Genomic DNA, 144,179 nt, shown 5'->3' with positions numbered 1-144,179 from the left:
TCGCGCCACTAAAACCACCCCCTTTCTTTTCCCAACTGATGGGGGAGGTTGCAATGGCACAATGGCAACAGGAAGCTGGGCAGGAGTAGGCTTGGTCTCTTGTACGTTCTCCTCGCTGCTACTGTAGTTCTCTTGCAAAGCTTCCAGTTAGCTTTTCCATTAGGATCAGATCATTTGACTGTTGTAGGTGGGTTTGACTCTCAATCTGCCTCCTCCCTATTACAGCAGCACGCCCTGGTGCCATGTGAAGACTTCTTTTCTACCACAAGTTAGGCTTGGCTGCCTACCTCAGGGCGGGGAAGGCAACCATGCCGTGGTGCTAGGTCAGCCCTCACCAGTGGAGTGAAAATCGCTGTCCACACGTGGACTATCCCTGCGTGCCGGCCCACAGGCACTCCCCGGCTCTTGTTCAGGCTTGCAGAATTGTGCCCGGCCCAATCCGCAACCTGCGGGGCTGCGGCCGGGACTTGTTCTCTGTGTGAAAGCGGGTCTCTTACAGAGGAGACTGTATCGCTAGGTAGTCTGCCCTGCTGCTGTGCGACACAACTCACCCCGGAGCGAAACGTGGCGCGCCTGTGCTCGTGTGACACAACCCAGGGGGAGACAAAAACAATCCACCCCATTGTTTCCGTGGACAGATACAAGGGTGTATCCGAAATGCCCCTGCGGACACGCCGAGATGGAGATCCATCGGCTGGGACCCTTTTGATCACAATCCTGACAGAACCGCTCCCCTTCCTGGGGGGTTTCTCGTCGCTCTCCAGCTCTGGCTCCGCCTCTAACGCAGGAGAATCAGCGTCTGCTACGGATCACAGTATGTCTGCTGGGACGGACCCGGTACCAGAGCAATGGGGTTGAAGCTAACAAACGAGGAGATATTTTTAGTACCCTTGAAGGAGTCAAGGCGGGGTTTGGTTTACACCTCGGAGTACTGAGAACGATCCATTTTCAGTGTGCAGAGAAGGGGCTGCTTTGAGGAACACCGGAGTTTGACCTGACAAAGGGAAAGCATTGCGGGCCATCCTTTCCCTCCACCAGGAAAATCCTCCTGCAATCCTCTGTTGTCCCATTCAAAAGCGGGGCTGCAGCCTCTTTTCAGAAGCGCCCTGTTTCCCTTTCCCCTCTCGTTTATCCAGTGTCTACAAGGGGCGGGGGAAGAGAGAGAGAGAGAGAGAGAGGCAATGAGACGCGGCCCGCCCCGTTATGCGATTGTTTCCATTTTCCTTGAGTGGAGGTTTCCACCTGCTTGCAGAAGCTTTGGGCGCCAGCGATAACAAGATAAAAGGGACAGAGCTGGTGTCTGGCTGCTGATTGGGTAACATGGCAGCAGACTGTTTAATGTGATCAAATAGCTTTGGTTAAGTGAAACAACAACACTTAAACACTCATATCAATTTTATCCATGCTCAGCAGAAGAAAAATAAATTAACGCAGAAAAGAACCCAGAGACTATAAGAATATGAGCCCGGATTGTTCAACTTTTAACACATTTCAGGACTAATGCCAAAACCCGGCAGTATTCCTGATCAAATTATTCCCCAGGAAATACTTCTGCACCTTCCTTTTATTAAGATTTCTTTACCTGCCAGAAATGAAATATGAGATATATCAGATAGAAAGTAGAGGAGGGCCAAGTCAAACTATTTCGTCTTTTTTTTGGGGGGGGGGGGTGCGTGGGAGAAGAGCGCGAGAAAGGGGAAGAGAAGGAGAAGGGGGAGAAAGGATGGAGCCAAGGAAATTACAAGTTATCTCGCCAGGTTACTTACAATATGAAATCATAACCCTGGTCTTAAATTATTGGTCTTTTTCTGAGAGATCCCAGTGACATTTGGACTTTTAACTATAATCATTTGAATCCTATCCTTTCACTTAGAAGCTGAAGCTGACTCTGGTACATCTATGAAGAGGCGTTTTCTATTCAGCAGATTCAGAGGTCAAATTAACTACTACTTCTTTGTTTAGGCGCAACTGTCCACGTTTGTCTAGGGCAGTGGTTCCCAAACTTTAACAACCTGTGAACCCCTTTCACTAAAATGTCAAGTCTCACGAACCCCCTCCTAAAAATGAATATTTCCAGGGACTTTCCCCTTTACCTGGGTATAAATTATAAAAGCAGTGATCTTGGAAATATAAAATTTGTTTTTATGACATGCTTATTACACCCTATTTATTATTAATTATTATTTATCATTGACAGTGTTTTTATTACATTATGAAAATGGCAACACTCTTCCAAGATCTCACTCATAGCTTGTATCACTTTGAATAAGCCTGTTATAAGACAAGGCGCCTATGGTTCATGAAGGAGCATCAGATGTGAAACAGCATGAAGGTATTTAAGAAGCCAACTCAAAGAGTTCCTCCTACTCAAGCATTCAGGTCTTAAACAGTCCAGGCACACAACGCATGTTACAACAAAGCTTAAACTTGTTCTTCATAATAATTTTAAAGACAATATTAGCTGCCTTTTTAATTTTAAATACAGCAAAAAATATCCACCTCCTTTTCCATTTCTTAGAAAGAGTCTTGAAGTTTAAGTCTCAGTGTGATAGATATGCTTGCTTTGATCTGCTTAGCTCTTGGAAGTCCAGGGGTCCGGGCTGCTGGCCCTGTGCTGCCCGGGGTCCCCAGGGACAGCTCTGTCCACCATTAGGGAATTTTTCCCAAGAACCGCCTGTAACATTTCATGAACCCCAGGGGTTCATGAACCTCAGTATGGGAACCACTGGTGTAGGGTGACACAATTATCCCAATAACTGGACTTTGACATACATGTGTGCTGTTTAGGACAATCCTCCTTCAAACCTCAAAGTGTACATTCTTGACAAACGGTGGCCAGTAAAGGTGATTGCATGTATACTGGTGGCATAAAGGAGCCATTCCTTTCATTAGAAAATTGGACATTTGGCTATTTTGGAATAGAGAAAAGCCTAAGTTTCCAGCAAGAAGGTGTCTATGAACAGTGTATAAAAATAATTTAAATATCCCAAATTGCCACATACTCGGTAGTGATGCAACATTATGAACAGGTAAGGAGTAAGAAGCATCAAATCTATACACATTTTAAAGGAGAATTGGCTTTAACAGAAATCAATTAACATCGCAGAGACATCCATGCCATTCTATAGACAAGGGCTAGAGCATTTTAAGCAGAGTTGTATCTAATCTTTAAGGCTAAAGTTATGTTTAATTCATTAGTCAAAAATCTAAGTAACACAAATCATCTCTTTTAAAACTGCTAGTAAAATTGTTCTTGTTACACAAAGATCTGACCAGCTACTTGATAAGTTTATTGAGGGGATGGTATGATGGGACTGCTTACAATAGCACAAAGCTGATCTGCCACTGCTAGAAGGAAATATTTCCAATGGCCGGTGATGGGACACTAGATGGGGAGGGCTCTGATTCACTACAAAGAATTCTTTCCCAGGTATCTGGCTAGTGGGTCTTGACCACGTGCTCAGGATCCAACTGATCACCATAATTAGGGTTGGGAAGGAATTTTCCTCTTAGTCAAATTAGCAGAAACCCTTGCCTTCCTCTGAAGCAAGGGACATGGGTAACTTGCTGGTTTAAATTAGTGTAAATGGTGGATTCTATGTAACTTGAAGTCTTTAAATCATGATTTGAGGACTTCAGTAACTGAGCTAGAGGTTAGTTGCCTATTACAGAGTTAGAGTTAGAGTTAGTATTACTGAGCTAGAGGTTAATTGCCTATTACAGGAGTGGGTGAGTGTGGCCTGCAATGTGCAGACTAGGTCATCATGATGGTCCCTTCTGACCTGAGAGTCTATGAGTATCAAACAACATTTAGAAAATCCTGCTTAGAATTTCTTGTTTAATCCTTTTGTTTCCTCATTGATGGGATGAAGTACACTATATAAGAACATGAGTAAGCCTATATGTTTACTTATCTAAACTGAAAAGCTTAAAAATAGTCCACATACATTTTCCTGAAATCTATCGACCTTTTATTGACTTTCTCAGGAGAAATTCTCAGTGTTTCTTACTAACTGGGCTTGATCTTGCCCCCACTGAAGTCAGTGATAAAGCTCCCATTAACTTCAGAAACTTTTAAAGGAAAACTGTTCTTATGAGATTTCCAGCTCAGTTTTATAGACTCCAGGTGTTGAGAAATAGGGCCTATGGGTCTGATCCAACCCACATTGATGTGAGTAGGAATCCTTCCATTGACTTCAAGGGGTCCTAATTCTGCAGTTCTTAGCCAGTGAAGTCAAAAGAAGTTTTGAGTGCTCAAGAAGTGCAGCACTGGGTCTGTTTGAAGTTTGAGACACACATACTTTGTGGTGTTTATCCAAACCTTCCAACCTTTGGAGCCTCATCCTTCATTCATCACAATATCTTCCAACAGAAGCAGTCCAGGATCAAATGTAATAAATATATATTACATAGCCTTTTCATTACCAGACCATTTTAGTCACTGTGATTAGTATATTGTGAAGAATAAAGAATATGGGTCTGAAATTGCAGAGTACAAACAGCTCATCTATCCCATGTATGACCTAAATATTCAACGTGTGGCTAGATAATATTTGTTCTTCGTTCTTAGAAGCCACATATAGTTTAGCAATCCAAAATATATAGTCCGATAATATAGAATAGCTGACCAATATTTACCAAAACATTTTGTATAAGCAATTTTCACTCTCGCTCATCTTCTCAAATCAAGGACCATTGTTACATAACTATTTTTTAATTCAAAATCTTATATTAGTATATTCACCTTACTGTATTTAAAAAAACAATTGTAATGGTATTATCTTCTGAAACAGACTAAAACTTTAATGACAAAGAAATTTCAACAAGATTATATGGGTCACAGATTAAAATACTGGGTGAAATCCTGGCCCCATTAAATCAATTACTAAACTCCTATTGACGTCAATGGGACTAGGGTTTCACCCATTGCCTATCATAGAATCATAGAATCATAGAATATCAGGGTTGGAAGGGACCCCAGAAGGTCATCTAGTCCAACCCCCTGCTCAAAGCAGGACCAATCCCCAGTTAAATCATCCCAGCCAGGGCTTTGTCAAGCCTGACCTTAAAAACCTCTAAGGAAGGAGATTCTACCACCTCCCTAGGTAACGCATTCCAGTGTTTCACCACCCTCTTAGTGAAAAAGTTTTTCCTAATATCCAATCTAAACCTCCCCCACTGCAACTTGAGACCATTACTCCTCGTTCTGTCATCTGCTACCATTGAGAACAGCCTAGAGCCATCCTCTTTGGAACCCCCTTTCAGGTAGTTGAAAGCAGCTATCAAATCCCCCCTCATTCTTCTCTTCTGCAGGCTAAACAATCCCAGCTCCCTCAGCCTCTCCTCATAACTCATGTGTTCCAGTCCCCTAATCATTTTTGTTGCCCTTCACTGGACTCTCTCCAATTTATCCACATCCTTCTTGAAGTGTGGCCCAAAACTGGACACAGTACTCCAGATGAGGCCTCACCAATGTCGAATAGAGGGGAACGATCACGTCCCTCGATCTGCTCGCTATGCCCCTACTTATACATCCCAAAATGCCATTGGCCTTCTTGGCAACAAGGGCACACTGCTGACTCATATCCAGCTTCTCGTCCACTGTCACCCCTAGGTCCTTTTCCGCAGAACTGCTGCCTAGCCATTCGGTCCCTAGTCTGTAGCTGTGCATTGGGTTCTTCCGTCCTAAGTGCAGGACCCTGCACTTATCCTTATTGAACCTCATCAGATTTCTTTTGGCCCAATCCTCCAATTTGTCTAGGTCTTTCTGTATCCTATCCCTCCCCTCCAGCGTATCTACCACTCCTCCCAGTTTAGTATCATCCGCAAATTTGCTGAGAGTGCAATCCACACCATCCTCCAGATCATTTATGAAGATATTGAACAAAACCGGCCCCAGGACCGACCCTTGGGGTACTCCACTTGATACCGGCTGCCAACTAGATATGGAGCCATTGATCACTACCCGTTGAGCCCGACAATCTAGCCAGCTTTCTACCCACCTTGTAGTGCATTCATCCAGCTCATACTTCCTTAACTTGCTGACAAGAATACTGTGGGAGACCGTGTCAAAAGCTTTGCTAAAGTCAAGAAACAATACATCCACTGCTTTCCCTTCATCCACAGAACCAGTAATCTCATCATAAAAGGCGATTAGATTAGTCAGGCATGACCTTCCCTTGGTGAATCCATGCTGGCTGTTCCTGATCACTTTCCTCTCATGCAAGTGCTTCAGGATTGATTCTTTGAGGACCTGCTCCATGATTTTTCCAGGGACTGAAGTGAGGCTGACTGGCCTGTAGTTCCCAGGATCCTCCTTCTTCCCTTTTTTAAAGATTGGCACTACATTAGCCTTTTTCCAGTCATCCGGGACTTCCCCGGTTCGCCATGAGTTTTCAAAGATAATGGCCAATGGCTCTGCAATCACAGCCGCCAACTCCTTCAGCACTCTCGGATGCAACTCGTCCGGCCCCATGGACTTGTGCACGTCCAGCCTTTCTAAATAGTCCCTAACCACCTCTATCTCCACAGAGGGCTGGCCATCTCTTCCCCATTTTGTGATGCCCAGCGCAGCAGTCTGGGAGCTGACCTTGTTAGTGAAAACAGAGGCAAAAAAAGCATTGAGTACATTAGCTTTCTCCACATCCTCTGTCACTAGGTTGCCTCCCTCATTCAGTAAGGGGCCCACACATTCCTTGGCTTTCTTCTTGTTGCCAACATACCTGAAGAAACCCTTCTTGTTACTCTTGACATCTCTGGCTAGCTGCAGCTCCAGGTGCGATTTGGCCCTCCTGATAACATTCCTACATGCCCGAGCAATATTTTTATACTCTTCCCTGGTCATATGTCCAACCTTCCACTTCTTGTAAGCTTCTTTTTTATGTTTAAGATCCGCTAGGATTTCACCATTAAGCCAAGCTGGTCGCCTGCCATATTTACTATTCTTTCGACTCATTGGGATGGCTTGTCCCTGTAACCTCAACAGGGATTCCTTGAAATACAGCCAGCTCTCCTGGACTCCTTTCCCCTTCAAGTTAGTCCCCCTTGGAATGGAATGGATGGAATGGAATGGAATGGATCCTGGCCATCCGTTCCCTGAGGGAGTCGAAGTCTGCTTTCCTGAAGTCCAGGGTCTGTATCCTGCTGCTTACCTTTCTTCCCTGCGTCAGGATCCTGAACTCAACCAACTCATGGTCACTGCCTCTCAGATTCCCATCCACGTTTGCTTCCCCCACTAATTCTACCCGGTTTGTGAGCAACAGGTCAAGAAAAGCGCCCCCCCTAGTTGGCTCCTCTAGCACTTGCGCTAGGAAATTGTCCCCTACGCTTTCCAAAAACTTCCTGGATTGTCTATGCACCGCTGTATTGCTCTCCGAGCAGATATCAGGAAAATTAAAGTCACCCATGAGAATCAGGGCATGCGATCTAGTAGCTTCTGTGAGCTGCCGGAAGAAAGCCTCATCTACCTCATCCCCCTGGTCCGGTGGTCTATAGCAGACTCCCACCACTACATCACTCTTGTTGCACACACTTCTAAACTTAATCCAGAGACACTCAGGTTTTTCTGCAGTTTCGTACCGGAGCTCTGAGCAGTCATACTGCTCCCTTACATACAGTGCTACTCCCCCACCTTTTCTGCCCTGCCTGTCCTTCCTGAACAGTTTATAACCATCCATGACAGTACTCCAGTCATGTGAGTTATCCCACCAAGTCTCTGTTATTCCGATCACGTCATAGTTCCTTGACATCACCAGGACCTCCAGTTCTCCCTGCTTGTTTCTAAGGCTTTGTGCATTTGTATATAAGCACTTGAGATAACCTGTTGATCGCCCCTCATTCCCAGTATGAGGCAGGAGCCCTCCCCTCACAGACATTCCTGCCTGTGTTTCCTCCCGGTATCCCGCTTTCCCACTTACCTCAGGGCTTTGGTCTTCTTCCCCCGGTGAACGTAGTTTAAAGCCCTCCTCACTAGGTTAGCCAGCCTGCTGGCAAAGATGCTCTTCCCGCTCTTCATAAGATGGAGCCCGTCTCTGCCCAGCACTCCTCCTTCATGGAACACCATCCCATAGTCAAAGAAACCAAAGCCTTCTCTCCGACACCACCTGCGTAGCCATTCGTTGACTTCCACGATTCGACGCTCCCTACCTAGGCCTTTTCCTTCCACGGGGAGGATGGACGAGAACACCACTTGCGCCTCCAACTCCTTTATCCTTCTTCCTAGAGCCACATAGTCCGCAGTGATCCGCTCAAGGTCATTCTTGGCAGTATCATTGGTGCCCACGTGGAGAAGCAGGAAGGGGTAGCGATCCGAGGGCTTGATGAGTCTCGGCAGTCTCTCCGTCACATCGCGAATCTTAGCCCCGGCAAGCAGCAGACTTCTTGGTTTTCCCGGTCAGGGCGGCAGATAGATGACTCAGTCCCCCGGAGGAGAGAGTCCCCGACCACCACCACCCACCTTCTCCTCTTGGGAGTGGTGGTCGTGGAACTCCCAACCTCAGGACATAGCATCTCATGCCTTCCAACCAGCGGAGTCTCCTTCTGCTTTCTCGCCCCAGACATATCATCTGGTCCACTCTCTGCAACGATACCTGTGGAGAGAACATGAAAGCAGTTAGTTACCTGTGTCTGTGTTACTGGAACCCGGACATTCCGCTTACCTCTTCTGGAGGTCACATGTTGCCAAGCTTCTTCACTGGCCTCTTGGCTCCTCTGTGCAACCTGCTCTATATCTGTAGAGCTTTGTGCCCCTAGAAGCCTAACCTGAGTTTTGTCCAGAAAATCCTCAGTTTCCCGTATGCAACGCAGGGTTGTTATCTGTTGCTCCAGACCTTCAATCTTCTCTTCCAATATGGAGACCAGCTTGCACTTTGTACAGACAAAGTTGCTTCTGTCCTGTGGAAGAAAGACAAACATGGCACATCCAGTGCAGATCACAACAGCTGAACACCCCCCTTCCATATTACCTTCCTACTACGAGCTTCCTCAGAGCAGTTTGCAAGACGTAAGCCTCACTGGGCTGACTCCAGGCGAACTCCCTATATGTAGCATTACAATAAATTAACTAGTTTATGGGCTCCAAATCTACAAGGAGTGTCATAAATCCTTTTGAAAACATGATATCTCTGAATGCTTGATGTTGTGTCTGGATCTCTCTCAGTTATGTGAAAGAAATTTAAAAACAAATGTACCCAGTCAGCTCCCTATTGTCTACAGAACTAAAAGGTTGAAAGAGCATTTGATGATGCAAAAATTAGTATTTATTTAGGCCTAATAAATTAGCTTTTTCAGATGAGAGAAAATGACACATTGATTAGTCTACACACTTTTTGTCAACCAGTGCAACCTTCAGGGATAAATCATCACAAAAGTGAAAACCATGTGGTCTCACACTGTCGCAGGGAAAGTACAAAAATACTTGTATTTACTTATACAGCATGAGCTTTTAAAAAGTCAGCCTGACTGACTACATTCGGCTCTACTCTGTGCTATTATGGGACCATGGATTTACTTATTGGAAATGTTAGCCTTAGAACAGTCACGACCACAAAGATTAAAACATATTTAAAGTTTTTCACTCTTTTCCTCATTATTTTTCTTTTTTTTATTGATCTTAAATTTTAAAAATCATTTGTATGAAAAATGAAGAAAATATGCTCAATGACCCCCCGAGTGAGCAGAAACAAGTATTTCGCTTTCAGCGTCTGCCCTTGGTGCAGGTCTTGTGCTTTTGAAGTATCCAGGTATTATGTTACGAATTTTTTGGGGCAGGGACCATCTTCTGATTATGTGTTTGCCCAGTGACTAGCACAGTGGTGCCTAGATCCCTGGTCCGTAGGCACTGCCTCAATACAAATAATAAATCCCTGTCTGAGGATGAATTTGCCCTCAGCAGAAAAAAGACCACTGTTTTTTAAAAATAGATTTTAATTTTTAATTCCTGGTGGTGGCTGCCTTTCTGTAGACTTACAGTCTATTTTTTAAAAAAACTCATCTATTAAAAATGACTTACTTATGACCAACTACAAAGTGCTAAACACAGATTAGGTCACGTCATCCTGCCTTACCAAAGGAATATACCCAGACCACTCTACTGACAAATGTCATAGATACAGAGATGCTGACATATATATAAAGCTCTGCAGTAGCTGAAAATTTGTGAGGCCTGGCGGTTCCTACTAGAAGCAGAAATGATACAGATGTATGCGTTAGTCTCCCCCACAATAAAACCCTCACCGTATGTGACACTGCAGCCCATATTCTTCACAGTGATATTATTGTATGTGTGGCATAATGATGATGTATTTTATGCAAGATAAGTCATGTGAGGTGTCATTGGAAAAGTTACGATTTGCTGAATATGATTATCCTATTTGTACGCATATATCATTTTTGTATCTGGAGTTATGAATATTGACAATGTATCTGTATTTCAAATGTAGTAACACCTGGGTAAAGCCCACTAGACAAGATGCTTTCGGTCTAGATAGTGGGTGGGGAAGGGCCATTAGGAAAAAACAATAGGCCTTAGGACAGGGGTCCCCAACAAGGCCCGTGGGTGCCTTGGCGCCCACCGGGGCATTTTTGTGCACCCACAGGACACCCCGCCGCCAAAATGCCGCCAAGAAAGCATTGCCATTTCTAGGTGGCATTTCGGCAGCGATGCTTCTTCCCGCTGCTGCTTCTCTGCGGCAGCATTTCAGTGGCAGGGTGTTTGGCGCCCACCACAGTCTTCTAGGAATAGCAATATGCTATTCCCACAAGAAAGGTTGGGGACCACTGCCTAGGAGAAGCTGATCTCCCACCTGGTGATGAGCCTTCCTGTAAACGCTACAGACAGCCTCCCAGTAATGGCTGCTATGACTCTATAAGGTCATGTGATAAGACCACATGTCTCTAGACTCCATCTTGGGATGTCAGTATTTTTCCACAGACCAGTCTGGGAACCAAGAGTATGTCTACACTTGCAGAGTTTTTGCGCTGTAAGTTTCACCGGTGATAGGGAACCGGTGAAAATAAAGCGCTGGTTTGTGTACTCATTTAATTCCTCAGGCGTCAGAAAGTGTTTACATTAGCAGCACTTATATTGCGGATGAGAGCAGTGCTCTACGGCAGCTATCCCACAGTGCAGCTCTCTCCAGTTTGATGATGGGTCTTGTGGGAAGGGGGCGGGGAATGATCGTGGGGCATCTTGGGTCCCTGCACAGCCTCCTCTCCCCAAGCACTGATAAGCTCCACTAGCACAGCATTGCTCCAAGGACCGGATTGTTTGCTCCCTGGAGAAGCACTGGCCAGATAAGTGAGCACTTGCCAAGAAAACAGGAAGGGGAGTTTCAAAGTTCCTGGGGGCTTTACAGGGGGAGGGGTGAATGTCTGTTCACCTGGCAACAGAGCAGCAGAGCTGCCGGCTAGAGTGGTCACCTAGGCATTGTGGAATATCCTCCAGAAGCTAAAAGCTGTGTAAACAGGAAGAACGTGTCTTCACTTGCACATCACTGCAAAAGCATCACCAGTAAGAGCTGTATGCCTCTCGTGGAGGTGGTTTTCATTTTGCGGTGAAACTTCTGAGTTTCACTGCAAAAAGTCATTGGCAAGTGTAGATGCTCCCATGGTTTTTGAGCAAAAAAGGGACTTTTCCCGCTTTAAATGGCAAGTGTAGACATGGCCCAAGCTTTGAAACAAAGGGTTCCTGCTATATGCAAAAACTACATAAGGCAGGGAGTGACATCATCTGGTATCTTCACTCGCTACACAAGAAGACTCTTGGAAACACCTGCAGAAAAAGTCTGAAAGAGGGGAAGTGCTGAACTGAGGCTAAAGGGATTTCAAGCCTGTGAATGAAACACCTGGGGATTCCAAGCTATAAAGCAAGTGCAGCTTGTTCCTTAAGAATGTTCAGCCTGCTTGTATCATCTCTTAGGGTGAGAATCTGCTATTCATATACAATCTATTTAGTATATTAAGCTTAGTTTGAGTTTTTTGTTTATTTGCTATGTAATCTGCTTTGATCTGTTTGCTATCACTTAAAATCTATCTTTTGTAGTTAATAAACTTGTTTTTGCTTTATCTAAACCAGTGAGTTGGAGCGAATTGTGTGGGAATCATAACTCAGGGGGCAAAGACTGTTGCATATTCCTCTCTACATTGAATGAGGGGGCAAATTTTATGAGCTTATGTGTACAGGTTGCTGTGCAGCAGAAGACGGTATAATTTTGGGTTTATACTCCAGAGGGGGCGCGCGCCTGGGGAGTGGGAGTTGCCTTAACTGTAGCCTTCCTATGCAGGGGCTTGTCAGAGACCTACATGTAACTGCAGCTGCGTGTGGCCCTATCTGTATGAAGGGTGGTGAAAGTACAGGCTGGAGGGCTTTGCAGTGTGTCACAGCAATACAGTGTGAGAGGGAGCCTAGACTGGTGGGTCTTGGTACCCCAATTCCAGGTGGCACCCCAGGTGGAACCTGTCACAGTAGCTGGCAGTTCCTACTAGAAGCAGAAATGATACAGATGTATGCTTTAGTCTCCCCCACAATAAAACCTCCACCTGGACTGCAAAATCTGTTCCACCCAATAGCTCACTCCTGTTGTTCTCTTCATTCATTGCACGCACAATCTATAGCTGGTCTCTGGAGTTCTTTTCTTTCAGTCCATCCCAGACTCTTTTTCAGTCTGGCTTCTACCCTCTACACTTCACTGAAACTGCTCTCACCAAATTTTCTAATTACATCTTCCTGGCCATATCTCAGGGCCTGGACTTCATCCCCATCCTCATCCTCTCAGCTGCCTTTGACACCATCACCTATGCTTTTTGAAATCTTGTTCTCCCTTGGCTTTTGGGATCCTGTCCTTCCCAGGCTCTCTTCCTTTTACCGTGCAGTGATTCATTCAGTGGGTCCTCCCCCTTCCCTTGCCCCTTTTAATAAAGTCCAACAGAGACCCACCCACCCCTTTTCTCTTTTTACATCCTATCGCCAGGTGATCATATTTAAAAACATGGCTTCACCTATCATCTCTATGCTGACAACTCACAGACCCTATCTCGGTGCTTCAGACTCCTTTAGCCCAGACTAAAACCTTGGCCTATCTTTCTGATAGTGCCTTGTGCATGTCCAAAGCTCAATTTAAGATCAACATGGCCACAACTGAACTCTTAATCTTTTCACAAAGCTTTTCCATGCTTTAAAGCCCTGTAGATAACACTATCTATCTCCCAGCCAGTCGCTCAAGCCTGTAATCTAGGTGTCATCTCTCATTTATGCCCTTCTCTACACCTACATTTCCAGCCTGTGTCTATAACTCATTGCTTCTTCTTACTCAGCATCTCTAATATCTGGCCTTTCCTCTCTTGCTACCTGACCAAAACTGTATTCAAACCTCTTATCATATTGCTTTATTTACTGCAAAGTCCTTTCTGGCCTTGACAAATGTAATCTTTCCCTCCTCCAGTCCAGTCATACCTCTGCTGCTAAAATTACCTCCTGGGATCATCCCTTATGATGTCACCTTCTTCTTTGCATTCCACCACTGATTCCCTTTTCTCTACCACATCAAACACAAGATACATGTCTTTGCTTTTAAGACACTTCTAATCTTAGCTCTGTCCTATGTATCAACTCTAATGTACTATTGATACATCAACTTCTGCCTTTGCTCTGCCAGTGATGACAGCCTTCAGTGCCCATGGACCAGTTTTCCCTCAACCCCCATGCTTTCTCCTGTGCTGTCACTTATGCATGGCAGGAGCTCTCTGTAAAGCCAGCCGTTCATTTGTAATGCTAGTAATATATTGTCCTCCTTCAAATCCTTCCTTAAAACTCACCTCTGCCATGATACCTACAAAACACTCAACAGTGGCTAGGCAGCCGCTTTTCTTGACTGCTCCTTATGATAATAACCATGATGATTTTATTCTTACCTCATCATGTTTGTCTTTTGTATCCTCCTATTGTCTTGCATCATAGATGAGGACTGTAAACTCTCTGGGACGGCAAATGTTTTTTTATTCCATGTGTGTCCAGTTCCTAATACAATGGGGCATTGAACCCTGATTGGCACTACTGCATTATAATGATGATGATGATGACATAATGGAGCATATGTGAAGGCTTCAGGAAGCCTGCTCCACTGCCAAGTAAAGCAGCTTACTCAGAATTGGTGACCCTGAGCCTCCCTCACCCTCCCAGGGAAAGTAGGAGTTTGACACACCAATGCTCCTCGAGCAAGAGTGCTTCCCTCATTTTGAAACACTAAAGCTGCTCACAAAATCTTCTCAGTTTCCATTTTGTGGCTTGAAGGTCTCACCAGCAAAAAATAACTTCCTTGCTTTGTGCCACCATGGCTCCCATTGCAAAGGGGAGCTCTCCCAATATGCAGTGTTAAAGCCCCCAAGCAGACCCTCTCCCTGACTAGGAGACACCAAACCCTCCCATAAATGGCAGCTTCCCCTAATCTGAGAAAAGAGAAGCCTTCTTATGAAAAACACGAAGGCCTTGCATTTTTAAACCAAAGCTTCACCCACAAAGAGCAGCTCCCCCTTTTTCAGAAACAAAGCCACCTCACCAAAGAGTGCCCCCTTGAAACTTCAAAGCACTCCCCTGAAGGAGCAGCGCGCCCTTCTGCGCCACACATGCTCCCCTAATCCCATACTTCTTCCTTCGGCCTCTCCCTGTGCTTTCCTTCTCATCTGGAAGGTCGTCACAGAGCAGCCCTTGGGGTCCTCCACTGATGGACAGGCCTTGTCACTCTCTCAGGATGCCAGGCCTCTTTTGGTATTGAAAACAAACGTTTAAGAAAAAATATACTTGTTGTACCTAAGCGCACAGTTTTAATTCTGTCTCTTAACTGCAGAACTGATTGTGTAAACAAGTTAAGAAAATGGCATGACTTTTATTTTGCTTAATTTTTAAAAAAAGGCCTGCTTTCCTGGAATGGCTGGGGGAACACCAAGGCCTTGCTCACCTGAAGGACACCTTATCGAACCATTTGATACCATCAGTGTAGGGGCTTATTCCAGCGCTGCATAAGGCTGGCCCTGAGGCACGCCCTAAGATGCACCAGTGTAAGTGCTGCTGTGATCTGGTGTAGCGTGTCTATATTAAGGCTTGGCACCAATGTAAACAATATTAGTGTAGTTACACTGGTGTGAAGGTCCTGAATATAAACAAAGCCCAAATTAGAGGGGAGTGCTTACTTCTAGAATATACAAATACCAATATCTCTGCTCCTGGTATTGTAGAGCAGTGCCACCAACACCTACAAAAGGCTGAAGCATCTTCCAATAGTGTGAGTTAAATGAATGCGTCCTGTATCTTTATAATCTGGTATTAATCATTTCACACGTATACACAAAGTAAATCAACATCATTCTGACTGACAGCTTGTCACCATTCCAAGCTGTCAGTACCTGAGGCCATGTCTACACTACACTGTAGTTTTGCTGATGCAAGTTATGTTAGCATCCAGCTGCTGAAGTTAGTATATTGCTTGTGTGCATGTGTACTTGGCTCTTTGTGTCGGCACTGCACGTACTCACCAGGAGTGCTTGTGTTGATGTTCAGTGCAGTGCATCCTGGGTAGGTGTCCCAGCGTGCAACCCACCACTGTTCAGCACACTGTCTTTTGGGTTGTTTTGGCAATGCAAGATGGGGTAGAAATGACTTGTGCAGGAGTGACTGTGAAAAAGGGTGCCAACTTCCCATAATGCAATGCCATAATATCATCTCTAGCCCATGATTTTTGTACCTACCTTCAATTTCGCACAAACCCATGCAGCACTTGTCACTGTCCACCATCTCTGACAGAAACATGGAGTCTGCAGAGCTCTGCATTATTGTCATGAACATTGCAAGCACCAGGATGCACCACCTTCTGGTATTTGCAGAGCCGCAAGAAGAACTGCAGGGAACATGACGATTTCCTTGTGTTTGCTGTGGGACACAGTGAGAATCAATTCAAGGCAGTTGGTGGCGTTCACAGAGCAGGTGCAAATGGTTGAGCACCACTTCTGCGTCTGAGAAACAAGCACTGAATGGTAGAATCGTATTGCCATGAAGATTTGGAATGCAGAGCAGTGGCTGCAGACCTCTCAGATGCACAAGGCCACATTCCTGGATATCTGTGGCAAACTCTCCTCAGCCATCCAACACATGGACACCAAACAGAGCTACACTGACAGTACAGAAGCGAGTGGTGATCACTCTATGGAAACTTGCAAGCCCAGACCACTGTGGTCACTGGGAAGTCATTTTGGAGTAGGAAAATCCACAGTGGGGGGGCCATTATCTTACAAACGTGCAGGGCCATTGATTGTCTCCTGCCACGCAGGACTGTGACTCTCGCCAATGTGAAGGACATAGTGGAATGCTGTGCAGCAGTGGGGTTCCCAAACTGCAGTGGAGCAATAGATGGCATACACATCCCTATTACGGCCCCAGAGCACCTGGATGCAGAGTACAGCAACAGAAAGAGCTACTTTTCCATGGTTATGTTAGTGCTGGTGGATCACTGGGGCCGCTTCACTGACATCATTGTTGGCTGGTCAGGGAAGGTGCATGACGCGTACGTCTTTAAGGACACAGGACTGTTCAGAAAGCTACACGCAGGGGCCTTCTTTCCCGACCGGTGGATTACCATTGGCAATGTTGAAATGCCAGTAGTGATCCTGGGGGATCCAACCTAACTCCTGTCTCATCTACACCAGGCACCTTGACAGCATCAAAGAAAGATTCAGCTGCAGGCTCAGCAGGTGCAGAATGAGAGTTGAATGAGCTTTTGCTAGATTGAAAGGGCGCAGACATTAGTAACTCGCCAGGTTGGATCTCAGGCCAAAAAATATCCCAGTGGCTATAGCTGTGTTGTGTCCCACATAATATTAATGAAGCAAAGGGGAAAAACTTACTGCAGGGGTGGAGGAAGGAGGCAGAGGCCGTGTTTGCTGAGTTTGAACAGCCAGATACCAGGGCTATCGGATGAGCTCAACGAGGAGTTATACAGCTTAGGGACATTTTGAAAGAGCACTTTGCTAGCGAGCCACAGACGCGTGCTGTGGTGTGCTGTGCTCAACCTGGCGCTGCAGTTTGGGGACCTATTAGGAATTGTACAAATATCACTGACAGGGCACCCATTAATGTGAGGGTGCTGGCTGTACATTTAGGATGACTACACTGTTTGCCAGTGAGCCTATTGGTTGTGGGTGTACAAGACCACTACTTTCACTGCCCGCAGGCATGGTGCACCATGTGCCGTAAACCAATAAAGATGAAAAGCTTTCAAAACAAAAGAGTTTTATTCACTTACAAAATCAACTACAAAAAAAAAAATCCAAAGAACTCAAAAGTAAACAAGGGGAAGGACATTGATCTCCATTGTAGCTATATGTACATCAGCTGTGGCTCTCACAGGTCAGTGTCTTTGGAGCTGAGGTTGTCCAGGCTTTCACCTAGTGTGCAGTGGTAGGAGTAGGTGTGCAGGCCCTGAGGCCAGGTGGAATGCTGAGGGAAGGGGGATGGAGGGAGGTTCTCTGCTGCAGTTCTCCACCAACTGCAATGGGAGACAAGCCCAGGTTTGTTGACCCTGAAGATCCACAAGAGTCTGCAGCATCTGAGTTTGCTGACTGAGAAGGCTCATTATGTCCTGGTGCATCTCCCTCTGCTTTTCCTGTACGTTTCTCCTCTCCATTCTTTCTTGCTCCTGACAGTCTGCAGTATTGACCCTCCAAGCCCTCTGTTCAAGGTCTGATGCAGCACTGGCTTGAAGGATCTCACAGAACATGCCCTCCCATGTCCTCCCTTTTTCTCCTCCTTAACCCTCAGCCTTCCTCATCCCTCAAGGCCGCAACAGCTGCAGCTACAGATAAAACACACAAATGTACCATTGTCAGGATAATAGGAATGGAAAGTGAAACTTAAGATTCAGTACTGCCCCCTTCCCTTGCTCCCCCAAAGTGTTAAACAACACAAGCTTATTGACACTTCTTCTTTGGCGTGGTTGTGCGTGGTGCTACTCTCAGCTCAAGCCATGGTGAGTAGGACCCACCGGGGTGAGGGAAACAGGACGGGAATTGATCAGTTGCATGAAACTATGAGTGTGGGGCACTGGCACTGAATACTGGCACTTATGTGTCACAGGTGGTGGTGGTTTTCGCTGATATCTCATGCCTAAGGGTAACAAAGGCACACAACAATCACAGCAGCTGGTGGTGTCCTGAAGTCTCCCAGGCCTGTATGCCAGTAATCTGTTTACTGCAATGATGCCTGCCAAAGTTATTGCTGACTGACATGGGAAAGTGTCCTTCCATGGAGGAAGAAATAAGGCTGCCCTCCCTAAAAACCTTCGGCAGAGCATAACAGTGTACCTCTATGGAAGTTCATTAAGATCTCTCAGGAGGATTCAAGGGTCATCCCTGCGCACATAAACAAACTCCTCCATATGGCCCCACCTGCCTAACTCTACAGAGGAATGAAAAGCAGATAGCAACTCTACCTCTCTTTGTTGTATCATGACCTCTTCTATTCAAATATATTAATGAAAAGTTGATAGCTGTGTCTGTCCCTTACCTTTACTAAAAATATCCATGACAAAAACTTGAGAGCCTACAAGTCCACTCAGTCCTTTGACCAGCATTCTGCATATATTTCATGTTATAGCAGGCTCGGATGACAACCCAGCACATGTTCGTTTTAAGAACACTTTCACAGCAGATTTGACAAATTGCAAAGAAGGTACCAATGTGAGATTTCTAAAAATAGCTACAGCACTTGACCCAGTATTTAAGAATCTGAAGTGCCGTCTAAAATCTGAGAGGGATGAGGTGTGGAGCATGCTTTTAGAAGTCTTAAAAGAGCAACACTCAGATGTGGAAACTACAGAACCCAAACCACCAAAAAAGAAAATGAACCTTCTGCTGGTGGCATCTGAGTCAGATGATGAAAATGAACATGCATCAGTCCGCTCTGCTCTGGATCATTATCAAGCAGAATCTGTCATCAGCATGGACGCATGTCCTCTGGAATGGTGGTTGAAGCATGAAGGGACACATGAATCTTTAGCACATCTGGCAAGTAAATATCTTGCAATGCTGGCTACAACAGTGCCATGTGAAAACCTGTTCTCACTTTCAGGTGACATTGTAAACAAGAAGTGGGCAGCATTATCTCATGCAGATTGTTACCAAGTTTGTTTGTCTGAGTGATTGGCTGACATAGGACTGAATGGACTTGTAGGCTCTAAAGTTTTACATTGTTTTATTTTTCACTGCAGTTATTTTTTGTACATAATTCTACATTTGTAAATTCAACTTTCATGATAAAGAGATTGCACTACAGTACTTGTATGAGGTGAATTGAAAAAATACTATTTCTTTTGTTTTTTTACAGTGCAAATATTTGTATTAAAAATAAATATAAAGTGAGCACTGTGCACTTTGTATTCTATGTTGTAATTGAAATCAATATATTTGAAAATGTAAAAAATATTTAAATAAATGGTATTCCATTATTGTTTAACAACACGATTAATCACGTAATTACTTTTTTTAATCGCTTGACAGCCCTAATGTGTATATACATATATATATATAAATTTTATTATCACAATATTGTATCATTAAGATTTGGTGAATCATCACCTTGATAATATTACTTGGTTATTGTACTTTTCTCCCACTGTTTTTTGTCATGTACATTATTATTAATGATTACCATAGTGCCTAGAAGCTCAGGCCATGTGCCAGGTGCTGTACAAATACAGAACAAAAACATGGACCCTTCTCCAAACAGCTTACATTTTAAGGCCTTTGGAGAGGACTATGGCTTCTTTTATTGTATAGAACCTAGTGCAATATAAGTGCCAATTGTTAACAAACAATAACAATAATAATCACTCAGTACTGCTTCATATTTTTATTTTCTTCCAGTTCCTGCTTTGAATGGTGATATTCTGCCTAGGGTTCCACTCATGAGTCATAAGAGACACCTCTATCGAATCCATGCAGACATCATGGCAGAAGGTCAATGGAAACCTTGCAAATTGTTGCCTTATAGAGTCTGGAGGCTATTTTGATGAACGCTGTCTTGCTCTCTTTCTGTATATTCTATCTGCTCACTAACAATTGTTGTTTTACTCTTTTTGTGCCCCAAAAATCTATAAATATTTTCAAAGTAAACTTTGGTTGAAAGTAGGTTTGTATCCCGCATTATTCTCCTAGGTGTCGGTATGCTGGGGAGGCAGAGCTGAAACAGCTAAGTATATGGTTTCAGGTCAACCCCCAGTTTTGGGAGGTTAGCCTGCCAGCCCCGCTTCTTCCACCTGATGCCCCACCCCCTGCAGGCCAGAGCCCCCGAAACTCACCCCCCAAAACAGGAGGAGCCCTGAGACCCCCTCCCCCCGAGACCGGAGGAGCTCCAGCTTGCCCACCCCAGCCCTCCCTGGCCAGCCCCCCCAAGCCCCAGCGCCGGGCTGAGCTGCTCCCCCCAAGATGAGCCACCTCATTCCCCCACCAGACCCCTACGGCCACCACTTCCTCGCAGTGTCCCTCCTCACTCCCCTGCCACCGAGGAGAAGCGATGTGCCAAGCAGCGGGGACCTGGGGTGGGAGGAGGTGGAGTACAGGTAGGTAGGTGGCAGCAGGTGGTAGGTGGGGGCCTCGGGGAAGGGGTGGGGCCACCGCAGCCCAGGTGTCTGTCAGGGGCACCTGCACCGGGGAAGGCTTAGCTTTCCCTGGCCTGTTATACCCGCTGCCCATGGCTAAGTACATCAGCTGCTCTGAGGCCTGTGTGGATCTCAGGGAGGGGGGTGGTGAATCAAGGAGAGAGAAAAATGACCATCCGCCATCCGATCTGTTCTCCGGCCTATGTGAAACTTGTGAGTGTGCGTGATGGTGGTGTTGGGTCTCAGGCTTGCCCGGAACAAGTTTATAGACGTGTGCCTGAGGTATGTCTGACAGGTGACAGAATGACTGATCTGAGCTGTTGCCACCTAAAAGAAAGAGCAGGAGAGCCGTAGGGTTGTGGTGGGAGGACTAACTGAGTCAGTACAGTACTTGTGCTTTCTAGCCCTACTAACACTGCACCTATGCAAGTGGAATCAGTGAGAATGGACATGTTGACAAGGCTTCCGAAGATCCAGTCCAACCCTGCTGGTAATGGGAGGACAGCCTAACATCTGTGAAATATTCGAAACACCGTTTTGTCTGGGCATAAAGCGTTCCAAGTGGTTGAGCTGTGGATGTAAAATCAAAGGCTAGATTTCTTAGCTGTGCTCATTTTCTGCTGGACACTTTGGGGGGAGTAGGGGATGTGGGAGTGTGCTCTGACCCCAGCATATTTTAGAGCAATCTCAGGGCTGATCTAAAATACTGTAGCTGGCTGTAGCCCCCGCGGTCAGTCCACCAGCCGAGACTAGCTGGAGCACAGTAGTTCTCAAATCAAGTCTAAATTATTCCTTCCATAGTAGGGTGGTATAGGAAGTGGTTATGCTGGCTCTCAACCATTTGAGGACTCTCCCATACATTCTTAAGTCAAAGAACAGATTTAAAATTTTTATTAAAGTTAATGTTGAAAAATTATATAGTACGCAGCTTAAAAAAAGAGTGTCTGTACCTCTGGGTATAGTGCTTAGATTATCCACAAATAGACAGTTTGTTTTAAAAGTCATAAGATACATATAATGCATAATCAGCAATCACCCAAATTTAGATGAATAAATTTAACAATACAGTTCAGATATTAGCATCCAAGTAAGAACACCCAATGTGAGAAAAGGTCAGTTTCACAGGCCCTGACTCTATATTGCACTGTAGTCACTTGTGGCCCAATCCAACTCCTATTAAAGTCCATGGAAAGATTCCCATTGACTTACAGGGGAGTGGTGTCTAGCCCTTTTATCTCTGCAAAATGAGTGTGAATTCGGTAAGAAGAGCTGTAAATGGCGTGAGTGGAGAATACTGCTTTGGTAGCATTGTTAGACCCACTTCACGCAGGTGTAAATGTATGTACAATGTGCAGGGCGGTAGAGAATCAGGCCCATCTTTTTTCTACTGTTAATTTGATTTTGAGAGCCTTTGATTCCCTGCTGTATGTAAAGCTGGAGAAACACAATGCTTGCGATTATTTCAGATTGGAAAATCTTCTGGGCGGAGAACATGTGTTATTCTCGGTTTATACAGTGTACGGCACAGAATAGGGTGATTTTTAATCATTGTTCCTCTTTCATCCCAGTCCTGATACATCACTGCATAGTCTGTATTATCTCTTCCAGGTCTGACACTGTTTCTGACTCCAGACCTGTGCATTTTAAAATGAGAATTCAAATAGGCAAGGAAGAGAATTAAGAGATTATCAGACGTCAGATGGTAGATAACTTGGGTTTATGCTTAAACGCTATAGTATCTCCATTTAAACACAGTATCAAAAGGTGTATTTCAATGTGGTTTGAAATGTGATTTGAAAAAAATGACCCTAATCTCGTGAGAGACTGTCCTGACACATGTATTTCACTAGCTTGTCCTTTTTTTCCTTCTGAGGAATTAAAGTAGATATGCTAAAATGTCGCCTAGCACAGACTCCCCTACAGAAAGTGTTAAACTGTAGCTGGAGATGGAAAGGGCTGATAAGGCCATACAGGATATGCCACTGACTTTGTGTGTGGCTGCTATTTTGACATGTCTGATGCTGGAATAAGGAGGACTGCCTGTAACCAAACCTGCCAGTGAGGAAGTTATATGGTCAGAGAGGTTTGGAATGTAATGAACAGCCTTATCGTCACTGGTATCTTTACAACTGCTTAGATGACTTTTTAATTGTAGCTTAATGCATTTAATTATGACAACTTTTCTCCATTCTCAAGTATGATGTATTAATATTACAGATCATTAACATTGTTAAATTACTCTAATGACACAGAGTCCTCCATGTCCCAGTTAGACAGAGAGAGACTCGCTCTCTCATTTGGCTCTTTTGTTATTTGCCTTATAGGAAATTCATGCATGATTCTTGAGTCTTTAAAGCATGTAGAAAGGCTGCTTCGGCTGCACCCTCCCTATTAAATTACTGATAGAGAAAATCCCCCATGTAAAGCTTCCCCATCTTGAGACTGCATGGCAGCTAATATTGCCTTTCTAATATCCACTTGATCAATATAAAAGTTAGAAAGCTAGGGCTCTTGAGCAGTTTTTTTTACAAAATATATAATTAGAGCAGACTGTATTTAACATCTGCAAAATACTCATGCTTACAAGGTATGAGAAATGTGAGATGTTCCATTCTGTTTGCAATGGTTAGACCATTTTAATCTCTTAACTTCAATATATGTCCTCTAGCAGGCTATCCTTGGATTTCATTTTTAGATCCTTAAGGCTGCATATATCTGTCAAACAGACATAATGAATTTAAAGTGCTAATGCCTAGAAGACCAGAAAAAACATTGAAATATATCCTTGGTTGATTAAATTACCACCTCTAGCTACTTTACCTCCTTATGTCCAAACAGATTTCCCTTTTTACTTACCAAGTACCGGATCTGGAAGATGTGGAAGATGTAATTTCATGGTAAAAAACATGCACAAGTCTTTAGACAAGTACATATTCTTTAAACATCTTTTCAAATATGTGCCTCTATGATAGGACTTGCAACTGACTAGAGATACTTTCAATTACACCCAACCTGCAGGTTAACCTTAGGGTGTAGCAAGTGACTTTTGTGTACCATTCTCAAAATATAATTAGTGTTAAAATCTGTGGCATTAAATTAAAGGGTTTTTTTTAGGATAGCTCCACGTTAAAATTTGAAGCTGCACAGCCTTTAAAAAGGGAACCAGGATGTAAGCAACATAGGAAACCTTGGTGCTTTGGGTATTCTGAGCTAATTTGTTGATATTTGGACATGCCTATGGACAAGGGGACAATCCAAGGTGTCCAGTCAGTGCTGTGCGCTTCAGGGAAATGGTGTCCTTGGGTCCCAGAATGGCCCTTGTTGACCTGTCCAGCCTTGACCATTGTCTTTTCCATATGCAAATAAGTCCCATAGGATAGAAAGCGGGATACAAAAGTGTATCTGAAATAGGGTCACACCGAGTGTTTTGGGCTGTAATGTCCTCCAATGTTGATACAGGCACCGGACTTGATCTTTTATGGGATTTTGAATCGGAACGCCATGGCAGGGCTGAATTAGGGGCTTAGAAGACACACATGCAAATATGCAAAGACAGACAGAGGCACAGTCAATCATCAAAGAGACAAAGAAGCAGCAGATGTTGCTGTCACACTGGAAGGATTGTTCCATGTCAAGTGGCTCCTTGAAAACTGGAGATTGAACTAAAATTTAATGTGGATGGTCCACCAATGGAGCCCACTTGGTACCTTTCAATTACCAAAGGAAGTTCCCAGCCATTCAAACCCAAGGCAAAGCTGGAGGACCGTTAGTTGGGTCTAAGTGCCAGGCCGCTTGGTTTTTGGGAGGCTAAAACTACAGAATGCAATGAATTTGAAATGAAATGACAAGTATCGGAAGAAACAGGAGCAGGAACCAAATGAAGGAGAGCAGATTTGTAGTGCTTTGAAATGAAACGTTATAATCCCCCCAACAATCCTGTTGACTGGGAGCTATAGCACTAGGAGTACAACACAGGGGGAAGAAAGATACATTGTTGGATAAACAGCTTCTTATAGGTAAAAAATGAATGGCCCAAATAGATGAATAAGTCAACACAATGGGGTGGGGGGAGGAGGGATGATTCAGTGGCAGTATAAGAAAAAGGTAAAAGTGAACAGAAGAGAGAAAAGGGGAGAAAAGAAAAAAATGTAAATGAGTGAGACAAAAAAGCAAAGAGAAAAAGAAAAGAGAACAAGAGGGGGAAAGAAGTAATATTTTCCTTGATAAAAATGCACAAAAGGGAAGATGAACTTTGTTCTTTTTCTCTTTCTACTCTCCTCTCTCTTTCTGCTTTTCGCCTCGCAGCACGCCAGCCTAAGCTGAGAGCTGTAATGTCATTAAATTGCAAATGCTTTTTCATTTCCGACACACACTGTTTACTTATCTGGCAAAAACATATGTTGGAAGGAATCCGTTAAATTCTGCCCATTGCCTTGGGTAAAAGTGCAATGGAAACGGACCCACTGAGCTTCTTCTTTCTTCTTCTTTTAGCACTTCCCTTATCTACAAGACTGCTTCGCAGAAAACTGGCTAGTTCAATGAAAAATGAAGATACAGCAGGAGATTAGAGAAGAACACTGCGCAAAAAATTCCTGGAGAGAGGGTCACTCCATTGCAAATGATTTCACTCCTCTAGATCTGCATAAATTACTATTTTTAAGGCATCTCCAAAGTCTGTATATTTTTCTCACTCTGTCAAACATTTAATTTCACGCCCCGTGTTCTGAATATGCTAAAATGCATATCTCTGATGCACCTTTAAGCCAGAAAAACGAATGCAAAATTGAAGATAAAATGATGTGATTTGCACTACAAGCCTATTACTTGAGGTATTTACATATAGTTTACCTCTGCAGTTCTGAGAATGATTTATTAAAAAAAAATCTGGATTAAGCTCATATAAATATGTATAAATCTTTGTTTAGAAAATAGATTTTGCAGCTGTTGTGTCAAAAAGTTCTTTAAGATTCTGTGAAGAATTTTCCTTTTAGCGTGCTTAAAAAAAAATAAAAATAAAAGGACAGTATTTGACATTCTGCTTTGGCAGGAGAAAAACCCACCACACACATTCTGTCATCCAGGATTTTTCTACTCATTTTATTCTACACTTCTCTTCCTAAAACTACCCACTCGTTCATTTCATTTGCTGTAATGCCAAATAAAGTGGGCACTGGATTTCCCTAAACTCCACTGAAATAGTGGTTCAGATTTATTAAAACAATTGTGTGTATGGGGGGAGGGAGAATGCCAGTCGGTATGGCAAACAACCGTGAATTTATCCTGGTTAAGGTCCCCACCAAAATGTTCAGGCTGCACTGACATTAGCGCCCAATGTTTGGAGAGAGATGTAGGAAGCGAGATATTCAGATTGTTTTAGGAATCCTTTTACATCCTAGGAGCGGCTCATTCAAACTGCCCAGTAAGTATTATCTATTTCCCTTTAAAAAAACAAAACAAAACCCTGATACTCCTAAAACTGCATCTGTCAGAACAATAACATGTCACCGCTTTGGCCTCTTCTTGCAACTCCTCCCCACTATAATAATCCTTGCAAAGAAAATGCTCAGATTTCCCCCCCACCCCACCAATTTATTTTAAGGATGTGGTTAAAGATTTCAAAGTTGACTAAACAAGAGCTGAGAATGAACTCTGCCCATGTGCTGGAGTCTAAATGTTAAGATCAGGACAATGCTTCTAGGTTGTGCTTGTAGTGGTATTGTGAGAACAACGGTCTCTGAAAGCAGGTACGGGGGGGGGGGGAAGAGCTATTACTTCAAAGGCTACATTAATCCGTTTGCAATTAAAACGCCTGTGTACAGGCATTGGATTGCTTTTGGGAGAGATAGGAGTTTGCTTACAAAGATTGAATTAGAGTTCCAGCATGATGCTGCTGCTCAGAGTTGTCTAATGACCATTTTAAATAATAAAACTTGGAGTAATTTTCAAGAGTTGTCATATTTTTTTTTCTTCCCCATGCAAAATAGCTTAACAATCCCCCCTAGTGGTATTTCCACTGCTGTTCAAGAACACACATTTCTGATTTCAAGTATAGAGAAACATATGTGGGGACTATGTAGTTACACACACTCACACACACAAACCTAGATACACAAATGCATGTATATACTCCATCTGAGGGGCTGACACCCATAGCACATTTTTCAGAGACATATAATAAATGAATTAATCATGCCCTTTTTGATAGGCTCACCTGCACTCTGCCCATTCATTCATCTCCTCTCTCCCTCAGACTTATTTGAACATTCCAGAGCCCTGAGCTGCTTCAGACACCATCAGTCTCCCCAGAAATGTTTCCTCCTCATTTCCCCCAAATTACATCTTCTCAAAGCTGAGAAATAGCAAGATTCAGTTCAGTCCTGAGCCCACAGCTTTTCCTTACATAAAAATATCACAGATTTCCAGAGCCCCACTGAGATGGGCAGAGCACATAATCTAGCCATGGACACCTAACTTAATGGACTCTAAATGGTGATACTTGCAGGTACAAAAAAAGACATTTTAGGTCACTCATGGTAGTTTTTATGGCTCCTTCTGAGCCCCCTACAACTATACCCATAGCCAAGGTACCTAAAAACTATAAAACCCTTAAACATTGCTAAAATAGCATTTTTGTAATGTACAAGGCATGTACCAAACACATGATGGAGAGGGGGGATATAAAAGTTTTATATGGACTTGGCTGGCCATGCATTTGTCACTTGTGAATAAAATTACAGTAGTAGATTCCTAGCCCAGGATTGCATTGACAGATCTAATTCACAGATTATAAAGTCAAAAGGGACCATTGTGTTCATTCAGTCTGTCCTTCTGTATAACACAGGCCATAGACCTTCCCCAAAATAATTCCTAAATCATATCTTTTTTAAAAAAAAAACACTCAATCTTGATTTAACAATGGTCAGTGATAGAGAATCCATCATGACCTTTGGTAAATTGTTCCAAAGGTTAATTATGCTCACTGTCAAAAAGTTACACTTTATTTCCAGTTTGAATTTGTCTAGCGGCAACTTCCAGTTATTGGATCCTGTTATATCTTTCTCTGCTAGACTGAAGAGTCCATCAAATATTTGATCTTCATGTTGGTACTTAAACACTGTAATCAACTCCTCTCTTAACCTTCTCTTTGTTAAACTAAAGAGATTGAGCTCCTTGAGTCTATCACTATAAGGCAGGTTTTCTAATCCTTTCATCATTCTCTGAACCCTCTCTAATTTTTTATCATTCTTGAAGTGTGGACACCAGAATAGGACTCAGTAGTCCAGCAGTGGGCACACCAGTGCCTCTACAGAGGTAAAATAACTCTCTACTTCTACTTAGGACCCTGACTCTTTATGCATTCCAAGATGCATTAGCTCTTTTAGCCACAGCTTTACATTGGGACCTCACTTCCATATTATTCACCATGACTCCTAAATCTTTTTCAGAGGCACTGCTTCCCTGAGTAGACTCCTCCATTCTGTAACTATGGCCTACATTCTTTATTCCTAGGCGTATATACTTACATTTAGTATTAAAACACATACTGTTTGCTTTCATTCAGTTTACTAAGCAATCCAGATCACTCTAAATCAGTGACCTGTCCTCGTCATTAGTTACCACTCTCCCATTTTTTGTGTCATTAGCAATCTTTAGCTGTGACAGTTTTACGTTTTCTGCCAGGTCATTGATAAAAACGTTAAACAGCAGGATCCCTCCGGAAACATACCCACTTGATGAAAATTCGCCATTTATTGTTACATTTTGAGACTATCAGTGCGCCAGTTTTCTGATCCATGTAATGTGTGCTAGGTTAATTTTATATCATTCTAGTTTTTTAATCCAAATGTCATGTGGTACGAAGTCAAACGCCTTACAGAAATCTAAGTATATTACATCAACACTGTAACCTTTATTAACCACTCTTGTAATCTCATTAAAAAAAAAAAGACAACAAGTTAGTTCCACAGGATCTGTTTTCCATAAAATCATGCTGATTTCATTAATTGCATTACCTCTTTTAATTCTTTATTAATCAAGTACTGTGTCAGCTGTTCCATCAACTAGCCTGGGATCGATGTCTGGCTGACAGTCCTATAATTACCTGGATCATCCCATTTACCATTTTTAAAAACTGGCACATTAGCTTTCTTCCAATTTTGTGGAACTTTCCCAATGTTCCAAGATTTATTGAAAATCAACATTAATGATCCGGTGAGCTCCTCAGCCAGCTCTTTTAAAACTTGTGGGTGCAAATTATCTGATTTAAAAGTGTCAGTCTATAGTAGCTTCTGTTTAACATCCTCCAGAGAAGTTAGTGGAATGGAAAGAGTTATCATCACCATATGATGAGACTATATCGTCTGCTTTTTCCCCAAATACTGAACAGAAATATTTTTGAACATTTCTACCTTTTCTGCATTATCTTTGATAATTCTACCAGTTCCATCTAGTAATGGACCAATAGCATTGTCAGGATTCTTTTTTGTTCCTAATATATTTTTTAAATTCCTATTTATTGTCCTTAACTTACAGACTTTAAGGCCAGAAGGGACCATCATGATCATCTAGTCTAGCCTCCTGCACATTTTCAGGCCACAGAACCTCATTCACCCAATCCTGTAGTAGACCCATAACCTCTGGCTGAGGTACTGAAGTCCTCTGCTAGCCATAGATTTCTCCTTGTGTCCCTTTGCTCCCTTATCAATTTTCTACAATTCCTAACTACTGATTTATATATATTACTATCAAATTCCCCTTTCTTCCATTTGTTAAATATTAATTTTTTTTATTTTGTATAGGTGCCTTCACGTCCTCTCTAAACCAGGTCAGTTTTTTAATCATGAAGACCTATTTCCTCAGTTGTGGCTTTTTTGGCATCTAGTAACGTGGTGTTAAATGATTCCCAATTATAATTCAAATTTTTTCTGATTAAATTCTTCCTCCCAGCTGATTTGGCTTATAATTGTTTCCAGCTTTGTGAAATTGGCCCTATTAAGGCACCAAGTACATATATTACTTCTCTCAACTTATTCCGCTTATCATTATTATAAATGTGATCAAGTCATGATCTCTTGTACCTAAGCTACAATTAATTTTTACTTCTATGATCAGTTCTTCTTTATCTGGTACGACAAAGTCTAATAAATAATTCCCCCGTGTTGACGGCAACACTTTCTGAGGAAGGAAACTGTCATCTATAATATTTAAAATTCCAATGATACTTTAGTACTGACAGCATGAGAACTCTAGAATATGTCACTCAAATTGAAGTTCCCCAGGCCCGCACAGTTTCCCCCCCCCCCACATGTCCATCCCAAAATCATATGGATAATACTTTTGTAGCATATTGTCCATCAAATTGAGGAGGAATTTCCTTATCTTGAACACAAGTTATGATTAGATATTGCAGTACTCTTCCAATAGTACTCTTCCAATAGTACGATTAAAACGTGCTTTTCCATAGCACGTACCCTAAAAAGTGCACTGCATTGACCATTTTTCTTTTGGTGCAAGTATAAGTCCATATATTGCTCTTGCTATGCCAGCTCAGCTTCTATTGACGTGGATTTGATGCATGTAGGAAATGAGACTGGTGGTCTTCCTTGTTGTCTGTGTTCCTGTTTGTGGATTGTGCCTTAGCCAAAAAGGAACAGAATTACTTGCCCTTCATATGTTTTTCCTTGAGGATTTAGATCCAATTTTGGAATTTAAATTACAACTGACATTTCATGAAATAATGTAAGCATTGAAGCCTTCTCAGATCCATAGCCAATGGGAAAATGTCTGCTTCTATGTTTTTAATCATAGAATATCAGGGTTGGAAAGGACCTCAGGAGGTCATCTAGTCCAACCTCCTGCTCAAAGCAGGACCAATCCCCAATTTTTGCCCCAGATCCCAAATGGCCCTCTCAAGGATTGAACTCATAACCCTGGGTTTAGCAGGCCAATGCTCAAACCACTGAGTTATCCCTCACCCCAAATCACCGGCTTCAAGCAAAATTGGAGATCCAGATGCAAAATCTAGGACTCAGATGACATGTAGAATTGCAGTATTCCCTGGTGGATTTGGTGTCCATGGAACTGATGAATGGATTCACCTTCACATCTGAAATTCATAAGTTTGATCCCATACTTTCCATTATTCCAAACTTTTTCACAATACAACATGTGAATTGAAAATATTTATTGTGTTATTAACTAAGTATTGTTTGTACTGATAATTTGAGCTCAGAACAGTGCTTGGATATGAGAAATTGAAACAAATGTTCAATATATAAGACAAGCTTAGTGATAGAAAATCCCTTGCATCTCAAACAGGTTACCTCCTGACATGTTAATTACATTGAAAATTCCCTTATTTATGTACAACTATGATCACCTGTATGTATTTAGCATCTCCTCTGCTGTTGGATGAAAGAAACATTGTCCCAGAAACATGAACATAGATTCCAGATAGATTCAGTGACCAGGTCATTCATCTAGTGGCAACGTAACAAACTGTGACGCAGGGGGTCAGGGATCAGGTCCCTGGCTCATCCCATGTTGCGCAGATAGGAAGGAACTGGGAACACAGTGAAGCCAGGACACCTAATCCCCGTGAGAGAAGAGCACCTTCCCCCACTCCCTGATAACTTTCTAGAGGAAGTCATGAGAATGGGGAGACTTGGAGCCTGGGATTGTGCTTTTCGTTTCCAAGGGGGCAAAGAAAAAGAGGATTAAAACAGGCGCTTCTGAAGAGAATGATCTTTCTGCATAATGTGGATCATACTGGCCTTTATGTTTCCTTGTACCACATTTCTTTCACAGAAACATTTCTGTGCTGTCCATCAGATATGCGATAATATAGTTACCTGTAATAAATACCCAGAGTGAAATTCACCCGTGCAGAGTTCTAGCACAAAGCTTATGCACCATCTAAGTCCTTCTTAAACTCTATTTTGAGGGCTTAAGTGGGATTTACATGATACAAAAGGGTAAATTTCATTCCATCTGAGTAGCATTATCTGAAGCGTAATCATTATTCTGCTGAAACTCCACAGTCTCAAGTGTTAATCCTAAAGAACATTCTTCTATGGGGAAGTCTGGTCAAGAAGTTACTTGGTTTTTACTAATTCCAAACACAGACATTTAGTTATTTCGAACATCTATCTAGCACACTCTGTTCTTCGGGGGTTAGAAGTAGCAGTCAACAGGGAGGCATTCGAGCCATGATGGCTGTGAAGAGGCACAAGAGTGCAACGTGGATGGCCCTGGCTTATGGAGGAATGCAATCTTAGATATTTCTAAGCGCTTATCATTTTGGTATATTGGGGAATACATGTGTTTAGGAGCCTAACTCCTTATTAGCTCCTTGGTGGGACAAATCCACCTTCCCAAACAGACATTCCAGCCTAAAGTCTATTAGTTCAGACTTGCAGTTTCCTACTGTCTCTATGGAAATACTCTATTTACGGACAACAGTGCCCTGACTTTCAGCTGTGACTGAATTTCCTACATTTTATAAATTAGATTCAGGCCCTCTGTATTACATTCAGATAAAAGTGCATTAAAGTATGTATTAAAAGTAGATCATTGACTCCGCACTGGGTCTTTGTTAGCTACTGCAGTCTATCATATAAATACATATTTGAGCTTTGTGCAGGATGTTAGTGTATGTGTCACGTACTGTAGAAAGCCTTCTATGGATGTTACTGAAAAGTGGTTAAAGCACATGTGCATCGGCCATTTTTCAAAGTAGAACCTATCTGTTCATTTTTATTTTCAGAATACCAAAAGCAGTAAAATCAAGTAATTGACTAATCACTTGCCAAATTTTGGTTTTTAATCTAATCTATTTTGTGCTACACAAGCGCCAAAATGCAAATTAAATTGGTACACTTCCAAATGATTTTTTCTTTTTAAACACAATTTTAGGTACTCATAGAAGTTGGAAAACATTTTAAAGCTGTTTGCTCTTGTATGCTCTAAACTTTGAATAGCAAGTTTTAGCTTGAAGGAAATTTTCATGGTCGATAGAGGTTTTATGTACATATTGATCCATCCTTAACTCTTACATTTTAAATCCTTGGATTAAAATTAATAATTCCATAGTCTTAGAGGGTAACGTGGTCAACAATTGTTTGAAAAACTATTTACTGCTATTGCCACGCAGATCTAGTTACCACCTCAAACAAAACGGTGGATGCTTTCAGACTGCATGTTTACCCACAGCTTTTCCAGTGAGCTGTTTTACTGCAGAATAAAATACTCATTAGCCAACCTAAACAAACTCTTCAGAGTGCTTTACCCAAAGGGAGAAAATACTATTCAAATTTGCAAACTGATGAAGCCATCTACCATTTTGTTTGATATGGCTGATGTGTGTAAAAATGGCCTTAAGTGAACTCACTGATGAAAACTATTCCAATTCATGGGGCAATGGTTTAAAATCTCTCTCTCTCTTACACACACACACACACACACTTCCCTCAGCAGATTCTGCATAGAGATGGGCTGTCTCTTTTCCTCTGGAGTTGGCACACCATCTTGTTCCATGTATGGGATTGCCAAGGCATAACTGTGTAAACAATTTGGCCCCATGGAAATAGCAAAGTAGCTTTCGTCCTGTCACTGAGAACATCTAAGGTGGCCTATAAAAATGAAAAAGAAAGTTAAGATATATACAGTTTGATTCTGCACTGCTTGGCCCCTACACAAAGAAAAGGAGTACTTGTGGCACCTTAGAGACTAACCAATTTATTTGAGACTAACCAATTTATTTGATGCATCCGATGAAGTGAGCTGTAGCTCACGAAAGCTTATGCTCAAATAAATTGGTTAGTCTCTAAGGTGCCACAAGTACTCCTTTTCTTTTTGCAAATACAGACTAACATGGCTGTTACTCTGGCCCCTGCACAGTCATTGACACTTGTGCAGGGTGAATACAAAATGGGTATGAAATGCTAACCACTCAGAATGGTAGCATTGCCAAACCACTTTGCAGAGACATAAATGACTACACAAGGGGACGGCAGAGCAGCCACAGGATTTTACATGCAATAGAAATACTGTGAATAAGAAATAGCAGCAGAGCACCTGGGGAGCAGGAAAAGCACTTGGTAAAGGCCAGGATAATGCTGAAGGCAGGTGAGGACATGGGTCGGAGTGGTGAGGAGACTGAAGACTTGGTTGGTAGGCAAAATAAACAAGAAGCTGGGAGAGGGAAAAAAAAAAAAAGAATGGGGGAAAAAGGGAAAGCTCATAATAGCTAGAAAGTAAGAGCCTGATTGTGGATGCTGACAGTGCTTGTGGGAACAAGTTCTGAGAAAGATGAAAAGAAATGGTGCCCTGAACTCTGAAGAAGATTGTGTTTGCAATGTGCTCCGGAAGATGGGACACAGAGACCCAGTAAAGGTGGCTGCATTTTGAAATTACTTTTTTTGCCATAATATTTAACTTGTATATTTAGAATGCCATACCTAACTGTATTGGCATTAGCGGGTGGTCTATGCATAAATAAATAAAAATTACATCTACTTTTTTCATTTAACATTTTAAATTTGCAGAACAGACCTGTTTTAAAAAAATTGAAAGTGTATTAGGACTCATTTGTCTTTTGTGCATTGTACCATGCCTGTTGAACACACAGTCACCCACGTAAAAAAAAAAAAAAGTTAAAAAAGATCTACTGCATGTTGTCAGTTTTAAGCAGCCCAATCTATGTTATTTACCATAATGCCTAAATAATATCAATTAATATAAGAACATAAGAATGGCCATACTGGGTCAGACCAAAGGTCCATCCAGCTCACTATCCTGTCTACCGACAGTGGCCAATGCCAGGTGCCCCAGAGGGAGTGAACCTAACAGGTAATGATCTAGTGATCTCTCTCCTGCCATCCATCTCCACCCTCTGACAAACAGAGGCTAGGGACACCATTCCTTACCTATCCTGGCTAATAGCCATTAATGGACTTAACCTCCATGAATTTATCCAGTTCTCTTTTAAACCCTGTTATAGTCATAGCCTTCACAACCTCCTCAGGCAAGGAGTTCCACAGGTTGACTGTGCACTGAGTGAAGAACTTCCTTTTATTTGTTTTAAATCTGTTGCCCATTAATTTCATTTGGTGGCCTCTAGTTTTTATATTACGGAAACAAGTAAATAACTTTTCCTTATTCACTTTCTCCACACCACCCATAACTTTATATACCTCTATCATATCCCCCTTTAGTCTCCTCTTTTACAAACTGAAAAGTCCTAGCCTCTTTAATCTCTCCTCATATGGGACCCGTTCCAAACCCCTAATCATTTTAGTTGCCCTTCTCTGAACCTTTTTTAATACCAATATATCTTTTTTGAGACAAGGGGACCACATCTGTACGCAGTATTCAAGATGTGGGCATACTATGGATTGATATAAGGGCAATAAGATATTCTCTCTTTTTTAATGATTCCTAAATCCCGTTTGCCTTTTTGACTGCTGCTGCACACTGCATGGACGTCTTCAGAGAACTATCCATGACGACTCCAAGATCTTTCTCCTGATTAGTTGTAGCTAAATTAGCCCCCTATCATATTGTATGCATAATTGGGGTTATTTTTTCCAATGTGCATTACTTTACATTTATCCACATTAAATTTCATTTGCCATTTTGTGGCCCAATCACTTAGTTTTGTGAGATCTTTTTGAAGCTCTTCACAGTCTGCTTTGGTCTTAACTATCCTGAGCAGTTTAGTATCATCTGCAAAATTAGCTGCATAACAAAGTACAGTTAATAAACAGGATCAAATCAAATAAAAATGCTCTCTGACCTGTTTTAGTGTGCAGAACTAAGATCCAAACAACAAACATAAAGAGGTGAATGGCCTTCCATTGGCACAGAAACCGGAAAGAGTACTCATTAGAAGTGGCTCTAAAAATTTGATTTGTGTGGGTGGGAAGGAGAATGTATCCTCTTAGATGGAATTTTGATTTTTTCCCCAGTCTATTAATATACAAAATTGTATGTAATTGTCAGTATAGCACCCCATTGCTGAACACTTTTAAAAGTACAATAAAAACGTATTTTTGTATGGAACAGGAATGTATGGCTTAAGGGTTCGGTAATGGGCTACAGAACTGTTCCCCTCTAGACCAATGGTTCAAATCCAGCCCAAGTTGGCAGAAATGGAAAATTATTTTCACGTGAAGGCTGTTGGGGGCCTTTGTGAAGTGAATTGGCGACCTCAGTCTAATTCCTAATTAACAGAAAAAATCATAATTGGAACAGCTGGCAGATATGCCAGTGAAGTAGGCAAGAATTGGGCATGGCTATGAAGTGGGTTCCTTCAGAATCCAGGCAACTTTAGTTTCCAGCCTTTTCACTATTTGGCACCTTTCATGAACATTGCTATTCACCTACAGTAATTTAGGAGTGTATGTAACGGCATCCCGTAGATAACACAGAAGTCTATATTCAGTAAGTCACCACATGAAAACTAACAAGTAAGATGGTATCATTCACCTCCAGCCTACTGTTGGCTGGCAGTGTAACATGCACATGGACCTTGCATCCATTTCTTTTGGTTCCTTTACACGGCTGCAGTGGCGCAAAGAGACTACAGTCTGGCCATAGATACCCAGCTGACAAAAAGGATTTTATCAGGTAAGAAATTTACCTTTTTGATATCAGTGTCTCCCACAGTTCTGCTACATATGAGCTATCCCCCTCCTGTCTGCAGTTTTCAGAGGTGGTTCAAAGCCGTAGCACAGACTGTGCTAACCATACCCCCTTCTCCAGTCTGATGCCAGATGATTCATTCCAAAGCTGTGTAAAAACTCATAATATGATTAGTAACAACAATTTCAATGCCAACCAATCAACTATGTAGTAGGGCTATGGCCTACTAGCATAACTATCAAAATTAAACACTGTCCCTGGGCTAGGAAGCCAACCTAGGAAGACAGGGAGGATAGAATTATGGGAGATGATGTTAGCAGAAAGGAAACTATCCGGTAAGAAATTTTCCATTCTGCAGCCCAGCATCTCCCACGATTCTGATATGTCTGGGAAGTAGCAAGCAGTGAACAGAAGTAGGGAGGGATAAGAAAAGCAAGATGAGACAGGGAAGACATCGCTCTCCCGAGTTAATTCCCTAAAACAGCAGTGCTATTACTGGAGCCCCGCCTGCCAAAGGAGGTCTCTGCGGAGAACTGAAAGTCCACTTTATAGTGCCTAATAAAGGTGTTAACCAAGGACCATGCTGCTGCCCTGCAGATCACTGAAGTAGAAGCACAAGCTCTATTCACCCACAAAGACACCATAGATCTTGTGGAGTGTGCCTTGATGCTTTCTGGAATAGGAGCACCTGACACCTTCTATGCCTCTACTGTGCATAGCTTGATCCATCTATGCTAGTGACGACCTGGATATCCTGAGTCCTTCGCACTTCAGATGAAAGAAGACAAACAAGCAGCCCAGTGTTCTTGTTGATTCAGTGCTCTTTGAACCTCTAACGTGAGCCACAGTTTTCTGCTGGTTGCTGTGGCTTGGGGGTGAATGAAGGGAGGACAATCTTCTGTGAAGCATGGAAAGATGAATTTGCCTTAGGCAAGAACGATGCTAGGATTCTTAGCATGATCTTGTCATCATGGAACACCCAGTGGGGATCCTGCATAGATACAGCTGCCAAGTTCAGAAACATGTCTAGAAGACATGATGGCAACAAGAGAAGAGTGTTGATGGATAGGCAGAATGAAGATATTGATGTCAGTGGTTCAAAAGGGTGTGTGGTTAGGGCTTTTAACCTGCAGTAGGTACCACTTCGGAAAGATTGGTCTAACTGCAGGTTTAGCCAATCTGACTGCTCTGAGCAATCTGGATACCTGATGGTTCTCTGTCAAGGAACCAGTGGATCCTATAAATAGGACACTAGTTATAGCTGACACCTGGCACGCTATGGTGCTGCACTGAAGTCCTTTGTGTACGCCTTCTTGAAGAAAGTCCAGGATAACTAGGAATCCTTGGGATTTTTGTTATGTGCTTTTGTTACGTTCTCAGTAAATGATGGTCAGATCTCACTGGTAGTTGCAATGGTGGTTCTGATTTCAGTTCTATCACACTGGAGAACTCTCTTCTCCTTTGCAGTGCTGAGTTAACACTATCACCTTTGTTTCTTCTTGCCCTACCTTCTGGATCACCTTTCCTAGAAGTGGAAAGGGTGGGAATGCATGTAGCAGGCCTTGTGTCCGTCTGTGCAAAAGAGCACCTGTCCCTAGGGATTTGGGGTCTGCTTTCTTGATGAATTACTTTGGCCACTTTGTGCTCTTGAGATTAGCGAACAGGTTGACTTACATAGGAATACCCTTGCAGATGTTCTGAGGGATTGTCCACCATCTGAGAGATTTGAGATTCAGAACAGTATCTGGTGTGGAATGCATTCCGATAAATGGTTCCATACTTTCAGGAGAAAGGACTGGAGGTACCTCGCCCATGATATGGGACCTTGCCCATGGAGGTGATTCCTGCACATGAAACCAGGAGGCTAAACAGCTGTAACACTGAGCTCTGGTCAGCCTTGCAGACTTTTCCAAAATGGATATCGGGCTCCGGATATTGTGGAATCTGTTCAGGGTAGACCTTTGTCACAGAAGTGTCTGTTTCCATTTCCAGGTGAATCATCTTTGTGGAGGGAGTCAAGGAGCTCTTCTTGTCTTTATCACAAATACGTGTGCTTGAAGCAGATCCAGCATCTGGATTGTGGCACTGTGTTTGCTGCTTTGGTCAGAGCGCAGATCAAGATGTCATCTAGGGATGGAAGGTTACTGGTAAGCACTCCAAAGAGCCTGAGGCTAGCTAGTATCACCACGAGCATCTTTGTAAAGACCCAGGGGCCAACAAGATGCTGAATGGAAGCATTCGATACAGGCAGTGGGCTGTGCCATATGCAAATCTCAGCAATCTGTGGTAGTACAGTCATATAGGAATGTAAAGCTATACATCTTTTAGATCCATGGAAGTCCACTTGAGGCAAGGATACTCCTGGTGAAGCTAGGGCCACCATGTTTTCTTTATCATTTGCTGAGCTGCTTGAACTCCAGGACTGCTCTGACCCACCAGTATGCTTCTGGACAATGAAGAAAATTGAGTTCTAAGAATCTTTTTTGAAGGGAACCTTTTCTATTGCTCCTATCTCTAGGAGATGTGAGATTCTGTATAACACCAGCTCACATTTGATGGCATCTCCTGAGATGGGGGGATTGGATGAAGAAGGGTTGGGATGAGGAGCTTCAGGGAGTGTCCATGACTCACTACCTCTCTCAACCACTTCTCTGGGTTCAATTGAGACCATTCTTCTGAGAAGGGGGAAATTCTGCCTTCTAGATTCAGGTCTGGGCAGAGATACATTTGTTTGTTGCCATAGAATGCTGTTAGAGGTGGTAGATTCCCCTCTGGATTTTCCACTCAATCTTCAATTCCAGGATTTTCCCTGATATACCTGTTGTCTTTTGTCTGATAGCTTTGCGAGGAGGGTGGACGAAAGGAGCACTGTTGTCTGTTGCTAGATTTATAGTCCCACCTTAGAGTGTTGAGTTGGGAGGGAAAGGGAAGAAGGGATGATTTAGGTTTGGCAGCACTTTCTGACATTATTTTGTCTAGTTTTTCACCTGAGAGGAGAAAGCCTGTGAATGTACATGTGCACAGAATTTTGCTTGAGTGAGCCTCAATCTTCCAGAGGCAAAGCCAGATGTGGCTGAAAAGCTCATTGCATCCATTGAGGATTTTGCCAAAGAGGCTGTTGCTAAGGAACTTTTCTTAAGTGTAGATCAGAACTTGGGATGGTCAGTCCTTCACGGCCTTAAGTTCATCCAGGCAGGACATTGTGACCCTTCTAAAGCCCTTGTAGATGCTCTAAAGGAGACTGACAAAGTCTTAAAGTCCCTCCTGAGGGGGGCTATCACCTTTCTATTACCAGGATCCTGGGGAAAGATATCGCCTTCAGACAGAATTACCACATCTTGCTAAAAAAGCTATTTCAGCATTGACCTTTGGTATATCTGTAATGGGTTGGGGTTTTTTTTGGCTCTTGCATCCCTGTAATATAAAAGTGCACACCTGCTTATGCATTTACCCTTATCAGGTGTTCCCCATTCCTCTCTGATCACATCCTCAAAAGATGAGAGCAGTGCGATTACTGTTTCAAGCAAGGATTTAGAAGATAGGTATTTGCCTTTAGGTTTTCCTCTAGCACCTGCTCACATTTGATCTGGATTGTGGTTGTAACCTTTTTGCATATTTCAGGGGGTGGGGGGGGACTTCTGTTGCATTTTTTACACATGCTGCTCAGAGCCTGAATTTGAGAGGTCCCCTTCCTCCGGTGTGTGCAGCTACATACCACAGTAAAAAGCAGGCTGCATCCATATGTAGCTACATGTGTCAGTGAAAGGCTCTGGCAGAAGCAGGCAACAGGTTAAGACTCCAGCAGCGGGATGCTACCCTGCTAAAAATAGCAATGTAGACAGGGGAAGCATTGCTTAGTCATGTAGAAAGCTGGGTAGGGTACATACTCACAGGGTTCAGGTGTGTCTTTACTTGCCTAAGCAGTGCTTCACAATCCACACTATTTATACCTGTAGTACATGTATTGTGGAATCATAAGGTGTATGCAGTGTAGACTGTACCCTCGGTGTCCTCCCCTTCATGGTCCCCCTGCTGGGGGATGGGGTTTCGACCTGGGAGAACGGCTTCTGAATATGAGCTCCGCTTCAAACCCCAGAGAATTTAAGACCAGTTTTAGGACTTGGGCAGGGGGACCTGGAGCCCCTCAAGGAATTTTGCTTTCCAGACCTGTTGTGCCCCAAGACTTACCGCTGGGGCTGGCAGGATGAAGTCCTCCTTGTGCTTGGAGACTCTTCCTGCTCTGCATCTCCAGATCAGGCTTTTCTCTGTTGGAGCCATGGCTTCTCAGGGCAAACGTAGCAAGGAGGGAACACAACATGCCTGTCTGACTCAGAGCCCTGTGCCCTAGCAGCAAAAAGGTGGGCTGACTGAGAAAAAACAGGGCACAATTCACCTTCTGAAGGGCCTGGAAAGCTGCCTCACAAATAGAGCAGCATTTGGCGTCAGCTCACTGTTCACGCGACAGCTCTGCCATGTCTGAGAGGGGTCTGAGGAGTCTGGCAGGAAGGTGCTGCAGTGCTGGTGCTGGATGGCTGAAAACACCTCACTCAATGCCTGATCCAGGAGAGGAAGAAGAAAAGCTGTTTGCTACTGCCCAAAAAATCAGATAAAATAAAAGGCCAGCAAGGAAAAGGGAACAAAGCGACCCGCCCTTAGACTGCTGCTGGATAAGGGGATGTGGTTAGCATGGGCTGTGCTACAGCTTTTGAACTGTCTTCTCCAACTGAAGACAGGAGGGGAGCAGCCCATATGGATCAGAGTTGTGGGAGATGCTGAGCTTCAGAATTCCTCTTTCAGTTTGTACAAAATTAGATGAGCTGACTCCTGTGTCAACCATTATACCAGGGTACTGGGTGTATCAGGGGAATAGTCTCAGCCTGTGTATGGTCCCTTAGGGTAAATTAGGACAGCTCATAGGCTGCTGTAATTTATGACAGTGAGGGGGCCAGAGCAGCTGCAGCCTGAGAATCGGGGTGGAGGAACCTGCTCTCTGATGCCCCTTCCTGTTTCAAGTTGATCTTAGTGCAGGAGATAAACTGGCCCTAAGTTTTCAAGTCATAATGCATTAACCAAAGTGTGTGGAAGGATCATTTCCCAAAGCTATTAGCCTCTGCAGTTATGAAATAATCTAGAAAACGGGCAGTTATGTAAAAATACATTAATGAGTTGATACTCAAGGTTGTCAGATGCTAGATGACTGGAGAAAAGCTTCTTGATGTGGCCCAGCTTACTACCAGTAGAGTGACACTAAACTGCTATGGTTACACTAAACGACAGATTAAATTGATGTTTTCAGATAACCTGGAATGATGCAAACTAGCAGGATGAGGTTATCTGATGACCAATGGATGTATTCAAGAAGTTGAAAAGACTGAATGTCATACTACATATTTAGTTTCAGATGAACTATGAATTCTGAATTAGGATTTTGTATTCACTGTGTTTATCATGTGATGCCAAGAAATTGTTTACCTTTATATTAACAGGAAAGTGCCACGGATCGATTTATATTAAATAACAAAAGAGAGTGCACTGGGTAAAGAAAACACTGAGTGTTCCTTAAGAGAGTTATAGCTTTTCTGCATAAATTGAAACCTTTATCATGTCAGATCATAATATATAATTCCTGTCTCTATTCCAAAATCAGTATATATTTTGAATGTGTGAAATACACATTTGTCTTGCACATGAGGAGACCCAGAATTATTCCTACTCCATTATTTGAGACTTACACCAAAACAGAAAGCTTTCTCCTTTGGAAGTGGAAAACAGACATAACCAACACCATTTTGATGTGATTATCAGATGAATGTGATAATTAATTTTGTAATTATTTTGCAGATCGTGTGAAATTATAACAACTCACCTTTTCCAGTCTCAACCTGCCATTCTTGACCTGAATTAGAGAGAAGAACTAGCAAGGAGATGATTTAAATAAGCGACTTTGTCATGTTGCCATTTTGCCTTAGTCAAAGGCAAATATTTCATCTATCTTTAAACTAAAAGGGAAATACTTAGTTTCAAAAAAGTGTACAACTGAAGCAAACATGAACAAAATCTATATAAACAATAATCTATTACAAATATGAATTTTCATTTCTTTTTAAAAATTCAATACACTTACTAGTAAATAAAATAAATGCCGTGAAGAAACAAAATGTGACAATAATAGGTTTAGACAATTTGACGAATATCAAATTAAGTACAAACAAGAAGATTTCAAACTATGACTTAATAGGAATGTCCACATGATACAGAAAAAAAATTGTCAAAATGATTTAAATCACACTCAATAAATAGGCACTTCAATAAAGTACATATTTACACTGGCATTCTGAATGCTAGGGCATCACAAAGATGTATGGCTTTATTACAATGGATGGAAGATGGCAACTACTTAGAACCCAATGCCAACATGGATTATAACAAATCCAGTGAGTATTTTGTTTTTCAATTATTCATAGAAAATTTAATCCTGATTAAGTATCCTTGGGCAGGAATACATGAGTAGTTGATGACTGAAACCACCATTTATTTGAAATGCTTCTGTTAATTTAATCTGTGTATATGGCTTAATTATGATTGAATCCTCAATGTAAGAGAAATGAATTATATCAGGATTAAAATTCTAGTACCACATTACACATTCTTTCCTAAAAAAAGCAAGCCTGCTGTTTTTATTACGAGTGTTGCCACGTCTTTAAAGTCTCAAATAGCATTTTGCCCATCACACCTATGTTATGTTTTTAGTAACATTTCTCTCAAAAGTGTTATGGATAAAACCCCATTGCTGCTCAAGTTAAAATTTGAACTAATACCAACACTGGTGGGGAAAAAAAGTGCTTTTCCTTTTGCACAAATAATGAAAGAAAGCTTACTGCACAGTTAGCTGTAAACATTTTACATTGGTTTCTGGAGCAATTTTGTTTTTCAAGTCCTTTACATTTAAAGCACAAAATGCATTTTCTTTACAGAATAAAAAGAAAAGCAAACTTTTATTCCGTGTATTACACCGATTTCATAACTGGCTTATTTCAGACTTGTTTGAGCTCAGAGCCATTTAAAGCACTGGATTCTTCTAGGCCTTCAAACTTAATATTGATACAAAGTCATGGAGTTATTAGGGTGAAAACACTGTGGAAAGGTTAGGTTTGTCCTCCTTTGTTGTCATACAACACAGCACCGCATGTGCCACAAAAACAATCTCTATTCAAACATTCAGATTTTAAATATATTTTCATACCACCAGTTTAAAAAAAAAATTAATGTACCTAATTTGGGGACTTGTTCAGATCCAGGATCAGTGATGTGCTCTGATTTTATGATTTAGTTTTTCCAGGGACACTGATGTAGCACACTGACCTGATGAAAATAGCTGTATTTGGGTCATTATTGCACTGTATTCTTTCCTAAATGTATCTCAGAAGTAATGTCGACTTTTATGTCCAGATGCCACGGTCAGTGGCAATGTCACTGATGACAGAGAAGACACTTCCCAATATAGACTATGAGATAGAAAAAGTCTGTAGAGGATAAACATGCAGATGGACTGGCAGAGGATAACACCTATGGTAATAACCTAAAGACAAAAAAGGAGTGGGGGAAAGAGAAAGTGAATGCTTTGAAAAAAGAATAAAATAAATCAGTTGACTTTATTTTTAGAAGCACAATGAAGCTTACGGCACACCTTTTGCTACTGCAGCAGTTACAAAAGGTTTGAGCATTGGTCTGGGATACAGAAACTCTTGCCTAGTAATCCTGGATCTACATTAGCTTAGTAGGTAGCCCTGGACAAGGCATATAACCTTTCTGCCCGCGTCAGCTCTTGGAAAGCTCAGTCTTGTAGTTCACCACGACTAAGGGCTAGATTCACAAGAGGGACTTGAGTGCCTAAATCTGACATTTAGGTACCACTGGCATTCACAAAACCACTGCTATGTTGCTGCCTAATCCCATAGGTACCTACATTTCCACTGATAAAGTCCATGAGGCACCGAAAATTCTGCCAGTGGTCATGCACAAAGCCACTTAAGTCCTGACACCACTGAACTACTTGGAGCCTGTCTCACATAAAAAAACCTTGGTGGAATTCTCAAGAGGAAGGGCCAACTCTCCAGCAGGGCCAAGTCTGATAAATGTGCTTTTAGCACGCCTAACATGCAATGATGGCTGGAGGAGATGTCACTATTGCTAGGGCCACCCACCCTTATACTCTGTAGTCCACTGTTTAGAGAACTCACCCAAGATGTGGGAGGCCTGGGTTCAAATCCCCCCTCTGCCTGATTCAGAGCAGGGACTCGAACCTAGCTCTGCCACCTCCAGATGAATCCCTAACCACTTGGTTACAGGAGGGTTTTCTGGGGTGCAGTGCTCAATCTCTTCAGCTGAAGCTGTTCCACTTTGTGTCAAATACTTATAGAGTCATTGGGCTAAAGAGGGAGTGTGTGAATAATTACAGACCAACACTGAGCATTGCCATGCCTAAGTTCCCCTTGTGAATTTAGCCCTCAGATGACACAGTAGTAAAATGAGCCCTGTCTGCAGTACACCCTCCATCTGTGGAGCTGCAATGGTGGTGATCTAGTGGTCTAATTTTCTAGTGTAGGCAAGGTCTTTTAATCTCAGTTTCTCCATCTGTAGACGACGTGCATGTTAATAGTTACCCAGCTCGCAAAGGGGGTGTGAGAGTTTACTTGCGTGTGTAGGCACTTTGAGGAAGTTCTATATAAATCTTTTTTAAATACTTGTTTCTCTCAACTGAATGTGACATTCACTGAGCACATATTTTTCTATATTTTTAATTAAAAGGCAAACAATGTTAAATCTTCATAGTTTCAGAACTGTAGTTGCCCAAGCACAGTGATCAAACTCCTCCAGTACCCAAGAGCAGAAATCTTCCTACAGTGTCCTACCAGATCTCTACATATCACAAAGCACTGCACTGAATTCTACCTCAGGAGAGCTGAAAACCCCCCAGCATCAAGGTTGGTTTTTACTAGAACCATTTTTTGCTTTACCTTAGCAAGCATCTCCTTCTTCTTCCTACAAACTATTACCTTTACATTTTATAAGGCATGCAGAGTTTCAGCCACATGATTCCCATTTGTGTCAGTGAGAGTATGGCTAAAACTCCATAGGTTACTTTGGGAATGTAAAGGTTAGAGGCCTTGGAACATGAGTTTTCTAATAAAAGAAAGCCCAACAGAAGGAACAGCTCCTCTGCAGTTTCTGTAGAATTTCTAATCAGATCCCACATTGTTTTTATCTTGTCCATACATACCTTCTCTCTTTGATAGTCTCTAAATAGCACAGAAATGGTTGCAAGACCCGGATGGCACAAAAACCACAAAATGCAGCCCTGAAAGAGAATAATGGCATTTTATACCATTTACTCTGATGTGTCAGTACAGAAGATGGATATGACAATTAGGGGAATTACGTTTACATGTTTCCATCTTTCCATCATTCTGCAGTCAAACAACAGAATGAAAACCACACGTTATGCTTTAGGTCACACTTTATCCTTATCACATCAAATTTAACTACTCAGTGTATATGGAAAGAATACAATTTATTTCATCAAATCAAATCCTTAATCATTAATTCTCCCATGGAGGTAAAGCATAGTCCAGTCAATAGCATATCATAAGAATATTTAAAAAGAAAGGGATTAATTTTCCAGATGTGAGCCTTACTTTGGCAAAGGTGATATAGAACTCCCTTTTGAGTGTACTTCTCTCCACTCTGATGATCTGGTAGAGTCCACAGGCCAATGACAGAGATAGACAAACTCTTAGACCAATAAGAAGTCCACTTGCTAAACTGTGGTGTGAATGGTAGCTGTGATGATTAGTATCTTCAAACTGCTCCCAAATTAGTAAAATACTCTGCAAAACAATAACAAAGTACATTTAAAAAAAAAAAAGGAGTACTTGGGGCACCTTAGAGACTAACCAATTTATTTGAGCATAAGCTTTCGTGAGGTACAGCTCACTTCATCAGATGCATACTGTGGAAACTGCAGAAGACATTATATAAACAGAGACCATGAAACAATACCTCCTCCCACCCCACTCTCCTGCTGGTAATAGCTTATCTAAAGTGATCACTCTCCTTACAATCAAGGTGGGCCACTTCCAGCATAAATCCAAGTTTAACCAGGACGCCTGGGGAGGGGGGGTACGAAAAAACAAGGGGAAATAGGCTACCTTGCATAATGACTTAGCCACTCCCAGTCTCTATTTAAGCCTAAATTAATAGTATCCAATTTGCAAATGAATTCCAATTCAGCAGTTTCTCGCTGGAGTCTGGATTTGAAGTTTTTTTGTTTTAAGATAGCGACCTTCATGTCTGTAATTGCGTGACCAGAGAGATTGAAGTGTTCTCCGACTGGTTTATGAATGTTATAATTCTTGACATCTGATTTGTGTCCATTTATTCTTTTACGTGGAGACTGTCCAGTTTGACCAATGTACATGGCAGAGGGGCACTGCTGGCACATGATGGCATATATCACATTGGTGGATGTGCAGGTGAACGAGCCTCTGATAGTGTGGCTGATGTTATTAGGCCCTGTGATGGTGTCCCCTGAATAGATATGTGGGCACAATTGGCAACGGGCTTTGTTGCAAGGATAGGTTCCTGGGTTAGTGGTTCTGTTGTGTGGTATGTGGTTGTTGGTGAGTATTTGCTTCAGGTCGGGGGGCTGTCTGTAGGCAAGGACTGGCCTGTCTCCCAAGATTTGTGAGAGTGTTGGGTCATCCTTCAGGATAGGTTGTAGATTCTTAATAATGCGTTGGAGGGGTTTTAGTTGGGGGCTGAAGGTGACGGCTAGTGGCGTTCTGTTATTTTCTTTGTTAGGCCTGTCCTGTAGTAGGTGACTTCTGGGAACTCTTCTGGCTCTATCAATCTGTTTCTTCACTTCCGCAGGTGGGTATTGTAGTTGTAAGAATGCTTGATAAAGATCTTGTAGGTGTTTGTCTCTGTCTGAGGGGTTGGAGCAAACGCGGTTGTATCGCAGAGCTTGGCTGTAGACGATGGATCGTGTGGTGTGGTCAGGGTGAAAGCTGGAGGCACGTAGGTAGGAATAGCAGTCAGTAGGTTTCCGGTATAGGGTGGTGGTTATGTGACCATTGTTTATTAGCACTGTAGTGTCCAGGAAGTGGATCTCTTGTGTGGACTGGACCAGGCTGAGGTTGATGGTGGGATGGAAATTGTTGAAATCATGGTGGAATTCCTTAAGGGCTTCTTTTCCATGGGTCCAGATGATGACGATGTCATCAATATAGCGCAAGTAGAGTAGGGGCGTTAGGGGATGAGAGATGAGGAAGCGTTCTAAATCAGCCATAAAAATGTTGGCATACTGTTCGGCCATGCGGGTACCCATAGCAGTGCCGCTGATCTGAAGGTATACATTGTCCCCAAATGTAAAATAGTTATGGGTAAGGACAAAGTCACAAAGTTCAGCCATCAGGTTAGCTGTGACATTATCGGGGATAGTGTTCTTGACGGCTTGTAGTCCATCTTTGTGTGGAATGTTGGTGTAGAGGGCTTCTACGTCCATAGTGGCCAGGATGGTGTTATCAGGAAGATCACCGATGGATTGTAGTTTCCTCAGGAAGTCAGTGGTGTCTCGAAGGTAGCTGGGAGTGCTGGTAGTGTAGGGCCTGAGGAGGGAGTCTACATAGCCAGACAATCCTGCTGTCAGGGTGCCAATGCCTGAGATGATGGGGCACCCAGGATTTCCAGGTTTATGGATCTTAGGTAGATAGAATATCCCAGGTCGGGGTTCCAGGGGTGTGTCTGTGCGGATTTGATCTTGTGCTTTTTCAGGAAGTTTCTTGAGCAAATGCTGTAGTTGCTTTTGGTAACTCTCAGTGGGATCATAGGGTAATGGCTTGTAGAAAGTGGTGTTGGAGAGCTGCCGAGTAGCCTCTTGTTCATATTCCGACCTATTCATGATGACAACAGCACCTCCTTTGTCAGCCTTTTTGATTATGATGTCAGAGTTGTTTCTGAGGCTGTGGATGGCATTGTGTTCTGCACGGCTGAGGTTATGGGGCAAGTGATGCTGCTTTTCTACAATTTCATCCCGTGCACGTCGGCGGAAGCACTCTATGTAGAAGTCCAGTCTGCTGTTTTGACCTTCAGGAGGAGTCCACCTAGAATCCTTCTTTTTGTAATGTTGGTAGGGAGGCCTCTGTGGATTAGTATGTTGTTCAGAGGTATTTTGGAAATATTCCTTGAGTCGGAGACGTCGAAAATAGGATTCTAGGTCACCACAGAACTGTACCATGTTCATGGGGGTGGAGGGGCAGAAGGAGGCCCCGAGATAGGACAGCTTCTTCTGCTGGGCTGAGAGTATAGTTGGATAGGTTAACAATATTGCTGGGTGGGTTGAGGGAACCATTGCTGTGGCCCCTTGTAGCATGTAGTAGTTTAGAAAGTTTAGTGTCCTTTTTCTTTTGTAGAGAACCAAAGTGTGCGTTGTAAATGGCTTGTCTAGAGCCAGAAGAGTTCCCAGAAGTCACCTACTACAGGACAGGCCTAACAAAGAAAATAACAGAACGCCACTAGCCGTCACCTTCAGCCCCCAACTAAAACCCCTCCAACGCATTATTAAGGATTTACAACCTATCCTGAAGGATGACCCAGCACTCTCACAAATCTTGGGAGACAGGCCAGTCCTTGCCTACAGACAGCCCCCCAACCTGAAGCAAATATTCACCAACAACCACATACCACACAACAGAACCACTAACCCAGGAACCTATCCTTGCAGCAAAACCCGTTGCCAACTGTGCCCACATATCTATTCAGGGGACATCATCACAGGGCCTAATAACATCAGCCACACTATCAGAGGCTCGTTCACCTGCACATCCACCAATGTGATGGCACATGCCATCATGTGCCAGCAATGCCCCTCTGCCATGTACATTGGTCAAACTGGACAGTCTCTACGTAAAAGAATAAATGGACACAAATCAGATGTCAAGAATTATAACATTCATAAACCAGTCGGAGAACACTTCAATCTCTCTGGTCACGCAATTACAGACATGAAGGTCGCTATCTTACAACAAAAAAAACTTCAAATCCAGACTCCAGCGAGAAACTGCTGAATTGGAATTCATTTGCAAATTGGATACTATTAATTTAGGCTTAAATAGAGACTGGGAGTGGCTAAGTCATTATGCAAGGTAGCCTATTTCCCCTTGTTTTTTCCTCCCCACTCCCCCAGACGTTCTGGTTAAACTTGGATTTATGCTGGAAATGGCGCACCTTGATTATCATACACATTGTAAGGAGAGTGGTCAGTTTGGATAAGCTATTACCAGCAGGAGAGTGAGTTTGTGTATTTTGGGGGTGGGGGTGGGGGTGAGAAAACCCTGGATTTGTGCTGGAAATGGCCCACCTTGATTTTCATACACATTGTAAGGAGAGTGGTCACTTTGGATAAGCTATTACCAGCAGGAGAGTGAGTCTGTGTGTGGGGGGGGGGGGGAGGGGGGGGGAGGGTGAGAAAACCTGGATTTGTGCTGGAAATGGCCCAACTTGATTATCATACACATTGTAAGGAGAGTGATCACTTTAGATAAGCTACTACCAGCAGGAGAGTGGGGTGGGAGGAGGTATTGTTTCATGGTCTCTGTGTATATAATGTCTTCTGCAGTTTCCACAGTATGCATCCGATGAAGTGAGCTGTAGCTCACGAAAGCTTATGCTCAAATAAATTGGTTAGTCTCTAAGGTGCCACAAGTACTCCTTTTCTTTTTGCGAATACAGACTAACACGGCTGTTACTCTGAAAAAAGTACATTTAGAGTAAATACTGTACTTACATGTTACATTTCTTCACATAACTATTTATGATAGGACCATGGTGCCAGCTATCAGCACAAGAGCCGTGGTTCTCTCTTCTTGCCTGAAACTGCCATGCTACCAAAAGCAACAGAGCTAGAACTGTTCCTTTGGCATCACCAATTAACATATTAAGTACAACTGATGCGTCTGTTAGCAGGGAAGGAGTCTGATTCTTGACTTCCCTCATTTTTTGAAAAATTCACTCATTTAAAATTTCAAATAATGTAGTGACCTAGAGCAGCAAAGCTGCAGCTAAATTCCATTTTCTCCTTTGAGAGGAACCTGATGGAGAACCACAATCCTGCTTCCACTGAAGTGGGAGTTTGCCAATTGACTTCAAGAGGAGCAGAATTAGGCCCATAGACACTAGCTCTCAAAAACTGACACCCCCTCCTACCTGAATTAGTATGCTCTCTCCAGCACCTTGTTCTGTGACTTAGGGTCTCATCCACAGTCCATTGAAACCAATGGGAAGACTCCCAATTGATTTCTGTGGACTTTGGTTCAGGCTCGTACTTAGCAGGGAACACCACCAACTACTATTAAGAGAGTTCCAAGTCTCCATTTAATTTCTGTTTGGGATCAGTACTGGTCACAAAGATGACCAAAAATCTTGTGCCAGTCCACTTCTGGCTCCTTTCTAATACCAGCAGCCATACGCTGGCAACATTACTTTCCTTCACTACTATCTCTAGTTTCTCTCTGCTCCTCCACTTCTCCGTACTTCTCAGATTCTCTCTTCTCTATTTTTAATCACTTTTTTAGGCACTCCAATAAGATAAGATTTACTATAATGTTAATGATTTATTTGCTACTCTAAATTGACTATTTAATTACATTAATTCAACTCATTTCTGTGTATGTCCTAGACCATTTTTATATTTGCAGGACCAATTCTGCATCCAAACAGCTCAACAATTCTCCTAGGTGGATCTGAAAGACCACTAGATACCCTAATCTCAGGATCCTGAATTGAGAATGCTAAGCAGCAAACCAGGGATCGGCAACCTTTGGCACACGACCTGTCAGGGAAATCCGCTGGCAGGCCAGGACGGTTTGGTTACCTGCAGCGTCCGCAGGTTTGGTCGATCGCAGCTCCCACTGGCCGCGGTTCGCCGTTCCAGGCCAATGAGGGCTGCGGGAAGAGGCGGCCAGCACATCCCTTGGCCCACGCTGCTTCCTGCAGCCTCCATTGGCCTGGAACGGTCAGGGCCGGTGTAAGGAGGTTTCACGCCCTAGCCAAAACTTCCACCTTGCACCGCACCCCCCACCCCTGCCCTGTGGCAGCTCTCTCCCCTCGGCCCGGGGAGCCGCGTACAGCAGCTCCCTGCCCCAGCTCACCTCTGCTCCGTCTCCTCCCTGAGCACGCCACCGCTTCTCCCGCCTCCCAGGCTTGTGGCACCAATCAGCTGTTTGGCGCACAAGCCTGGGAGGGAGAGAAGCAGAGCGGGGTGGTGCTCAGGGGAGGAGGCAGAGCAGAGGTGAGCTGGGGCAGGGAGCGGTTCTCCTGTGTGCCGCCCCCCCCCTTTACTTGTTGCAGGCGGCCCTCCCCGCGCCCCCCTACCCGAGCTTACCTCCGCTCCACCGCCGCCCCCAACCACTTGGCGCCCTAGGCGACCGCCTAGTTCGCCTAGAGGTTGCACCAGCCCTGGGAACGGTGATCCGCAGCCAGTGGGAGCTGTGATCAGCCGAACCGGCAGATGCTGCAAGTAAACAAACCGTCCCGGCCCGTCAGTGGATTTCCCTGACAGACCACATGCCAAAGGTTGCCGATCCCTGCAGTAAACGATAGCGGATGTGTTATCGCCGGTTACATACTCTCTTGCTTTTTTGTTATTTTAATCTGCTCAAGCGTTTAAAAAAGATTGAAGGTCCTGATGTTCGTTCACCAAAGTCATAAAATATTGAAATGGGATGTTCCCAGTTCTGTCATACTTATCAATACACTTCTGCCAAAGTTATTAGGAGCAGCTGCTCAGGTAACAGTACTACAGTTTGCATACAGTACAGCAAGAAAAGTCAGCACAAATACAAACCTGGGTTACAACAACTACTACAGCAATGCCAGTGGACGCTGGAGTGGAATCCCACTGAAGGGGTCTGCTTTGAGATTTCTTCATTCTGCCGATCATCCAACCCATACACAAACTCAGCAACAGGTACAGCATTTGTATCTGACAGACTATGTCACACACTAGCGGGAATGAAAGAAAGTTAAATGTAGTCACAACAACATAATGGCAATTCCTTTCTCTAGCAGAAAAAACAGAGTAATGTGGCAACTGTATGGTAAACCAGTTACTGTAAAATTTATTACTTCTCAATATAATTTTCACTCTTTATTAAACGCTATAGACTTTGAGACTGTGACTATATGGATTTTCATGCTGTGGATAATTCTCTATGTGAAATTTTATTTAATCAATTGTGAATTACATCATTATCAACATTCCCTTACTAAGGTCCCAATCCTGCAAGTAGCTCCATACAGGCAGATGATTATATCATGCAGAATCTCACTGAAGACAAGAGACTAAGCACGGGCTCAAGCATCCACCTTCATTAATCTGTTTGTAAGGTCAGGAAACTAAAACTGAAGTTTATATATCAATTACTAAATATGTCTTTACCCTGCAAATACAAAATATATTAGAATGGGTTCCCTTATTTACCCAGCAGGACTTTTGTTTCCAAGATCAGATTCCTGCAGTAATTTCTTTAAGTTAAGCTGTATCTTTCTTAAGGAACAATACATCAATCTGAACAGAAACACACATTTAGGACAAATTCTACTCTCTGAATACTGATTCACAGGTGGAAGTGAGGACAAACTCTGACCATTCATATTTAAAATACAGGCATGATTGGAAAAATTACTATGTCCCATGGCACTGTGATGAAGTTTACAAACCCCATATTGGGCCATGGCAGAAACGGGTGAGTGATTGGCCCTGGAGACAGCAAATGAAAAGAACCCTATCCTGTGGCACCTACTACCATAGCCAAACCCCGGGGAGGGGCTCCACCTATAGTACATAATCAAGAAGATTACAAAAGCAGAGCAGTCACGTTTTCACAAGGGGCGTCTCTACGAAACAGAAGACACTCTTTCTAGAATCAGAGGAAACTGGATTTGAAAGGTCTGAGGTCTTCTACTGGCTGGTGAAATGGCTCATTTTATAAGTGGCTTGACCAGCTGGTGAGTGGGAAAGGATGCGTCCAGGCCTCAGTGAGGTAAGAGAAAACCTGAGAAAAACTTGAGGGGGTTTTTGTTTCTGAGTTGTCTACAGAATAACCAAAGACCGACTGGGGTTTCCTAACTTAGCTTGTGACTAACCCTGACCAACACTTCATTTGGGGTGTTAGTCCTTGCTTAACTGGTTTAACTTTGGAATTTAAATAAACTTTCTTTTTCCTAATTTCACTGTGGGAGCTTCTCCATTTTTTTGCCACTGCTTGGCCCCACCTGACAGCTATGTGTACAAGCACCTTCTTAATTAGCAACTCTGATCCCTGTGTGCGTTTGTGTGCTGTCATATCTGCTCACTCCAGCAAAGGGAATTTTTTAAAAAAATTTTTATTACAACCTTTAACTCCTATTAGCCTTCCAATGGTGCTACTGCTAGGGGAGAGGAAAATGGATTACTAACTATACTCCAGTCACACATTTATTACCACCAGCACCAAATGAACCATTCAGAAAGAACATTGCTTGACTTTTAGCTCTTGGATTGAGTTTCTGACAGTGCTGGTGTAGCTTTGCTAGATCAATCAGCTCTCTAGTTTTAATAAACTGAGTAAACTTGTTATGGAAGACTCCGAGACAAACAAACTTTGAACAGAAATATTAACATAGAAATAATGGCATTATTTCTGTATCACAGACAAATTTAAGTATTTTTCACACACAAAAAATGTCTTCAAAATGTTATGGGCTATATGCCCACTCAAGGGATTATATTTATGGTAAATGGTGGTCAGTGAGAGTACTTCCTTGATGTTTGGTAATAATAGCAAAACATGGATGTTAAATAATTAAGACCCAAGATACTGCCCCTGAGATTTATATAGTATTAAAGGTAGTTTATTGACCCTTAACGATTCCAGTATTTGGAGTCCTCATTTTGCTTATTTAAAAATTATTTTCAGGCCATTTTAATAAACATGTACAAAGTTCTATCTTTAAAATCATAAAACCACATTTATCTGAGCAAAATAATATTGGGTTCCCAGGCTTATAGGTGAGGAGGCAGCATGAATTATTTTGGTTATTTGAAATCAGGTCTACAGTACTGGATCAACTGCTTCAGGAACAAGCTCTGACCGCTATTCTGTAGAGTGGCATTATCAACTTTATTATGCCATCAGTATTTGGCTGTAGATAGGGCATTCATCTGCCATGGCAGAGAAAAATCAAAAACAGGGAGATGACTGAAAACAAAAGAGCCTGAAAATCTAGATGAATAAGAAAAGTGACTACTCTATCGTTCTTAAAGATAACCTCTTCCCTACTAACAAGCTATGGACAAACAGAATCTCTTTTAATCACAGCTCAGAGTTAGAGATTGTAAAATGTTCTGTGGCATGTGTGTGTGTGGAATACCAGATTGAGAGCTGAATAAACTCTACTGGTAGCTCAATGTGTCTTAATGTTTCCTTTTTTCCATAATGCAGTACGTGGATTCTTGTATAAAATCATATTATTTTTGTCCCCTTTGATAACTTTTGTAATTTGGTTGAGACCAATAAGGTTATCTTACTGTTTGATGAGATTTTCAAAACGCCTCTCCCACCAGTACCACAGCTCAGTGTAGAGCCATGCACAGACTCAGCTGGTATGAAATTTACCTGCTTTCTTCATCATTCATTTCTCTCATCAGGCTTTCCAATATCCAGAAAAATCACTGTTTGAGTCTCACATTCAGAAGCTGCCTAAACTTAAAAGGATCTACTGACTTCTCACAGTGCTTGAAGTCAATGGAAATATTCATGTGAGTGAAGGTACATGCTTAAACTGTTGTAGAAGCAGGCCCTTAGGTTATAAGAGAAGTTGTAGAAAGATATTGGGATAGTGCCAGAACCAGATATCTGGAGTGAAATCCTGGCCCCACTGAAGTCAATGTGAGTTTTGCCACTGATTTCAATATAATCAGGATTTCACTCTTTACATAAAAAAAAAAAAAATCTGCATTGAGAGCAGTAGCAGCTAGAAGAGATTGTTGCACTTCTGCAACCTACACTTGGTATTATCCATCCCTCAGAGCTGTGGTTGTGGCAGTAAGAAATCTTCCATATTTCTATCCTTTCATTCTGCCCTCCTGCTTCCTTTGGAAACTATTATCACAAAAAGAAAGGAGTAGGGAGGAAAACTCTCAGAGCCAAAACACCTTTTAAATTAAACTATTCTTAAAGCAAAGATAATGGGACAAAGAGAAGAAACTACCCCCTTGAATTAAGAGGATATGAAGATCTGGTGGGGGCTGCAATGTGAATACTACCCCAAGAAAAGAATCTAAACCCACAGTACACAGCAACCCAACATATACAAGGAAGTGCACAGCTGTGGCCTCAGCAAAGAAGTTCTGAGTAGGTTCATATATTCCATCTAACCTCACCTCTGGAGGCCAAAGAAAGGGTTTAATCACATGGCTAATGCACAGTCAGTTTGGATTCACTAGTTCAACTGTCCAAAACAAAGAATTAATGTAAGTTACTGTGGGGCCAGCTGCCACCAAGAGGCTGTTAATTCCAACTGCAAGTATTTGGACTCTGGATATTGTTTCTGTTGGCTAATGAGAGACAGTGTACAAAATTATATGCCATGTCATAGTGGTAGAGAAGAAAATAGGTCATCCTTAAAGCTAAAAACAAACACTTTCATACACACTGATTTGTAAAACAATCACACTTACCAAAGTAGTACAATAATCAAAGTCTCCTTTATTTTGCATAGAAATTGAATCCCTGCTGTCTAACGAAATGGAACTTCATCTACGGGAATTTCCATAACTTAATGACAACCTGATCAACGGCTGTCAGATTTCTGCTCACCGAAGGGGTCAGAAAGTGGGATCCAGTATAAAACCTGTACAAATTCTAAACCTTCAGCTTGAACACATTTATAGCCAGATAAAATAATCTGATTACAGACCCCTGGCAACAAAACTATGGGATCTACTTTATCAGGTGTGTACTAGTAAGTGTTAATATTCTATAAAGGTGACATGAGCCTAAAATTATATTTGCATCATTTCATCACACAACTTCAAATCTTTTATTCAGTTTTCAGCAAACATATTCACTTACTAATACAGTTTGTATGATTTCCTTCCTAAAGACCAGATTATGATCCTTACTCCCTCATGTGATCAGTCAGCAATACAAGTAGTCCCACTGGCTTAAAAATGTCTGACACTTACTAGTTGCTAAGGAGCCCCGCAGTAAGGTTCAGAAACTGCACTCTAGAAGAAGAAAGGTGCTGGGATTTATATTAAACCAATAGGTTCTAGACGGGAGGTCAGGGCTTCTCATCTAGCTTTTGCCACTGAGCCTCACTGGTGGAGTTCCTCTCTTGTCTGTTGTATCTACCTGTGGTTAGGTAGGTTTATTCCTCCAGCCAGTAGGAGTCTGACAAATTTTGTCAAGCCCTCTATTTTAAGATATAAGATCATGCAAACAAGTGACTTAATAATCATTGAGTAAAGTGAGCGCTGGACCATGGGCTGCACTAGAGCTCCCAAAAAGATTCCAAAGGACATCCAATTCGGCTGCCGGAGGTGTCATAAATATAAAGGGAAGGGTAAACCCCTTTGAAATCCCTCCTGGCCAGGGGAAAGCTCCTCTCACCTGTAAAGGGTTAAGAAGCTAAAGGTAACCTCGCTGGCACCTGACCAAAATGACCAATGAGGAGACAAGATACTTTCAAAAGCTGGGAGGAGGGAGAGAAACAAAGGGTCTGGGTCTGTCTGTAGTCGTCTTTGCTGGGGATAGACCAGGAATGGAGTCTTAGAACTTTTAGTAAGTAATCTAGCTAGGTATGTGTTAGATTATGATTTCTTTAAATGGCTGAGAAAAGAATTGTGCTGAATAGAATAACTATTTCTGTCTGTGTATCTTTTTTGTAACTTAAGGTTTTGCCTAGAGGGGTTCTCTATGTTTTTGAATCTAATTACCCTGTAAGATATCTACCATCCTGATTTTACAGGGGGGATTTCTTTATTTCTATTTACTTCTATTTTTTATTAAAAGTCTTCTTGTAAAAAACTGAATGCTTTTTCATTGTTCTCAGATCCAAGGGTTTGGGTCTGTGGTCACCTATGCAAATTGGTGAGGCTTTTTATCCAACATTTCCCAGGAAAGGGGGGGTGCAAGTGTTGGGAGGATTGTTCATTGTTCTTAAGATCCAAGGGTCTGGGTCTGTAGTCACCTAGGCAAATTGGTGAGGCTTTTTACCAAACCTTGTCCAGGAAGTGGGGTGCAAGGTTTTGGGAAGTATTTTGGGGGGAAGGACGCGTCCAAACAGCTCTTCCCCAGTAACCAGTATTAGTTTGGTGGTGGTAGCGGCCAGTCCAAGGATAACGGGTGTAATATTTTGTACCTTGGGGAAGTTTTGACCTAAGCTGGTAAAGTTAAGCTTAGGAGGTTTTTCATGCAGGTCCCCACATCTGTACCCTAGAGTTCAGAGTGGGGGAGGAACCTTGACAGGAGGTCTGTGGAAGTCCAGAACAGCAGGCCAGGATTTGTGATAACTTGTGAGGAGATACTTTGCTATTTAGGTTCTTACACTGCATGTTACACCTGAGTGCCAGTTTCTTGGAAAGTTTCAGTCAAGTAGAAAGGCAAATGTATTATCTTGGAAAGAACCCCTCTATATTTCTAACCAGAACTTCAGAACAACCAAAGCAGCGGCAACCTGTGAAGAAGCCAACCAAGATTATACATAACTAGTGCATGTTGGGACAGGATGCTCTAGGGTGTTTTGGTTCCAGTTAGACATTCAACAAAGCTGGATGAAATCAAGAAAGCTGCTTTGTGCTAATACGGAGTCTTAGGGTAATTTTTTGGCACAGCTCTAATCTTAAAATGCTGTGCCATAAAATACAGCATTTTCCATTAAAAACAATTCTATATACAGAAGTGGAGCATCCATAAATTATAAAATGGATATAAATTTTTAAAACGCATTAGTACTCAAGAAAACACACACTAACAATTTAATCCAGCAAAATGCTGCAGCGTGTGGATAACCTTACTCATATGATAGTCCCCTAGACTTAAATGAGAATATTTGCTGAGTAAAAGGTATATGCTTAAATGTCTGCAAGGTTAGGTTTTAGGGCATTCTTAAATCACACCTTAATTACATAACTCTTAAAAATACCCAGAAAAAAGCCACTATTTAAAGAAATAGCTGCGTTTCATATATTTAAAATAAAGTAGTGATATATACCCGAGATCAGAATCTGACTCTAAATGTTAGCATTGGTTAATATGCTTTAACCGATGTCTCTACATTACTCTGCATAAACATGTTGAAAAAAGTATGTTTTCTTAAGCATACTCACGTTCTGCCAGACTTCCCATAAAAGGTGCCCCTATTCCATCTTTAGCGTAACTAATAAAAAACAGGAGATAATAAATGGTCTAAGTTAGTCAGTATTAAATTTCTCTTCCTTCTTAGAGATACAGCTAAGTAACTACACCTCTACCCCAATATAACGTGGTCTTCGGGAGCCAAAAAATCTTACCGCATTATATTGAACTTGCTTTGGCCTCGGGCGTTTCTGTTATTAATAGTCACTTCCTGCCCCCGACCGACCTCTCAGAACCCCTGACCCATCCAAACCCTCCCGCTCCTTGTCCCGACTAGCCCCTCCAGAGACCCGCTGCCCCTAACCACCCCTTCCAAAACCTCACCCTCTATCCAAGCTCCCCTGCTCCTTGTCCCCTGACTGCCCCGACCCCTATCCACACCCCCGCCCCCTGACAGGCCCCCCCGGGACCCCTATCCAACGCCCCTGTTCCCCGTCCCCTGACCGCCCCGCCCCCAGAACCTCCAACCATCCAACCCCCCCGCTCCCTGACTGCCCCCCCAAGACCCTCTGCCCCTTATCTAACCCCTCAGCCCCGGCCCGGCACCCTTAACACGCTGCTCAGAGCTGATCCACCGGAGCGCAAGCGCTTATCCACCGGAGCGCGCAGCCCTGCCCCCCAGAAAGCTGCTTTACTGCATTATATCCGAATTTGTGTTATATTGGGTCACGTTATATTGGAGTAGAGGTGTACATAGTTGTAACAAGTCAACCCTACAAGTTTTGTCATGACCAATGTTCCCTCTAATTTTTTCCATCCATATGCAGAATAAATTTTACTATGTGCACCGAGATATATGCAGATGTGCACCACCAGTATAAATGAAAAACTTTATATATATATATATTTTTAAAAGTTACCATAGGGATAATTACTCCAGCCAGGACAGGTTAGGCATTTTAGAACTCGCTACTCAAAGAATTAAATTTAAGTGTAGGAGAAATAAAAATTACAAAATGCATAGACCAGTCAAAAAACTAAAACAACACACTTTGAAAGAATAAAATTACAGAGAATATATGTGCAATGCAGAAAGTACCAAGAAGTAACAACAATAAAAATACAAGTATGTGTTGGGAGGCGAGCGTGAAAGAGACAGTATGTGCTGGCTGCTGGGGAAGTTTCTGAGAGATGCCATGCACTGTCTCTTTAAGGTGCTCATTCACTGGGAAGGGAAGGCTCGTTCAGACCTCAGACAGCAGCAGCTCTCTCCTGCTCCGAGTCCTGAGCCAGGCTGTCCCCTCTCCCCTGTTCTGTGGAGATGGGGTACACCCTGACATCAACAGTCCCCCACCCCCTCTGCATAGCCAGCAGGAGGATCCTGGGAGCAGCTGCAGGAGCAATGTGGTTGCAAAGCAGTGGGGGGAGGGGCACCTGAACACATGCTGCCGGATGTGCGCAGCTCTGCTAATCAAGTGCGCAGCACTTGAATCACTCCTGGGCGACCACCCAACAGCGCAGTTTAGAGGGAACACAGGTCATGACCATCATTACCTCTAGCCTTACTGATCTCTACAGCTGCCTCCTTCCTCATTTAAGGGAATTTGAAAATGGAAAGACAACTAATTAAAGTTACCTTGAGAAATGCAGGTAGTTGGCAAATGCTGAGCCAGCCTGAAACACTAATACTGTTGACAGAACCTTTAAGACAGTATGCATAGGTCCACCTTTCTTCAGAGTTTGCCATAGTGATTGAGCATAGATGCAAGCAGCTACAAAGTATGCTAGGATGAGTAGGAAAAAGAATTCATGTAATCCTGGGAAGAGAAGAAATGCAGTTTAATATAATAAAGTGAATTATGGCACATAACAAGTACTACCTAAGATGCTCTTACCACAAGACAAGCAATATTAAGTTATGTAGTTATTACTACATAGCAACATAAAAGTGATAGTAAAGACGGATTAGTATTCAACTACTTTCTCTTATCCTTCCCACACAGTAATAGAAGAAAAAAATCTTCATGTGTCAGTTTAATTCTTTAAGGTGGCTGGTCATTATTTGACCTGTAAAGTCTTTGTCCACCAAAAATACCTATCTTGAATACAAAGAGGCATTCTGTAAACAATTTATCTTTAAAAAAACCCCACAAACATATGTAAGAATTATTGGAAAATCGTAAATAGTTTCCTATAACTAGGCTTGGCAGAATTTGATTTTTTTTTAATAACTTTGACAGATAACATTGATGTTAAACATAAAAAAGGCTTAAAAGTTATCAATTTAAATTTTCACAGTTGCACAAAATTATTGGGGGGGGGGGGAGTCAGACAATTATTAATGACCGTTGAGATTCAAGAAGTTAAAGCTTTACAACCATTCGAACACAAACTGTCAGCAGCACATGTCAAAACATACAAAGTAAATATCCTTAAATCAAATGCTAATAAATTCTCAGCCAATTTTTTCGTACTTTGACTATCTGTAAATTTCTATCATCATCACTGGAATTTTTTTTGTCATATGTGTCTATAGTGAAGTCGAGGTTTACCAGTATTTACCAATAAAAATCTAATCCTACCTATAAAGTAAACCATAGCCTAGCTCAATGGGTAGTCAGGAACATCTACAATAAATAGGTGAAAGTTTAAACTGTTATTTATCTTCAAAGACAGGATCTGAGATGAGGAGAGACAGCAGATACACATTTGAGGTAAGCCTGTCTAACCACTGGGTGTCACTCTTACACCACATAAAATGAAGTATGTTTAGCCCAGATAGCACCTGTGTCCAAAGGAGAAGTTAAAGGCAGAGCTATGTGAAGAAAGGCAATTCCATTTTGGGGAAGATTTTGATATTTTGAAATTTGGTTTTGTTCCAATTTGGAATGAAAACCAAATGTTTCAAAATTCTCTCTGAAAGGGAAAGACTTGGGGTCCCTGGCTCAGGGGCAGTTTGCCTGGCTGACTGTCCTGGAGCCACAGACCCTGGGAGCCCAAGCTGCTAAGGAGCCTCAAACTTGGGAGCCAGTGTGGGGGAAATCAGGCTCTTGGCAAGCCGGGCAGGCTGCCAATGAGCTTGATGGGTGAGCTGTCAGGAAACCAACATGTTTCCAGTGAAAACCTACCTGGTTTCTAACAGACTTTTGTTGAAACTGGACCATCTCCATAGAACATTTTGATTTCAACAATCTGCATTCTCAGATAGAAAACAGTTCTGTCACAGAATTTCCAACAGCTAGTTAAATGGGATAGGAAATCTAGAACAAGCATACGTGGTTCCATGTCTATTAACCAAAGAAGGGAATCTGTGTGGATGAAATATGAACATTTGCCAGTGCAGCTAGAGATTAAGATTGAAGGCGGTCAATGATGGATACACACATGGTGGATGGAATTATAGTCTCCTTACACCTCAAATGTTAAGAAGCTAATAAGGAGATATTCATTACAAGCCTTTTCTAAACAGACCCTTCTGTTTCTCCCATCTAGATTATCCATTTCTCTTCTTTCTTCATAGTTCTTTATTTTATAGGGAAAATATGTATATTATACCAGATTCCACCACTTTTACTTGCACTGGGCTGTTCCTTACTGCATAAATAGCTCCACTGAAATTGAAAATGTCATGCAAACTGATTTACAGGTTGGATTAATTCAATCTGGAACCCTAGAAACACCATGACATAGGGGTCTCCTTCCTTTCAGAGGCAGGAGCACAGAGCCCCTTTCCCCCACCTCCACTCACTCTCCCCCCTCTGGGAGTAGCAAGAGGACAACCAGTACTTAGCTCACCTGCTGAGCTAAATCTATTTGGGTGGGAGGGCATGCCAGGCTCACTGCACTCTTTTTCTGTAACATATTCTCCTGTTAGGGTTGTGTTGGTGGGGCCTCCCAAGGCAGTGGGCCCTGGAGTTAACTCTTAATTGAGATATGTAAAGCAGTTCATATCAGCCTTCATCTGTTATGCTTGGGTCACTTTTTCAAGCTTTTCTTTGTAATCTTGAAGGCTGGAAATTTGTTCTTTTTCAATAAAAGATGGGACTACCATAATTGTATGGCTTTAGAAGCTGGGGCCCTAGCTATAGGGGGAATCTTTGCTTTATTCTGTCCTTGATGATTTAGACATACTTAACTGAAATTTCATTGGCAGAAAGTTCACACAGTGTATTCTGGATTTGTACCATAAATCTTATATATTTCTTAAAGAATTACTAGGACTATCACTTGCTCAAAGCCGAAGTCCAAAGGAGGCTACATGACGTCAAAAACAAAGCCTCTGAGATCCAAGGTTTCGTAGATCAGGATGACAAGAGAAGCTTTCTTTCAAAGCAACAAAAGCTATATACAGGCCAAGCTCCAAAGGCCAACCCCCTTACATTCCCAGGATGGCTCCACCCTCTTCAAGGACAATGCAGCCATTAAACAATGCTGGAAGGAGCACTTTGAGAGCCTACTAAACTGTGAATTCACGGTCTCTGAAGACACCATCGAGTTTATTCCACAATGCTCAGCAATGCAACACCGTGCTGATCCTCCATCTTCTGAGGGGAAGTCCAGCAGCATGCCATCACCCAGACAAAAAAAAAAAAAAAATCACAAGGCACCAGGCCCAAATGGCATCCCAGCTGAGGTTTTTAAAGCTGGTGGAACAATGCTTCAGCACAAACTTTGCCAAATCCTCGACAAAACCTGGACTTGCAAAGAAATTCCACATGATTTTAAGAACGCCAAGATTGTTACAATATTCAAGAAATGGGACAAATCTTTGTGCAAGAATTACAGAGGTACTGCCCTCATCTGCATTGCAGGGAAGATCCTTGCCCAGATCCTACTAAACTGCCTCCTCCCGCTTGCCAAGGAATTCCTCCCCAAATCACAGTGTGGCTTCAGGCCATCCCAAGGCACAACTGACATGATCTTTGTGGCATGACTGATTCAGGAGAAGTGCAAAGAGCAACACCAGGAATGTTCATAGCATTCATCCACCTAACCAAGGCCTTTGACTCTATCAATCGTGATGCCTATGGAAGGTACTGTGTAGGTTTGGCTGTCCACAGAAATTCATTTCCATCATCACACTACTCCATGATGGGATGACTGCCACCATTCTGTGCAACGGCTCAGAGACCAAACCATTAATCGTTCGCAATGGTGTCAAGTAGGGCTTCATTGCTCCAACAATCTTCTCCATTTACCTTGCCGTGATCCTGATTCTCATCTGCGACCACCTTCCTGATGGAATTGGGATTGAGTATTGTATGGATGGCCAACTCCTCTATCTCCAGCATCTCCAAACAAAATCTAAGATCACAAGAACTGGCATCGCTGATCTTCAGTATGCGGATGACTGTGTCATTCTCGCACACACAGAGGCAAAGCACCCTAAATCTTTTTGCAGATGCCTATCACGGCCTGGGTGTCTGTCTCAACATTGGGAAAACCAAGGTACTCTACCAGCCCTCAACTGCACAAACTACTCTTCATACTCCACAAATAGACAGCACGTTTAAAACAAACAAAAGGAAGTATTTTTTCACACAACGCAGTCAACCTGTGGAACTCCTTGCCAGAGAATGTTGTGAAGGCCAAGCCTGCAACAGGGTTAAAAAAAGAACTAGATAAGTTCACGAAGGATAGGTCCATTAAAGGCTATTAGTCAGGATGGGGTCCCTAGCCTCTGTTTGCCAGAAGCTGGGAATGAGCGACAGGGGATGGATCACTTGATGATTACCTGTTCTGTTCATTTTCTCTGGGGCACCTGGGATTGGTCAGTGTCAGAAGACAGGATACTGGGCTTGATGGACCTTTGGTTTGACCCAGTATGGCCGTTCTTATGTTCACCATCGGAGGAGAACCTCTGGAAAATGTGGACCATTTCCCATACCTTGGCAGCCACCTCTCCCAAACAGCCAGCATTGACACACAAATCAAATACAGGATCTGCTGTGCCAGCATATCCTTTGGAAGACTACTCATATGAGTCTTCAATGATAGGGATCTGCAAACAGGCACCAAGATCTTGGTTTACCAGGCAGTTGTCATCGCCACCATTTTCTATGGGTGTGAGACCTAGGTAACCTACAGATGACATCTCAAATGGCTGGAGTGGTTCCAGCAGCGCTGCATCAGATGTATTCTCAGGATCAGTTGGGAAGACCCAAAGCACTAACATCAGCATTCTCTCTGCAGCCAACATCAGCAGTGTAGAAGTGAAGGTCATGAAACACCAACTCCGTACGTATGCTTGATACTTGCCTCCCAAAGCAAGTACTGTTCTCTCAGTTAAGTCAGGGAAGAAAGGCTTGCGGAGGGCAGCGAAAGCGCTCCAAAGACATATTGAAAGAACACTTTAAAAAGGGAGACATCAACCCAACAAACTGGGAGGATTTGGCATGGAACAGAACACAGTGGTGCCACACCATACACCGACCCACAGCTCGCTTTGAGGAGAACAGATGTGCTTATGGAGGAAAGAAAGGACACAACAGTCCAGCCAACAACCGTCTCCTCCAACATCAGACCTGTCACTGCTGTGGGAAAATCTGCAGGGCACAAATTGGGCTCCTCAGCCACCTAAAAAATCCACCAATGAACCCCTTTGGCAGACATCAACCTTGCATCAAGGGACAGCCAAAGAAGAGAAGGCGAAGACTAGGACTAAATAAATGACTAAGGGAATTAGTCTACGCCTAGGGTACTTCATTGGCAAAGGTGTCAGATTTGATCAAACGGTTTTCCTAGGGCTGATTTCTTACTGGGTAGCAACAGCAAGTTGACTGCTGTACAAACAGATGAAGACACTGTTCCTGCTCCAGTGAGTTACAGCCTAAATTACTCAGACAATCCAATTCAAACATACACAATGAAGGCTGAAGTTTCAGCCTGTAGTGCAGGTATTTTGCATGTGTATAGTTTCTATACACACTCATGTCTAATTCTTGGAAGCAGTCACAGTGTTTCTAAGGAGCGATTTAGTGCGGATAGCATGGGCTTGTCTAAATATAAATTGCACTGCTGTAACTATATTGGTCTAGTTCAGTGGTACAACCTGCACAGCGTGGACACTTAAGACGCTAATGGTGCCTTAACAAATATAACTTCTTTGTACCAATATAACTGCATCCACTCGGGGGAGGGTTGTATTGATATGACTCTTTTGATTAAGGGTGTGATTTTTTATACCCAAATGTTATATCAATACAAAAACTGCATGTAGACGAGGTGTACGATGCACAAGGAGGGAGCAAATTCCAAGCATAAAAGATGGAAGGCATGGAATAAGGCATGAAGACAAAGTGGATGAAGGATACAAAAACAGGAGGCAGGAATAAGGCTTTAACAAGTACACGAAGAGTGAGAATGGTAATGGGAACATGTTTAGGGATATAACTGTGCAGATGCAAAAGCATTCCATGCTAAAATCCCACTCAGGCTCCTTCAACAATACAAGCCTTCATGTGAAAGGCAAGAATAAGCCTATGAATGGATATGAAGAGGGGAGTGCCACAGAGAGATCCGTGAAGTACAGATTTTAGCAGCAGTGCTTTGGACAGATTGAAGATGACTAAAACAAGAAGCAGGGAGGAGAAGAGGACTAAGGTTTGGACAAGTGCATTCTAGAGGTAGAGAGAGATAGCATAGATTTTTGAAGCGATGTACAGGAAGAACTGACATGATTTGGTGACAGCCTGGATATGAGGAAGAAGTATTGGGGGAAAAGAGGAGTCAAAGATGACAATGAGGTTTTGAACTGCGTGATGGGTGTGTGTAAGGGGAGAAATGAGATCAAGTTTAAGTTGACAGTAGGTCAACCACGACGATCTGTCACAAGATAGCCAATCAATCAACTGAAACAATACAACAAATTTAATACACTAAATTCCATACCATATTAGTATTATGAAAATATTAATAGGGTACAATGAAACAAATCTATATAGAATGATTTTAAGTCCAAGCCTAAAGGTACCCATTATAGAAGGTAATGCAACATATTACTGATTTTAGTGCTAGCTTGAGGTTTCACTTGTTCCTGCAGTCTACATTCTTGGTGAAAAGTTCAAAACCAAACAAGCAATAAAGCTCCCCAAAATTTTCAATAAACTTCAATCTTTATCGTGAACATCTTAATTCTAGGACAGTTCTATCCTTGACACTAAGAGATAAAACCCATAAATGCACCTAAAGAACTAACCATGTCAAATGAATAAAGTATATGGTGAATTAGATTATCAGGACTGTTGAATATGCAACAAATGAGAACCTAACAAATGAAGTACTCTCTTAAAGGTATATCACTGATCAAGGCCAATCCCATTTTGGGGAGTTGAGAATTCATGCATGTAAAGCACTTTGAAGATAATCATTAAATAAATCATATTTTTCTTACTACTTCTAAAACGCCCACATTGGATTACAATACAACTACTTTGTACTGCAGCAACATAAAACTTCAATATGCCATAGCAGATCCCAGTTATTTCAAGATAAACACTGGACAAGCTGACTGTTTGATGTTACCCTTTTAAATTCATCTATTTCTCTGATTAGACCAGAGTTGGATAATTAGGTTAAAGATCTAGAAAGGCTCATGTTAGAAAAATTCATCAGGATTGCCTACTCTCTGAGAAAGTATTGTCCTATAAGTGAAAGGCTTAGCCATCCATTTATCCAAATACACACTTTTTTAAACACAGTGAGCACTGATTTATTTGATGATCAGATCCTTATCTTATTGATCTAATTTCAAGAAAAAAATCTTACCCGATTCCCCTGCGCTAAAGTGATCTAATGGATTCCCTTCTGCATCTGGGTTTAGTAACACCATTTCAAATTGAATATCCTCGTATTCAGAATTTTCATAATTCTCCTCGCAGGTAAACTTGTCTACATAAAACACATACCACGTTTCTGGATATGGAATCTGGGTCACTGTCAGATTTTGCTCTGTGTGGTTCATAGGCACTTTAAAAAGAAACAAAGAATGAAGTAAGCATTTAATGTACTACAAACTAACTCTTCTGAAAACTATTAAATCTTCTCAGATACAATACACTGTGATGCTTCCCAGGGGAACCCAGGTTGAGAGGTACCTTCCTACTACCTGCCCTTAGCATGAGGAAGCCTTCTCCATGTCTACCAAGGGTCAGCTCCCCAACTCCAGCGGGCAACATAGGCACTCCCCTCCAGGTTTTGCAGGCCCTGACGTGGTTAGCGATTTTCACATCCCAACCCTTGAACCGTCTAAGAAGCATCTTCCTGGAGTGTCCAGCATCTAGTTCACTGGACACTCGCAGTGTTCAGAGATTTACTGTTTCCAAAGAAACAATACATCCCAGATTGCCAGTTCCACATCAGATCACTGCTTTGCTTAACACACAGCACTAAATTATGCTTATATGAAATTAAGAATAAACGTTTATTTAACAAACCCTGGAAATTCAAGTAATAACAATAATTATTATTGGAGACAAATGGTTATATATATAAAAAAATCATAAACCTGCATTCTAGAGCCTAGATTTAATTAACAAGAAACTCTCATCTTGCATTGTATTGCTCACCAAAAAACCTTGCAGTGGTTTGCAGTCAGACAGATTGGCTGTTACCCTTATTTCATGAGATGGACACAGTCAGTTTGTCTCCTACCTGAAGGATTCAGTGAGCCTCTTTGCATTCCCAGATAGATCAGACCAATCCTTTGTCTTTACTCATGAACAGGACACTCCCCTGCTGTTTGTTTCTTCCTACATAGTTTCTTTTTAACTTCTCTCTCTCTCCCCTCACCCTCTCAGATTTCACAATCTCTTAATTTGCACCTGGCTTACTATGCAAATATACAAATGGCCAGATAGGGAGATAAGCATTTGTTATCTCTTGTCTGAAGAGAACATTTCCGAGAGATGTCATCTTCTGGTGACCCGCCTTAACTCCAGGACCTTAAGGACATAAATTTCAGTATAGATACATAGCTCTTTAAATATTATCGGTACCATTTTGCAATTACAATGACAACCAGTGGGCAACCGGCTCTCGGTATACACCTTACATGCCAACCTTCGGGGAACTATTATTCAGTGGATCCCTGTACAACCCTATGCACTTTTGTGCCCTTCGCCATTTAGCACTAAGGAGTTCCCGGGTCATGTACCTATTTAATTTTAGAGCATCAATCATATTTCTATACACTATAACTAAACTCCAAAAAGGAACAGTCTCTACTTTGAAGCATACCATAAAACTGTATGAAGAAAGACTCTGGGCTAAATCTTCATTTTTGCTGAGTTTAAACTTGATGCAATTTAGGAAGTGTTTGGAACACACACTCTCAGCCATCTTTCAGCTTCTCGAATCTTGGGCTGGCTGGGGGACAGCACTCTATTCACAGCCAGTGGCTATAAATACTGAAGATCTAGTGCCGTACTGTCTAATTTGGCACCTCCTTCCTTTTCTCCTATGCTAAGGAAGGAGTGAGTTTCACTTAGCAGGTGGAACTGGGTCTGAGGAATGAGACCATTTTCTCTAAAAATGTAGCTGCTTTCAAATTGCACTACACTTAAAAAGTTATATATACCTGGTATTCATCTTTGTGGGTTTCCTGCAGATTCTGCTGAATGAAACTTGTAGATGGGCTGGAGTTTGGGGTGGGGAAGCAAGACTAAAAGGGAACAGAGAAAAATGGAAATAGGGGCATCTAGAGCATTACTGAGTTACCCGTGTAAGTCATGAATGAAAAGTCAGGTGCCTAAACTGACTTTGTCCCCTAAAAGGGACTTTACTTTATGTAGCTAACATTTCAGTTAATAATCATAGCCACACTGAAGCAATAGTTTCATTAACTGCTCCTAAACAGCCTCTCTGTGTTGTACATGTAATGGTTTTTATTCCATCTATTTCTTTTCCTTGACAAGAATAGCGTGACTGGGTACAAAGGGGGAGAAAAAAAATCACTTGTGTTGAGAGTTTTCCTGGTCCCTGACAGAATTACAGATTATTGTTGAAATACAAGGTTCTTGTTCTACACTTGCATTATTTTTGTGGGATCTCTTTTCAAGCTTTCAGTGCTACAAAGCAAATAGTATTTGTTCTCTGAAGCTATTTTGGAGACAAACTAGCAATGAAAAGATGACTAAACAACTAGCAATGTGGGGTGAAATCCCTATTATGGATTCCAAAAACAATGACTAGATGGGAAAGGAGAACTGAAAGAAGTGACAAATTTATAAACTAATTAATAGCATAGAGGACACTTGAGTACCTTGCTAACCTTTCACAAAATACAAAGAGAGCGGTCTAAGTTGGAAGACAAGCAAACTTGCGAATTAAAAAATAATAATCTTAAATTACACACAAAAAACCTTGCAGTACACACTGCCCCAGGATATTTGAGACAAACAACTTAGAGAGTCTAATTCCCTTTATGGAAACCCACTATGAATAGCTGTAATTAAATTACTGTACCTGGCATAAAGTTTAAAGGCCTATTTTCCCTTATCCTTCAAGAGAATCAACAGTCGGATTCAGGAAGAAACACATTCCATGTTCTCGTGAAGCAACCAGCAGTGAGTACCACTGGGGGACTGTACACTGAACTACCACCACCATATGTAATAAATGCAATGTGTGTCGCGTAGCTCTTTTAAGCATGTATTATTCTAGTGTTATCCATGTCCCATCAATCATACATAGGTATAGTAACAGCTGATACAAAGGCAACTGTTTTCAGAACATGGTAGCCTTAGAAGCAGCACCACAGTCAGATTGCGTTAAGGTTCCATTCTGACAACATGCAAAGAGGTCACTTATTTACCATACAGATGGTAGGTCTTTTGGTTGCCTGAGGGAAATATATGAAAATAGAGCTACATTCATGTAAGATACTGATGAATGAAGTCCCTAATATCTGCTTAATTTCAAAAGGAAACTTTATGCTTGCTTCAATTAGAATGTCTAATGTAATACTCAATAAATGGTACAAAATAATGCTTTTAGTATCTGTATCTTTCAATTAAATAATTAATCAGAGCTATTGAATGCTTTATTGTTTGGCTGTTCTACCATTTGCACTTTTTTTACTTAGATCAGTACACAAATTAAGCATTATCTTGATTAACACTTCTTTGAAACTGAATTTTATGAGGGTCTTCAATGTTTTGTACATCAAAGGCTGACAGATTCACACTTCCATGGAAGTGATACTGGCCTTTTATTTTTGTTTTCCTGTCTTTGAACAATGCCATTTTCGACAGGGATAGGGGAAAAGAACCTCTTAACAAATTGAATTATTCTTCTAGAAACAAAAGATGACAACACAGCTTGCATATTCTATACTGGTATAATTATCAGCTCAAATATTAACAACACTTGAATTAGAGATTCAATGATGAATAGTTAACTGCAGAATTAAATGGTAAAAGGAAATTAATATTAAACAAACTTTGTGGAATGAGACCGCACAATTCAGTCTTGAATTAATTTTTAGAGCGATGAAACTTACAGAAGGACATGAGAAATGCGAAAATTATTGTACGAGGAGGTGTGAAAGAAAACACGGAGGGGGGAGGTTCAGATAAAAAGCTACCCTTAGGGAAGCCTTACTCTTTGATAAGACATTATACTCACCTTACAGACTTGCACTTTTTACTATGACTGAGACCTCTTAACATTTCTTAAATGTATTCATAATTAGTGAAATCTACTGCAATTATTTGTTTATAAAACCTGTTTTCTCCTGTTCTAACAAAAAGAGACTAATAACACCGCCCCCCCCCCAAAAAAACAACAACAACTGTGCATCTGAAGAACTAAATTCCTGCCCTCACCCTCAGGTCCCCCAAACATTTATACATCATAGTGATTTTATTCTGAAAACTGGCTTGGAGACTGCACTTTGTTAAGGTCTTCTGTTAAGACTTTCTGCACACTCAATAACAATCGTACACTATTGTGATATGGGAATAATCTCCAGGTGGAGCCCACATATGGAAAATTTCAGCCAAATACTAAAAAGAAAAGGAGTACTTGTGGCACCTTAGAGACTAACAAATTTATCTGAGCATAAGCTTTCGTGAGCTACAGCTTACGTCATCGGATGCAAGTGCATCCAATGAAGTGAGCTGTAGCTCATGAAAACTTATGCTCAGATAAATTTGTTAGTCTCTAAGGTGCCACAAGTACTCCTTTTCTTTTTGTGGATACAGACTAACACAGCTGCTACTCTGAAACCAGCCAAATACTAGTATTTTTCAAAATTCTAAGCAAATGAAAGCATTGGGTTATAATGAGCCTTGATATAAAATTACCTATCTTAAAATGTTTCACTAATTGGTTTGTCAAGGAATATTAGCATCCCAGCTGTTTAACAAGACATCATTTGTAAAATAAAAAATCCTCCAAAAATGACACAAGCAAACCAACTACATCTCTTTGTAATTAAACAAAAAAATACTGAAGGGACCGTTCTTGTTTCACTTAAGTTGGTAACAAAAGTCTTACTGATTTCATTTAAACCATGAATTGATCCGAAATACATACAGTTAAAAGAACCCAGACTTCAAGGTGAAAAAAAAAAAAAAGAATAAACTCACTTGTCAGCTGAGCTCTGGACAGTTTCTCTCCACAGCTATAATCCTGGGTGCTGTCCTGAAGCTTTAGCCATTCCTGTGCTTGAAAAAGGTGAAGTCTGGCCTCTTTTCCAACAGCTGCTGCTACATTGTTGATTCTGATATACAGAACAGCATGGTCGCCTTGATATTTAAAAAAATAAAATCAACTACTCGTCTTATGTGGATCACACAAATAAAACTGGAAGAGTACCTAAACAGCTATCACAGTACCTTTTTAATGCATGTCACAGATCCAGATGGACCACTCTTGGTCACTCTCCAGACTACCATAAGGGGGCTCACTTCATTGGGCTATGTGTGCTTTAGGTCACCAGAGCATAAACAGGGTCCAGTCACTGCCCTTGGTCTGGAATCCCTACTCATACTCTTAAGGTGCAGTTCCTATATCACATCTTCTCTGGAGAGCTGAGACCTCACAGTACAACTGATCAGCCCTTAGGATCAATACTGACCCCTCAGTCTCCGTTGTAGCTTCTCTCCCAGAACTCCAGCACTTCTGGTGTTCTGGGGTCCACAGGTTAATTCTTCAAGTGCATGCGATGGGTAGAACACATAACACAGAGACTGACTTTGCACAAGAGTCTAAATCACTATTGCTCTTTATTCAATCGCACAAGAAATATGCACATCTATATAAAAATAATAAACCCTGCATGCATTTTCCTGCCTTGGTTTTCTTACCACCTCAGATCATTCTTTGGCTTGGAATCAGAGTCCTCTGGTGCTGTCCAGGGTTCCTCGGCCAGAGGACATAGTTTGCCTTCTCAATTACCAAGCCTCCCTCTCGGTCATCTTGATTTGACCTTGGTTGGTCCTGCAGCTAACCACCCCCTGCTATGAAAATATACACATCTCTTCCTTTCTCTCCTACTCAAAGTTCCTGACTGGCTTTGAGAATCCCTCAAAGTTGTCTGTCCCACCACAACACTTGGCTTCTTTGTTCTGCTGTTGGTAATTTTACATTTGTCAAGCTCCTTCAAATTTCAGCCCCCTACAGACAAGCTGGAGGAAGTGGTTTCCTCTAGCTCCAGCCAACCTCCTTAGCATACCTACTGACTAGTCATACAGTCATTGAGGTAAACCAGGGAGTTGCACGCTTTGTACCATCTGTAGGTCAAGCTTAATGCACACACCAGGAGTGGAATGCATCCCTGTATTCCACCCCTCCCACATGCTCCCTGTGTGCCATCCTCCCATTCCCCTTTATTTCTGGGGCACCCTGCAACTCCCCCACACCTCCCTCCTGACCGAGGCTAAGGGGGCCCTCCAATCTCACCTCCTCCCATACAAGATGGATTCCCATTCTCCTATCCCATACCCCACACTCAGCAGCTCTGAGTGCACTCCGATTTCCACTTCCCCCTGCCCTCCATACCCCTCATAGGAAGAGGCTCTCTGTAACCCGCATTCCCCCTCCCACACCAGGGGCTATGTGCATGTCTCCCTGCCTCTTCCTCCTCCCCCCTTCTGTCTGAGCGATAAGTTATCCAGAGTGTCAACATGTTACACTCTACTGGGAGAATAGGCAGAGACAAGATGGGGTACTGTTATGCTGGAAGGCGTTAAAAGGTGCCATCAACCTGTTGTTTGTTCTACTAACAATTGCAGAGGTGTTTAAGGTGGTGGTTGTGCTAAAGAGCTGGCAGGGGAACTGGAGGGACTAATGGCCATTGATGCCAAGAACATTCCCTGAAATTTTGGAACTAATTGCATGTGGTGTTCGAAAGTTATTATATTACAGACAGACAAAAGCTGTCAAATTGAATACAAAACCTTTGCAAGCCCAGCCAACTACTCTCCACTGAACACCATCTTATGATCTCAACTTGCACGAAATCCTAACTCTGGCCTTAGTAACATAAACATACGTTTATGTTACACTTTAAACAACTAAAAAAAAAAAAAAGTCTTCCAGGGGTAATTGTGTCCCCCTTTCCTCCCAATTTACATCTGCCCAAAGTCCAGGAATTGTTCTGTTCAGTTTTGTACTAGTGAGTGGTTAAACATCCGATATTATATAATCCTAAGGGTTAGAAAGAATAAATTCCAAAATTCCCTATGGAATTTAGCACTTGATTCTAAAACTGGAAGGGCTTGAGACACTAATCTTTAAAATCATGATTATTTTAGGTTTTAGAGTAGCAGCTGTGTTTGTCTGTATCCGTAAAAAGAAAAGGAGGACTTGTGGCACCTTAGAGACTAACAAATTTATTAGAGCATAAGCTTTCGTGAGCTACAGCTCACTTCATCGGAGGGGAGATTCCACTATATTTTCCACTGTATGCATCCGATGAAGTGAGCTGTAGCTCACGAAAGCTTATGCTCTCACAAATTTGTTAGTCTCTAAGGTGCCACAAGTCCTCCTTTTCTTTTTATGATTATTTTATGATCTACTGTAGAGTAGAACTGATGAGAACTAAGATATTTAAATATAAGGTGGACGAATACAAAACAGCACCAATTTTTTTTTAAAAAAGAACTTCTAGAAGTTAGTAACATGGGGTGTGTATAGACATATACGGCAAATACATGGCATGGTGAAAAAGTTTTATTTGTTTGAGGATAACTTGCAGCACTCAATATTTCATCACTTGTGATTAAGTCAGATATCCTCAAATTCATCCCAATAAATCCATTTGTTCCACACCATCATGTGGTCTTTATATTAAATATAATACATACCCCCCTGTTCTTAAAAGAAAAAATTCTTAGAATCGAGAATTCTAGTCAGATTTAGTCAAAACAATACAAACAGCAAAAATATAAATGTCTTCAAATTTATGTCGGTATTGTTTGGCTTTTATACTGTAAAGACATCCACCTCTTTTCCACCCTCTCGTGTATTATCTCTTACACTTGTATCTAATTCAAGCACTAATGCGGCAACTGGTTCTGAGCAAGTGGACTCCCATTGACTTCAGTGGGGCTCTACACAGGAGCAGGGGTTCACCACAAAGAGCTAGTTGGAGGATAGCGGTCTTAGATGGTAAGAACTTGGTGACAGAGACAATGTCTTAGATACCTGTAAAGCACTATGCATGTCTATGGTACAGGCTAATAATTCTTCATCTCCATAAATAGATCTTTCTTAAACATGCGTCCCAATAAAAGACAAAAATTGTTTTATACCATTATTATTATTAACTGATACCTCTATACAGAGGTGTTTGCAGAAGAGGCATTTTCTGGGAAACATCCTGATATTTTAAGGGCAACATCCTGGGAACATCCTGATATTTTAATAGTAAGTGGAGAAAGCTACCAGGCTCCTTGAAACTTTCTGATTGAAGAATGTAGAGTATTAAGTATCATTCTAGTTACTATTTAGTGATTCAACACATAATCTGAGTTACTGTTAAAATTAAGCAAACATAATGCAAAATACCCTCAAGATACTTCTTTAAAAATTATTATTACATGGTAATTCTTTTGTAGCCAAAGCTCATAAAGCTTTTGGCTCTGCCACTGGCTTGCTATGTGACCTTGGACATGTCGCTATCCTCCACGTGCCCCACTTTCCCCACCTTTTCTGTAAAATGGAGATACTGATAGTGACCTCCTGTGCAAAGTCATTGAGACAGACCGATAACAGTATCTAGTTCTTAATGTGCTTTCATTACTATATAATTATGATATTTGGACACTAGCAGAGGCAAACTAGATGGCTTGGGATTGTTGAAAGGCCTCTTCAGGGATGTGTACATTGACATCAAAAACCCGTGGCCGGTCCTTGTTATCTGACTCAGGGTTGCAGGAGTCTGGCTAAGGGGCTGTTTAATTGTGGTGTAGACATTTGTACTCTGGCTCTCGGAACCTGTGAGGCGGGAGGATCCCAGAGGTCCAGCGGCAGCCCAAGCTCAAACATCTATACCAGGGATCGGCAAACTTTGGCATGTGGCCCGCCAGGGTAAGTCCCCTAGTGAACCGGGCGGGTTTGTTTACCTGCTGCATCCGTAGGTTTGACCGACTGCAGCTCCCATAGGCCGTGTTTTGCTGCTCCAGGTCAATGAGGGCTGTGGGAAGCGGTGCAGGCCGAGGGATGTGCTGGCTGCTGCTTCCAGCAGCCCCCATGGCCTGGAGTGGGGACCGTGGCCAGTGGGAGCTGCAATCAGCCAAACCTGCGCCAGGTAAACAAACCGACCCAGCTCGCCAGGGGGCTTACCCTGGCCGGCCGCGGGCCAAAGGTTGCTGATCCCTGAGCTATACTGCAATTAAACAGTTCCTTAGCCCAAGTCCCGCAAGCTCCTGTCAGCAGGCACAGGCCAGATCTGGGGGTTTAATTACAGCGTAGACATGAATGGTTTACCTCCAAGGCCTGGTCTATACCTAAAACTTAGGTTGATTTAGGGACAATGCTCAGGGCTATTAAAAATGTCATGCCCTATGCCACATAGTTACCTCGACTTAACCCACTCTGTCAGCACAGTCTAGTCCATGGAAGAATATTTCCTTTGATCCAGCAGCCGCTGCCTCTCAAAGCGGCGCGGGTTAGTTACAGCGATGGAAAAAACCCTTGCAGGGCTGTGGGGAGCGCTCACGCTCGGGCTGTAGCCGCTGTCGAGCGGACATGCCCTAGTCGCTCTTCCAAACCTCTGGCAGGGCCCCTCCGGCTCTCGCCAGGCTCCGGGCAGGCGTGTGCGCCCGGCTCCAGCCGCGGGCAGCCCCGGGCTCGGGGGCGCCAGGCAGGGCTCGCCACCCAGCCCTGCTGTGGGGACAGGGGCGGCGCTTCACGCTGCAAACCGGTCCCGCGGCTCCCACCCGCGCCCGGAGCGACGTCGGGGCCGCCCGCGGCGGGCACCTACCGTGGAACTGGAACCGCGCCGCCAGCTGCGCCCCGCCCCCCGCGCTGGAGAAGCGGCCCCGCAGCGTCTTCCCCTGGGCGCCCCGCAGCCACCAGCGGCTGCCGCCCACGGCCAGGCAGAGCAGCCACAGCAGCCGCCCCATCCCCGGCAGCCGCACGGGTCACCCCGCCACCTCCGTGTCACGTGACAGTCCCCCTCCCCCCAGCACAGCTGGAGCCGGCGGAGGGAGAACCAATGGGAAGAGAGCACGAGCCAGGGGGCGGAGCCAGGGCCTGCCTCGCCTCCCCTAGTCGCAAAAAGAAAAGGAGGACTTGGGGCACCTTAGAGACGAACCAATTTATTTGAGCATGAGCTTTCCTGAGCTACAGCTCACTTCATCGGATGCATACCGTGGAAACTGCAGAAGACACTATATACACACAGAGACCATGAAACAATACCTCCTCCCACCCCACTCTCCTGCTGGTAATAGCTTATCTAAAGTGATCATCAAGTTGGGCCATTTCCAGCACAAATCCAGGTTTTCTCACCCTCTGCCCCCCCCCCCAAACTCACTCTCCTATTACCAGCAGAAGAGTGAGTTTGTGTGTGTGGGGGGGGCGGAGGGTGAGAAAACCTGGATTTGTGTTGGAAATGGCCCACCTTGATTATCATACACATTGTAAGGAGAGTGATCACTTTAGATAAGCTATTACCAGCAGGAGAGTGGGGTGGGAGGAGGTATTGTTTCATGGTCTCTGTGTATATAATGTCTTCTGCAGTTTCCACGGTATGCATCCGATGAAGTGAGCTGTAGCTCAGGAAAGCTCATGCTCAGATAAATTGGTTAGTCTCTGAGGTGCCCCAAGTCCTCCTTTTCTTTTTGCGAATACAGACTAGCAGGGCTGTTACTCTGAAGCCTCCCCTATTGTTATTCCCCCCTCCCTCCTGCAGCGAGAGCCCGGCCGCGACGTGTCCCTTGCTTAGCTTGGCCCTACGGCGGCCAAGTGTCGTGAAACCGTATTTTACGGCTGCCACGGAGGGGGCAGGTGGGGGGGGGGTGTGGACACGTTTTGCGGGACGCCCCAGAGCGAGCTTCCGTCCTCCCTCTGCTGGCGGGGGGCGGCCCCGGCCCAATGCATGGGCCCACGCCGCCGGAGGCGCGTCCCTCCACCCCCGCGCCCCCGACGGGGGCGGGAGAGGGCAGGAGTATTGGGTTTCACTGTGCGGGCGCAGGGAAAGAGGGGCCGGCGTCGCCCATGCGCAGTGGCGGAAAACGGGGGGGGGCGTGAGACAGAACGCCAGGAAGCGACGGCGAGCCGCGGTGGTGCCGTAAAGTGCGGATGATGTCGGGTGCCGGGGTTCCTGGGGCTGCCGCGGGGCCTTCGGGCTTTGCCAAGCGGCTGCTGGTGACGGGCGGCGCCGGGTTCATGTGAGTAGCGGCGGCGACGGCGGCGGCAGCGGCGCTTGGGAGTGGGGCGGGGCTGTCCCGCCGCTGCCGCCCGCGCTCCTGGCTCCGCCTCCTGGGGCTGGGCCGCGGTGGCTCCGGGCTGCCGACCCGGGTCCCCCTGCGGCGGCTAGGGTCCCCCTCGCTGTCTGTGCGGCCGGCCGGAGCCGGGCGGGGGCGGGGCGGGCGCCTCCCCTGCTCCTCCGGGACAGCCGGGGAGTCCTAGCCTGCCTGCCCCTGCCCGGAGCGCTGGAGTCCCGGGTTGGCAGCGGGGCAGGTAACCGCAGGCTGGGGCAGCTCGCACCAGCCCAGCGCGAACAGCCGCTTCAGAGGCTGCGCCTGCCGCTGAGTCCCCGCGCCGGCTTCCGCGGGCCCGCACGTTCCCACGCTCAGCGTTGCCCTCCTTTCGCTGGTTGCTTTGTGAAAGACTTTGCGCCTGAAGCTGGGGAGCTGGTGATGGCCCTGACCCTGGAAGCTGGCAGCTCTGCCCTGGCGGATAGCTGCTCGGAAATGGGCTGCGGTGGTTATACACGGGATAGAGAGAGAGCATGTCAAATGAAGTAAGTAACTGGTCGGTAGAAAGAAACCGGAAGTTTCCCATTATAGTGCTCCTGGATGTGATCAGTAAGGCTAAGATTTTGTCACTGTTTAGTAAAAGTCAGGGACAGGTCACAAGCAATAAACAAAAATTCACAGAAACCTGTGACCTGTCCCTGACTTTGCTAAAAATAACTGTGACACAATAGGGCTGACAAGGGGATGCTTGCCTAAGCCCTGCTGGGGAGGGAAGGAGAGGGGAGGGTTGTGCAGCACCTGCTGCCCATGGTGGCTCATAGCTCTGGGGTTGCCCCGTGCTGCGGCTTGGAGTTTCGGGGTTGCTGCCATGGGGCTGAAATGGAAAATGTTACGGAGGTGTCTGGAAGTCTGGAATCTGTGACTACTGTGATCCTGCATGACATAATCTTAGCTTTAGTTAGCAGCAGTAAGCAAACAATTTCAGACAGAAGTAGTTATTCAGTTCAATGGCCCTTTATGGCAAAAACCTCATTCTGCTTTCTTTACCAAGTTGGAGGGATAACCGTTTATACTAATTATCTTATAAATTAAATATTTCTTACATGCAAGTTATCACATAATGGAGATCGGAGAGGATGATCCATCAAGTTAGCTGTCTGTGAAAGACTGAGGTGTGGTCTGCACTTAAAAGTTTTGCTGGCATAGTTATGTCAGTTTCAACTGGGGAAGGGGGGAAATCACATCTCAAAACTACATAACAGTGGTGCCAAAAGCCCTAATGTAGATGCAGTTACACTAGCAAAAATGTTGTTGGGGAAGGTGGTGTGTCCACTAGGAGGGTTTGCCGGTAGAGCTGTACTGGCAAAGCCTAGTATAGACAAGGTAAATATCTAGGAATTTTTTTTTATTCCTTTATTATTATTATTATTATTATTATAATTAATAGCTTTGTCTTAAATACAGAACTTGCACCAGGATAACTTAAATTGGTTTGAAAATTGATTAGTTAAAGCAGGACAAAAGGCTAGTTTATACTGATTGAGCTTAAACCTCTTCCTGACTGACTTCAGCTAAATCAATGTAAGAATAGGTTTTTATTAATTTGAGAATGTGCATACATAGTGTTTTGTACTTCTCAACCTGCTGCTCACAAACAGGGAAGAATTAGGAGGGGAAGCAAAAGTGGATGGGAACCTGGGAGGCAGTGATCATGAGATGGTTGAGTTCAGGATCCTGACACAAGGTAGAAAGGAGAGCAGCAGAACATTAGCCCTGGACTTCAGAAAAGCAAACTTTGACTCCCTCAGGGAACTGATGGGCAGGAGCCCCTGGGAGAATAACATGAGGGGGAAAGGAGTCCAGGAGAGCTCACTGTATTTTAAAGAATCCTTATTGAGGTTGCAGGAACAAACCATCCCGATGTGTAGAAAGAATAGTAAATATGGCAGGCGACCAGCTTGGCTTAACAGTGAAATCTTTGCTGATCTTAAACACAAAAAAGAAGATTACAAGAAGTGGAAGACTGGACAAATGACCAGGGAGGAGTATAAAAATATTGCTCAGGCATACAGGAGTGAAATCAGGAAGGCCAAATCAACACTTGGAGTTGCAGCTAGTGAGAGATGTTAAGAGTAACAGAAAGGGTTTCTTCAGGTATGTTAGCAACAAGAGGAGGGTCAGGGAAAGCGTGGGCCCCTTATTGAATGGGGGAGGCAACCTAGTGACAGAGGATGTGGAAAAAGCTAACGTACTCAATGCTTTTTTTGCCTCTGTCTTCAAGACAGGTTATCTCAAGTGCTTATATACAAATGCACAAAGCCTTGGAAACAAGCAGGGAGAACTGGAGGTCCTGGTGATGTCAAGGAACTATGACGTGATCGGAATAACAGAGACTTGGTGGGATAACTCATATGACTGGAGTACTGTCATGGATGGTTATAAACTGTTCAGGAAGGACAGGCAGGGCAGAAAAGGTGGGGGAGTAGCACTGTATGTAAGGGAGCAGTATGACTGCTCAGAGCTCTGGTACGAAACTGCAGAAAAACCTGAGTGTCTCTGGATTAAGTTTAGAAGTGTGTGCAACAAGAGTGATGTAGTGGTGGGAGTCTGCTATAGACCACCGGACCAGGGGGATGAGGTGGATGAGGCTTTCTTCCGGCAGCTCACGGAAGCTACTAGATCGCATGCCCTGATTCTCATGGGTGACTTTAATTTTCCTGATATCTGCTGGGAGAGCAATACAGCGGTGCATAGACAATCCAGGAAGTTTTTGGAAAGCGTAGGGGACAATTTCCTGGCGCAAGTGCTAGAGGAGCCAACTAGGGGGGGTGCTTTTCTTGACCTGCTGCTCACAAACCGGGTAGAATTAGTGGGGGAAGCAAAAGTGGATGGGAATCTGGGAGGCAGTGACCATGAGTTGGTTGAGTTCAGGATCCTGACGCAGGGAAAAAAGGTAAGCAGCAGGATACGGACCCTGGACTTCAGGAAAGCAGACTTCGACTCCCTCAGGGAACGGATGGCCAGGATCCCCTGGGGGACTAACTTGAAGGGGAAAGGAGTCCAGGAGAGCTGGCTGTATTTCAAGGAATCCCTGTTGAGGTTACAGGGACAAACCATCCCAATGAGTCGAAAGAATAGTAAATATGGCAGGCGACCAACTTGGCTTAATGGTGAAATCCTAGCGGATCTTAAACATAAAAAAGAAGCTTACAAGAAGTGGAAGGTTGGACATATGACCAGGGAAGAGTATAAAAATATTGCTCGGGCATGTAGGAATGTTATCAGGAGGGCCAAATCGCACCTGGAGCTGCAGCTAGCCAGAGATGTCAAGAGTAACAAGAAGGGTTTCTTCAGGTATGTTGGCAACAAGAAGAAAGCCAAGGAATGTGTGGGCCCCTTACTGAATGAGGGAGGCAACCTAGTGACAGAGGATGTGGAAAAAGCTAATGTACTCAGTGCTTTTTTTGCCTCTGTTTTCACTAACAAGGTCAGCTCCCAGACTGCTGCGCTGGGCATCACAAAATGCAGAAGAGATGGCCAGCCCTCTGTGGAGATAGAGGCGGTTAGGGACTATTTAGAAAAGCTGGACGTGCACAAGTCCATGGGGCCGGACGAGTTGCATCCGAGAGTGCTGAAGGAATTGGCGGCTGTGATTGCAGAGCCACTGGCCATTATCTTTGAAAACTCGTGGCGAACCGGGGAAGTCCCGGATGACTGGAAAAAGGCTAATGTAGTGCCAATCTTTAAAAAAGGGAAGAAGGAAGATCCTGGGAACTACAGGCCAGTCAGCCTCACCTCAGTCCCTGGAAAAATCATGGAGCAGGTCCTCAAAGAATCAATCCTGAAGCACTTGCATGAGAGGAAAGTGATCAGGAACAGCCAGCATGGATTCACCAAGGGAAGGTCATGCCTGACTAATCTAATCGCCTTTTATGATGAGATTACTGGTTCTGTGGATGAAGGGAAAGCAGTGGATGTATTGTTTCTTGACTTTAGCAAAGCTTTTGACACGGTCTCCCATAGTATTCTTGTCAGCAAGTTAAGGAAGTATGGGCTGGATGAATGCACCATAAGGTGGGTAGAAAGCTGGCTAAATTGTCGGGCTCAACGGGTAGTGATCAATGGCTCCATGTCTAGTTGGCAGCCGGTATCAAGTGGAGTGCCCCAGGGGTCGGTCCTGGGGCCGGTTTTATTCAATATCTTCATAAATGATCTGGAGGATGGTGTGGATTGCACTCTCAGCAAATTTGCGGATGATACTAAACTGGGAGGAGTGGTAGATACGCTGGAGGGGAGGGATAGGATACAGAAGGACCTAGACCAATTGGAAGATTGGGCCAAAAGGAATCTGATGAGGTTCAATAAGGATAAGTGCAGGGTCCTGCACGTAGGACGGAAGAACCCAATGCACAGCTACAGACTAGGGACCGAATGGCTAGGCAGCAGTTCTGCAGAAAAGGACCTAGGGGTGACAGTGGACGAGAAGCTGGATATGAGTCAGCAGTGTGCCCTTGTTGCCAAGAAGGCCAATGGCATTTTGGGATGTATAAGTAGGGGCATAGCGAGCAGATCGAGGGACGTGATCGTTCCCCTCTATTCGACATTGGTGAGGCCTCATCTGGAGTACTGTGTCCAGTTTTGGGCCCCACACTTCAAGAAGGATGTGGATAAATTGGAGAGAGTCCAGCGAAGGGCAACAAAAATGATTAGGGGACTGGAACACATGAGTTATGAGGAGAGGCTGAGGGAGCTGGGATTGTTTAGCCTGCAGAAGAGAAGAATGAGGGGGGATTTGATAGCTGCTTTCAACTACCTGAAAGGGGGTTCCAAAGAGGATGGCTCTAGACTGTTCTCAATGGTAGCAGATGACAGAACGAGGAGTAATGGTCTCAAGTTGCAGTGGGGGAGGTTTAGATTGGATATTAGGAAAAACTTTTTCACTAAGAGGGTGGTGAAACACTGGAATGCGTTACCTAGGGAGGTGGTAGAATCTCCTTCCTTAGAGGTTTTTAAGGTCAGGCTTGACAAAGCCCTGGCTGGGATGATTTAACTGGGAATTGGTCCTGCTTTGAGCAGGGGGTTGGACTAGATGACCTTCTGGGGTCCCTTCCAACCCTGATATTCTATGATTCTATGATTCTAAGACCAGGGTCAGCTCCCAGACTACTGCACTGGGCAGCACAGTATGGGGAGGAGGTGACCAGCCCTCTGTGGAGAAAGAAGTGGTTCAGGACTATTTAGAAAAGCTGGACGAGCACAAGTCCATGGGGCTGGATGCACTGCATCCGAGAGTGCTAAAGGAGTTGGCGGATGTGATCGCAGAGCCATTGGCCATTACCTTTGAAAACTCATGGCGATCGGGCGAGGTCCCAGATGAATGGAAAAAAGCTAATATAGTTCCCATCTTTAAAAAAGGGAACAAGGAGGATCCGGGGAACTACAGGCCAGTCAGCCTCACCTCAGTCCATGGGAAAATCATGGATCAGATCCTCAAGGAATCAATTTTCAAGCACTTTGAAATGAAGACAGTGATCAGGAACAATCAGCATGGATTCACCAAGGGCAAGTCATGCCTGACTAACCTATGGTGGGATAACTGGGTCTGTGGATGAGGAGAAAGCAGTGGACGTCTTATTCCTTGACTTTAGCAAAGCTTTTGATACAGTCTCCCACAATATTCTTGCCAGCAAGTTAAAGTAGTATGGGCTGGATAAATGGACTATAAGGTGGATAGAAAGCTGGCTAGATCATTGGGCTCAATGGGTAGTGATCAATGGCTCCATGTCTAGTTGGCAGCCGGGATCAAGTGGAGTGCTCCAAGGGTCAGTCCTGGGGCTGGTTTTGTTCAATATCTTAATGATCTAGACGATGGCGTGGATTGCACCCTCAGCAAGTTTGCAGATGACACTAAACTAGGAGGAGTGGTAGGTACGCTGGAGGGGGATACAGAGGGACCTAGACAAACTAGAGGATTGGGCCAAAAGAAATCTGATGAGGTTCAACAAGGACAAGTGCAGAGTCCTTCACTTAGGATGGAAGAATCCCATGCACTGCTACAGACTAGGGATTGAGTGGGTAGGCACTAGTCCTACAGAAAAGGACCTAGGGGTTACGGTGGATGAGAAGCTGGATATGAGTCAACAGTGTGCCCTTGTTGCCAAGAAGGCTAACAACATTTTGGGCTGTATAAGTAGGGGCATTGCCAGCAGATCGAGGGATGTGATCATTCCCCTCTATTCGGCATTGGTGAGGATCCTCTGGAGTACTGTGTCCAGTTGTGGGCCCCACACCACAAGAAGGATGTGGAAAAATTGGAAAGAGTCCAGCGGAGGGCAACAAAAATGATTGGGGGCTGGAGCACATGCCTTATGAGGAGAGGCTGAGGGAACTGGGATTGATTAGTCTGCAGAAGAGAAGAATGAGGGGGGATTTGATAGCTGCTTTCAAATACCTGAAAGGGGGTTCCAAAGAGGATGGATCTAGACTGTTCTCAGTGGTAACAGATGACAGAACAAGGAGTAATGGTCTCAAGTTGCAGTGGGGGAAGTTTAGGTTGGATATTAGGAAAAAGTTTTTCACTAGGAGGGTGGTGAAGCACTGGAATGGGTTCCTGGGGAGGTGGTGGAATCTCCTTTCTCAGAGGTTTTTAAAGTCAGGCTTGATAAAGCCCTGGCTGGCATGATGTAGTTGGGGATTAGGCCCTGCTTTGAGCAGGGGGTTGGACTAGATGACCTTCCAACCCTGATATTCTATGATTCTATCTGTTAAGCTAGGTTGATTAGCCAAGCAAAGCGAGGTATATTCCATGACATTTCTGTTTGTGTATAGGAATAGGCATACTGGGTCAAATCAATGGTCCATCTAGCCCTGTATACCGTCTTCTGATAGTGCCTGATACTAGGTGTTTCAGAGGGAATTAACAGAACAGGGCAATTACCAAGTGATCCATTCCCTGTCATCCACTCCCAGCTTCTAGCATTCAGAAGCTTAGGGACATCTAGCGCATGGGTTGCATCCCTGACCACCTTGACTAATAGCCATTGATGAACCTATCCTCCATGAACTTATCTAATTCTGTTTTGAACCCAATTATAGTTTTGGCCATCACAACCACACCTGGCAATGAGTTCCACAGGCTGTGCATTAAGTGAAGAAGTTAATTTTGTTTTAAATATGTTGCTTATGTGAAGGAGTAAATAACACTTCCTTATTCACTTTCTTGGCACCATTCACGATTTTATGGATCTCTGTTGTATCCCCTCCTTAGTTGTCTTCCAAACTGAAAAGTCCCAGTCTTTTTAATCTTGCCTCATAAAAGAGAGGTGATGGAGTTTATTCCTCATCATTCCCTTGTACACATGAGTAAGACCTGAGTGTCAGGGACCCTGGGTTTTGAACTCTCGTACACAGGGCTCTTAGAAGCTAGTAAGTTCAAGCCTGCCACATAGGTGATACTTTTAAATGCTGTATTCAATCAATTCCAAAATTTCAAGGAATGTTTCAAGTATCAGTGGGCAGAATCCTTTGCTTTTTGGTGAAAATCAGAAAACTGGAAGGGAGAAATGGAGGACACGTAAGCACTCCTTGTGTCTGGATAGCAAAATTAGCAATTTCAGTACAGTGGTTACAGTTCAGAGTTACGAAGTGACCGGCCCCATACACACCTCATTTGGAATCAGAACTACACAATCAGGCAGCAGCAAAGACAAAAAAAAAATTTAAAAAAATGTAAATGCAGTACAGTACTGTGTTAAACGTAAATTATTTTAAAAAAGGAAAGTTTAAAAAAAAATTGGACAAGGTAAGGAAACTTTCTGTGCTTGTTTCATTTAAATTAAGATGGTTAAAAGCAGCTTTTTTCTTTTGCATAGTAAAGTTTCAAAGTTGTATTAAGTCAATGTTCAGTTGTAAACTTTTGAAAGAACCACCATGATGTTTGTTCAGAGTTATTAAGAACCTCCATTCCTGAAGTTTTAGTTACAATAGAACCTCAGAGATATGATCTGTAGATCAAAGAACTGGTTAATCAAAGCCGTGAACACCTTCCAGCATAATATGCCCCATCTCAGCTCTGTTCATCCTCCTAATATTTTAAGTGTTGACAACCTCAATTACTTATCTTCAAGACAGAAATAAAAGAAATAAGAATGTTGGGGAGCCATGGAGAAGAAAGGACATGGCAAAGAGAGTGAGGGACCCTTGCATGGAAGGAATGGGAGGCACATGGACCCCCTGGCATAGGGGATTGGGTAGAGAATGGAGTACTGTAGTATGAGCACAGAGGGGAAGGAGGGACACACGGCCCCTGGCTTGGAGGGAGAATGAAGGACAATAGTATGGTGGAGGGAGATATGGGAGTGGCATACAGAGCCCCTTGATGGGGGTGGGTGGGCAGAATTGACAAGAATCCCTGAAATAGATGGGCTGTGAGGATGGTCCACAGGGAGCTTGGGGGGAGAAATGGTATGCAAGTTGCCCATTTCCCCCTTCTCTCTATGTTGGGGCTCTTTGTGCCCCCATCCTCCAGAAGTGTCTGAAGCTCCTAGATTTGCTAACCAGATGAATGGGGCTCCATGTGTGATGCATTTCTCTCTCTACCTTAATTGGTCAATTGAGGTGCAGAGAGAAATGCAAAAAAACAAATTCTGAAATATGCTTAGGTGTAGAAACGAATGTAATGTATGAACAGAACCACGGTAAGTGAAAACAAATGTGGGGGTTCACAGCTCAGTATTGAAGCACAGATCATTGGGACTATTGGTGTGGCCCAGGATGGATCAGCTCTTTAAAAAAAAAAAAAAAAATGTTTGAGCTGGCTTAAGGTTACACAGATGTCAGTCTTGCAAACAGTCATTTTTTTATCTGTGCAGTGGAACCACACACCTGTAAATTTTAAAGCCATGTATAAGTATATGCACAATTGAGGTCAAAGATATGCTGATATGTGGTTTATACAGTTTGTTAGAAAACTCTGAAATTGAACAAATGAGATGATTTTATTGATTTTTTGGGGGGGGCAGGGGAAGTGGCTAGAAAATCAGAACTTTAATTATAGAATAAAATTATTTCTCTAGCTTTTAATTCACTAACATTACATGCTTATTAAACAGATTAAAAAAAGAAACAGTAGCAAATTAAAAAAAAAATCAGTGTATTTTTGTGTCAATTAGGGTTTTGTCTGTAGGCATCTGATATCCTAAAGTTCTCTCTATAATCGTAATTTAAAACAGGATTATTCTTTTTTTAAACCGGCAGTGCATCACATGTGGTTGTGTCTCTTGTAGAAAACTATCCAAACTATCTGATTATAAATCTAGATAAGGTACGTTTTTTGTGTTCTTTTTTTTCTCTCTAAAGAAATGTGAAATAATATGCATCAGTTAATATACAATATGTTGAAAGTTTGCTTGATATGGAAAGTTTTACATTAGACCTTGAATTTTTTAAAATTCAGAGTTGGCACGTTTTATGTGCTAATTTAGGGCCTGATCCAAAGCCCAATTCTCAAAGCCCACCTCAGTTCTGCTAACATGTTCTTTGTTTCACATATATTAACTCTAACAAACAAAGGTGGGTTTTTTTGGAGTAGCCATGAGTTTCAAATCCGCTTCTCAGCCATGTCATGCTTTCTACAGTGGGTTTGAAACTCCTACTCCAGACAACTTATTTGGTTAGACAGTGATTCTCAATCAGGGGTATGCAGAGGCCTTCTAGGGGGTACATCAACTCATCTAGATGTTTGCCTAGTTTTACAACAGGCTACATAAAAAGCACTAGCAAAGTCAGTACAAACTAAAATTTCTGAGAGACTTGTTTAATTACTCGATATACTATACACTAAAATGTAAGTACAATATTTATGTGGAAATTGATTTATTTTATAATTATATGGTAAAAATGGGAAAGTAATCAATTTTTCAGTAATAGTGTGCTTGTATTTTTATGTTTTATTTTGTAAGCAAGTGTTTTTTTAAGTGAGGTGTAATTGGAGGTATGCAAGACAAATCAGACTCATGAAAGGGGTACGGTATTCTGGAAAGGCTGAGAGTCATTGGATTAGAGTAGCGATTGCTCAACTGCAGATCCCATAAAACACAATCACTGAAAATCTCCAGGTAAGGTAATCCTTAGAGCAAAAGTTTCAAAGACTCTTCACCTTCACAACAAACTCTTTTCCACTTCATAATATAACCAACCACAACAGCATGTGTCCTAGCAAAGTCTGGCCCAATCCTGAAAATACTGGTACAGAAGCTTAACTTTACTCATGTGAGTAATCCCACTGTAGCAGATGCTTAATCATGTATGTATTGTTAGAATCAGAATCTATAATGTTGTCTCTACAGGGTGAAAAAACGAGTCTGGGAATTTTTAAAAAGAGGATCACTTTCAAATGTTTCCTCTGCCAAAATTTAATATTTTACCCCAAAATTATTGAAAATTAGAGGACCCGTGAGAGATTGTGTCTAAACTTTTAGACTGTTTTCAATTGAAGCATAAAACAGAAGTGTTTTAGTCCTGCTTTATGTGAAAATCCCAATGTAACTAAGTACTGAGGTGCTACGGAGGGCGTCTCGCTAACAGTAATGCCACTGGTTTGTGCCCTGAGAGTATGGGGATCGAGCAGTCCCTCCAGAAGATTTAAGGGCAGTTCGTTAATAAATACTAGACAAAATAGGATTTTTAAAATATTTAAACCTTTTTGTGTCCCAGTGCACCCAAGTGGTTCTTATATAAAGCACAAAGAGTTGAGTGTTTTGGCTGGTCACAATACTTTCTGTGCTCCTTTGCCTAAAAATACTTGAGGTCGCTAATTGGCCTTGGAGTTATGATATTATGCAGTTACATTATAAACCTGTTTACATACCTCAAAGAATTGTGCACAAAGTTGAGTACACAACTTGTGACTTGTTAATGATGTATCCATGGAATAATGACAAGGTCTTTTCAAATCTTCAGTGAATTAATCTAGTTTTCAGCAACTTTTTGAAAGCAGATTATGTCTGAAAGATTGTGAGGAAAAATCTCATTTAGAGACAGCTCAGCTGACAACTTCCATAAATTCCTTCCACACACTCTATTACAGAGCATTCATATGAAAATGGCTCTGTTTTGGAAGACTTAACTGTTTCTCATTTTTATTTCCCCATCTAATAATCATCTGTTTTGGCTACCAAATGATATCCGAGAGTTATGTTGTCAACAAAGTAAGTGTGGGCAGATGGATCAATTCTGGGGGACTAGGATTCTCAGATTTTATTTAATTGATTATTGCTAGATTTGTCAATCACCATATAATGACACAATACACCTTTTAAACAGAGAAGTTGACCTCTCTGCAGATTTATTTTAAACAATAGTTTAGCACCTTCTCCTCAAGACTGTTAATTAGAGACTTGCTCAGTTAGTAAATAAGCAGAATCTAATATAGAATCTTTAAAGAAAACTCCTCTTCATAGTAATATTCTGTTTTGGTTTTTTTTCTTAAGCTGGACTATTGTGCAAGCTTGAAGAATCTTGAAACCATTTCTGAGAAGCAAAACTACAAGTTTATCCAGGTATGGCAGACTTTTTAGTAGCAAACTAGCAAGTTATGGTTGTAAAATCTGAAGTTGGACAGGCTTTTATATCTGGGCTTCTGCAGAACTGAGACCTGATTTGGGAATCTCCGTCATTTTCTTCTCATGGAACTATGGCTTCTGCTTTTGGTTACACTATATAACTTCCACTTTTGGCCATGTGTATATGGGTGTGAACATGGCATATTACTGCATACTTCTGATACAGTTGCTGTAATCCAAAAGTATATGCCACCAACGCATGGCATAACCCCTCAAAAACTGAAAGACATAATTATAGACTAAAGGTTAGAATTTAATCAAGCCTCTGCATCATAATGGAGTGATCTTTGTTTTACTCTCCTAACTTTTGAGCTAACTTTATGAATAACTGTACTTTGGAGTATCAAATACAGACCACTGCCAGAGCAGAATACTGAATTATATGGGCTGCTAGTATGTTCTATTATGTCAATTCCTGTGCGCTTGTTGATCTGCTGGTAATGTTATCTGTTCCATGACTCAAAGTCTCAACTGTACTTGGAAGATTTCACAAATGTGTGTTTAAACATAGCCTGCCCGTTTAGAAGCCTTAAATGCCTGTTTATCCTCTGGCTTCCTCTTTCCCACTGTTCAGATATTCAGTTTAGTAACGTAAGTGTAAACACGTGAAATGCTATGAGTTGAGAGGCATGACGGCTAAGGAGGCATGTGGCATTGCTGAAGAAGTGGTATTTACAGCTTTTATAAAGGTTACCAGTTTAAACCCAATTTCATACCGCTTCCCTAGTCAGACTGATACAATGCCTGGTTATAGGATGGCATGATATAGATTCCAGGGAATGAGTGCAAGTGTAGACAGCAGAATGACCTTGTATGTGCATTAGTTATGAGTATTGAAGTGGAAATTCAAGATGAGAACACAGACATGAATCCTGAACTTCTGTGACTAGGGGCTTTTCTGAATGGGGGAGTTTCTTTGGTATGCTGTTTTTTGCTATAACTAGTTTGGTGTTGGTAGATCAGGTGGTTGGGTTGTTGTCATGGAGGTCTATGCTGCTGTAGAGCAGATGCTGCTGGCTGATCATAGAACCTGGACACACCATAGAAAGTTATTGATGGTGGATTTGCACAGTGGCGTTTCGAATTGTATTGGGGTCATTGATGGGACCCAGGTGTCCAGTCTTTGTCCCCAAAACCAGACCTCTGAGTTCATTCGGAGAAAAGTGTATTTCACCAGGATGCTGCAAGACCTGGCTGATCACTATGGAAGGGCAACCAGGGTTAATATGGGATATTGTGGGAATCTGTGATGCTAGGAACTTCAGAAACTCAGCATTGTTTTATGCAAGGAAAAATGGGACGCTTGCTCCCAAGACCACTATGAACGTGAATGTTGGTGTGATTCCCCTGTCATTCTGGGAGACTCAGCTTACCTGGTTTATGACGGCTTACTGGGGGCTTAGATAGGAGAAAGGAGCTACTTTGTTAACATTGTGAACAGCAAGAGACGGTGCCTCTGCAAAATGTTCCAGCTGGTCAGGGAGCCAAAGTCGAGGATGTGAATGTGGCATGGCTGCTGATGTAATAGGTATGTAACTTCATGTGTATGAGCTTGCCATGAGCTGGAATCACAAAGGGGTGTACCTGGGAACATGCTAGTATTTAAACAGGATGGTGACATCCAGTCAAGATGATCCCAGAGCAGTAGAAAGCATACAGGTAAACAGGCTGACCTAAATGTGAAACAGTGCACTGTGGGATGGCAGTGGAAGGACTTCCAGAAGTGGTATGGTTAATCTGAAATAGGGAAGGGTCCATACAAACCATATTCCAGTATAACTCACTCCAAAATAGTTGCGTATCTTCCAAAGAGGATTAATTAAAGTGGGATAAGATGCCAGATAAGGTTAAAAAAACCCAGTGTGTGTGGACATGAGGCAATTTATACCTAATAACTTTCCTATATATAGACAAGCCCTACCATTAGGGTTTCTCCTGCTGTTTCTTCAGATAAAATTAGGTTAGATGGTGTCCCCTCTTCTTTTAAAAACAATATACTGGTGTAGTAAAGAGCTTCTTTTCCCTGACAGATGAGGGGGATTGTTCTGCAAGTTACTTAAATCTTACATGCCTCAGCTTCCTCTTTTGTAAAATGGGGATAATACTTCATTACACACCTCACAAGGGTGTTGTGTGGATTAGTTAGCTGATGTTTGTAAAGTGCTTCTGAAACTGGGAAGAATGTTAATGTAAAAAATAATTGAGCTGGTGATATATTTTAAGATTATGAGAGCATACTACAAAGTATTTAGTTATACCAAGTATTATGCGCTATGCATTGCAAGGACCAAAACCAAAAGCCTGCAGGTTCTAATATATGTGTATAATTTTAAGAGTATTAGCATTGTTCAGCATTCCCCACTGAAAATTACTGAAATTTTGATGACTCAAGGGTGTATTTCTCTGGAGGTAGAATAAGGAACACACATTATTTTAAATCCTTCATCGACTTTTTGAAAACGCACTGGTTTCCGTAAAAATGGGAACTCAGCAACCTACAGTAGAGTTGTCAAAATCTGTGAACCTTTAGTAGCAAAGGCTAAATAATGCTGATGCTGTTTAAAGAACATTTACTAGTGTGTGTTAGCTTTGAGGTGGAGAAATGGGAAAATGTCAACCTAATGTTTCCCTAGTGTGTGTTTTGGTGTGTAGTATTTTGAGCAAAGGTAAACTAACACCTTTGCCTGTGTAGTTATACAGAATAGTTATATTATTGGAACTATTGCCAGCCAGTTCTGAAAACTATGAACTGGATCCTAGAATGATCTTCAGTTCAGTTCATCTTCCTTTTTTTAAAGCCAGTAGGTGTCACTGTTCGTTCACTAATTATTCATAACATCTTTATGGTTTATGTATAGTATAGCTAAAACTTGTAAGTAGCTTGAATATTAGTATAGGAGATGTTTATAAAATTTCAAGTGGTGATAATTTAGCTTCATATTTAATGGGTAATGTACATAAATTAATCCTGAGATTTAAAAATCAAATATGATTCTGAATATATTGGAGAACCTTGCTTGAAAAGCATGAAGTACATTTCTATTTCCTCATTTTTAGAGGTAGCTATAGTTTGTTCTCTATTAATGCATAAACTACAGGAAAGTATAGTTTTTGAATCACTTTTTAAAAAAATTAGATATGTGATTCTTTTCTTTGTTTTTAGCAGTGCTTTTGCTTGCTCTTTTGAAGACTTTACTTTTTTCCTATGGGCTGTTTTAATTTTCTGTTAACTGACTTATTCTTTAAAATAACAGAACTTTTGACCCTGTGGCTTAGCCTATGAATTCTGGCTTCACGAAGATTGTTTTAGGGGAGAGTTTTTTCACTTGCTGTTTTTGTGATAGTTCACATTCCAATTCATGAAAATGCACATTAACTTCGAAGTGTAAGTGCTGAAGTAAACTAATTAGATAATTTCAAAGATGTAATTTTTGCAGTTTTCTCTAATAAACGTAGTGTCTCTTGCCATTGCTAATTCACTTAATATTTGTTCTGTGTAATTTAAAAACTATTTTAACATTGACTGCAGCTAGTTCTAAAATTTAAGAATATCCTTCTTTTATCATCACCAACAGGTTCTGACAAGGAGGCTGTTGGTTTGAATTCCCCCCTCCCCTCATGAGATTGTGGCTTTTTAATATGAACTTTATTCAGTTAATGAGTATAGGTTAAATTAACTGGTCATTTTATGTTTAAAGTAACATTTCTGCTATTTTAAGAGTATGGCTAGTTTGACTGCAAGTATGAGGGTTACACAGTATTTTATTTCTTTAGCTATAAAATGTGTTGAGGGAACAACTGAATGACACTTGGACATGATTTGGTAATTTATTTTATGTAATAGCTTATTGTAAGTATCAACAGAGTACTTCCCCTATGATTTTATGTTTATAGATTAACAGTAGTTGTGTTATAGGGTATTACACACTGCCCAATTTGTATATCTTGCTGACCTAATTAGGCGACTGACACAGCTATTTGCCTTGCTATTTGAAGAGTGGGTTAGGAGTATGTTGATGCAACTGCCAGTAGAATATGTTTCCATCCAAAATGAGAATTTGGTGTGAGGGAAGAGAAACCGTACTAGCTGAAACGGAATTGTTCATCTCACGGCTCCCCATTCCCTTCACCCTCTTCAGAAAAAATACATATTTCTATCTCATGAAAAAGGAAGTTTTTGAGTTAAAAATTTCCAACTATAATTTAAGAGCGTTAATTCAGGGCAGGCAGAGAGTCTGGAGGGGGAGAAGACTTCTAGTATATTTTACAGTGATAGACGGCAATGCCAAAGGGTACATTCTTCATAACTCTAAGCCAAATTTGTAAAGCCCTTACTCATGCTGGTGAGCATTTACTTATTGAGGTAGTCCCACTTGTATGTAAGTGCTTAGCTCTTTTTGATTCTTGTGTACTATGTTTTTTTAAAAATAAGCTATTCAATAAATATGGACTGACATGGTAGTATTACAAGTAATCAACAGGAATGCAGTCCTGCATCAAGTCATGGATAAAATGAACAAAACAGACTACATGCTGTTTTCACACTATAGATAAAACTTGGTAGAGTTAAGAGTCGTGACTCCATTATTAAAAGCTGACTTGGATTGCTATCTTTGTTTTTAATCTAATTGTTTTTCTCTTTAGGGTGACATCTGTGAACCCCATTTTATAAAACTACTTTTTGAAACTGAGAAAATTGATATAGTACTACATTTTGCAGCACAAACCCACGTAGGTGAGCATTGTTGCATGTGGTTATTGTAATAAATCTTCTAGGTTGTTTTGTTTGAAATAAGTAACCTATTCATATTGATGCTGTTTTCATTCCTGTCACTTCATATTAAACTAAAGGATGATGATTGTCTATTTATTATAGCAACACCAAGTAGCATCGTTAAGGCTCAGGGTCTGTCAGCAAGGCCGGATTAAGGCATAAGATAACTAAGATACAGCTTAGGGCCTCACAATATGAGGGGCCTCTAAAAAAGAAAAAACTGACTCCATTTCAAATGTTATCAAAATTGGCTGATAAATAAAGGAGATGGTGGGGGAAAAGGAAATTCTCTCTAAATATAGACACTTTCTTTCAAATATGACAAATATACACATCTGGCTACACAAATACCCTTGACCTCTGTTACCCTTCACTAATTGTTTGTTATTGACAGGTGGGAGGCCCGGATGAGGGGAAGAAAAACAATAATTGCACTTATAAAATTAGTATTTTTATGAGTAAGTCTGCTGTCAGTCTCCTAAGGCAGCATTTTGTTGGCCAGCTGCTTCTCGTATACTGTCCCCCTTGGCTGGTAATAGCTGGAAGGCCTCCATCTTTTGTTTACGGTACAGCACGCTCAGTCATATAGTGCCTTCATTCCTGTTTTTCTAAGTTTTCTTAAGAGTTAGTGTGTTCTTTCTTCTTTTGATCTTTTCATACATACTGTTGTGTATTTTAGGGCACACCGCTTTCTGCTTTATGCGCTATTCATGCTTCACGTGATTGAATTTGCAGGTGATCTCTTATGGACTTGGGTCGAGTGGCTCTTGAGGATAAATTTGTGTTGGCTTCCCTCTGTCAGTTTCAAGAACCCTCACAGTAAATATCAGAGTGCTGACAAAAAGATAGAGGGTTTTGAGAGAAGTGAAGGAAGATATACTTATATATCAAAATATTCTGAGTACTTGCTGAGCAAGTTATTTCAAACTATGTGCATATATGATTTATAGGCTTTAATAGGCTATGATATTCGTTATATTTGCTTGAATATAGGCTAGCTTTTCTCACTTTCTCAATGCCTGTCTAGAGATTACCAGTCTCTCTTTTCTGGTAAATTCTTTTTCTTTCGCGCATATAGCTTGTTATCACTGTGTGTCCGAGGTGTTTACTCGAGATTAATTAATAGTCCTGGAGGAGACAGAGGCTAGAGAAGTGAACACGAAGAGAGCTTTTCTTGCAGCATTTTCTAGGCAGACATCTATCCACCCAAGCATTCTGTGCATCGAAAGTGACAAACTCCATAGCTTATAATTTGAGGACACCATCAGTGACTTTGCTCTCCAAAAATCACAAAGGAAAATGTTTTAAATTTCAGTGTTAAAATTAATGTGATGTGCAAACAGATATACGGCAGGCTGTACAGCTTCCTTTAAGTAAACTGGTCTGTTTAGCTGATTTTGTGTTGTAGATATAAAGTTTTCGTATCTACGAATTAAGAAATCTTAGATGAAAATATGTTAATTTGAAGCTATTTTATAATGCAAACAGGCATATTGCTAGACATATGTTTTAGTTAGGTTATTATTCTATTTTTGTATATATGCATATATAAAGCTTTCATGTTCATATATTCAGTGTCCTTTCTGTGAAAATAATATTTTTTTTTTTATGGTATGGGGCATCTTACACTTGACATAACTTATCAAAATGTCATAATCCAGCCGTTTCTGTCAGCATTTCCATTACAAACCTATTTTCAGAGGTTTATAATCAATGAGTCATGTAAACATCCAGGAAAGTGCAGGACGCCAAAGGATTTAAAAAAAACCCTACACTTAGGTGCCTAAATACGAACTAACATTATTCAATGGAACTGTCAAGAGAAGGTATCAATATGGTAAAGTCCATTATTCACATGCCTTTTGACCACCATTATCTGCTCTCCGCACCGTAATTCATCTCCAATGGTACTGCTACCAACATTCCAGACTGTGAGCAGTTTTAGTCAGCTCCTATTTTCTTAAAAGCTACCAGCTAGAGAAAATATTCCTTTACTTTTTTTTTTTCTCTTTACCATTCTCCCACACCATTCTCCCTCTCCCCCAAGAAATTATACTGGTATTTGGTGCCAGGCATGGTTCATTTTTGGTCCAGGGATAGGTTTAAAGTTTAGCATCACAGGACCATCCTGACTAGAATGGGACCTCTGTACCATTAGACAGGAAATTTCCTTCAAATTTGTTTCTTGCACTGTCAGTTCATGAGACTGGGCCTTAAAAGGTTACTTCAGTGCCCTCCTCTCCCCCACCCCACCCTCATGCACAATACCTTGAACAACTGTAGTACTTGTATTAGGAAAACCTGGCTTTTTGGATTCTGAACTCCTTTTCACAAACCAAGACATTTGGATTGTAAGTCATTTGTGAGACTTTGGACTGGGTGATGCCCTTTCTTTTTGCTCTCAGGTCAGATGTGAAAAGTGTCACCTCTCCCCTTCTCTATACCCGTTCATAAATTGACCCCCTTCTCTGATGCTTCCCTTTTTTTACTAAAAAAAATTTGGCTTTTGAACAAGTATATACAGTAGTTAACTAACACTACTGTAAAGGCAAATATAAGTATTCGGCAAACATTTTATTCCTGGTTGTAGTTCACTCTGGAATTGGTCATGGTTTGTTACCAGGTACAAATGTTTGTCTTGGAGCAGATATTGGGAGTGTCTATATTTGTCTTTGCCAATTAACATGATTATAATCAAGTAACTCAAGTTAAAACACCACCAGAAACTTTCATCTCTACAGTGCCTCATGATATGGTTCACTGTTAATCTCTTTATGCCAAGTCATCTTTTTAAAGTCTTCAGTGCCTGAATTGAAAACTTTTTTTCATTCTCTACCCTAGTGAGATTAAATTTTAAAATAAACTCATTCCGTTGTAGATCTTTCATTTTGGCGTTCCCTGGAATTCACCTATGTGAATGTTTATGGCACTCATGTTCTGGTCACTGCTGCATATGAAGCCAGTGTGGAGAAGTTCATTTATGTCAGCACAGATGAAGTATATGGAGGTAGCATTGATGAGGTGAGCTTGAAAACACAGCTGTATTTTTTGTACCTCTGCTTGTTTTATGCATATTTTTAAAGATTTCAAACAGAAAAAAATAAGATTTTAATAACTTCCCATGACTTCTGTGAATGAACTATTGTATACTGTCTGTGCTGTTCCTGAAGATGATGAAACTTATAAACAAGTACTGATAGTTACTAAAACATAGTTTAGTAACAGTCTCTTATTCATCATCTTTTATCATTTGTGCATTACATTTAATGCAAAATGCCTAGAACAATGGGTAGACAGTAAAAAAAAAAATAACCAACAAAAATGCATTTGAAGAAATACATTTTAAGTGGTATGGAAAGAACGTCCTGTCACAAATTCTGCCCAGGGTGCTTTAGAGCCTGTCTTTATTTAAAGAACATTTTGTTCTTTCTGGCATTCTTTGTGTGTTGTCTACTTAGAATGTAAGCTTTATGTGGCAGGAACTTGTTTTGCTATATATTTAAGAGCTTGTGTACATGGTAAGTTACTGTGTGGCAAACCCGGGTGTAAATCTGCATGGTTTGGCGAACTACGCTTTCAAGTAGTAGTATGTCAAGCTGCACCCCTGGACATTCACTGAGCTGTAGCTGTGACAACAGAGGATGTTACTGTGTGATGTTACTGCAGCAATCTAGTGCACTGTAGATTCACACCGTGGGTTGCAGCACAATAACTTGCCATGTAGAAAAGCCCTAAAATACCAAACACGCTTTTGGGCATTTTGTAAATAAGGAAAGACATAGCCTTGTTTGACAGTTTGTGGCAGTGATTCCTTCATCAGTGCAAAAAGTAATGGCGATAACTACTTCTCAGTATTGCGGCGAAACCTTACTGATTACTACCCATTCACAACTTCTTTTTTAATCAGCAGGGAGAATTGTACAACTTAAGCCCACTTTGATTAAAAGAAAGAGAAAAGGAATACTATTTCTCATAGATTAATCCCAAAATTGTTAAGACACATAGATAAACATAATTTGTTGGGGGAGGGTCAACATGGTTTAGTAAAGGGAAATCATGCCTCGCCAATCTACTAGAACTCTTTGAGGGGGTCAACAAGCATGTGAACAAGGGGGATCCAGTGGATATAGTGTACTTAGATTTTCAAAAAGCCTTTAACAAGGTCCCTCACCAAAGGTTCCTAAGCAAAGTAAGCAGTCATGGGATAAGAGGGAAGGTCCTCTCATAAATGATCTGGAAAAAGGGATAAATAGTGAGGTGATGTGCAGATGATACAAAATTTTGATAAAAGTGGTAAAATTTGCAGATGATACAAAACTTAACAAGATAGTTTAAGTCCCAGGCAGACTGCAAAGAGCTACAAAAGGATCTCACAAAACTGGGTGACTGGACAACAAAATGGCAGATGAAATTCATTGTTGACAAACATAAAGTAATGCACATTGGAAAACATAATCCCAACTACACATATAAAATGATGGGGTATAAATTAGCTGTTACCATTCAAGAAAGAGATCTTGGAGTCATTATGGATGGTTCTCTGAAAACATCACAATGTGCAGAGGCAATCAAAAAAGCAAGCAGAATGCTGGGAATCATTAAGAAAGGGATAGATAATAAGACAGAAAATATCATATTGCTGCTATATAAATCCATGGTACGCTCACATCTTGAATACTGCGTGCAGATGTGGTTGCCCCATTTCAAAAAAGATTTACTGGGATTGGAAAAGGTACAGAAAAGGACAACAAAAATGATTAGGGTATTGAAGGGCATCCATATGAGGCGAGATTAATAAGACTGGGACTTTTCAGTTTGGAAAAGAGACGACTAAGGGAGGATATGATTGAGGTCTATACAATCATGAGTGGTATAGAGAAAGTAAATAAGGAAGTGTTATTTACTCCTACTCATAACACAAGAACGAAGGGGTCACCAAATGAAATTAATAGGCAGCAGGTTTAAAACAAAAGGAAGTAGTTTTTCCACACAACACTCAGTCAATCTGTGGAACTCTCTGCCAGAGGATGTTGTGAAGGCCAAAACTATAACAGGGTTAAAAAAAGAACTAGATACGTTCATGAAGGATAGGTCCATCAATGGCTATTAGCCAGGATAGTCACGGATGGTGTCCCTGTTTTCCAGAAGCTAGGAATGAGCAACGGGATGGATCACTTGATGATTACCTGTTCTGTTCTCGGGGCACCTGGCATTGGTTAATGTCGGAAGACAGGATACTGAGCTAGATGGACCTTTGGTCTGACCCAGTATGGCCGCTGTTATGTTCTTGCACTAAAGAATTTTATATGGCCTACTTTGGATCTATATCCAGCTAACTAAGAGGTTCTCATCTCAAATCTACCAATTTGTAAGGTTACGCATCGTAGCAAATTAGTGATAAGAGAGTCTTTTTCAGTACCAATTGCTTCTAAATTGCAGCAGACCCCACTGGGATCGCAGAGGTATGTTGCTCTAAAGAACTCATCCAGTCTGGGGTATAGCTGTGTGTGGGTCTGGAGATTGCCTTCAAGAAAGTAGAGAGATTGGGTAGGAGGTTTTGTGCCATTGATCGTGTGGATTTTAAAGTTTTCCCATGATAAGTGGTGTGAATTTCATCACCATATCAGACAGAACCTCAGTCAGTTCCTTTACTAAGGCTATGTTTATACTGCACACTTTACAGGAGCACAGCTGTGCCACAACAGCAGTGCCACTGTAAGGTACACAGAGTAGCCACTCTTTGTCCGCAGGAGAGCGCTCCACATCAGCAGTTTTCGTCTGTAAAACTTTTGTCCGTCGGGTGTGTTTTTTTTCACACCCCGACCAACAAAAGTTTTACCGATGAAAGTGCAGTGTAGGCATAGCCTAAAATTTGGACATCTGAAGGTCTGTAGATTAATAAAATGCCAGTTGTAGGTTAAGTGGACTAGCTCCGTTGATTCTATTTTGAGTGAATTCTTCTTGCATCTGAGCCCACAAGGGAATAGAATGGCTACGATGCTTGTGGATTTGTTCTCCTTAGGCCTGTGTTGTTAGAGTAGCCTCAAGGGGTGAGGTGAACCGACACTGGGCCTGCAGTGTCAGCCAAATGTTTGTGATGCATAAAAGAGCAGGTGACTTTTTGATGAAAAGTTCATAGATAGTGAAGGATTAATTGACCACTGATGTGCTGATCACCATGAGGTGAAGGTCTCAGTGTTTCTGCTTTGGCCTCATGAGGTAGGTGGCTGGCTGCTGATTGCCCTGGGCTTGATGTAACTGTCTGGGGGAGTCCATTCAAAATACTGTTTGACTGGCAAAGAGGATTCAGATAATTTTTGACTAGAGAGAAGTGAATACTGATGAGTTGGCCTAGTAAGCCTTTGCAGTATGGTGGGAAGATATATTTGTTTTGTAGGGTTCGGGTTTTTGCTTATTGCCTTCTAGTATGTTAATAGAAAAGGAGGACTTGTGGCACCTTAGAGACTAACAAATTTATTTGAGCATAAGCTTTCATGAGCTACAGCTCACTTCATCGGACGCATTCAGTTAATGTGACCTTCTTCATTACTTGTACACTAAATACATCAAGAATATTTCTTATAAAAGGAGGTTTTGACTTCAATGTGAATTTAAGGTAGTGTTCTAAAATAGCATTTTCTTGGCATCATCCATGATTAAAAACACAAAACTCGTACATCTTTATGGCTTGTAGCCGTGCCACCTGAGACAGACTGATCTTTTTAAACTAAGCAGAGTTGGACATGTGTTGTAAGTGGATGGGAGACATTTTAGGAACCAGCTGCTGCATGATGTGGTGTTGATCCAAGGCATCTGTTCTGCACTGAACTCTGTATGGGCTGATTCCATTGATGTCAATGGGATCTGCCCCTGTGGAACTCTGGAGGATTGAGGTCTAAATAAGAATTGAACTAATGTCCCACCAGTGTTGAGGTATGAATAATGTTTATGGTGTTAAGGCACTTTTCTGGAGATACTGGTTTACACAAGACGGAAAACAGAGATCCTTATCCTTTGAGGCTCTTTCACAAAAGGTGAGGTATTTCTGAAAGTGTAAGAGTGTTAGCCCTGCTGTTCTGGCCCATTTTCAGTATGGGCATTTATACTCTGCCTTAAATTTCTCCTTTGTTCTCAGCTGAATGATGTATTCTTCACTTCCAGTACTGTCAGACAACTACTGTATGTTTCCCCAGTTCTAGTAGAAATGGTCTGACCATAGCTTCAGTATGAGGCTTTAAAACCATTGTAGGATTCTTTGGGGTGAAAGCTGTTATGTAGTGAAAGTTATCATTCTTTTTATTTCAGGAATTTGATGAAGCTTCACCCAAACGACCAACAAATCCTTATGCCTCATCTAAAGCAGCTGCAGAATGCTTTGTTCAGTCTTACTGGGAAAGGTATCAGGTAAGCTTATTCAGGTTTCAGAAGCTATAAGGTTCATTGCAATAGCATCCCTTCCATATATGTCAAAGGAAAATGTCCCACAATGTGTAAACACTGTGTGTAGGAATGTAAGCCCACATTAGATCTGAATGAATTATAGTTTTAAATTGAGTTTGGATTTTGACATAAGTAATAGGCGTGAAGCACATGACCAAAAATAATGAGATTATGAGAAAGAGGGGTTGTTTGTTAAACTTATAGTGACCCTAGAAATATTTAAGGTTTGGGCTGAATACTAGAAATAAGGAAAACATGATAGATTGGATACTAGATGCAGTAAATGATTAGTTATGTAAGTTTGTTTAGAAAGACATGTGGAGTACAGTGGCTAGGGGAAAACACAACAAAATAAGATGGGGAAACCCAGAAGAGAGCAAAGTGTAGCCCTAAACTGTTTCAGGTAACTTTCATTAAGGTCCAATAACCAGTAATGACATTATTTTTTTAGGAGTTCTTGGTACAGAAAAGCACTGACCCTTTTGGAATCATGCCATGATAGAAAGGTACCTTCTGGGCCTGAATCTGTTACAATTATAAGCAATAGCCAAAATGTATCATTGCTAGGGGTATAGAATATAAGGAAGTATATGCTTACATTGATATTCCTGGGGGAATTCCATGCCAAAAAATAAAAAGTTCCGTGCACAATATTTTAAAATTCTGCATATTTTATTTGTCAAAATAACACAATATAATCACACCAGTTTCAATTATTTTTGGTCATTTATTTCAAAATGCCTGTCAGCAAATACGTCTGTAACAATACAGACAACAAAAAAGATTCAGGAAATGTTTTTTGACCAATATATTCCTTACTAGGCATATTAATACAGAACTCTGAGTAATAATTCATTTAAACTACAATACAGAATCATCTTTCCCACATCCCTCAGAAGCAGTGCAAAGGCTTGGGGGACTCAGGGGTAGCGGAGGAGCTGAGGGGGAGGGAAGTAAATTGCTGGGAAGGAGCCTGGGTGTGAACTTGGATAGATATTAAATAGGAGGGAGTTGTGTTGGGTATGGGTGGGAAAAATATGGAACCGGTTATTTGTGGGGGCGGAAAGGGATTGTTAGGGAGCTTGCTCCATGCAGACTGGCTGAGCCCTAGCCTCTCCCATTCAGTCAGGCACATCTGCCCCTTGCAAAGATTGTCTCTTTTTTCACTGTAATTGTAAACTTCTGAATTTTCATCTTTCTTCTACCAGTCTATCAAAAATAACTCTAAATGCCCTAGTTTCTAAATTAGAGCTAAACGTAAAAGAAATCATATATTCCAAAGTAGGGGTGTGCAAAGTTACGGTAACCAAATTGCATTGTCTGCTCCCATGGGGAAAGCAACCTTCCATCTTCCCTTATTTATTTTTATTTGAAGCTTTAAATTGCTATGCAGATCCTGGTTTGTTTAAACATTTCAATTGTAAACTGTCTTGCTTCATTCTTCATCATATTTTTTTCAGGCCCTTTGAAGGTTCTTCATAAATTTGTTGTCTTGGGATGGGGAAAACTCAGGAAAAGATGTCTGTTAGTGACTGTGAAACATTTCTTTTGAATAAGAAATGTCACATAAAGGCTCTTTATAGAGTCTACCGTAGACATGTTTGTAGTGTCCTCTAGACAGGAATGCAAATGAGAATGGGGATCAGAAACTTCTGTTGCTGACTGCATGTCTCCATCTCTAAACTGGAGGTACTTGTCTACTGGCAGGTGTGTCTTGGGGGTTCATTTATTCATAAAGTGCTTCCAGATATTTGGATAGGCACTACAAAATTGTGAATTGCTACTATTAATTGGTCGGTGAAGAAGCTAAGGCAGTTTGGGTCTACAGTCCTTGACAGATAATACTCATGTGCTTAATATTTTAAAGTTCCCAGTTGTTATCACACGAAGCAGCAATGTTTATGGACCACATCAGTATCCAGAAAAAGTAAGTAAGTTAGATGCTTGTTTCTATCTTAACTCTCTAATCCATTGTAAAAAGGTGGTTTAGATGTTTTACCACTGGTTTTTTTTTTTGTTTTTGGGGGGGTTTTCTTTTGGTTTTTTTGGTCAGAATATACTTACAAATTATTTTCTTTGGAAAACATTGTATCGCAGGCAAAATGGGTCAAGCTCAATAAGCACCATCTGGCCTAGTCTGATACTAATAACCTACCAAACTAACCACCTAGAATAGATGACTCATGTTGGTTGATGTAGGGGAAAGCGGGAACTACATTTTTCCAATAAAACATTTGCTAGAGTGTCTCATATACCTATTTGTAAAAAATTCTGACAATACTCAATGCTTCTAGATTTTCAGAGAATATTAGGGTGCCACAGGGATTGGTGTTAATTCCAGTCTTAATTAACAACTCCATTGATAATATGAAAGTGAACAGTATGTTTTTTAAAAAATACCTCAGATATGAAAGAAGATGGAGTTGCATCAGTAAAGACAAAAATAAGCCTAAAAAAGTCAGAAATCTGGTCAGAAATGAAATTGAAGTGGATTGCGTTTGTCTACGTTTATCTTGTGGAAAGGAATAATTCAAAATAGATATTAAATAGGAGGGAGTTGTGTTTTGTATTGCTACTATCCAAACATGGGATACATGTGGGTGATAGTGGATAAATGACTATGAAAGTTAATGCACATTTTGATGAAGAAATGCAGCATTTTGCAAAGGCATATTTGTGCTATTTTTGTGAGGTTGTGCCTCTCTGCACTGCTTTTAGTTCTGACCATCTTGGAAAAATTTAGACAAATTGGAGGTAACTCATAGAAGAATAAAGAAAAAATATTTAGGGACTTAATGGACTGACTAATGAAGAGTCAAAATGAACTAAAATCTATAGCTGTTTATAGTTAGAAAAAATAACTCCTGGAACAACCATTTTAAAGCTCTGTAGGAAGCTATATGTTTTTGATGAATACTTGGCCACAGCTGTATACCACGATTGCCAACTTAAGTACTTACAGGTAGCCTGGGACTCTTGCTCAAAAATTAGTACCTCAATCTTTCTATCTTTGTGCCATGTTTGTGCTGTTTAGCTGGCAACTGTAGTAACCATTGTTTGTAGCTATTGATTTGTTACAGGTAGGTACCAGACCACCGGATTTTAACTCATGCTCACAGATGTTTGAGTAATTTTTTGCCTACATGTGGATGTTTGGGTGTGACAGCTCTTTGCAAGGTAGGCTCATACTTGCTCAAGTGGTTAGCCCCATTTGCCTTGATCCTGCAAATGCTTTCACATGTGCTTAACTTTATGCACTTGAGTAACCCCACTGATGTCCGTGGGACTCCTCATATGCATAAAGTTAAGCATATTCGTAGGATCAGGACCTCACTGGCTCCCTAAAGAGAGTAAGATTTAAAACTACTGATCCTGTGATCTCCAGTGATTTTTAGAGCAGAAAATTATGAATTCTAGTTCCCCATTCTGCTTATCTACTGTTACACTGGTTTGTATCATAGAATCGGAGATCATATTTCCTGTCTCAAGTAAAATCCTTTGAACAGACTTCTGATATGTATATAAATGTTCACTTTGAACAAGAAAATAAATATGCATGTAACTTCCATGCCCAAGGAACTTTTAGCTTGGGTGTTAGGATGAATGTTGCAAGGCATGCATTCTCACAAATATGCTTTTAAAAAAACCCTAAACTTTTTTCTATTAAACAGCTTTTAAAATTCAAATGGATATATTAGGTCAGTTCTTCCATCTAACTTTCAATTTTGTTTTGCTCTGTTTTTAAATAGATCTTCTTTATGGGTGAAATCCTGGGCCCATTTACTTCAGTGAGGCCATGATTTCACCTTGCAAGTCCTTGTAGAGCTTCAGCTTTTTCTAAAATGAACAGACTTTATTTATTTATTGCTGTTTAGGTTATTCCAAAGTTTATATCTTTGTTGCATCAGAACAGGAAATGGTATGTAACTTGTTTTCTACAGTGTTTTTTTGGTTTGTGGCAGGGAGTATGTGGTGGAAAAGCTTTGGTTATAATTGTAATCAATGCAGTGTTCTTCATAAATTTAATGTTTTTAAAATTAGTCCCATTAGTAATCTGAGTATGTTCATAACTTACTTGCATTTTAGTTACATTGCAATCAGGAACCAAAAAAGGCTATTTTTAAAATTAACTCAAACAGAATCTTCTTTCAACCAAAAAGCATATTTGATTTTTAATAGTTTTATCCACTTAAAAACACACGTCTAAATGTTGATAGAATAACTGGATACTTCTGTTTTTAAAAGAATTTTTTATACCACACAGTATCTTTTTTCCTGTTTAGCTGCGTTCATGGTTCTGGGCTTCAAAGAAGGAATTTTCTTTACGCCACTGATGTAGTAGAAGCATTCCTTACTGTTCTAAAGAAGGGGAAGCCAGGTGAAATTTATAACATTGGAACCAATTTTGAAATGTCCATTGTACAGCTTGCTAAAGAATTAATCCATCTAGTAAGTAAACAATGTAGACAGTTCAGAGTATTTGTGGTTTCTTTTCTTCTTAATGGTACATCTGCAATTGAACTGCAGAGGATTTGAATTACTTTGGGTTTATGTGAGTTTAATGTTCAAAGGGTAGGAAAGATGAGGTTTGACAGTCCCCTAGAGAGACAGAAGTGCCATAGATCCACAGAACAGGTAGCACAGGTATAGTGCACAAAACAGCTGTGCAAGCTACCCCACACTACAGACTTTTGTCATTCCTCCTGGGATCTTGACCTGGAAGAAATTATCTAGAAGTCTGAAGATAGCTCAGTCTCCATACTAATGCAATCTTCCTAGGTCTTGGGAGACCTGGGTTCAATTTCCTGCTATGCCATAAACTTCCTGTGTGACCTTGGGCATGTAATGTAGCCTCTTAGTGCTTCAATTCCTCATCTGTAAAATGGGATGTTGTGAGGATAAATACATTTAAAGACTTCGAAGGATTTTGAGATCTAGTGATGAAAAGTGCTGTATAAGGAATAGGTGGTGATTGTTTCTCACTGTTGCAAGGCTTTTTTTAAAGGGGGCAGCACTGAGAGCTCTCCACCTGCTTTCCATGCAGGCTAATGACCAGTCATCAATTGACAACTACTTCTTGATACTGTCTGTTTCATTTTGGTCAGGGAATGTGGAATTGCCATAAGTAAAAACTTGCTGTAATTTAGAATTATACAAAAATCCAGTTATTAAACAAGTATTGGAAGATATCTGGAGAAGAGTGGCCATTGGAATCACTATAAATGGTCAAAACTAGTTAACTTGCAGTAATTTCACCAGCCACAGGTCATAAAATTTAAACGAAAAAGCATACAGAAATGGTGGTTCTTAATCCAGTGTTAAATTCAAACCTTAATATTGATTTATTTCTGTGCATTGTAACTAGGTTTGTAATATAGAAAACGATTTATTCTTTTCTGGTTGACAGATAAAAAAGACCAATTCAGAATCTGAAATGGAACATTGGGTGGATTATGTCAAAGACAGGTGAGGAATTGGTTAACAGTCTATTGGGGGATTTTTTATCTTAAAGATGTGTTCTATCTTTTTTTGTGTTGTACTTTCTTTGTACCACTGCGCAAAAAAAAAAAAAATCTAATTATCTCCTTTTGTGACACTAGTCTGTTCCTACATAGATCAGTGATGTCAGGCTCACCCTGAAGGGCATATTCCATTTTTAGTCATAGGCCAGGGTGTGTGTGTACAGTGGTACTTCCTCCCTTTAATCCACAGAGGAATGCATACTGTCAGTAGGAGATTCGCACAAAGATAAAGTGTAGAAATATGGCCTTTATGTCGTAACTAAACTGTTTTAATTTGTTTGTTCAGTACCTTGTTACATTCACCATCATGCAGGATGGAAGAAACTCTGACCTTTACAACCAGTCTTATTTCTGTCATTTGTTTAACTTCCTGTTTTTGTGTGCCGTCTCTGTTCTCCATCTGCATTTCCTTCCTTGAAGCAACTCCCAATTTCCCACCTTTCTGCAGGCTTCACTTGTGCCCCCATTCTCTATTCTGAAATGATCACTAATGGAATAGTTAATATCACCATTAACATGGCATCAACGGCTTTAGAATTGACACCCCCAGTGAGATTAGAATGGAACAGGAGGGTCACACCTCTGAGCCATTGTTTCAGTTGATCTGCAGGCTCAGAAAGACTATCAGGTTAAGATTCTGTCATGGATATATTGCCCATGTCCTGTCTCTGACTTTTACTTAAAATACCCTGCGGGGCGGGGAGGACAACACACTGTCAGAGCGCTGCTGCGGCTTGCAGCTGCTCCAGCCCTGATGACCACTGCTGCTCCAGCTCCAGGGGGCCGGCAGCTGCTTTGACCGTCCAGGGGCCGGCCGCTGCTTCGGCCCTGCCCCAGAAGTCAGAGAGGTCCCAGAAAGTCATGGAATCTGTGACCTCTGGGATAGAATCTTATCCATAACTATCAGTTATTCTGTTCATATTTTGAAGGTTATCTTGGCAGCTAGGAGGCCTTTAAATTTATTAACTTAAAAAGATTAAACCTTAGATTGTGGACAATCTGAATGTAATTACATGGGCTGCATAAATACGTCAGATGGGCCAAATGCAGCCCTTTGACTGTAATTTAGACTGATGGATGTGTCCAAGGCCAGAGGGGACCATTGTGATCATCTAGTGTGACCTGTATAACACAAGCCATAGAACTTCCCCAGAATAATTCCTAGAGCATTAAATACACAAGCTGTCATTGTGCTGTTGATAAGATCAAGAGACTTATGAACTTTAGAGATGGGAACACATGAGCCCTGAAGTGTTGAAGAAGAATAGGACATTGTCCTATGAAAACTAAGTTTTCTATAAAATATGAACCCTGCCTCACTTGCTGTGAACAAACATAAAGCAGGGAAATTGGAAAGACTAGCTCTGTAGGCTGCATCTTGGAAAATAATTATGGTGACAGTACTATAACATCTTAAAATGTAGCAGAAGACATTTTATATTCTATTTGATTTAAGTAACGGTTATTCAATGTCTAGAAGGTATGTGGTTGAGGAGACTAACAGACAAGACTTTTGTGTCTATGTGACAGAAATCACTACAGTTACTGGAACAGTGTTGAAAATAGTTTATCCATATTTCCACTGGCACCCAAACGGTTCAGCAGCATCTGTGTCTTATGTCAACTCCTGGAATGTAGCTATGGCTTACTGCCTAGGTGCATGAGCTCCTAGATGCAGTGATATAGCAGCTTTTCTCCTCAAGTAAGCAGCACTTTCGATAAAAGGTGAAATACATAAGTAGGATTCTCCTCATTCACTTTCCATCAGTGGATATTGGTACATTTAGGTTCCATGTATTGAGCAGCACTGAGCTCTCACTAATAGTGATGTTGCTGTTCTAGATTTCTAGAGTACTGCCATATCTTCAGAGCTTCAAACAAGGTGAATATTTGAAGCTTCCTAACAGTGTATTATTAGTATCTATTACTAATAATGTTTAGTATGGTTGTGCCGAAGAGCCAACTCCAAATGGACCCCCACTGTGCTACGCATTGTACAAAGGGTAGTATATGGTCCCAGTCCCAAAGAGCTTAAAATATAAATAGATAAAACATACACAGAGTGCTAGAAGGGTAGAACACTTAAGCAGAAGAAACTGTGTCGTGACAGCAGACAATGACGAAATTCACCCTACTATTCTTAAGGAACTAGTTGAAGCAATCTCTGAATCATTAACTGTTCAACAATTCATGGAGGATGAATGACCTCCCAGAGGACTATAAAAAAGTAAACATAGTACCTCTCTTCAAAAAGAGATAAAAACAGGACCTGGGGAATTATAGACCACTCAGCCTGATATCTGTAGAGATTCTAAAATAAATTATTAAATAATCAATTTGCTCAAACCTACAGAAAAATAAGGTGATAATTAATAGCCAGCATGGATTTCTCGAGAACAAATGATGTCAAATCTAATTGCTTTCTTTCACAAGGTAACTGGTCTAGTGGTTGGGGGGGGGAAAGCAGTAGACATAATATATCTGGACTTTTTACATTATCCTACATGATATTCTTGTAAGCAAACTGGGGAAATGTGGTTTAGATGAAATTACTATAAGGTGGGTGCATAACTTGTTGAAAAACTACTCAAGAATATTTATCAGTGGTTTGCTGTCAAACTTGGAAGACCTATCCAGTGAGGTCTTGCAGGGGTCTGTTCAAGGTCCAGTACTATTGTTATTTTCATTAAAAACTTGGATGATGGAGTGAGGTAGTATGCTTGTAAAATTTGCAGATACCACCACCCTGGGAGAGGTTGCAAGCACTTTGGAGGACAGAATTAGGTTTCTTGAAACATTGGAGAATTGATCTGAAATCCACAAGATGAAATTCAATAAAGACAAGTGCAAAGTATTGCACTTAAGAAGGAAAAAAAAATCTAATGCACAACTGCAAAATGGGGAATAACTGGCTAGGCAGTGGTCCTGCAGAAAAGGATCTGGAGGTTATAGTGAATTACAAATTGAATGAGTCATCAGTGTGGTGCTGTTGCGAAAAAGGCAAATATAATTCTGCAGTGTCTTAACAGGCATGTTATGTAAAACATGGAAAGTAATTATTCTTCCCTACCCAGCGCTGGTGAGGCTTCAGCTTTAAGAAGTGAATAAATTAGAGAGAGCCCAGAGAACAAAATAAGAGGTTGTTTGGAAAATATGACCTCTGAGGAAAGCTGAAATAATTGGGCCTGTTGACTCTCAAGGTGCAAAGGTTGAAGGTTTCAAATATGTAAAAGGCTGTTATAAAGAGCATGGTGATCACTTGTTCTTCCTGTTCTCTGATGGTAAGACAAGAATTAATCAGTTCAGAGAGATAGATAAGCATTAGAATGGGTTGCCTAGGGAGCTTGTGGTATCCCAGTTATTGGAGTTTTTTAGGAATGGGCTAGACAAACATCTTTAAGAATGGTCTGGGAGGTATATTTAGTCCTGTCTGAGCACAGCCAGATGGACTGATGACCTCTTGAGGTTTCTTCTGGACATAAATTTCCATGATCGTTAGTTCCATAACTTGGGGGACACACACAGTTAGTTAGGAAGGAATAAGTTAAACGGATCGCAAAGGGAAAGAAACGGGGTGAGGGAGAAAGAAAAGGTAGAGAAGAGGGTAAGAGGGACAGATGTGGAGTGAAACTAAGGTGAAAAGACTTGGGGGTGGGGGAAGGGGAAGGAGAGGATCAAACAGCAAACCAGCAGCGGGCAGAGAAAGTCCAGTGAAAACTGTACAAGATTCTCTGAATGCCCAAAGGATGAGGTCTCAGCTTTGGGTGCTTCTGCCGCTATCAGCTGGAGTCTCTGGTAGCTTCTCTGCAGTTTTCTCCAAAGGCCACATGGGTTGGTGGGAAGCACCATCTGGGTTCTAAAGCCCTCCAGAGTGGGTGGATGGGTGGAAATATAAACACACTAACACAGTGGGGTTTAAGTTACTGTAGGGGCCGAACTCCTCATTTTTCTTCCTGGGCAGCTGCACATGATGAGTTTTGTGCATGATCACATGCATGATAGAAATGTTTTGAAAATGTGACAAAGTAGATCTGTTTGAATGGGGAAATCATTTTTAATTAAAGAATGCTCTACAGTGCCCTCAAGCACTCATATTAGGCAAAGTGCTGTACACTGAATTGTTTTGAAAAATATTGTACATGCTTTAACTGTATTTTTCTTTAAACTTGTATTTTTGTATTTGTTTTTTAAGACCTACCAATGACCTAAGATATCCAATGAATTCAGAAAAAATGCACAATTTAGGATGGAAACCTAAAGTTCCTTGGAAGGAAGGAATAAAGAAAACAAGTATGCTACATTTAATATCTGTAACTCACTTAGGGGTGGTTATTTGGGAGTAAAGAAGTAGAGACTATTTTGGTTTTGAAATTTAGTGTTATATTACGAGTAGCTAAAGTTAGAATGCTGCCGAGCTTACTTCTTCAAACTAGCCAGTAGAACTGATTCCTCTTTAAGTAGCTTATGTTCCTATTAGTATTTTTTTAAAAAGAAACCCATTAAGTCACCTTAACATTATTAATATCATTTAAAAACAGGGGCAAAAATAAAGTAGACATTTTGATATGGTACAATAGTATCTTGGTTAAGGACTTCACTGAAGATTTCAAATATTATTAGCTATATATTTCACAGAATGCAATTTATGTATAACTATACTACTGCTGTGTTAGCTTCCTTGTGGTATCTGGAAAAGGGTACAAATATACCTAACTATCTGTTTCTCTGTTTAATTTGTTCTATGTCTTAAATTCAACCTTCTCGTTTATGCTAGTTGAGTGGTACAGAGACAATTTTCGCAACTGGAAGAATGCGGAGAAAGCTTTGGAACCCTTTCCTGTGAGAGAACTATTTGCACAGCTTGATGTACTGTAGGGAGGAAGAGAGAACATAAAGGAAATTCATCCTCTCTCCTCGTGACCATGTCTTCTTTATAGAAACTTGCAGTCAAGTGACCAAGCTGAAGTCTTCTCATATTTCAAGATACATGGACAATTATGAATTCACAGTTTTATATAAGGAACAAAATGGGAAAGATTTTCAGAGCTTTTTAATACTTGATTTTATAGATGTAAATCTGTTAACATCAGTTTTCAGTGCAATATCCTTAAATTTTTATCAACATTTATTTTAAATAACTATATGAAGGATTTTTATAATACTATACATTGATACGCTTGATTTTAAACCTGTTTTGTTCACTTTGATTAAGAAACATTTTGAATACAACTCTTGGTATTTTTGATGAAAATAAGTTATTGGTGTGTTTAAGTTCAGAAATGTATCATATGTACTAGAGAGGTCATCACTTCTTATACTTATTCCATCATGTTAGCTGCAAAATTATATTTTCTGTTCAGCTGTTTAAACATTAAGGAGCCAAATGTTCTATACTCTACCAAAGGTATACAGAATCACAAAAGGTAGAGATGAGACCTAAATGGTTACAGTCTATTTCCCTGCCATTGCAGTATTGTTCTCTATAGATCACATTTCTAGAACATTGTCTGGTCTAATTTTAAATATCCTAAATAGTATGTATCACCTTTCTTGGGAAATTGTTCTCACCCTAAAAGATCTTTCATGAAGCTTGTATTTAATTTCATTCCATTATCTGTCTCCATTATTTTCAAAGGATTTTGTCACTGTGATCATTATCCAGTTATTACCTCTTGTATTACCCCAAATAATTTTTCTCCTTCATGTTTACAATTGGAATGTTTGGAAAAACTTGAATGCTAAATTTGTTACAGTATTTCAAATGTTATGTCCTGTGATATGAAGAATATTTTTTGCCGGAGGGATAAAAGCTAAATAGTTTTTTGTTTCACTGAGTTGAGGGATGGTTTGCATTATCAGAGTTTAGATCATCTTATCAATGATACATTGCTTGTTAGTAAAACTTCCTTGTAAAATGTTTTGTTTTGTTTTTTTTTTTAAGGGAGAAATATCCTGAATTTTCACAAAATTCTGTAGAAAACTATAATTATGGAAAAGCTGCTAATATGGATTTTTCAATGTTGATTTTTGAATATAAAGTGCTTGTCTAACTTTTTCCACTGAATGCATCCGATGAAGTGAGCTGTAGCTCACAAAAGCTTATGCTCAAATAAATTGGTCAGTCTCTAAGGTGCCACAAGTATTCCTTTTCTTTTTGTCTAACTTGATTATCTTCTGGTATGCATGAGTTGATTCAATCTGTGCCTCTCTTGGTAAAAAATTAAATGATGGCATTGTATATTAATTGAATCTTCCAGGGGTCTTGAAGAGTAGCCCTAAGTCGAGAACAAGACATTACCCTCTCTTGGAGATGACAAGGATGTGAATAAGTAAAGAGAGCATTAAATGGTCACCAGGGAAATTGTTTCATAAACTATTTTAATATAAGCTCATGCTTGTAACACTAAACACATAAGGAATGGAAAAAGCCAAGGTTTTTGTAGAGAACAAGATAGTGAGATAATATCTTTTATTTGACCAACTGCTGTTGGTGGAAGGGACAAGCTTTTGAGCTTCACAGAGTTATTCCTCTGGTCTAGAGAAGGTAACCACAGTGTCAGATCTAAATGCAAGGTGGACATATTGTTAAGCATAAGGGTTTGCACGTTTTGTAGGAGACGACTTAAAATTAAGTAGGCAATGAATAGCTCTGCAGTCGTAGGACGATGGAACGTTAAGCAGCAGAGTGTGTTACGGATTGTTCTGAGCCATAAAACCAGTGTATTTGTTAAGTCCATGGTTTGTAGTGTTGAGCAGAGTTATGAATTTAAGGTCTCAGGCTCGTCTTTTGAGGTTTCCTTTGAGGATGAGGACTGAGGCTGGATATGGAGTGATTGCTTTGGAGTGAAGTGTTCACTCATGGGTAATACAATATTTTTGTCTTATCATTGTGCTGCCTGAGTTCATTAGAGAGCACAGTGATTGATTTCATCCACATAGTTGTTGGGGCATTTGATATATTGGGTGAGGTACACCCTATTTTGTAACAGGTGTATGTAGGACCTATGGATTTTAAAAGATGTGTTTTGGGGCGGGGGGTATTGGTGGTCATAGTAGTGGAGCTATGACTGCAGGTTTTGCATCTGTTCTGGCAGGGTCTTGTGCTGCTTTGGTTGGTGTGTCCTGGTCAGTAAGGAGCTTGCTTCTTGTGATGAGGTTGGGTTGTTTGAAGGCCAGAAGAGGGGGTTTGGGAAAGATTTCTTTCAGGATGTAGTCCCCATCAAATATGGGTTGTAAGTGTTTGCTGCCCCAAATAGGTTCTGTTGTGGGTTGAGGGGTGACTACTAGAGATGTGCAGGCAGTGGGTTTTTTCCCTCTGTATTGAAGCAGGCTCTCCTGAGGTATTTGGGTGGCCATTCCATGATACAATCTACTTCTCGAGTGGAATGTCCTTGTTTGGCAAAAACTGCAGAGGTATTAATTGTCCACTTCATTTTAAATGGTCCCTACAGCATGTGTGAACCCCTTATGCTTAATAGTCTGTCTCAACTTGCATTTAGCTTGGTCACTTTGGTTACCATGTCTAGACCTGAGGAAGAACTCTGTGAAGCTCAAAAACTTGTCCCTTCCACTACCAGCAGTTTGTCCAATAAAGGATATTAACTCACCTACCTTGTCTCTCTCATATCAAGGGACCAACACTGCTACAACAACACTGCAATCTCGTTTTTCATAGTAATGACAGTTCATTATCTCTGATCTTGAAAACTGCAGCTCCCTAATCTGTAGTCTCCATAAATCCTGGATCCCTCACCTCGGTCGTATGCTTCTATTCTGCACTTACTTGTCTGTACCAAGACTTATGATCGCATCAACTTGTCCTCAAATAGCTTAACTGCCTCTTTAATCACTTGAAGATCCAATTCAAAATGTTTTGCCTTGGCAAATAGGCCTACCAGTTTGTGCTGTGATTCTGTGACGTCTCACAAGCTTAGCAGCATCTACCTGGGTCAGATTTTGGACTAGAGCCCTTCAGGGAAAGTCCTAATGTTGATTAAGTAGGTGATATTCTTCCTTCTGCTGGGGCACTGGTTTAGTATTGATCTCATAATGCTGCAGGTCTTGGTACTGTAATGCAGAGGAGATGTTACTGAGTACATGGCCACTTTTTGTGTGAAAGAACTATTACTTTTGCAAGAGTAGAGATCTTGTGGCTTGATTGAATTTGGCTTGGTATTTGTAATTCTCTTTATATTCTTTTGTAGTTTCAGCTGGATGTTGATCTGCGTCTCCAGTCACCCAGTTGGGCTTGTGTGAACAAATAGAGGTTCACCCCTGCAGATCAGTTTGTATCATTGGAGGCTTCTCCCTTTTACTAAACAAGGTTTCCTGGTGGTTCTACCTTGGTTTTCAGGCTGTGATGGGGCATCAGATAATTTTATATCTTTTTTTTTTTTCCCCCCATAGTTATTGGAGTCATCCCACCTATCTGAAGAGTAGAACATCAAGGAGAAGGGGCTCGTCTAGTCTCCTTTCCCTTGATATTGCCATTGCCATTTTTCTGTGGTACACTTCCTTGGCAGTTAAATTGCCTGGTACATGTTGAACATTACAAGCTTGATGTAGCTGGCTTCTGGTCTTCTTCTCTGGGATTGTGGCAGGTAGCTCCCATGTTTTTCCAGCAGGGAGTTTCTAAAATGATTTGTCCTTAAAAAGCAGTTCAGTCTTGGAAACAGGAGTGGATTAAATCTCCTTTCTTTTCAGGCAGAGGTGGCTGTCATAACTTTTTTTTTTAAGGCTGGAAGTGATCACTGTGATCCTCTAGTTCAGGGTTTCTCTATCTTTGGGTCATGACTCAAAATTGGGTCATCAGAATGTGTTAAAGGGTTGCGGGACAGGCTGGGCTCAGCCCTCCGCTCCAGACCTTGCCATCCGCTGCACAAGGTTACAGTCACTCAGGGTTGGCTTACAGCGTAAGCACCCAGTGCAATAGATGGCATAAATGGTGATGGGGGCCTACTGGGCCAAATCTGACTGACTGGCACTTCAACCCCATGTACTAGATTGCAACACCATTCTCACGAATTGAGCTTGGCCAGCCTCCTGTCAAGAAGGCTAGGCCAAACCTGAGCAGCAATGTAACCCAGCTTGCTGCAATGCCCAGAGGGGGAGCCAAGCCCAGACCCCTCTGGGACAGGAGCTGGAAGAAAGTAGTTTCTATCCCATTCTCCAGTCCTGGCCCCTTGTTGTACCACCCTGCAGCTGGATGACACCCTGTGTTCCAAACCCCTATCTGGCCTCTCAGCCTGGGCCCACCAATATATCCCTCCTCGGCGGCTGGGCAACTCTCCATCTGTCACACTACCCATCCTGGACCCCAGCCTCCCAGATCTTTCCCCATCCCTTTATATGTGGGGGCTGTTTTCTGGGGTGCTATTTGGTCACCAGTCTCCATATCTTTTCCCCAGCTCCTTCCTCAGTGCACCCTGAGACCCCCACTCTCTCCACTTTCCCTCCAGGCCCCCAACTTCCACTTTCCCTTTGCCCCTTATGGGATGTGTATATTTGGGGGAGGGGGATAGTCTTGGCTCACTGCCCCTCCCCCAGTTGCATCTGGAATCTTCGCTTTGAAACCTATTGTCCCCTGCCAGACCCTTCCAGGTGAGGGGGACATTGGATTTTTGGAGGCTTCTGAGTCACAACAGGCTACAAGATTTACAAATGGGTTCTGACCCCAAAAATGTGTTCATCTGCCGATCTAGTCTGACCTGTATAACATGGGCCAAAGGACTTCCTTCAGTTAATTCCTCTTTGAACTAGAGCATCTCTTTTAGAAAAACATCCAACCTTGATTGAAAAAATGCAAGTGATGGGAAATCCACCACCTCCATTAGTAAATTGTTTGTGGTTAATTACTGTCTGTTAAAAATTATGCCTTATTTTTGGTCTGAATTTATCTAGCTTTAAATTTTTGTTCCTCACATAGTTATAAACTGTAATCAAGTCACCCTTTCAGCTTCCCTTTCATAAGCTAAATAGATAGATAGATTCAAGGAGCTCAATCACCGTAAGGTGGATTTTCCAGTCTTTTAATCATTGTCATGGCTCTTCGCCAAACTCTCCAATTTATCCACATCCTTCTTGAGTTGTGAACACCAGCACTGGATGTGGTGTTCCAGTAGCTGTCGCATCAGTACCAAATACAGATGTAACACAGCCTCTCAACTCTTACTCAAGGTTCCCCTGTTTATACATCCAAGGATCACATTAGCCCTTTTGACCACAGTGTGACACTGCCAGCTCATGTTTGGTTGATTATCCGCAATGACTTCCAAGTCTTTTTCAGCATTCCTGCTTCTTAGGATAGAGTCCCCTCATCCTGTAAGTATGACTGACCTTCTTTGTTCCTAGTTATATAGCTTTACACTTCACCATATTAAAGCATACACAGTTTGCTTGCACTATGCTTACCAGGCAATCTAGATTTCTCAGTATCAATAACCTGTCCTCTTATTATTTACCACTCCCCCAGTCTTTGTCATGTGCAAACTTCATCAGTTATTTTTGTTTCCAGGTCATTGATAAAAATGTTAAATAGCATAGAGCCAAGAATTGGTCCCTGTGGGACCCTACTAGAGTCCCTTAGTCAAGGATCACTTATAATTACCCTGTGAAACCTGTCAGCCAGTTTTTAATCTGTTTAGGGGAGGGTTTTGGTTGATTTGGGGGATGTGGAATGTTCTAAGGTTAAGGTACTTCAGGGGATGGGGGTTTAGGAGGAGACTTATGGGAGATATCTGGGGAGGCTGCAGGCCTGTCAGCCAGTTTTGTGCTTGACATAACACTTTTAGATTGTATCTTTGAACCCAGGCAAGGAGGAGTACCACATGATCCTGCCCCTCTGTTAGAACCTTGCAGTGCTTATATGGGGCAGGAGATGGGCTCAAGAGAGTGTGCAAGAATGACTCTAGCCTGGTTAGGAAACCCACCTTGTGGTGAGGAGACTTAGGGTATTTCCATACTACAGTTAAAAACCTGCAGCTGGTCTGTGCCAGCTGACTTGGACTAAGGGGCTATTTAATTGCAGTGTGGACATTTGGGCTTGGGCTGAAGTCCGGGCTCTAGGACCCAGCGAGGTAGGTCCCAGAGCTCAGGCTGTAACCTGAGCCCGAATTTCTATACCACAATTAAACAGCCTCTTCTCTGAGCCTGGGTTAGCTGGTATAGGCCAGCCCTGGGTGTCTAATTGCAGTGTAGACATATCCTTAGGCTCCAGTCCACCTGCTCCAAAGACTAATTATTTAATCCATAGTGAAACAGGAAAGATGGTGGAAGCTCAAATCATAATATTCTAAAGCTCCTGAGTAGTAGAAAACCACTGTTTAAATCTTTTCTCTCTGTCAGGCAGAGGGGGTGAGGAATTGAACCTGAGTCTCCCACATCACAAATGAGTGTTCTAACCCCTAGAGTAAAAGTTATAAGGTGGACACTAGCATGATGATGCTTAAGCAGCTCCCTACCTAGTGTGGTGGCTTTGTTGATTGCATTCTGAGGTGTTCATTGTATAGGGAGCCTAGGTGCCTAACTTAGGTTTTGTGGATCCCAATGTTGTTCCAGGGATTTTCTGGTCACCTAAAAGTTAGCCATTCATTCCTTTGTGGAACCGGTCCAGAGAGCCAAGACTGGGGTGGGGAGCTGTGAACAGGTGACCTCCTGGAGTGCTTAGCCATGACCTACCTCTGGTGCACAGACATGAACCTCCTGAAGTTCCCAACATGCAGAAAGGAGTATGGGCCCTGATGGGAAAGTATGCAGCCTGGGGGTCCGTGAGGCAGTCCCTCACGTTCTGGCACTGCCTCCATCTGGTAGCTGATGAGCGCTCAGGAAACCTTCTCACAGCTCTGTTCCTTTTTGCAATTGCCTCTGAGTCATGCCCACTTACTCAAACAAGGGAAATTCACGTGCAAAAGTGTCATTAATGTGGAGTTATGGTTATTCCAAGGGTATCCTAGACCCCTCCAAAATGTGAGCATTTAATTCCCCAAAGGCAAATGGTGGGTAATCAGGAAATACGGCGCTATGGTCACACTTTCCAGACAAAAATGCAGTCAGAGTCCCTGTGGTGCTGGCAATAGGAACTGGCACTGTAACGGTAGGTTGCTGTTTTTTTCCTGTGCCTGCAGCTCCACTTAAGCACGCCATTTCATGCACTCCCACTGTCCTTTCCGTTCGTATACGCCGTTGATTTTGGGAGTACTTGCCGCTGGTTGGCAGCGCTTTGCCTGTGCAGAAAGGTTGAGGAAGGGATGACATGCTGTGATTCCCATGGCATTGTTTTCACGATGGAAAAAGGTGTGTTCTTAATCCTAGGGAAGACATGGGAGTTAGCAGGTAGGCTTAAAGTCTAGTATTCACTTGGATTTTACCTCCAGTTACAAGACAAGTTCCCTGAGGGTATGTATACAGTGGAGCTTTTAATGTGAGTTAATTGCCAATTAATTGGAGTAAGCAAACATATTTGTGCATGCTAGTCAGGTCACTTTGCAAACATTTGTTCCAGGACATATGATTGTGGCTCAGCCTAGGATGAAGTACAAGTGTTTGTGGAGTGTCCAGGCTAGCATTGTAGCTAACTTGAAATAATTGGCAATCAAATATACACCCCACCCACACACCCCTGACTCCATAAGGTAGGAATTCAAGGACGCAGATTTAAAGTTGCATGGCTGTGCTGTGTGAGAAGTATCACCTTAACTGTGTATTTCATGGCTTTTCCATATTTGTGTTTTGGAAATTAAGCTCATATTCTGGAAGGACACAAGAAGCACAGGATTCAGTGCCAGTAACCGAACACCTAATTAATAAAGTTCTTGCAGGCATATGGGGCTAAATACATTAGACTAAAAATAGAACTAAACAATCATTTTAAATCTCATTCTTTAAAAAAGGGATTTTTTTAAATTTCAGTCTAGCAAACAGGTTTATTTCAAGTAGAATTTGAATATTGTCTGAATACATGCTTAATCACAAGCTGTCCCCAGATATAGTCTCTTTAACAAGCAGAAGAATTACTTTATCTTCTTCTTGTTCAGGAGTCATATATTTTAGGTAGTTTAGATATTTCAAATGGCTGCTTTTGTAAACTGCCCTGCAAAATTGTATTTCTTCTGCATTTGTTCTCACTGCAGCAGGAGGGAGGATGTGTTGGAGAAATCCCACTCATCTCTATCACTGTTGAAAGGTGTCCTAAACAAAGATGTTTGATCTTGAGCTATTAACTTAGCCCAGTGGTACATGTACCCCAGGGGGTACTCCACTCATCTAGACAGTGTTTCTCAACCTGGGGATTGCAGCCCTCAGGGGATGGGTTTTGGGAGGGTAGCAAGTGCAGGGCTGGCATCAGGGGATGGCAAGCAGGATAAATGCCCAGGGTTCCACGCTATAGGGTGCTCCGTGGAGCTAAGATACATGCTTCAGCCCTGCTGCCTGGGTTCAGGCTTCACACAAGGTTCACAAGTGAAAAACAGGCTCAAGTATCACAGAAACATAAGTACAATATTTATATTCCAATCAATCTATTTGAAAATTATATGGTAAAAATGAGGATGTAAGCAATTTTTCAGTAATAATGTGCTGTGACACTTTTGTGTTTTTTATGTCTGATTTTGTAAGCAAGTAGTTTTTAAGTGAGGTGAAAGTTGGGGTATGCAAGACCAATCAGATGCGTGAAAGGGTTATAGTAATCTACAAAGGCTGAGAAGCACTGACTTAGCTAACAGTGGTATAACTGTCATGTGAGTAATATTACTGAAATGAGGTTGGATAGGATTTTCAGATGTGACTAAGTGACTTAGGACTTATTGAGGATCAGTGGGACTTGAGTCTGTCACTTAGTCACATCTGAAAATCCTAGCCCAAGTTGTGCTTTTGAAAATCCCACATTTCAACCACTTCCTGCTCTCCTTGACCCAATGTTCTCAAGCAGTAGTTTCCCCATTTCTTTTCCCCTATCACCTGCTGGTTAGATTCAGCAGGTCAGATTGCCCTGTCAGGGAAATGTCCCGGGAGGAATATTTTTTTACCTTTATCACACCTGCTTCTACTGTGGAAGGACAGTGGTCCTCTAGTGTCCTGCTGATAGAGGGAAGTGTAACGTTACCTGACAAGTTGAAATCATAGCAATAAATATTGGACACAGCAAGGGAATTATGCACAACAGTTCAATCGATGGTGGCTCCTTGGAGCAAAAGGCTGGCCTTGTGATGAAAGAAATGAAGTGTGATTTAAGGGATGTTGGTTCCATTGCCAGGTGTCTCTCTACCTCTGTTTCCCATCTGTAAGATGGGGATAATAACTCTTCCTTTCTCCCATGCTTTGTCTGTCTTGTTTATTTAGATTGTATGCACTTTGGGAGTAGGGATTCTCTCTCTGTTTGTACAATACCTAGTATGAGGGGACCCTATTCTTGGCTGGGGCCTCTGCATGCTATCATAATGCAAATAAACAGTATCAGGAATGTCTGCCCACCTTAATTACCCTGCACTATAAACTGTAAAATATATTATTGTGACCCAAGAAAATTTTAATGCCAACTGGCTTACTGGCATATCCTGATTCTGGTGTGTACATTCTGGTTCCCCAGAGAATATCTGTGAGGTCTTAAATGAAAGCCAAGGTCATGCTGGTTGTTAATACTGTTGTGAAATATATGTACAGATGCTATGTAAGAGGTTGTGTATTTATACTGAAAATATGTTTTTTAAAGTCTGTATCAAGGTATCAGTCTCAAGCAAAGTGAAAGACAGGTTTTCCGTCAGACAAGAGGTAAGAAATGCATACCTGTCTGTCAGGATGTAACACTTAACACACATATGAAGTCAAATGTTAACAAAGCAATGTGAAATCAATAGGGAAGCAACACATAGGAAAAACAAGCCATGGGTGGTTATCCTGTCTGAGTACAAACAATGAACATTGGTTGTATATTTAGGAAAGAAAGAAGAGATCCCCTCTTCCTGCACCTAAACAATAAATGGACAGTGCAATTACATTCAGGAACATGGGATTTCAGCCAAGCTTGGTTGAAAACATTGCAAAGGACTTGGGATATGAGAAGCTCCCATCTAAAGAAGCTTAACTTGTTAGTTTAGTCTCTAGAAAGCATGTTACAATTGTATGTTTTACATGTAACCATTTGTTTCCAATAGTCTTCCTCGTTATCTTCTGAAACTCTAGTTTTTAATTATATGTTTTTAATGAAAACAAGAATAAGTTTCTCAGTGCTGTAGTGTTAAGCAAATTGCTGAATCTTACAAGCGTGGTGTGTGAACGACAGACCTGGTATTTCTATGAGTGTTCAGTGGATAAGGGATGAGACACTACAGGGGGTGGCTTCAAAGGGACTCAGGTGCACTTATTGTTAATCTGCAAGGGAAAGTAAGGGCTGGCATAGCCCAGAGGAGAGTGCTTGGGTTACTATAACAGGTTGGTGTTATTAGGGAGCTGACTCCCAGTTTAGCACAAGTAAGACTCCCTCTTACTGAGGCTGGGGGTAACAAGGTACTCAGTCTGGGGTACCCATCACAATTATACTATAAACTGAGTTTACCTTTCCAAGTGAGTTTTGCATACACACTACCCAAAGTCAGCAGCCTCCTCCTTCAGCTATCCCTTGATATGGGGATGATGTCCGCCGAGGGGGTTCATTGCTGAGTTTTTAGGTGGCTGAGGAGCTCAATTCGTGCCCTGCAGATTTTCCCACAGAAGTGACAGATGTAATCTTGGAGGAGACATAGACAGCTGGACTGTTGTGCCCTTTCTCTCCTCCTTTGTTGCTTCTCTGTCTCATGAGCACATCTGTTCTCCTGAAAATGAGCTGTGGGTTGGTGTGTTCTGTTCCACGCCAAGTCCGCCCAGTTTGTTGGGTTGAGGCCTCCCTTTTTAAGATGTACTTTCAGTATGTCTTTGAAGCACTTTTGCTGCACTCTGCAAGCCTTTCGTCCCTGACTTAAGGGAAAGAAGAGTACTTGCTTCGGGAGGCAAGTGTCAGGTATACGTACGGAGTTGGTGTTTCTTGACCAGCACTTCTACACTGCTGATGTTGGCTGCAGAGAGAATGCTGATGTAGCTGCCATCAACTGGAACAAATACAAACATTTTAGAAAGGTCAGGGCCAGTCGAAAGGCCCTTGCTGCTCTGGGTGTAAGGGCTGTGAGAACTCTCCTGGAACTAGTGTTTCAAATTTTATAAATATGGTCACACATGCTGTAGAGTTTAAAAAGATTCTAAAGATTACAAGATTAGGCGAGCTAGTTCACTGGAAGATGTGCTCACTAATTGATTACATGCATCAGTTTTGAACAAGCCAGTCATAACCAGAGCAATGGAAAATTATGAAAAGAATATGAGACGCCAAGATTTTCATTTTGTCATAAATGATTGCTGCTTTAGAGCACCTTTCCACTAAGCAAAATGAGGGTTTTTTCCGCTCTCTGCAATTGAAATCTTCCACCTGTTTTTCTTTTGTTTGCTTTGTTCTTGAGATGTCTTCATGAGCAACCACTGATCATATCCTCAGCATTTCTAGTTCTGAAAGTAAAAAGAAAAGGAGTACTTGTGGCACCTTAGAGACTAACCAATTTATTTGAGCATAAGCTTTCGTGAGCTACAGCTCACTTCATTGGATGCATAAGTGAGCTGTAGCTCACGAAAGCTTATGCTCAAATAAATTGGTTAGTCTCTAAGGTGCCACAAGTACTCCTTTTCCTTTTGCGAATACAGACTAACACGGCTGTTACTCTGAGTTCTGAAAGTGTATGTCTCGGCTAGCGCTGCTACATGCAGAATGCTAGGGAAAACAGTGGATAGCAAAAGAATTCCCAAGGGGCAGTGGGATAGCTTGAGAAAGCTGATGCTTGGTCTAAAGCTTAAAAAAAGATATAAATGAGGTGACATATGCCACCATGTTCTTCTCTAGGGGCTGCCTGGGCAGAGGCTGTGGTGCATTGCTTCCTGTATCCTGCAGCAGACAGCAGGATCATGATGGTAAGGCTTTTGAGGGTTAGCCCTCAGAAAGAGAGAAATCTCTCAGGTACCTTCACCAAGTTCTATTCAAATCTCAGTAAATAACTAGTCACCAGTAGGTGCACTTTATGAGGCACAATTACACTCTGTGCAAGAGCTATCCTTAAATGCACACACTCCCTCCGCCTTGGTAAGACAAATATTAATTCTTTTTTATTATGTCATTGATGCTTCAACAATGTGCTTAGCACAGTCCAGTAATAATAATACTAATACCTTGTGCTTCATACTGGTTTTCAGTAGTAGATCCCAAAGCACTTTACAGAGGAGGTCAGTATCATCTTTTTTACAGAGAGGGAAACTGAGCCATAGAGAAATGACATGACTTGCCCAGACTAATGGCAAAGACAAGACTAGAACTTAAGTCAATGGCTCTCAGACTTTTTTTTACTTTTTCACATAAGTCTCTGAGTGTGACTCCCCTTATAATTTAAAAACATTTTTTTATATATTTAATGCCATTATAAATGCTGGAGGCAAAGCGGGGTTTGGGGTGAAGGTTGACAGCTCACAACCCCCCCATGTAATAACTTCGTGCCCCCCTGAGGGGTCCTGACCCCCAGTTTGAGACCCCTGACTTAAGTAATCTGTAACCAAGCCTAGGGTGCTGTCTTCTAGTACAAATCAAAGCAATCTCCTGTCCCCTAAGGAGCTTACAGGCTAACTGCAGATGCAATGAGGGGAGTAACAGGGCAATGTGGAGGAGTGTGGCAGAAGAGACCAGGACAACCCTCAAAATTATTTGGGTACTTAGTGCTGCCTAGTGCTCAGACTGATGGAACAATATATTTGTCTTTTTAAAGATTAGTAGAAAAAAATCGCTCCTATGTTCAATTCCACTTTTCAAACCTGTATCCATGAAGTATCCCATCTTCAATGCAGGTTCTTCTTGCTTGGTACTTACAGTCGTCTATTATGAGGGTTTCCTGTGATATCGTCCACCTCCATGTGGACAACGTCATTGGACAATCTCCACCTGAGCTGGCATGTCTGGGAGTGGCCTCTTTCGCCCCACCCACCCCTGGAAAGAAGAAAGTGATGGGCCCATCAACAACCTAAGCTACCAAACAGAAGGTGGAGTAGAGTGAGGGGGTGATCTTTCCCCTCTATCCAACGGAAATATAAACAGTGCTACCTCTTCCAGTCTGATCCTTCTGGAATGCTGTGAGTTGCAAATAAATGCACAGAGGTGTGAGAGCCAAATATGAGTTGCTCCAGCTCTAGCTACTCCCACATGCATGTACATAAAGCCCTGTAACCCCCAAAGCTTTATATTATTAAAATAATTGTATATATTGAAATAAATGTATACACTGAGAATAAGCTGTGTTTTTGCAAGGATGTGGAGTTAGACACTCAAATAAACCAAGGAATTTGTGCAGAGCTCCACATACAGAACATGTAGCTGGAGCACTAGGTGATAAACAAACCCTTCGAGAGGTTGAGGGAAAAACTACTCTATATGTTCCTAAGACCAGAGGGTGGAGGGCTGGGCACTGTCAAGCTGGACAACTCTCTCCACACCTGCTACTGTTTATGAGTTATCAGGGAGCAAAATAAAGGCATTCAAAGTGTTGTGCTATGAAAAAACATCACACTTCATTCATGTTTTGATAACTCCAAGATGGCCATACAGACCTGATCAGCCTTTAAACAGCACCAAAAATCAAAGCAAATATTTTGGGACTCAGGAGCAATACAAGAAATTTTATTGCTAAAGATCATTTTTTTTTCTCCAGAAAATTATGTGCATCTGGAAATAGAGGGGTACAAAGGATTTTATATTATTATTAATCATAATTATCTATATATAGTAGGCAAAATGTATTTACCGGGATCTGTTGGCGAATATTGTTTTTGCTGTATTCTATGCAGTAGGTAATAGATGTGTTTAGCAGCAACTGGCTTTTTTTATTTCAAGGGTTGATTTGTTTTATTTACATATACCTCAAAAACAATGAGAATGTGCAAAACAAGTATTCCCTCAGGTTGTCTTGCATCTGTGTCACGCTGATGGTGGAGATGGGGGTGCCAACATAAACGTTTCATTACGTAATTTAAGACAAGCACAATGGGAAACACTAACTAGTTTATGAGCTGCTGAAGGGCAGAGAATGTATATTTCCCTATATTTTCCCCACGCATCACTTTAATACTTAGCAAATAATAATGCACAGTGAATATAAAACAACAAAAAGGGGAGGAGGATCACAGTGAAATGACTTTTCAAGGAGTCCCTGAAACCTTTTAAACATGAGCCGAAATAGCTCAGTTGGGAGAGCGTTAGACTGAAGATCTAAAGGTCCCTGGTTCGATCCCGGGTTTCGGCAGATGATTTTTTTTTTTCCTTCGGCGCGCTTAATGCGAAGTCAATGGCAATCTCCCCGCTCGTCTCTTCCCGCCGCCGCCTTAGCTCCGGCCCCGGGCCCCATGCCGCAGGGGGGCCCTATTGCCCCCCGCCTCTAGGCGCAGAGAGGCTGGGGGAGCAGCACTCCCCGTGGCCGGGGAAGGGGCATTTCTCTGCTGCAGTGCGGAGAGAGACCGGCCCCCCCAGCCTGGTGCCCCCGGCCCTGGAGAAGGGGGTGGCGGGCAGCCCCCCAGGCAGGCGCCGCAGCGTCCGAGGCAGCAGCCAGCCGCGACACCGCGCTCCCTTCCCGGCCGCCGCGGCGGGCCTCCCCGTGTGCCGGGGCCGAAGTGCGCCCCGGGGCGAGGGGGCCGGCGGCGAGAAAAGCTGCCGGAAAGGGGGCGGCGTGGGGGTGGCCGCGGGGCGCGTGTTCCCTGCTGGCTGGGCCGTGGGGTTGAAGGCCCAAGACGTTTGAGGCAGGGGGGCGGCTCGAGGGGACTCCGGTCAGTGAAGTATTTGACTCTCGAGCGCCCAGAGCCGAGCCCCCAGGCCCACCCCGCTCGCGGGGCGTCCGTGCCGCGCAGCCGCGCTTGGCGGTCTCCCCCCGGCGTCAGGCGGGGAACCCACGGGCCCGGCACCCCTTTGGCTTCTCTTCTCCTTTGCCGCCCTCGGCCTTCCTTTTCTTCTGTAACTCGCGCCAACTGGACCTCCCTTCCTGACCATTTAAAAACAAAAAATCTTCTCCTAGTGCTCTGTGCACGCTAACTTTTACCCTGGTTTGGGCAGGTTTTGTCATTGTGCTATTTAATTTACATTGTTAATAGCAAGCAAGCCCCGAAAATACGACTACTGGCGCCACCCCACTCCACGCTGCTCCTGTCCCTGCCCCCCGGCTGTGGCCCCAGCCTCCGCTTCTTACCCCTGGCCTCAGCCCCCTTCCCAGAGCCATGGCCCGGACCCTGGCCTTGGCTGGAGTCCGGGATGTGAGGTAAAAAGTTTAGGAACCACTGTAGTAGCTTAAGCAATCACATCTCTGTGTTTTGTAGTGCAGTATAGCACTTGGTTGTCACTGTAAGTTTGTAATTTACTAATTTATTTCTAAAGTTTGAATCCCCCCCTCCCCCCTCGCCAATCCCACAAATTTACTCTTTCTTCAGTTGCCTTTGATCCTCCAATGAAGCTCAGGTGAGGATTGCCTTTCTCAACGGTTATTTTGCCTCAATCCTGAGCCTTAACATTTACACTGCAATTTTTAGCCCTGAAACTCAAGACTCAGGAATCCAAGTGAGCTGACCTGGGTTCATTTTGCCCATTTGGGAATTTTGTTCCAGTGTAGACATACCCTAACAGGCTGTGGGAAAATCAACCATATTGTTCTGTTTTATTACCTTTGTGTCATACCACATTCAAACTCATGCTAATTACCACTTTCCAGGTTTCTCCTTCCCAACAACTACCTCTATTTCCATTATTTTTCTCCAGATGAATTGGTTTGCTTTTTCTCTTTTCAAGATGGATCATCTACTGAGAAATAGATTCAGCACATCTTCTCTAGCTGAAGCTTCTACTTTTAGAATCATTAAGGTTGTTTTCTTTGTACCTGAGGAACTCCTTGGATGATGAACATAAGAACAGCCATACTGTGTCAGATTAGTAATCCATCTAGCCCAGTATCCTGTTTTCTGACTGTGGCTAGTGCCAGGTGCTTCAGAGGAAATGAGCAGAACAGGCAATCACTGAGTGAGTCATTTCCTGTCATCCACTCCTAGCTTCTGGCAGTCAAGCTAGGGACACCTGGAGCATGGGGTGGTTGTATTTTTTTCTCTGACAGATACCTGGGTAGAGAGGTTACTTTTCCTCTATTTAGCACTGGTGAAATTGCTGCTGGAATACTGTCTAATTCTGGTACCTACAATTCAAGAAGGATGTTGATAAATTGGAGAGAGTTCAGAGACGAGCCACGAAAACGACTAAAGGATTAGAAACATGCTGTATAACAAGAGACTCAAAGCATTCACTCTATTTATCTTAACAAAGAGAAGTTTAAGCGGTGATTTGATTACAGCCTATAAGTAGCTACCTGGGGAACAATATTTAATAATGGGCTTCAATCTAGCAGGGAAAGATATAACAGAATCCAATGACTGTAAGTTGAAGCTAGAGCAGGGGTGGGCAAACTACGGCCCGCAGGCCAGATCTGGCCCGAGGGCCGTTTTAAGCCAGCCCGCGAGCTTCCGCTGCGGTGCCTGGTCGAGGCCACACCACGCAGCTTGGCCCCACTCTGGTTCTCCAGCCGGGGCGCCGGGTCGGGGGTCACACCACGTGGCTCCTGGAAACCATGGCATGGCCCTGCCCTGAGGGTCAGGGGTTGTTCCCAGACTGGGAGCTGGAGAAGGGACATGCCACTGTTTCCAGGAGCTGCTTGAGGTAAGCACCGCTCGGAGCCTGCACCCCTGAGCCTCTCCCCATACCTCACCCCTCTTCCCCAGCCCTGATCCCCCTCCCACTGTCCAATCCCCTCAATCCCAGCAGCGAGCACCCTCCTGCACCCCAAACCTCTCATCCCCAGCCCCACCCTAGAGCCCGCACCCCCAGCCGGAACCTGCACCCCTTCCCTCACCCCAACCCCAATTTTGTGAGCATTCATGGCCCGCCATACAATTTCTATTCTGCAATGTGGCCCTCAGGCCAAAAAGTTTGCCTACCCGTGAGCTAGACAAATTCATACTGGAAATAAGGTGTAAAATTTTTAATGGTAAGAGTAATTAACCATTGGAACAATTTACCAAGAATTGTGATGGATTCTCCACCATGGACAATTTTTAAATCAAGGCTGGATGTTTTTCTAAAATGTGCTCTAGGATTTATTTTGGGGGAAGTCCTGTGGCCTGTGTTAGACTAGAGGGACAGAAGATGATCTCACATTGGTCCCTTCTGGCCTTGGAATCTATAACTCTTTGCAAACAGCAGGTATCACTAGAGCTGGCAACACTGGAGATGCTGGAGCGGGAAGAGCACACAGGCAAGCCTAAAAACCCGACAGTATATTTTCAAACAGTTCAAATAATGGCTGGATGTTTTTTGTATGAAAATGTAGAGTTTTCAGTGTACCCTTTTTTGTGTGTTAAGCCTGATTTGTAACAGCCCATTTATGAAAATTTAGCCTTCACTCTCCATTTGTTTATCAATGTTATCTTTATTAACTGGTGATTCTGAGAGGAAACAACATAGGGTTTTTCTGGGCATGCTTGTTAATTTCTATATACCTGTTCATATGCTGCTTTCTTACACTAAATGAACCATTCATCATTTTGGCCTAAAGTGCTTTTTGTTTCATCCCACTTGTCCATCCTTATTTCCCCTTCTGTTTGCTAGTGAGAAATAATTGGGCTGAGGTCAACTGTAAAAAGTGTGTAAATGTATATAAGATGTTACAATAACCGATAGTAAATGTTGATGGAAAATAAGTCAAGATGCATTTAATAATGGATGCTATAAGTGAATCAGACAGAGAGCTTAAATTAGCCCAAACAAAATAAATAAATAAATAAGGCCATGTTGATATAATTCAAGGACTATGCTGAAATAATGCTTGGTTAAAAACAGAAGATGTAGAGCCAGAAATTAATGAACCAAAATTAGTGTGTTATCTATTTGGCCAACTTGGTAGACAAAATAATGAGGGATGAACTATTCCGCCCACAACTCCCTTTTTGGGTCCTTAAAAGAAAAGATGCTGGGATCAGGGGAAGGGAAGTATATAGAAGAACAGATGGAGGCTACTGGAGCGAGCTTCACCATCATGGCTGGCAATCCTGCCCTCCTGGGACCCCAAACCTTCTTTGTCCTAATCCTATGGGATGTGCTGACCAGATCAGACCAGAGAGAGGGATCCAGCTGAGATGACCAACCCTACCAGCTCCAGTGGAATCCCAAACAGCATTTGAGATGAAACGGGGTCAGACTTTAACAACAGTAGGGACAATAGCAGCACCAGCCCCATCTCAACTAACTTCTTCTCTTTTCCCCACAGGGACAGTTATTACCATCTCTGATATTGTTACATTTGCATTTACAGTATATTGCACAGACAGGAGAACAAATCCCTACTGAAGTGCAACATGATAATACAATAGAAACAATACCAGCTGGCTGTCAAACAAGGGGTTTTTTTCCTTCTAAAAACTCTGTCCAGCTAAAGAGGAAGGGAACAAGGCAAATTGTTAAAAACAAGAGGTTTACTTAATACTTTACATTTCAAAGGCTATCACTTTAATAAAAGGTTAAAAGGATTTTTAATGGTGTGTTTGCAATGGGTCTAAGCCAGTGGTTCCCAAACTTGTTCCGCCGCTTGTGCAGGGAAAGCCCCTGGCGGGCCAGGCTGGTTTGTTTACCTGCCGTGTCCGCAGGTTTGGCCGATCGCGGCTCCCAGTGGCCGTGGTTTGCTGCTCCAGGTCAATGGGAGCTGCTGGAAGTGGCACAGGCCGAGGGACGTACTGGCCTCCGCTTCCAGCAGCTCTTATTGGCCTGGAGCAGCGAACCGCGGCCACTGGGAGCCGCGATCGGCCGAACCTGCGGACGCGGCAGGTAAACAAACCGGCCCAGCCCGCCAGGGGCTTTCCCTGCACAAGCGGCGGAACAAGTTTGGGAACCACTGGTCTAAGCAGGTTGGGGCCTGTCTATAACCAAGCCCTGGACCTGTTTAACACTCTTTAATGTTTGACAGTGACTGGGTCAGCATTTCTCAAATGCGGCCACCATGGCTGCATGTGGCCATCAGGAGCTTTTCTTGCAGCCACGGCCTCCTGAGCTGTGATGGGAGGGAGGAGAAAGTAGTGGCCACTCCCCTTCCCTGGTGCTCCTAGATATACCACCTTGGTGTTGGTTTCTGGGGCTGCCAGCAGGGGTTGGGCCCTGCCTCCTTCTGGAGACACCTGGGGCATAACCCTACCTTCCCAGGGGCAGTGGGACTCAGGCTTTGGGCTTCAGTCCTGGGGTGGTGGGGTGGCAGGCTCTAGCGGTAGGGCTTCAGGCTTCAGGCTGCAGCCCTGGGCTCCGGCTGCACTGTGGAAGGCCCCAGACTCCGGCTGTGTGGCTTTGGACTCTGTCCTTGGGCTATGGGGCTTCGGGCTCTAACCCTCCCCCCCACCTCTCTGGCCCCTGCTACCTCCCCTGATGACCCATCCAGGGTTTAATTTGTCCCCAGGCTTGCCAGAACTGAGTAAGTCTGGTGTAAAAAGTGTATGTTTGTGTATGATACTTGTATGTTTGTTAATATCACGTTTCACAGCTGACTTACTAGCTACCAATAAATGACAATGCTTTGGACATGTATATGTGCATATTTATTTGTTTTTCCCAAAGTTAATTAAGAATTTCACAAAAAATTGTCAGAGCAGCCACCAGCAAGAGTTGGTGGCCGCACTCTGAGGCCACCAAATAATTGGTTCTGAGAACCCCTGGACTGGGTTATGTTGACACCGTCCGTCTAAATGAGTACAACAGACAGCTTTTCACAGGTTAGCAATTATTGTAGTAACGTGAATAAATAATGTCTCCTGGCATTGTCCCTAGAAGTGCTAGCATTAGACCAGAGTTAATTTTTGTACTAAAGGTTTCTGACAGCATTAAAAAATTGTGTTTGGTGGTACAGAGATGCTTTCAAATGAGTATTTTGACATGGTATGGCATTAAGTGGCTGTTCGGAGGCCAATATGATTTTTCATGTCAATCCATATATAGAAGCTGTTCTGAAATTCAGATGCATATTAAACAAATAAGAGTATTATACAGCATATGTACAAGCAGACCATATTCCAACTTTAATAACCTGGACCTTATGATTTTAAAACCTACAAAACATTAATCATTATGGGTTAATATCTTGAAAATTTTTGTTTAAAAGCTTATTTTTAGTTTTAGAAGCATGGAAGAACATTCAAAAGTTAGACAAAGCCTTAAAATAGCATTTATTTTTCTATCCTTGAATTGAAAAATAAGAGCTGCTTTGAGCAGAATTCTACATCTTAACAACCTGAAATTTTGTGGATGAGTGGTATGGCGCTGAATCCAGAATTTTGCAGTTGGATCCAACCTCTATAATGAGCCAACCCAAAATTCTAGATCTAAACATTTCCAAACTTATGTTAAAAATTCATATATATGTGCTCATCTTTGTTAGAAATGGTTATTAGATTTGTATAAAAATATAATGTACTATATCTGATCCAAAAACTGTATGGAATTGTTTTGCTAGGGTTGGGTGAAACCATGTTGAAGATGGTGAGCATGCTAGCTGCCCTTTATTCAGGATACAAGTGAAAAAGCAGTTAAGCTTTTTTATGGAATAAAATTGCTGAGACAATGGAAGCCATCCCCCAAAACGCAGCCCACATGCAAGGTCAATCAGTAGCTGAGTTTTGTGGGCAAAGTGCTTTCACTGGATGCAAATGCAGGGCACTGGGTATTGTTTTGGCAGAGTGGAGTGTGTATGTTTGTGTGGACAGAGTGAGAAGCACCACATGCAGAAAGCCCAGGACAGCCAGCGATGCACTTGCAATTTTACGAGAGAAGGCTAAAAGAGAGTTTTTTCGACAGAATACTGGTTGTAGAAAGAGGCTTGGAGGATTGACTAACTAAACTGTCTCCTGTTGTTTGAGTCCGACTGTGTTCAGGGAAACAGGACTTTGTGTACATTCTTCGTAAACAAATATGTTTGCTCTAAAGAAGTACTGACTCAATCATTAATTTCTCTTCCTAAGAGAAACAAACAGCAAGACCCTGAATAACCCCTTAGGTCAAAAGGGGAAACATTATGTTTATATTTAGTGCAAATTTGTTTGTGCACAAAATTCTTCCCCCCTCCCCCCCACCCCCCCAGTCTGTTTCTCTTTCAGGGCCCAGCCTACTTATAAACAGTACCAATTCCAGTGAGAGTGGGCCTCTAAGGGTCTATCTTTGCTACAGAGTTAACCTGGGTTATCAGCACCCGGGTCTGAGCAGCTAAACTACAAAACTCTCCCAAAGTTATTGGGTCTCCACTTATGCTGCACCCAACTGTGTGTCGCTAGAACTTCTAGGGGCACATGTCATGGGTCTTTGTGCTGCAGTAAGCTGACCTACCTATGATTTGTTCCTGGTGAAATGTGGGAGAATTTGTCTGCTCTTCTGGGCACGTAGGGGAATTGTGAAAAGAGACTGGACAACTATCAGAACTTGAGTGATTGAGCCTGCGTCCTTGTTGCAAAGTGGGTGTGGTATACCAGCCCAAGTGAAAGCAGAACCTGGGTTCTAACCCCCACACCCAGCTGGGCCAGCTAGACCGGGCTGAAAGAACCCTTAACTCAGGTGACAGTTTTTGTGTGTGGATGGGAGACGGATTAGTGGCAACACCCAAGTAAGAGCCTGTGTTAACTCTCCAGCCAATGCATACCTTAAGTCTGAGTACCCCAGACTGCCAGTGCAATAGTTAATTCCCTTTTCTCTATTACCTTCTTGTAGAATTAGAGGCAAGAAAGTTCTCATACTTCAAGAGAGTAACAATCAGTATTTTCTCAAACAGAACAGACACATTCAGTACAGATGCGATAAAAAGGAAAGCTGTTGTATTTATTTTAAAGTATAGCAGTATATAACATATGGGGAACTTTAAACATTAATCACTTTACTCACAGTCATCTAGAAGTTTGGTAAAGCTCAACAAAGCAACGTATCTTGCCTTTTCCAGCACTAAGTATGTCTCTGACATCCTCTGTGGAAAATGTCTCTTGAGTTTATTTGGAGCTTCCTTGTACCTGCAAGTTCCCCACCCTGCCTTCTTTGCCTGTCATGGCTATAAATAATAATACTTAGCACAAAATGCTTAGTATGTAATGTGAGTAGTCTTCATAATACCCCTGTGAGGTAGGCAAATGCCCATGTCTTGAATGCAGGAATCCAATGCCATGGATATTAGTTTCAGGAAAGATGCTAAAGAAGACATTTACTAATATCTGCCCGGAAAGGCCGCCTCTACTGAGTACTTAGGAGCACCTGGAAATTGTCTGCCTTAAACAATATTTACAGTATGCAGACAGCTCCCCACGTATTAGTTTGGGTTAGGTGATTAAGGCCACTCTGATTCTGTATTCTCCAGTGACCACATTAATTAATTAAGAGTTATACATAATTACTGAGTTGTCTCCTCACAAAGAAATAAATGGAAGGTCCTAACAGTTTCAGGGGGAATTAATAAGATTTATTTGGGCTCTTCTCTATGATCATATGACAGTCTGCTGAGGAAAACATAACTTTAGCAAATGAATCTAATAGTCATATATATACAGAAATCTGTTTCAGAAATAAAAGATTATAAATGCTATCATTGTTTAACATATAGAAGTGTGACAGTGAAAAGCATCATTTTGTTGGCAGAAGTACCACTTTGCCTGCTAGCAATGCTACTTTGAAGGACGTAGTTTATAGGAAAGCTGACCCACATAGAGTTTTGCATTTAATAACCATATGCTACATGTACTTGAGTAGTTTACATCAGAAAAGCATTTGTAGACATTATATTCTATATAGTTTTATACCACACTCATCACCATAGTATCTGAGCACCTTCCAGTAGTGCATTAAGCAATTTCACTATATATTTTTGTGACGGGATCCCCTGGGTGCAACCTGGGATTGTGGAACCGCTGTGCCCCTTTTCTCACTATCCTGGGTTGTCTCTCACACTGCCTTACTGGTGTGAAGCAGCAAACCCCTCCAGGTGCTGTCTCTACTCAGTTCAACTGCATGTGGAGCCCTACACCCAGCTAGATTGTGATTCATGAGTGGCTCTGGAAGCATTCATGCACAAAGAAAGGCACCAGCCAAATCCTCCCAGCCTTGTACCCTAGGAATATACTATCTTGCATTGTTCAAGACCCTTTCTTGAGCAAAGCAAGTTTATTAATTGGTTCACCACTTCATCAATGGAAAATAGATATACAGTAGCCTTTGTAACTGAAGCAGATTTACCAGTTACCTCAGTCATACTCACTGGTAAGGATAAACATTAAAGTAAGTTCATTGATTACAAAAAGATAGATTTTAAGTGATTATAGGTGATTGACTTTTTGCCTGAGTTAGTTATCAAAAGAAACTAAAACATAAGCACGTAGTCTAAACACTCAACCCTATTAGGCTGGGCAATATCTAGATTAAGCAGTTTCTCATCTCACTGTATATTGCAGTTCATAATACACAAATTTCACCCTTGAAACTTGGGCGAGTCTCATCTGTTGGAGTCTTCAGTCTTCTGAGCATTCTCGTTGCTTGCAGCATAGGTGGTGGGAGGAGAAAAGGCCAAGCATGGGACCCCTGTGTTCTGTTTTATACCCTTAGTCCACGTGCTTGGAGAACATATGTCGAGTCCTGAGACCTCCCACCCCGCAGCTGAAGCCTGGAGCCCTGAATGGGGTGTGTGTGGAAGGGGCTGGAAAATAGTCTAAGAATTTAAGCCCTGGAGAGGACTGATCTTTGTGGGAGTCCACCAATGAGGAGTCTAATGGTGAAGGTGCAGAAACTTTCCTATCACTATGCCTTAGGTGCCTCCCTGCAGGAAGGACTCAAACCATTTTAGCACTTTATCTTGGACTCCTGCTGCCATCTCAGACAAGACAGCAGTGTCTCATGGTCAGCCATACCAATCATTTACTCAAATTTCTGTTTCTCTTTCCAAATTTTCAAGAAGTGACCAGTGCTGCTTCTGGCTGTGTGCAGCACTTCTGGAGCTAGTTCTTGCTATGCTGAGTCTCTGCTGGAGGGGAGGGAGGAGACAGTGGATGGAGGAGCAAAGACCCAGCCCCTCTAAAGGTTGAGCCTTATGATCTGATCCTTCACTGATCTGATCCCTCACTCAAGTGAAATTCCAGTTGGGGTCAAATATTTGTATGAAGACCTTTACTTAGCCATACTGAACTCAGGCATTTATATGTTGCTTATCACTATGCTCTCTGCGAGCACTGTAAGTCATTTAAATTAAGACAATGGCATTTCCCATATATACGCTCCTGTCAGCATATAGACTTTAAAAGGACAGCAGTGAGGAACTCTTCCTCGAAGACTAAACAATGTAGCCAGCAGTTATTAAAAAGCTTTGATCCCCGCCCCCCAAAAAACACCTCTTATAATTCTTTCCTTATGTGGCAAGGCCTGGATTTTAGTGAATTTCAGAGGTGAGGGCCTGCTGTCGAGGATGCCCTGCCTCTGAGATTCACCCTTCTTAGCTTAAGAATTCCTGAATGCATGTTGTCTGGTGGGCCACAGAGGCAAACCTTGAGTTAGCTGGATTCCAAGCCTTTTGCACCACGTCTGTAAAGCACCATGTCATGGAGTTGCTCATGGCTGTGAGGGCTGATCTAAGGACATATTGTCAAGAAGCAGGGCAGAGACCCCAAATTTCACCAACCCAGTAACAGGGGTGAACTTCTAAAGCACTATAACAGTCTTATCATAGAGTTACAGACAGTTTCCTGGGGCATTCCAGTCTATCTTGCCACCCAGTGATAGATGGTTGCTATACACCAAAGATCACTAAATATTCAGGATACTCCCAGCCCCAAAGGACCAGTCATTTACCCCAGGTCAACTTGTACCTTAGATCTCACAGCAAAGACAATGCTTGTAGTCAGTTCTATAGTAAACTATGTAAGGATTTATTAATTAAGAAAAGAAATGAGAGTGTTATTACAAGGTTAAAGCAGGCAAGCACATAGGCTGCAACTCATTTGTGTTTATATGATTTTAAAAAGGTGACAGAACTGTAGTAATCTGTCAGTTCGGAATGTCTTTTAGGGTTAACCCAGGGGATCTCGTTCTGTTTTGTAGCTCCGACTTGAGAGCCCAAACAGCAAAAGAAATGAAAAATTTTCATGTTGGCTATTTTTTATTTCTCTTTTCAGAATGCAAGCTGATGGGATGAGCCCTTTTGCGCTAGCCTCTTCATGGCTGCAAGGTGGAAATTTAAAAAAAAATAAATCTGTATTATGATGTCCCACAGTGGCCCAATTAGTTTTGGTAGGCCTTCTTGATGGGCAGATCCCTTCTGATGCAGTTCACGGTTTCAGAGCAAACATTTTTTCCAGTTACAAAGCAAAAAAACTTAATTACCTTATAGCAGCTGATATAGAAATTCTAAGAGAGATTAATGAAGGCAGCAACTTACAAGCATTTCATGAAGTCTAAACACTACACACATTGTTAGTAGTCCAGTACCCATCTTAACCATACTAACACAAAGGTGAAACAGATTAATTTCCAGCAATGAATTTGTCAGTGCTCAGCTGAGGCCTAATGCCTTACCAAGAGTTGGCACCTGGTCTGCCAGTGTCACACATCATACACACCAACAGAGTTATCCTTAACAATAAATAATGCTATTTGTGATGGGACATATAGGGCTCATACTGGCAGGGAGCGGGTTAATGAGAGCCTGTGGACTCAATTGGCCCTGCCCTGCTACACCTGTAGCAGATGTCAGGTGTAGAGAGGGAGTTAAAATGAAGAGGCCCAGCTCAGTTTGGGGCTGACCAGGCAGGAGATCAGAGTTCTGGTTCTTCCTTGGTGAGGGAAGCCTGTTGTCAGCCAATGGCGTGAGACAACTTGCTGCCTAGATGAGCTTCCTGGGCCCAGGAGGACTGACTAAGAGTAATGGCTACATGAAGACAAGCCCTAAGTAGGTGCGTGGGGTCCTACTGAAGACTCCTTAGATGACTCTAGTTTTGAGTGCATAGTAATCCTTTATTTTTGGGCTTTAATACCTGGAAAGGGTGTAACTCAAATGTACCTTAGCCAGCGGGGAGGGTCAATGAACATACCTGTAAACATAAGCCCCATCAAAGATAAAAGGAGTGTGTGACTGTGTCCCAGAGGTGAATATTTTGGGTGGGGTAGGAGATAGAACACAAAGAAATTAAGAACAGACAAGACTGGGCGACAGACACCCAAAAGGAGCAGATGAAAGCACAGTGACTGACCCTGGAAGAAACCTAGAGAGGTTTATGGATTGGGGTGCAGCCTGGAAAGGGTGTTTTTGATGCTGTGAATTAAAGAAGCTGTTTCCTGCTATTTGAGTACTTCTGCATTCAAAGATCTAGGACTGTGCATTCTTTGTGAATAAACAAAATTGAAAAGAAATACCTGACTGACACCAATTTCTACTGCCAACTGGAACGTCCAGTGGGTCTCAAACCTGACAAAACTTTGGTCAAAAAGGGCATAAGAGGCAACTTGATCATGGTCTAAAAGCACAGTGAGAAGATACTAAATGGCTCTTTAATCTAGCAGGCAAATACAGAACAAGATTTAATAACTGAAAGCTGAAAAATTCAAACTGGAAAAAATACACATTTTTTAAACAATTAAAGTAATTTAACAGTCTACCAAGCAATTTGAGATATTCCTCATCACTTGGAATATTTTAATGAAGATTGGATGTCTTGCTGAAAGATGTTCTAGTTCAGCCACAAGTTATTAAACTCATTGCAGGATGAAAGTAGGAACATAGGAATAGCCATACTGGGTCAGAGCTGTGGTCCATCTAGTCCCGTTTTCTGTCTCCAACAATGACCCACACCAGCTGCATAAGAGGAAGGTGCACGTAGGCAGATATGAAGTAATCTGAGCCCCATAAAAGTCTTATTTGAATCCCTAATAATTAACTATGAAACAAAGTTCTCTTCCAATCCCCCTCCCTTTTTTTTTTGGTTAGCATTAACTATTATAACTATGTAATCTTGTTTTCCATGCAAATGCTCAATCTCTGAATCTTGCTAAACTCTTGGCCTCAGTTTCCTGGCCTGTGTTGTGCAGTTAGTCAGACAAGATGATCGTAATAGATTTTAAACCCCAGAAAGATCCATGAATATGATATGCCATAGGAGTTTGTTCCCCACCAGCTTTACAGTGATCTTTCCCAGGGGACAAAAGCTGGCATCCAGATATTATGATGATGGGCACATTAGAAGGGAATAGATAAATGCCATTGAGAGAGACAGGCCAATAGCTGATGGTTTCTTAAGAAAGTGTGGGGATACTGCCCTAATGCTAGGCAGGGCTGGCTCTAGGCACCAGCAAAAGAAGCAGGTGCTTGGGACAGCACATTTCTAGGGGCAGCATTCTGGCGCCAGCCATGCCGCCCCTAGAAATGTTCCCCTGCCGCCCCAGCTCGCCTCCGCCTGCTCCCCTGAATGCGCTGCCTCTCCCCTTACCTGAGAGGGAGGGGGAAGAAGCAGAGCGGCGGTGTGTTCAGGGAGCAGGCAGAGCGGAGGGGAGCTAGGGCAGGGGATTGAGGAGGGGGAGCCTCAGGAAGCAATGGGGGGAGGAGGCGGGGCTGTGGATTTGGGGAAGAGGTTGGGAAGGGGTGGAGTTGGGGTGGATGAAGGGGGGCACAAAAAAAAAAAACCGGGGCAGCCAAAAATTTTTTTGCTTGGGGTGGCAAGAATCCTGGAGCCGGCCCTGACGCTAGGACCACTCATCAAGCCCAAACTTTGGCCCCATTCTCACAGTCCCAAGCAATGTTCCCTCTAATTTTTGCCAGGCCGTGTGCGCAAAAAATTTCCTCTGTGCAAATTTTTGTGCGCGCGGTGTTTTGCCATGTGCGCGGGGTTTAGGATGTGTGCGTGCGCACACATGCACAGCTTAGAGGGAACAGTAGTCCCAAGCCAGAGAGAGAGAGAATGGGTTTACACTGAGGGGAGGGAAATGATTAACATTGGTACAAAGCAAGGAAGGGGAGATTGAGTGAGAATCTGAGTGTGGGTGTGACAGAGCAGGGATAGCAAGAATGAGGTGACATACGAAGGTTGAAAGCGAGGGAAGAAAGAAGGTATATAAGTTGAAGGAAGGTAAAGAGAGACCAGATATGGGGAGATAATAAAGGAAGGAGAAAAAACAGACGAGTGAGGAGAAAAGCAGGAGGTCAGAGTTCAGACACAAAAAAGGGATTAAGGCCATGTCTACATGTACAGTGCTGCAGTGGCAAAGCTGCTCCGTGCTGATGGGAGAGACCTCTACCGTCAGCATAAAAAACCCCACCTCCATGAATGGCAGAAGCTCTGTGTGTAGGAGAATCTCTCCCACCGACATAGTACTGTGCACACAAGTGCTAATGTCAGCGTAACATGTTGCTTACTGGGATGGTTTGTTCACAACCCTGACTGATCTAAATTATGCCAACATAGGCTGTAGTGTAGACATAGCTTAGAAATGAAATAGGACCCAGAATAAATGTGAGAACATTTGAAAAAAATAAAGGAACCCACCCTGCAGCAGGGGATATAAAATTCAGGAAAGAGATGGGGTTAGGAGAACACAGTAGGCACAGAGGCCACAGAGTGGAAATTATTGTTCCTGTCAACCAACACACCCTTTATTGTAAACTATTCTGATTTTTCATTTTGAAGTTTAGGAGAGAAGAAGAGAGAGCATTGCTAGTTGTGTTGAGGGAGGGAGGAGGGTTTTTCCCCCCCATGCCCCACTGATAAAGACATTCCAAACACACTCACTCTTCTCCATGCAATAATTTTTCCTTTTAAAATGTGATCACAATAAGTATCTAAACTTTGAGGGGGAAGGAGAGAAGAGCCGGTGGCTGATCCTAATTGGAACTTGTAAGGGTTGCTTATAACTCTGATTTATATTGCACAATTATAAGTTGTCTCATTAAATTAAAATATAATCTATTTACTGCCAAAACCAGAGAAATAAAACTTGATCTTATCTTCAAGCCACGTTTAGGGCATGATACTGTGAATACAGCATAAACAAACCACTCTGCTCTTATGTACTATTGTATTACAATAATGCATGATGGGAGGAAAGCAGGCTGATTGCCCTAGTAAGTATTTGACATTTAACCAAATAATAAGGCTTAATTTATTGTTATGACATAGCCTGTCGTGAAAACAAAAAACCTATACAAAACAAATCCTTGCTTTCATGAAACTCATAGGACTGCTCTCCTCCTGAGCCTCATGTATAGTTTCCCAACTTCATTGTAGTCATTGCTATGGGAATGGATTAATTTTGTCATTACCCTCTTTCACTTTCCTTCCTTGATCAGAAAAAGAGAGTAAATTATGTGCCAGTTCTCAAGACAGCCAGGCATCAGCATTTTAATTCTTGATATATTGTGAATGGGAAGTAGTTAATTAAGACCTACAGATTAGAGAAGGGCTTGGGGTTTTTTGGTCAAGAGGTTGTTCTGGGATGTTAAATTGTGAGGGAAAAAATGGTCTTTTCCTTTTTTTAACTGCTTAAAGAAAAACAATTTACTGAATTAAAGTCTTTATACATTTCTAGAATGTGATCCATATGGTATATTTGAAATGTTGCTGTATGCATCCTGACAGCATCACAAACTCAAGGACAATGTAAGTTGCTGTCATAGATGGGTGTTAATAAATAAACTCAGGACGTGAAGGCTTAGACTTCCTACTGCTATAAAATGTTTTATTATTTATTTTGCAGGAGTGCCTAACACACCTTAGTCATAGACCAAGGCCCCATTGTGCTAGGTACTGTACAAAACATAAAGATGGTCCCTGCCCCAGGAGCTTACAATCCACTACAAGACAAGCAACAAGAAGTGGATGCAGACAGGCGGAAAGGGGGAGCCTCAGGAAACACTGAGAAAATGTACTTTTGAAAGTCATTCAGGAGCTATTTTCATGCATTGTGTGGGTGTTCATACTACCTTTCTCTAAATGTACTGAGTCTAAATCTGCCTTTCAACCCCAGTGACTACACTTTCATGGGTGTAGCTGAAAGGAGAATTTGCTCTTCAAAATTCAAGTAACCTAAAGCATGCTAATTACAGTAGAATCGGGCCACCTCACAGACAAAAACACCATATAAACCCCAAAATGATCTAAGTGCTGAAATGTCCTGAGGTGCAGGCAGCTTGCATATCAGTTCGACCCTGATGGCATAAGATCGATGTCCATGGATGCCGAGCTCCATCCCTAAGTATGTCTTTTTTTGGAGCATCTGAGCCTTGGTAGGGCTAATGATGAATCCAGTCTCCTGCACCTTCTTTAATACATCATTCAGGATTTTCAGGTTTTTTCTGGTTACTGTGTCTATTCAAATATCATCCACGTAACTTATGATCTTTTCTCTGTTGTTGTAGCGCTCCCACATGCTAGACACATACTTGTGGCACAGCGATGGCACGTTGCGATACCCCTGGGGTACCCAACTGAACATGAGCTGACGGTGGTCATAGCTGAATTTGTACCAGGCACTAGAGTGCAGAGGAATTGAAAAGGCGGCGTTCGGCAGATCAAGAATGGTAAAGCATTGTGCACCTGCAGCAATGGCCACCATGATCTCCTGGAACTTTGCCCCTACTAGAGTTAACCTTGGTGTAACATGGCTCAGTTCTTGGTAGTCAACTGTGAGTTTCCAGGTGGTCTTACCTGCCTTCAATAAAGGTCAGATAGGAGAGTTACAAGTGCTTGTTGTTTCAACCAGCACTTCTTGTTCCAGGAGGGAGTTGATGGTATCCCAGATCCCCTCCTTGGCTTTTGAGAGGATCGATTCTGTTTCTGTGGTTTGGGGTCGAGACCCCCAATTATCCCTCCACTTTAATTTTCCCACATTGGAGCTTATTGTTGGCGAAAGTTCCTGGGTACTGGCTGGTTATCTGTACAACTGCTTCCTCCCTTCTAGGTGTTTCCATTCTCCCCAGGGTCTTCAGGGCTGCAACTCTGTGCGATGCAGGTACAACAAAGCCACCTTCTTTACGTTCAGATTTGTTCAGCATTCGGTTAGGTAAGTTGACCACTAAGTCCCATTTCTTTAATATGTCCATTCTGATGATGCCATATCTGTTTAATGCTTGCATCCCAAATGTGGCTTCTGTAATCAGTGTGCCT

The 144,179-nt window shown here is 42.3% G+C and overlaps 2 protein-coding genes and 1 non-coding gene across 8 annotated transcripts; 2 read left to right on the top strand and 1 right to left on the bottom strand.

Moving 5' to 3' along the window:
- Positions 1-29,941: 29,941 nt before the first annotated feature.
- GPR180 (G protein-coupled receptor 180) lies at positions 29,942-77,288 on the bottom strand. Of its 4 annotated transcripts, none has more exons than XR_012159375.2 (11): positions 77,109-77,288; positions 72,268-72,426; positions 67,445-67,645; positions 60,315-60,495; positions 58,711-58,760; positions 52,183-52,340; positions 45,977-46,168; positions 45,562-45,639; positions 43,553-43,860; positions 33,714-42,177; positions 29,942-33,268 (listed from the first exon to the last, which is right to left on the bottom strand). XR_012159375.2 is itself a non-coding variant. In XM_073347774.1 (9 exons), exons 1-9 carry the CDS (start codon positions 77,248-77,250, stop codon positions 43,702-43,704), a joined length of 1,320 nt encoding a protein of 439 aa, XP_073203875.1. In that variant the 5' UTR covers positions 77,251-77,288; the 3' UTR covers positions 42,428-43,701. The 4 variants fall into 4 exon arrangements, 1 of the variants encoding a protein (XP_073203875.1); XR_012159374.2 differs by having other exon boundaries at positions 36,280-42,177; XR_012159376.2 differs by lacking the exon at positions 33,714-42,177.
- A 1,099-nt stretch (positions 77,289-78,387) lies between these two features.
- On the top strand, positions 78,388-114,039 carry TGDS (TDP-glucose 4,6-dehydratase). Of its 3 annotated transcripts, none has more exons than XM_073347731.1 (12): positions 78,388-78,519; positions 87,805-87,871; positions 90,039-90,107; positions 94,815-94,905; positions 97,823-97,965; positions 102,250-102,348; positions 104,252-104,311; positions 106,260-106,303; positions 106,668-106,833; positions 107,792-107,850; positions 112,099-112,196; positions 112,681-114,039. In XM_073347731.1, the coding sequence occupies exons 1-12, from the start codon at positions 78,431-78,433 to the stop codon at positions 112,779-112,781; spliced, it is 1,086 nt and encodes a 361-aa protein (XP_073203832.1). In that variant the 5' UTR covers positions 78,388-78,430; the 3' UTR covers positions 112,782-114,039. The 3 variants fall into 3 exon arrangements, with proteins under 3 accessions (XP_073203832.1, XP_073203824.1, XP_073203841.1); XM_073347723.2 differs by lacking the exon at positions 78,388-78,519 and adding an exon at positions 78,526-79,094; XM_073347740.1 differs by lacking the exons at positions 78,388-78,519; positions 87,805-87,871 and adding an exon at positions 78,991-79,094.
- Positions 114,040-127,185: 13,146 nt separating this feature from the next.
- TRNAF-GAA (transfer RNA phenylalanine (anticodon GAA)) lies at positions 127,186-127,258 on the top strand. The gene has a single exon. It is a non-coding gene; the product is annotated as a tRNA-Phe (tRNA).
- The last annotated feature ends 16,921 nt before the right edge of the window (positions 127,259-144,179 follow it).

The sequence above is a fragment of the Lepidochelys kempii genome, chromosome 1, assembly GCF_965140285.1.
Source record: "Lepidochelys kempii isolate rLepKem1 chromosome 1, rLepKem1.hap1, whole genome shotgun sequence".
Lineage (NCBI taxonomy): Eukaryota > Metazoa > Chordata > Testudines > Cheloniidae > Lepidochelys > Lepidochelys kempii.
Note: the sequence above shows the minus strand (reverse complement) of the source record. Positions and strands in the feature narration are given on the sequence as shown.

Bases quoted from the DNA above. Each gene is read 5' to 3' on its own strand.
- TGDS (XM_073347723.2), top strand. From the start codon at position 78,991: ATGGCCCTGACCCTGGAAGCTGGCAGCTCTGCCCTGGCGGATAGCTGC. The intron at 87,872-90,038 runs GTACGTTTTTTG...TTTTTTCTTAAG, and splicing joins TGATTATAAATCTAGATAAG to CTGGACTATTGTGCAAGCTT. The intron at 97,966-102,249 runs GTGAGCTTGAAA...TTTTTATTTCAG, and splicing joins ATGGAGGTAGCATTGATGAG to GAATTTGATGAAGCTTCACC.
- GPR180 (XM_073347774.1), bottom strand. From the start codon at position 77,250: ATGGGGCGGCTGCTGTGGCTGCTCTGCCTGGCCGTGGGCGGCAGCCGC. The intron at 58,761-60,314 runs GTAACTTTAATT...GTTTTTTATTAG, and splicing joins AACTACCTGCATTTCTCAAG to TTACGCTAAAGATGGAATAG. The intron at 46,169-52,182 runs GTTTGTATTTGT...ATTGTTTTGCAG, and splicing joins TAGTAGTTGTTGTAACCCAG to AGTATTTTACTAATTTGGGA.